This window comes from Somniosus microcephalus, chromosome 10, assembly GCF_052327205.1.
Source record: "Somniosus microcephalus isolate GS21.2 chromosome 10, FLI_Smic_1.0, whole genome shotgun sequence".
NCBI lineage: Eukaryota > Metazoa > Chordata > Chondrichthyes > Squaliformes > Somniosidae > Somniosus > Somniosus microcephalus.
The window spans coordinates 216,987,104-217,131,282 of record NC_140996.1 but is presented as its reverse complement, the minus strand read 5'-3'; the positions used below and the strand labels follow the sequence as shown (position 1 = coordinate 217,131,282).

Here is a 144,179-nt window from a genome sequence, read left to right as displayed (position 1 = left end):
TAACTTGCGTAGTTCTGTAAGATAGTCAGCATTGCTCTCATCTTTGTGCTGGTTTCTTTTATGGAACTTGAATCTTTCTGCTATCAGCAGTGGTGTAGGGTTTAGGTGTTCCTGTAAGATATTAACAATCTCCTCAAAACTTTTCTCCATTGGTTTAGCTGGGGTAATTAAATTCCGCAATAGGCCGTACGTTCTCGCGCCCATCAAATTTAATAATACCGACGCCTTCTTTCCATCGGCCACCTCATTTGCCTCGCAGTACACTTCAATTCTTTCCACATACGTGGTCCAGTCTTCTACCTCGTTGTCGAAAGCAGTGATACTGCCACTTTTCGGCATCTTGGGTGATTTAAAATGGCGCCTCCCACGCTTTTTCTTCTTCCCCAATGGAATAAAATGGCGCCTCCCGCGCTTTTCCTTCTTCCCCTTGCTGCCACGCTGCTCCTAGCGTTCTACAGGGTAACGGCGGCGACCCGCGGCTTCAGCGCGTCTCACTTTTCCTTCCCCGCCTTCTATCCTCTCCACGCTGCCCTGTTCTTGAGCACCGACCGCGCCCTGTGTGCTCCACCCTCTCTCTCTCTCTTCCTCCCGACGACGCTGCACGGCCCCTTTGCAGAACCGCTCGATCGAGCCTGAGCCCGCCGCAGTCCGGAAGGGTCAGCGCACTACCTGCTACCAGCACGACTTGCTGGAACACCTCGACTGGGGAGCCAGGCCCAGCTCTCCACATCCTCCCCTGCAACTCTCCGATGGATCCCTGGGCGGTTGCCCGCGGTCGACGCCCGCCGTTCTGACTTTGACCTCCAAGAAGCTTCTCTTCAGGGAAAAGATCCCTGTGAGGTGATGCAGTACTGCAGGTGAGTTGAAACCTGCCCGTCGCCAGTGTAGTGTCCGAGGATCAATAATACTCAGACTGCAGGAGAACAATAAAACAGGTATTTACTGAACAGGGAGTAATTCAAGACTGAAATACAGAAGCCTACTATGGCTTTATATACAGGGGTGGTCACTGCCGGTACTGCAGTATAGAATCAGTTCTTCTCTTAAAGGTACATACACAACAAGACTAGATGCAGGAAGGCTGTTCCCGATGGCGGGGGAGTCCAGAACCAGGGGTCACAGTCTAAGGATAAGGGGTAAGCCATTTAGGACTGAGCTGAGGAGGAATTTCTTCACCCAGAGAGTGGTGAACCTGTGGAATTCTCTCCCTCCACCACCGGCGCACCATGGCTGCAGTGTGTACCATCTACAAGATGGACTGCAGCAACTCGCCAAGGCTCCTTCAACAGCACCTCTCAAACCCGCGACCTCAAACCACCTAGAAAGACAATTGCAGCAGGTGCACTGGAACACCATCACCTCCAAGTTCCCCTCGAAGTCACAGACCATCCGGACTTCGAAATATATCGCCGTTCCTTCATCGTCGCTGGATCAAAATTATTGAACTCCCTCCCTAACAGCACTGTGGGATGTACCTTCACCACACAGACTGCAGCGGTTCAAGAAGGTGGCTCACCACCACCTTCTCAAGGGCAACTAGGGATGGGCAATAAATGCTGGCCTTGCCAGTGACACCCACATCCCAGGAACAAATAAAAAATTGTTTTTAACAGTATATAGATAGATTTAATATACCTAGTATAAATGGAGGCCACCACACAAAGATGCCTGCATTATGCATCTCTGATCAATTGCCGAAATCTGATAACAAATGTCATCTGGACTTGCAAATGAATGTTGTGCAAAAAAAAAATTGATTTTAGAATAATTAATCTGACAGCTTTATCATAAGGTCTGCCATAACAATGCTGAAAAATGATCTACACCTGACACATATTTTATCGATACTGCCCACACAAATCCTTTTCACATTTCAGTCTCATCAATTCGTCAGGGTACAGGAAATTGGAATTCTAATTCTCAGTGACCCAGCTCGCTCCATTTATGTACAACACCGCTTCACAAAAAGATGCATGAGACAGTTAGCAATCGATCTTCGTCTGACCTTTTGGTTTAAAAGTAAAGAATTTCACTTTATCACGATTCTGAAAATATGAGCGACAGCTTTAACGGGTGCCAAAGTCCAGAGCTTCTGCGTGACATTTAAATGTAGAGCAATTACCAAGTGATTAAGCACATGACTCAAATTACAGTGATTGAGCCAGGGTTGCGAGGCTGGGAAAGGCAGTCGCGATGAAAGCAGGTCACCGTTAGATGGATGGTTAAAGGATAGGGGAATATAGGGATAAAGGAACAGAGCATTTGGACTACTGCTCATAACAGGCAGTGGATAAAGTATTTTAACCCTTCCTACCTGGCAGGGTTGGCACTGTTCAAAGAGCTGTGCAAAGTTTAGAAGAATGAGAGGGGATCTCATTGAAACTTATAAAATTCTGACAGGACTGGACAGACTAGATGCAGGAAGGATGTTAATGATGGTCGGGGAGTCCAGAACCAGGGGTCACAGTCTAAGGATAAGGGGTAAGCCATTTAGGACAGAAATGAGGGGGAATTTCTTCACCCAGAGAGTGGTGAACCTGTGGAATTCTCTACCACAGAAGGCAGTAGAGGCCAATTCTTTAAATATATTCAAGAAGGAGTTGGATATATTTCTTAAGGCTAAAGGGATCAAGGGATATGGAGAGAAAGCAGGGACAGGGCACTGAATTTGGATGATCAGCCATGATCGAATTGAATGGCGGAGCAGGCTCGAGGGGCCGAATGGCCTACTCCTGCTCCTATCTTCTATGTTTCTATGTTTCTATGTTTCAAAGACTTATTCAATTAGAACATGGCTGACCTGTATCTTAACCCCATTTACCTATGAGCCAGCAAGTCAGGGCTTCAGTTGTGGCTCAGCGGGTAGCACACTCGCCCCTGAGTCAGGAAGGTTGTGGGTTCAAGTCCCCTACTCCAGAGCACAAAAATCTAGGCTGACACACCAGTATAGTGCTGAGGAAGGGCTGCATTGTCGGAGGTGCTGACCTTCGGATGAACTGTTAAACCGAGGCCCTGTCTGCTCGCAGGTGGACATAAACGATCCCATGGCACTATTTCGAAGCAGTAGATGGGGAGTTATCCCCAATGTTTATCCCTCAACCAACATAACAAAAACAGTTTATCTGGTCATTATCACATTGCTGTTTGTGGGAGCTTGCTGTGCGCAAATTGGCGTTTGCAACATTGGCTGTAAAGTGCTTTGAGACATCTGGTGGTTGTTGAAAGGTGCTATATAAATGCAAGAATTTCTGTCTTTGAAGCCCCACTCCAAAAGCTTCAGTGCATAATCTAGGTTGACGCTTCAGCACTGAGGGGGATATATTCACAGGTGAAGTCTTTCAGATGAGACAGAGATTCAAGAGGGATTTTAACTGGGAGCAGGTTACAGGTGGGGGACTGACAGGGTGAGTGTCAAATCCACCTGATATCATCAGATTGAAGCTGCACAAAAATAGGGCCCTGTTTCCATATTGCAATTTCTAAGTAAGTATATATATAAATAATATTAACCCTGAACTAATAAAAAAAAATGTAATTCATTCATGGGATGCTGGCAAAGCCAACATTTATTGCCCACCCCTAGTTGCCCTTGAGAAGGTGGTGGCGAGTCGCCTTCTTGAACTGCCGCAGTCCTGTGTGGTGAAGGTACTCCCACAGTGCTGTTAGGGAGGGAGTTCCAGGGTTTTGACCCAGCGACGATGAAGGAACAGCAATATTATTCCAAGTCAGGATGGAGTGTGGCTTGAAGGTGGTGGTGTTCCCATGCGCCTGCTGCCCTTGTCCTTCTAGGTGGAAGGGGTCGCGGGTTTGGGAGGTGCTGCCGAAGAAGCCTTGGCGAGTTGCTGCAGTGCATCTTGTAGATGGTACACACTGCAGCCACAGTACACCGGTGGTGGAGGGAGTGAATGGTTAAGGTGGTGGATGGAGTGCCAATCAAGTGGGCTGCTTTGTCTTGGAAGGTGTCAAGCTTCTTGAGCATTGTTGGAGCTGCACTCATCCAGGCAAGTGGAGAGTATTCCATCACACTCCTGACTTGTGCCTTGTAGATGGTGGAAAGGCTTTAGGGAGTCAGGAGGTGAGACACGCGCCACAGAATACCCAGCCTCTGACCTGCTCTTGTTGCCACAGTATTTATGTGGCTGGTCCAGTTAAGTTTCTGGTCAATGGTGACCCTCAGGATATTGATGGTGGGGAATTCGGCGATGGTAATGTTGTTGAATGTCAAGTGGCAGTGGTTAGATGCTTGCTTTTTGGAGATTGCCTTGCACTTGTGTGGCGCAAATGTTACCTGCCACTTATCAGCCTAAGTCTGAATGTCATCCAGGTCTTGCTGCATGCGGGCATGGACTGCTTCATTATCTGAGGAGTTGCGAATGGCACTGAACACTGTGCAGTCATCAGCGAACATCCCCACTTCTGACCTTATGATGGAGGAAAGGTCATTGATAAAGCAGCTGAAGATGATTGGGCCTAGGACACTGCCCTGAGGAACTCCTGCAGCGATGTCCTGGGGCTGTGATGATTGACCTTCAACCACCACAACCATCTTCATTTGGGTTAGATATAGCTCCAGCCAGTGGAAAGTTTTCCCCCCCAGTTCCCATTGACTTCAGTTTTACTAGGGCTCCTTGATGCCACACTCGGTCAAATGCTGCCTTGATGTCAAGGGCAGTCACTCTCACCTCACCTCTGGAATTCAGCTCTTTTGTCCATGTTTGGACCAAGGATGTAATGAGGTCTGGAGCCAAGTAGTCCTGGCGGAATCCAAACTGGGCATCAGTGAGCAGGTTGTTGGTGAGTAAGTGCTGCTTGATAGATACTCATACAAAAAAATCTACCCCCTGCTTACCTTTTCCTCTCTGTTTTCTTTCTTTTATCTCATTCCCCATTTAAAAAAATATTCGTTCATGGGATGTGGGCGTTGCTGTCAAGGCCAGCATTTATTGCCCATCCCTATTTGCCCTTGAGAAGGTGGTGGTGAGCCGCCTTCTTGAACCACTGCAGTCTGCGTGTCGAAGGTACTCCCACAGTGCTGTTAGGGAGGGAGTTCCAGGATTTTGACCCAGCGACGATGAAGGATCGGCGATATACTTCCAAGTCAGGATGGTGTGTGACTTGGAGGGGAACTTGGAGGTGGTGGTGTTCCCATGCGCCTGCTGCCCTTGTCCTTCTAGGCGGTAGAGGTCGCAGGTATGGGAGGTTCTTTTCCTGTCCTCTTTTTTAACTTTCCCATCTTGCATGTATTCAGGATCATTTTCTTTACCAGGAGGTTTAAATTGCTCTTAACATTACTGTTACTGCAGTGGAATGTGCGTGTTAACATGTGGCAGGTTGGCGCATGTTAATGGAATGGATGCTAACTTTTGCCCATGCTCCTGAAACTGCTTCTGGGAATAAATAGGTGTACGGCATGCTAACATTCTTACTCTGGATTAATGGTGGTTTTTGCTCATTGCTGGCTTGTTATGTCGCATTTGGTGGGTTTCTCTCTAACTTTCCAAGCTTTGACTTCTGAAGTACTGATGCCTGTTCAGAGCTGAGGTTAAAGCAGTGCAAGGAATGGGATGGTGCAGAAAGTCACCTGAATAAAACTAAGCCAACAGAGGGGAAACTGAGACAAATGCCGTGGAAAGTGCAGGAAACTCCAGACTGACCTGACAGCAGAATCTTCACTCTGCAATGATTAGGATTTTTTGATGGTTATCATAAATATAACAGGTTTACTGCAGGAAGGATCTCCTCCTTCTTCTGGAGGAAGGTAGCCCTCGTAAACACACATAAAGGCACGCTTGACGGAAAGGTTGCCCACCGTGAGATCATCACATACCTGATCTGGTGCGGTCTGGCCGGTATGCAGAGCGAACCCAACACAAGTTACCGTCGTGTGTTTTCTCTGCTCAGGTGCTGATGGGTCGGTTGTGCATTTCCGCCAGTTTCTGCCTTTGCTGTATATATTTTTGTTTGGCAGCTAATGAGCCGTTTTGGAAAGGGAAGCAAGGAGCGCTCACACAAACAATTATTTCCTCACAGTGTTCTGTTTTTAGAAGTAATATTCAGATTGGTCGGCAATACAGCCATGAGCCAATGTGAGGCCTCCTGAGTAAATCTCCCTTGCCAGTCATTCTTGCTCGCTTAAGGCAATTAACACCTGCTGGTGCTCACTTTTTTAATAGCTCTACGCTCTTTGTTAATTTTCCCTTCTCTCCTGTCCTCATTCTGTTTCCCCTAGAGTGAGAAGATCAAGACCATGCTTTGCTGAGAACACTTATAGAATTTAAAGCCAAAAGGGACTGTTGCAGACACCATTTACTGGGTCATGCTGTAAAGTTGTTTGTGGTGAACCGCAGTGCTAGGCCTGCCCTCCCAAAAGCCCGGTAAAGCTTGGAAATGGTTAATCTTTCGGATGAGACGTTAAACCCAGGCCCCGTCTGCGCTCTCAAGCAGACGTAAAAGATCCCGCGGCACTATTTCGAAGAAGAGCGGGGGAGTTCTCCCCGGTGGCCTGGTCAATAGTTATCCCTCAATCAACATCACTAAAACAGGTTATCCGGTCATTATCACTTTGCTGTTTGTGGGAGCTTGCTGTGCGCAGCTTGGCCGCCGCATTTCCCACGTTATAACAGTGACTCCACTTCAAAAAGTACTTCATTAGCTGTAAAGTGCTTTGAGACGTCCGGTGGTCGTGAAAGGCACTATAGAAATGCAAGTCTTTTTTTTCTTTCTACCAATCGAGTGGCTTGCTTGAGCCTGAGCCTTTTTCAGTCGTAACTGGACTCACGCAAACTGACAGGAATTTAAACTTCTTCATTAGCTTTGGAGCCTAGATTGATGGGCTGAGACATTGCCCATTGAAAGTAAAACAACTCCGATGGAACAACTGTGAAAGGACAGGAACAAGCACTTCACTGACCTTGAAGCAGAGCTGGCTCTGTTTAATCTATTAGATCTTTAGCAGGGAACGATTGCTTTTGAAGCTCTCTTTAGACTTCTAGAGGTAAGATAGTTCTATTTACTCGGCAGTGACACTTTTCCAAAGCTTGAGCAACTTTTTTCAAAGTGGAGTCCAGATGTGCTCACCAGCTTTATCACTGCTCCACTCCCACTCTGACCTCTGTCCTCGGCCTCTTACACTGTTCCAATGAAGCTCAACGTAAGCTCGAGGAACAGCACCTCAACTTTCTATTAGGCACTTTACAGCCTTCTGGACTCAACATCGAGTTCAACAATTTCAGACCATAACCTCTGCCCCCATTTTTTCAGAGAGCAGCTGTTGATGATTCTGCTATTCCCATTTACACCTCCTCTAGAGCCATCTTCTGTTTCTTAACTTGTCCCATTACCATCTCCTTTTGCCTTGCACCATCACCCCTTTTTGTCTTTTAATCTCTCCTGCCTTCCATCCTATCACAGACTTTCCCTTTTGTTCTTTCCTCCCCTCCCCTCTTTCCGTGCCTCAGCACCTTGCTTAAAAACCTGTTACATCTCCAACTTTTTCCAGTTCTGATGAAAGGTCATCGACCTGAAACGTTAACTCTGTTTCTCCCTCCACACATGCTGCCTGACCTGCCGAGTATTTCCAGCATTTTCTGTTTTTGTATCATGCTCACCTTCTTCATAAATATGGATCATAAATATAAGATAGTCACTAATAAGTCCAATAAGGAATTCGGAAGAAACTCCTTTACCCAGAGAGTGGTTAGAATGTGGAACTTGTTACCGCATGCAGTGGTTGAGGTGAATAGCATTGATGCATTTAAGGAGAAGCTAGAAGAGTACATGAGGGTGAAAGGAATAGAAGAATATGCTGATAGGCTTAGATGAAGTAGGGTAGGAGGAGGCTCATGTGGAGCGCCAGCATAGATCAGTTGGGCCGAATGGCCTGTTTCTGTGCTGTAAATTCTATGTAATTCTGTAACTGACCTGAGTTTAGATATCCAGTTGTTTGAATGCCGAAAAGCCGACATAAAATTTGGAATGGATTGGATTATCCTGACCTGAATCCTAGTGTCCTAGGCCCAACCATTTTCAGCTGCTTCATCAATGACCTTCCCTCCATCATAGGATCAGAAGTGGGGATGTTCGCTGATGATTGCAGTGTTCAGTTCCATTCGCAACTTCTCAGATAATGAAGAAGTCCATGCCCGCATGCAACAAGATCTGAACAACATTCAGACTTGGGCTGCTAACTGGCAAGTAACATTCGTGCCACAGAAGTGCCAGGCAATGACGATCTCCAACAAGCAAGAGTCTAACCACCGCCCCTTGCCATTCAACGGCATTACCATCGCCGAATCCCCCACCATCAACATCCTGGGGGTCACCATTGACCAGAAACTTAACTGGACCAGCCACATAAATACTGTGGCTACAAGAGCAGGCCAGAGGCTGGGAATTCTGCGACGAGTGTCTCACCTCCTGACTCCCCAAAGCCTTTCCACCATCTTCAAGGCACAAGTAAGGAGTGTGATGGAATACTCTCCACCTACCTGGATGAGTGCAGCTCCAACAACACTCAAGAAGCTCGACACCATCCAGGACAAAGCAGCCCGCTTGATTGGCACCCCATCCTCCACCTTAAACATTCACTCCCTCCACCACCGGCGTACCGTGGCTGCAGTGTGTACCATCTACAAGATGCACTGCAGCAACTCGCCAAGGCTTCTTCAACAGCACCTCCCAAACCCACGACCTCTACCACCTAGAAGGACAAGGGCAGCAGGTGCATGGAAACACCACCAACTCCAAGTTCCCCTCCAAATCACACACCATCCTGACTTGGACATATATCGCCGTTCCTTCATCGTCGCTGGGTCAAAATCCTGGAACTCCCTCCCTAACAGCGCTGTGGGAGTACCTTCACCACACGGACTGCAGCGGTTCACCACCGCCTTCTCAAGAGCAACTAAGGGTGGGCAATAAATGCTGGCCTTGCCAGCGATGCCCATATCCCATGAACAAATAAAAAAAAGATTTGAGCTGGTATTTCCTGAGAGTCGAAACAGACCTTTTTGGACTATGTTCGCTCTTCTAATTTGAGCATTCAAATCCTAAAGCATCTGATGGCCAAAGCAGTGTTTTTTTTAAAAACTTTGATCTAAGGATGTGTGTATCGCTGGCAAGGCATCATTTACAGACAATCTCTAGATGCCTTGAGAAGGCGATGGTGGGCATTCTCCTTGAACCACTGCAGTCCTTGTGATGATGGGACTCCCAGCTTTCTAAGAGCTTTTGACGTGGCTATTTTATTAGGAGAGCTGAATAATTCAAACTAAACTCGAGTTCAACTTTCAACCTCTGAAGCAGAATTCTGATGCTCAAGCTGTGGGAAATGAAGGTGTCGTGGGTTTGACACCAGCCTCTCAAACTTGAGCCTGGATTCCAATCCAGCCCAGGCTGCTGGGATGAAACAATTTGCTTAGTGTAAGGGTCCCTCATGCAATTAGTGTGAGCAAATTCAATCCAATTGCAAACAGGCTTGAGTCCACAGTACAGCCCCATAATACAGCCCTAACTGGCCGATTTTAACTCCCAGTGGGAAGACAGTGGGAGTAGGCGGCATTCCCAACAGGACTTTGAGGTCAGAGGCCCGGCAGATTAGAACAGCTAGGCCTCATTGAATGCTTTCGGTCAACTGCTCGCCACTGTTGGGCAGAGAGTGGCAGTGGGCTGGCAAATGGGCAATGCAGGTTGGTCGGCCCGGAGAGGAGCCCCTGTCACCAAGAGAAGGCTGCTGGCAGCAGGGTATGTCATAAGAGGAGGGGTGTTCCAGGGATATTGTGGCTTGGGAGGAGGTGGGGGGGAGGGGGGGGTGGGAGTGGGGGGTAGCCAGGGGCAGCAGAGGCCTGGACTTTCCTTGTGAGGCCAGGATGCCCCATTCAGGGGCGGGTTAAAATGCCATCAGGGTCCCAAATACAACATGAGATCCCGATTGGCATTTAATAATGAGGCAAAACCCACAGCTATAAAAGAGGGAATTGTTGGGAAGGGGGTGGAAAATGGAGCCAATCCGTTTTAACTGCGCCCCCCTCTCCTTTCCCATCAATTGGGGAAATGGTATTTTAATAATAAATGCCTGAGCTTTCCTCTTGCAACTTATGATGTCGCCTGAACCATTCATTGCTTTTATTGCCCGATCGGAGATTTCAATCTCAAACATCATTCATTATTTCAAGGTGCTCCGTTACCCTGGCAATGAGCTTCACCTGTTTTATTGCACCAGGTTGGTAAGCGGAAGAGTACAAGGATGCAACGCGTGACCCAACGAAGTCATCACGTGAGTGACAGTCTCTGCCACAAAAACATTATTGAAATGTTATTTGAAAATGCAACTGTAACTTCACCTGTTTCAATAGGAGGTTGTTTCCCCTGGCTGAAGAGTCTCGACCCAGGGGGCACAGTCTCAGGATAAGGGGTCGGTCATTTAGGACTGAGATGAGGAGGAATTTATTCACTCAGAGGATTGTGAATATTTGGAGTTCTCTACCCCAGAGGGCTGTGGAGGCTCAGTCGTTGAGTATATTCAAGACTGAGATCGATAGATTTTTGGGCTCTAAGGGAATCAAGGGATATGGGGATAATGTGGGAAGCTGGAGTTCATAGAATCATAGAATCATAGAAAGTTACAGCACGGAAGGAGGCCATTTTGGCCCATCGTGTCCGCGCCGACCAACAAAGAGCTATCCAGCCTAATCCCACTTCCCAGCTCTTGGTCCGTAGCCCTGCAGGTTAGAGCATCCCAAGTGCACATCCAAGTACTTTTTAAACGTAGTTAGGGTCCCTGCCTCTACCACCCTTTCAGGCAGTGAGTTCCAGACCCCCACCACCCTCTGGGTGAAGAAATTTCCCCTCAAATCCCCTCTAAACCTTCCCCCAATTATATTAAATCTGTGCCCCCTGGTTTTTGACCCCTTTGCTAAGGGAAATAGGTCCTTTCTATCCACTTTATCTAGGCCCCTCATCATTTTATACACCTCAATAAGGTCTCCCCTCAGCATCCTCTGTTCCAAGGAAAACAGACCCAGCCTATCCAGTCTTTCCTCATAGCTAAGATTCTCTACTCCCAGCAACATCCTTGTAAATCTCCTCTGTACCCTCTCTAGTGCAATCACATCTTTCCTGTAATGTGGTGACCAGAACTGCACGCAGTACTCTAGCTGAGGCCTAACTAGTGTTTTATACAGTTGAAGCATAACCCCCCTGCTCTTGTATTCTATGCCATGGCTAATAAAGGCAAGCATTCCGTATGCCTTCTTAACCACCTTATCTACCTGGCCTGGTACCTTCAGGGATCTGTGGACATGCACTCCAAGGTCCCTTTGTTCCTCTACACTACTCAGTGTCCTACCATTTAATGTGTATTCCCTTTCCTTGTTAGCCCTCCCCAAATGCATTACCTCACGCTTCTCCGGATTGAATTCCATTTGCCACTGTTCTGCCCAACTGACCAATTTATTGATATAAGAACATAAGAACATAAGAAATAGGAGCAGGAGTAGGCCAATCGGCCCCTCGAGCCTGCTCTGCCATTCAATAAGATCATGGCTGATCTGATCCTAATCGCCAATCTACTATCACAGAACCATCTCCTGAATCTAACAGAATTACACACACGAAATAGGAGCAGGATCAGGCTACACGGCCCCTGGGCCCGCTCCGCTACCCACAGGGCCATGACCGATCCGAACCTAGACTCATGTCCAAATTCCTGCCCGCTCCCCGTAACCCTTAATTCCCTTTACTTCTAGGAAACTGTCTATTTCTGTTTTAAATTTATGCAATGATGTAGCTTCTACAGCTTTTTGGGGCAGCATATTCCATGGACCTACCACCCTCTGAGTGAAGTAGTTCCTCCTCATCTCAGTTTTGAAAGAGCAGCCCCTTATTCTAAGACTATGCCCCCTAGTTCTAGTTTCACCCATCATCGGGAACATCCTCCCCGCATCCACCCGATCCAACCCCTTCACAATCTTATATGTTTGAATAAGATCACCTCTCATTCTTCTGAACTCCAATGAGTAGAGTCCCAATCTACTCAACCTCTCCTCATATGTCCATCCCCTCATCCCCGGGATTAACCGAGTGAACCTTCTTTGTACTGACTCGAGAGCAAGTATGTCTTTTCTTAAGTATGGACACCAAAACTGTATGCAGTATTCCAAGTGCGGTCTCACCAATACCTTGTACAACTGAAGCAATACCTCCCTATTTTTATATTCTATCCCCCTAGCAATGAAAGCCAACATTCCATTGGCCTTCTTAATCACTTGCTGCACCTGCATACTAACCTTATGAGTTTCGTGCACCAGGACCCCCAGATCCCTTTGTACTTCAGTACTTTCCAGTTTCTTGCCATTAAGATAATAACTTGCTCTACGATTTTTCCTGCCAAAGTGCATAACCTCACACTTTCCAGTATTGTATTCCATCTGCCAAATCTCTGCCCACTTACTTAGCCTGTCTATGTCCCCTTGCAGGTTTTTTATGTCCTCCTCACTCACTACTTTCCCTCCCATCTTAGTATCATCTGCAAACTTTGATATGTTACACTCGGTCCCCTCCTCCAAATCGTTAATATAGATTGTAAAGAGTTGGGGACCCAGCACTGACCCCTGCGGAACACCACTAGTTACTGATTGCCAGTCTGAGAATGAACCATTTATCCCAACTCCCTGCCTTCTGTTAGATAGTCAATCCTCTATCCATGCCAGAATATTACCCCCAATCCTGTGATTTTTTATCTTAAGCAATAATCTTTTGTGTGGCACCTTGTCAAATGCCTTTTGGAAGTCTAAATACACTACGTCCACTGGTTCCCCTTTATCCACCCTATATGTTACTTCCTCAAAGAACTCCAGCAAATTTGTCAAACATGACTTCCCCTTCATAAAACCATGCTGACGTTGTCCTATTAAATTATAATTATCCAAATGTCCTGTTACTGTCTCCTTAATAATGGACTCCAAAATTTTACCTACCACAGATGTTAAGCTAACCGGTCTATAGTTTCCAGCCTTCTGTCTACTGCCCTTTTTAAATAAGGGTGTTACATTAGCAGTTTTCCAGTCTGCCGGGACCTTTGCTGAGTCCAGGGAGTTTTGGAAAATTATTACTAATGCATCCACAATCCCTACCGCCACTTCCCTCAAGACCCTAGGATGTAAGCCATCAGGTCCAGGTGATTTATCCACCTTGAGTCCCATTATTTTACCGAGTACCACTTCCTTAGTGATTTTGATCGTGTTTAGCTCCTCCCCCCATAGCCCCCTGTTTGTCCAGTGTTGGGATATTCTTAGTGTCCTCTACTGTAAAGACTGATACAAAATATTCATTCAGTGTTTTTGCCATCTCCATATTTCCCACCATTAATTTCCCGGTCTCATCCTCTAAGGGACCAACATTTACTTTAGCCACCCTTTTTCTTTTTATATAACTATAAAAACTCTTACTATCTGTTTTTATATTTTTTGCTAATTTACTTTCATAATCTATCTTCCCTTTCTTAATCAATCTTTTTGTTATTTTTTGCTGTCTTTTAAAGTTTTCCCAATCCTCTATCCTCCCACTAGATTTGGCTACCTTATATACCCTTGTTTTTATTCGAATACTATCCTTAATTTCTTTTCTTAGCCACGGATGGCTGTCTTTTCTTTTACACCCTTTTCTTCTCAGTGGAATATATATTTTTTGGAAGTTGTAAAATAACTCCTTAAATGTACACCACTGATCATGTATCATCTTACCCTTTAATCTATTTTCCCAATCCACTCTACTCAATTCCGCTCTCATACCCTCATAGTCCCCTTTATTCAAGCTTAGCATGCTTCTTGAGATCCAACCTTCTCACCCTCTAATTGAATATGGAATTCAACCATGTTATGGTCACTCATTCCAAGGGGATCCTTTACTAGGACATTTTTAATTAATCCTGTCTCGTTACACAGGATCAGATCTAAGGTTGCTTGCCCCCTGGTCGGTTCAGTTACATACTGCTCAAGAAACCCATCCCTAATGCACTCAATGAACTCATCCTCAAGGCAGCCCTGCCTAATTTGATTTGTCCAATTAATATGATTGTTAAAATCCCCCATAATTATAGATGTTCCTTTATTACAAGCCTCAACTATTTCCTGATTGATACTCCGTCCAACAGAGTTGCAACTGTTCGGAGGCCTATAGACTACGCCCACTAGTGTTTTTTTCCCCTTATTATTCCTTATCTCCACCCAAACTGTTTCATTATCCTGATCTTTTGACCCAATATCATTTCTCTGTATTACAGTGATTCCTTCCTTTATTAACATAGCCACCCACCTCCCCTTCCTTCCTGCCTGTCCTTCCTGATCGTTAAATAACTTGGTATGTTTAATTCCCAGGCATTGCCACCCTGCAGCCATATTTCTGTAATGGCCACAAGATCATACCCATATGTAGTTATTTGTGCCATTAACTCGTCTATTTTGTTACGAATGCTACGTGCATTCAGATAGAGAACTTTCAAATATGTTTTGTGACACTTAGTTCCTGCTTTTGCCCTTTTTATTACTTTACCTTTTACTCCATACCTTCTGCCCCTTACTGACACGCTCTGGTTTTTAATTTCCCCACTGCTACCTAAGTCTATGACCTTCTCTGTTGTCATTTTTATTATTTGCTCTCTAGGAACCTCCCCCCACTAGTTAGTTTAAAGCCCTCTCTACAGCCCTAGTTATATGATCCGCCAGGACTCTAGTCCCAGCATTGGCCAAGTGAAGCCCGTCCCAACGGAACAGCTCCCTCCTGCCCCAGTACTGGTGCCAGTGTCCCAGGAAGCAAAACCCATTTCTCCCACACCAGTCTTTGAGCCACGCATTTAACTCTCTAATTTTATTTGTCCTAGCCAAATTCGCTCGTGGCTCAGGTAATAATCCAAAGATTATTACCCTTGAGGTTCTGTTTTTTAATTTGACCCCTAGCTGCTCATACTCCTTTAACAGAACCGGCTTCCTAGTCCTATCTATGTCATTTGTACCAACATGGACCACGACAACTGGATCCACCCCCTCCCACTGCAAGTTTCTTTCCAGCCCAGAGGAGATGTCCTTAACCCTGGCACCGGGTAGGCAACACAGCCTTTGGGACTCTCGCTCTCGGCTGCAGAGAACTCTATCTATCCCCCTAATAATACTATCCCCTACCACTACAACATTTCTATTTACTCCCCCCTCTTGAATGGCCCCCCGTTCCACGGTGCTGTGGCCAGGTTGCTCATCCTCCCTGCAGTCCCTGCTCCTGTCCCCACAGGGAGTAAGAACCTCGAACCTGTTGGTGAAGAGCAAGGGCTGCGGCTCCTCCAACACTACCTCTTGGATCCCCGTACCTGCCTCACTCGTAGTCACACCATCCTGTCCCTGACCATGGGCTCCATCTGAATTAATTAACTTCATAGGTGTGACCACCTCCTGAAACACAGAGTCCAGGTACTTCTCCCCCTCCCTGATGTGTCGCAGTGTCTGAAGCTCAGACTCCAGCTCATCAACACAGAGCTGGAATTCCTGTAGCAGCAGACACTTGTCACAGACGTAATCACCGTGAGCCTCAATGGGGTCCACCGGCTCCCACATCCCGCAACAGTAACACATCACCTGCTCCATTCTATGTAATTAATTAAATTTTTTATTGTTAGTTATGGACACCCTCTGCCCGATTTTAGATGCTAGTATCCCCTTTAATTAATTGGATTTAAATTAAATCAATCCCTCTAATTACACCAGTTAAATGGTTTAGCAACAGTCACTCTGCACCAGAAAGGCCTTATTAACTACAACCCACAGAGTCAAAGTTTCAAAAGAGCACCTAACACCCCACTTACCCTAACTCACACTTACCCAAACTCACAGCACTCTCTGCTGACTCGCACTCAGTTCTTGCTCGCACTAGCACTGGTCTTTTTATACTGTTTGTTTGTTTACAGCCAAATGAGTCACCCCTGCTGATTGGTTAGAAAACTGGTTTCCACTGCCTGCTGTGCCAATTTAATCCTACTGCAGTGTAACCTTGTTTTACTCTTCTTAAACCAACAGAATCCCAAATATTTAACTTTTCCCCTTTACTTAAACTGCTTAAGTAATCTTATCAAGAATGATTTAAAGAGAAATAACAATTAAAGAACTCTCACACTTACCCAAACTCACAGCACTCTCTGCTGACTCACAGTCTACTGCAGTTGAGGTAGAAGATCAGACATGATCTCATTGAATGGCGGAGCAGGCTCGAAGGGTCGAAGGGCCAAATGGCCTACTCCTGCTCCTGCTCCTATTTCTTAGGTTCTTATGTTCTTAACACAAGCTTGCCCCAGCAACCAAGATGGCGGATTTGAAGATGGCGGATTTCAGCACAAGTGGTGCTGGGAGCTGAGGCTGCGTTTGGCCAGCCGGATCACACATCCCCTAACCACAGTAATACCCCTATAGTAAAGCAATAAAACATCACTCAAAATATTGTTCAACTAAACAATTATATATTGGGCCCTCAGTGGGTCAGTACACTGAGCCATTCAGGTTAGGAAGGCCCCCAAGTTCAATCCCCTGTGTGCGCTGTGTTGGTTGATCTGGGTCAGGGTGATGGTTGGGGTGCAATAATTAGACGTAGCATCCAAATGTTAGGGAGAGGAAAAAAATCAGTCACAGTTCTCATTCCTATCCAGGGATTCCTGATAGAACAGTGTAAATGTGAATATTGAGTGAGGGCCTGATATCAGGTTTGGCTGCGTTGCACCTGTCTGGAAATGATTGCATCGGCTGCTGGTCATTGCTTAGACTCAGACAGGAAGAATGACCCCCTGAGCCAGGTTACAAAAGGGTGCTTGGGTGTGCAAGGAAAGCTACTTTAGCACGGGCCTTCAGGAGAGGAGGGGAGAAAAATTCAGAAGGTCGTGCGTTCAAGTCCCACTCCAGAGGCTTGAGCACAAAATCGAGGTTGACACTTTATTGCAGTGCTGACGGAATGCTGCACTGTCGGAGGTGCCATCTTTCAGATGAGACGTTAAAACTGAGACCCTGTCTGCTCTCTCAGGTGAAAGTAAAAGACCCCATGGTGCTAATTTGAAGTAAAGCAGGGGAGTTCATCTCTGTTGCCCTGACCAATGCTTATCCCTCAACCAACATCACTAAAAACAGATTACCTGGTCAAAATCACACTGCTCTTTGTGGGACCTTGCTGTATCTGTGCAATACATTAAATTGAAAAGACCCCTTTAAACTTGTTGGAATCCCCCCCCCACCCCCACTGTCTGAGATGGTTCTCTGCTGGCTGTCGTGGCCAAATCATCCTTGTTTTCAATTAATCCATGGCCTCAACCCATCCTATCTCTGTAACCTCCTCCAGCTCTGCAACTCTCCGAGGTCTCTGAGCTCCTCCAATTCTGGCCTCTTGAGCACCCCCGATTTTGATCGCTCCATCATTGGCGGCCGTGCCTTCAGCTGCTAAGACCCTAAGCTCTGGAATTCCCTCCCTTGAACCTCTCCACCGCTCTACCTCTCTTTCTTCCTTTAAGATGCTTCTTAAAACTTACTTCTTTGACCAAGCTTTTTGTCATCTGCCCGAATATCTGCTTACTGTTGTATCCGTGTGTTAATGGAGACACGGAATGCAGGAGTTGGTTTACAGGTGTTTACTGAACAAAGTCTGGAGGTGAACTAAAAGATACAAGACACTATACAGGCTTATATAGCCCAAGTGGCCACTACCGGCATTACAGTACACAGGGGCTCTTAAAGGCACATACACCACAATTCCTCCCCTTTTAGACAACCAGTACATAACATTTTAAGTAATCATTAATTAACATGTTTACAAGAACAATAATCTACACATTTGCTGCAGTTAATCAATTATAAGTCAGTCTCTCTGGAGGCTTCCTGACTCGGTCCGGATAACGCCTCGGTGGTGCAGTAGTTTTCGGTGGTGTAGTAGGTTCTTTTGGCAAGGTCGATTCGGCTTGAATGCCAGTGTCGGGTTCATCTGGTTCCAGTATCACCGGATCGGAGGTAGATACTATGGGTATCTCTGCTTCATCATTAGGCGTATAGAGTTGTGGTGTAGGTTGTCCCTTTTTGGATGACTCTATGATCTGGTCAGCATGGCGCCTTATTATGCTTTCTCCAATGTCCACGGTATACATCAGCGGTCCTAGTCGTGTGCAAGTAGTTCCAGGCTGCCATTTCTTGGTACGGTAGTCCCGGGCCAAAACTTGTTGACCTATCTGGAAGGTTCTAGTTGGCCTTTCATTCATGCCTTGAAATTGCCGGTTCTCGACATCCCTTCTGATGTTTGGCTTGATCAAATCCAGCCGGCATCTTAGTCTTCTATTGAAAAACATCATGGCGGGAGTTTGGTTTGTAACCACGTGTTGCATTCCTGTATGCAAACAAGAAGTTATCTACCTTATGTTGTAGATTTATGTCTTCATTACCCATGGCCTTTATGGCCTTCTTGAAGGTCTAGACAAACCTTTCAGCTAATCCATTGGTGGCGGGATGGTATGGGGCGGACGTGTAGTGCTTAACCCCATTGTTTTTTAAGAACTTCCTGAATTCTTCGGACACAAATTGCGGTCCATTATCAGAACAGATCTGTTCAGGCAGCCCATTCCTGGCAAATATGGTCCTTAATACTGTGATGGTTTTTTCCGTGGTGGTGGAGGACATCTTTATTACCTCCGGCCACTTGGAGTGTGCATCAACCGCGATTAAGAGCATCGAGTCCATAAATGGACCAGCAAAGTCGATGTGTACCCTTTGCCATGGAGATGAGGGCCACTCCCATGGATGTAGAGGGGCTTGTGGTGGGGCGTTTTGGACCTTCTGGCATCCTAGACAGCTCTTGGTCATTTCTTTGATGTCTCCATCGATACCTGGCCACCACACAAGCGCTCTGGCTAGGTTCTTCATTTTCACTCCACCCAGATGCCCCTCGTGAAGCTCCTTTAGCACTTTATCCTGGAGTTTGGGTGGAATCACCACTCTGGATCCACACATCAAGGTTCCTCGGCACACTGACAGCTGTTCTCTTCTTTGCGAGAATGCTGGCAACAGTGGTTCACCATGTGCTGGCCATCCCTTCACTGTTAAATCGTAGACTCGTGAGAGAGTCAGGTCATTTCTCGTTTCCTTTTCAATGTTAGAATTTGTTACTGGTAGACATTCCACTATGGTTGAGTGGAACATCTCCACTGGGTCCACTGTAGGTGCCTCTTCTACCGTTGGCAACAGTAGGCGCGATAAACCGTCAGCATTCCCATGCTGTTTTGATCCTTTGTATTCTATGTCATATTGGTGTGCCCCTAGGAAAAGGGACCACCTCTGTAGCTGTAGTGTCCGTGTGTAGATAAAGACACTGAAGACAGGAGTTGGTTCATAGGTATTTACTAAGCAAGTCTGGGGGGGGGGTTCTAAAGGATATACACAATACACAGGCTTATATAGCCCAAGTGGCAATTACCGGCATTACGCACAGCTGGGGCTCTTAAAGGCACATACACCACAATTGCTCTTAAAGGCACATACACCACAATTCCTCCCCTTCTAGCTAACTAGTACATCATATTTTAAGTAATTATTAATTACATGTTATATGCAAAATAATATACATTGCTGTATTAATTAATTATAAGTTAGTCTCTCAGGAGGCTTCCTGACTCGGTCCGGATAACGCCTCGGGGGTGTAGTAGTTTCTGGTGGTGTAGTAGGTTCTTCTGGCAAGGCTGATTCGGCTTGAAGGCCAGTGTTGGGTTCATCGGGTTCCAGTATCACCGGATCGGAGGTAGATATGGGTATCTCTACTTCATCGTTAGATGTATAGCGTGGTGGTGTAGGTTGTCCCTTTTCGGATGACTTGATGATTTGGTCAGCATGGCGCCTTATTATGCTTTCTCCGATGTCCACGGTATACATCAGTGGTCCTAGTCGTGTGCAGATAGTTCCAGGCTGCCATTTCTTGGTACGGTAGTCCCGGGCCAAAACCGGTTGGCCTATCTGGAAGGCCCTAGTTGGCCTTTCATTCATGCCCTGAAACTGCCGGTTCTCCACGTCCCTTCGGATGTTGGGCTTGACCAAATCCAGCCGGCATCTTAGGTTTCTATTGTAGAACATCATGGCGGGAGTTTGGTTTGTAACCATATGTGTTGCATTCCTATATGCAAATAAGAAGTTATCCACCTTGTGCTGAAGTTTTATGTCTTCATTACCCATGGCCTTGATGGCCTTCTTGAAGGTCTGGACAAACCTTTCAGCCAATCCATTGGTGGCGGGATGGTATGGGGCGGACGTGTAGTGCTTTACCCCATTGTTCTTTAAGAACTTTCTGAATTCTTCGGATACAAATTGCGGTCCATTATCAGAACATATCTGTTCCGGCAGCCCATTCCTGGCAAATATGGTCCTTAATACTGTGATGGTTTTTTCCGTGGTGGTGGAGGACATCTTTATTACCTCCGGCCACTTGGAGTGTGCATCAACTGCGATTAAGAACATTGAGTCCATAAATGGACCAGCAAAGTCGATGTGCACCCTTTGCCAGGGAGATGAGGGCCACTCCCATGGATGTAGAGGGGCCTGTGGTGGAGCATTTTGGACCTTCTGGCATCCTAGGCAGCTCTTGGTCATGTCTTCGATGTCTCCGTCGATACCTGGCCACCATACAAACGCCCTAGCTAGGTTCTTCATTATCACTCCACCCAGATACCCCTCGTGACGCTCCTTTAGCACTTTATCCTGGAGTTTGGGTGGAATCACCACTCTGGATCCACACATCAAGGTTCCTCGGCACACTGACAGCTGTTCTCTTCTTTGCGAGAATGCTGGCAACAGTGGTTCGCCATGTGCTGGCCATCCCTTCATTGTTAAATCGTAGACCCGTGAGAGAGTAGGGTCATTTCTGGTCTCCCTTTCAATGGCAGAATTTGTCACCGGTAGACATTCCACTATGGTAGAGTGGAATATCTCTACTGGGTCTATTGTAGGTGCCTCTTCTATCGTTGGCAACGGCAGGCGCAATAAACCGTCAGCATTCCCATACTGTTTTGACCCTTTGTATTCAATGTTGTATTGGTGTGCCCCTAGAAAAAGGGACCACCTCTGTAGTCTTTGTGCCGTCATAATGGGGACACCTTTCTTAGGGTTGAATATGGAGATGAGGGGTTGATGGTCAGTCAGCAAGGTAAATTTTTGTCCGTGTAGGTAATGGTTGAATTTTTTCACTCCCCATACCAGGCTGAGTGCTTCCCTGTCTATCTGGGAATAGTTACGCTCAGCTGAGTTCAATGAGCATGACGCAAAAGCTATCGGCCGTTCCGAGCCATCAAGGAATCTATGGGACAATACCGCACCTATGCCATAAGGGGATGCATCGCACGCCAGTCTGATTGGTAGTGATGGGTTGTAATGAGCCAAAACTTTCTCGGATGTGATTAAGTCTTTACATTTATGGAAGGCACGTTTACACTCTTCGTTCCATTTCCAAATCACTCCTGTGTGTAGAAGATCATTAAGAGGGTGTAGAATAGTTGATAAGTTCGGTAAAAATTTATGATAGTAATTTATTAATCCCAGGAACGACCTCAATTGTGAAACATTTTCAGGTGCTGGGGCTTTTATAACTGCTTCAATTTTCTCAGGTGACTTATGCAACCCTTCCTTATTAATTATGTGGCCACAATATGATATCTGATTTTGGAAAAATTCGCACTTGGGGCGATTTGTTCGTAGGCCCCGTTCTTTCAGCCTAGTGAGCACCTGCTCCAAATTGGCAAGGTGCTCGTTGTCGTTTTCTCCTGTTATAAGGATGTCGTCTAGGTAACACTGAGTCCCCGGAATCCCTTGCAGGACTTGCTCCATAGCTCTTTGCCAGATAGCTGGAGCTGATGCTACTCCAAAAACCAGTCGATTGTACTGGTACAGGCCTTTGTGTGTGTTTATTGTGAGATACTTTTTAGAGGTCTCCTCAACCTCCATCTGTAGATATGCCTGGGACAAGTCAATTTTTGTGAAACGTTTTCCTCCGGATAGTGAGGCGAAAATATCTTCTATCCTCGGAAGAGGATACTGTACCGTGTGAAGGACCGGGTTTACAGTCACCTTAAAGTCCCCACAGATGCGAATTTTTCTCTGTTCCTCAGAGTTATTTTTCAATGCTTTTTTCATGACTGGAACGATGGGTGTTGCCCATTCGCTCCAATCTATTTTGGATAATACGCCTGCCTTTTCCAAATTCTCCAGCTCTGCCTCGACTGCCGGACGTATTGCGTATGGCACCGGTCTTGCCTTAAAAAATTTTGGAATTGCTGCATCTTCCACTTTTATTGAGGCGGTGATGCCTTTCAAGGTTCCTAGTTTCTCTTGAAACACTTCTTTGGCATTGGCCAAGATGTCTTTTAATCGTTCAGGTATGATGTCATCATTGTTTTTTTCCTTACTGGTCACCGTCAGTGCCTGAATGGAGTGCCAGTCTAAACGTATCTTCCTTATCCATTCACGTCCCAACAACGGTGGACCACCATCTTGTAGAATGTATAAATACAACTTTTGTATTTCTTTGCCGTTGTATACCACAGGCACCTTTATTTTTCCTTTGGGGTATACTTTCTGCCCCGTATATGTTTTTAAGATAATGGATGTGTCTTTTAGAGGTATATGCGAAAATAGCCTCTCGTAATCGCGTCGATTTATTACGGTTAGAGCTGATCCTGTATCTAGCTCCATTTTAACTGGGGACCCTGCTATTATGAGGGTAACCCAAATGGTCTGGTAATCTTCATTGACAATTACATTATGTAATTTGAGAGAGCTTAGTCTCTTGTTCCCGGAGTCGCTATCGCTCTTCTGGTCTTTGGAGCTACTGTCCGTCATCATTTGTACCTTTCTGTGCTTTTCCTTATTGATTCTTTTCCCGTTAGTGGATTTTTTATTTTCAGATCGGCATACACGTGAAATGTGTCCCATCTTTCCGCATCGCCTGCATGCTTTTTCTTTGAACCAGCAATCCCTCTGGTCATGGTTGGATCTGCCGCAGCGATAACATCTCTTGAAACCCCGTGTCATTTCATGGGTGCCGAAGTCCTGTGGCCTTTGTTGTATCTTTGCCGCTCCTATTGCACTGAAAGCCTTGTCCAGTGTTAAATCTTTTCCAGAAGATACCTTTTTTTGTGTTTCTACACTTAGGGGATCGCAGATGAATTTGTCTTGCAGAGAATCTGCCAGTCCTGCCTCGAATTGGCAGTGTAGGGTATCAACAATCTCCTCAAAATTCTTGTCCATCGGTTCGGCTGGAGTGATTAAGTTGCGTAACAGCTTGTATGTTTCTGCGCCCATTAGATCCAGAAGCACTGAAGCTTTTTTTTCATCTTCTATTCCATTTGCGGTGCAAAACACCTCCACTCTTTCTACATATGTGGTCCAATCCTCTATCTTGTTATCAAAAACATCAATATTGCCAAAGTTAGGCTCTGTTTCATTATCAAAAGCATCAATATTGCCAGACTTAGGCATTTCAAAAAAAATATGGCGCTTCCCGCGCTTTTTTTTTCTCTCTGTAGCAACGATATGGCGCTTCCTGCGCTTTCCCGCCGCTGCTACCGATAACAACGCTGTTTTACTGTGGTTTCCATTTATTCATTGTTGGAGACTCGTTCCCGACGGAGGTCTAAACGCTGACCTGCTTGCCGCGCCGGCCGTCTCCCGAGTGCACCCTCCCAGTCCGTTATTGCTTGCCTCCGATTTCGCTGCCTGTCTCAGCTGTAGAGCCCGCCGCTGGAGCCCCAGCCTGACGCCCAGGAAGGATTAGCGCAGTACCTGCCACCAGCTTGGCCAGCTGGTGAAACCACAGTTTCTATTACTTCCTTGAGTCTTCTGGACGCTGGAGGAATCGATGTCCTTGAGGTGCTGCCGAATTGCAGGTAAGTCCGTTTCCACTTCGTCGCCACTGTAGTGTCCGTGTGTAGATAAAGACACTGAAGACAGGAGTTGGTTCATAGGTATTTACTAAGCAAGTCTGGGGGGGGTTCTAAAGGATATACACAATACACAGGCTTATATAGCCCAAGTGGCAATTACCGGCATTACGCACACCTGGGGCTCTTAAAGGCACATACACCACAATTGCTCTTAAAGGCACATACACCACAGTAGCCTTTGCGCTGTCATAATGGGAACGCCCTTTTTAGGGTTGAATATGGAGACGAGGGGTTGATGGTCAGTCAACAAGGTAAATTTTTGTCCGTGTAGGTAATGGTTGAATTTCTTCACTCCCCATACCAGGCTGAGTGCTTCCCTGTCGATCTGGCATAGTTACGCTCAGCTGAGTTCAATGAGCGTGACGCAAAAGCTATCGGCCGCGCCGAGACATCAGGGAATCTATGCGATAATACCGCTCCTGCGCCATAAGGGGATGCATCGCACGCCAGTCTGATTGGCAGTGATGGGTTGTAATGAGCCAACACTTCCTTGGACGTGATCAAGCCTTTGCATTTATGGAAGGCACGTTTACAGTCTTCGCTCCATTTCCAAATTACTCCCGTTTGTAGCAGTGCGTTAAGAGGGTGCAGAACAGTTGACAAGTTCGGTAAAAATTTATGATAGTAATTTATCAATCCCAGGAACGACCTTAATTGTGAGACATTTTCAGGTGCTGGGGCTTTTATGACCGCTTCAATTTTTTCAGGTGACTTATGCAACCCTTCTTCATTAATTATATGGCCACAATATGATATTTGTTTCTGGAAAAATTCGCACTTGGGGCGATTTGCTCGTAGGCCCCGTTCTCTCAGCCTAGTGAGCACCTGCTTCAAATTGGCAAGGTGCTCGTTGTCATTTTCTCCTGTTACAAGGATGTCGTCTTGGTAGCATTGAGTCCCCAGAATCCCTTGTAGGACTTGCTCCATAGCTCTTTGCCAGATAGCTGGAGCTGATGCTACTCCGAAAATTAGTCGATTGTACTGGTACAGGCCTTTGTGTGTGTTTATCGTGAGATACTTTTTAGAGGCCTCCTCAACCTCCATCTGTAGATATGCCTGTGCCAAGTCAATTTTGGTGAAACGTTTCCCTCCGGATAGTGAGGCGAAAATATCTTCTATCCTCGGAAGAGGATACTGTACCGTGTGAAGGACCGGGTTTACAGTCACCTTGAAGTCCCCACAGATGCGAATTTTTCTCTGTTCTTCAGATTTATCATTATTCAACGTTTTCTTCATGACCGGGACAATGGGTGTTGCCCACTCGCTCCAATCTATCTTGGATAACAGGCCTGCCTTTTCCAAATTCTCCAGCTCTGCCGCGACTGCTGGACGAATTGCGTATGGCACCGGCCTTGCCTTAAAAAACTTGGGAATTGCCGCATCTTCCACTTTTATTGAGGCGGTGACGCCTTTCAAGGTTCCTAGTTCCTGTTGAAACACTTCTTTGGCATTGGCCAAGATGTCTTTTAATCGTTCAGGTATGACGTCATCATCATTTTTTTTCTTACTGGTCACCGTCAGTGCCTGAATGGAGTGCCAGTCTAAACGTATCTTCCTGATCCATTCACGCCCCAACAGCGGTGGACCACCATCTTGCAGAACGTATAAATACAACTTCTGTATTTCCTTGCCGTTGTATACAACAGGCACCCTTATTTTCCCTCTGGGGCATACTTTCTGCCCAGTATATGTCTTCAAGATAATGGATGTGTCTTTCAAAGGTATATGCGGAAATAGCCGCTCGTAATCCCGTCGACTTATGACGGTCAGAGCTGATCCTGTATCTAGCTCCATTTTAACTGGGGACCCCGCTATCGTGAGGGTAACCCAAATGGTCTGGTAATCTTCTTTGGCAATTACATTATGTAATTTGAGACAGCTTAGTCTCTTGTTTCTGGAGCCGCTATCGCTCTTCTGGTCTTCGGAGCTACTGTCCGTCATCATTTGTACCTTTCTGTACTTTTCCTTATTGATTTTTTTTCTGTCAGTGGATTTTTTGTTTCCAGATCGGCATACACGTGCAATGTGTCCCATCTTTCCGCATTGCCTGCATGCTTTGTCCTTGAACCAGCAGTCCCTCTGGTCATGGGTGGATCTGCCGCAGCGATAACATCTCTCGAAACCCGTGTCATTTCATGGGTGCCGAAGTCCTGTGGCTTTTGCTGTATCTCTGCAGCTCCTCTTGCTGCTGCTTCGTATGATACAGGTGCACTGAAAACCTTGTCCAGTGTCAAATCTTTCTCAGAAAGTAGCCTTTTTTTTGTTCCTTCACTTAGGAGAACGCAGACGAATTTGTCTCATAGAGAATCTGCCAGTCCTGCCCCGAATTGGCAGTGCTTTGACAGCTTTCTTAATTCGGTGAGGTAATCAGCGTTACTTTCATTCTTGTGCTGATTCCTCCTGAAGAATTTGAATCGTTCCGCTATCAGCAGCGGTGTTGGGTTTAAGTGCTCCTGTAGGGTATCAACAATCTCCTTAAAATTCTTGTCCATCGGTTTGGCTGGAGTGATTAAGTTTCGTAACAGCCCGTATGTCCTTGCGCCCATCAGATTTAGAAGTACCGATGCCTTTTTATCATCCTCTACTTCATTCGCTGTGAAATATACCTCCACTCTTTCCACATATGTGGTCCAATCCTCTACATCACTATCGAAAGCAGTAATATTGCCAGTCTTAGGCATCCTGAAAATCAAAAATGGCGCCTCCCGCGCTTTCCTTTCTTCCCTGCCAAGAAAAAAATGGTGCCTCCCGCGCTTTCCCGCCGCTGCCACTGCTGACAACGCTGTTCTCCGCGGTTTTTATTTACACAGATATTTTTAATAGTTGGAGACTTGATCCCGCCGGACTCTCTGGGACTTTTCCCTCCCTCTGCTTGGTCCGAACGCCGACCTGCTTTGCAGCGCCGGCCGTCTCCCGAGTGCTCCACCCTCCGTCTCTGTTTGCCTCCGCCTTCCGACTCGCTGCTTGGCCCCGCTGCAGAGTCACCCGATCGAGCCCCAGCCCGCCGCCCAGGAAGGATTAGTGCAGTACCTGCCACCAGCCCGGCTAGCTGGTGAAACCACAGTTTTTTATTTCTTTTTTTTTTCTTCGACCTTCGTCTGAGGAATCGATCTCCTTGAGGTGCTGCCGAATTGCAGGTAAGTCCGTTTCAAATTCGTCGCCACTGTTGTATCCGTGTGTTAATGGAGACACGGAATGCAGGAGTTGGTTTCACAGGTGTTTACTGAACAAAGTCTGGAGGTGAACTAAAAGATACAAGACACTATACAGGCTTATATAGCCCGAGTGGCCACTACCGGCATTACAGTACACAGGGGTTCTTAAAGGTACATACACCACACTTACGTGGCTCAGTTTCAAATGTTGTTTGTTGACGCTCCTGTGAAGTGCCTCAGGGATGTTTTACAACATTAAACACAACTGTGTCTCAGTGGGTAGCACCCTCGCCTCTGAGTCAGAAGGTTGTGGGTTCAAGTCCCACTCCAGAGACTTGAGTACATAAAGCTAGGCTGAAACTCCAGTGCAGTGCTGAGGGAATGCTGCACTGTCGGAGGTGCCATCTTTCAGATGAGATGTTAAACCGAGGCCCCATCTGCCCTCTCAGGTGGATGTAAAAGATCTCATGGCACTATTACGAAGGAGAGTGGGGAGTTATCCCCAGCGTCCTGGCCAATATTTATCCCTCAATCAACATCACAAAAACAGATCATCTGGTCATTATCATATTGCTGTTTGTGGGAGCTTGCTGAGTGCAAATTGGCTGCCGCATTTCCCACATTACAACAGTGACTCTACTTCATTGACTGTAAAGCGCTTTGAGACGTCCGGTGGTCGTGAAAGGCGCTATATAAATGCAAGTTTTTCTCTTTTAAAGGCACTATATTAATACAAATTGTTGTTGTTAGTTCTCAAACAGCGATCTATTGGCAGGTGTACCGTCAACAGGAATGCAAAGGCTGTAATAAGTGGAGACGTCGATCACTTAAACTCAGTGAACTTTTAAAGATGACATTTCCACAGGGCAGGTCATTGATGAACAGACCCGTGCTGTTGATGCCTGCTGCACAACATTGAAGGGCTTCTTCTTTACTTCAGCATCACTGCCCACTGTGACAACCCAATGAATCCCTCCAAGGAAAAAAGCAACGGAATCTCCTTGATGCGATTGTTATATATATTTTTTTTATTCTCACTTCGGTTGTGTATGTGAATGATGACAGAAAAGGATTGAAGAGAAAACAAAATCTATGGGATCTGATTAATAATCTTAGCATCGCCTCCTCTGGGTCAGGGCAGCAGGGGGAAATGCATAAAACGAATATTGTGCATCTCCAGTTGCCCAAAGAAATAAATGTCACTTAATTCAATGATCTTCTTAGTGTTTTTTTTCCAATGACCTTGGTTATCATAGAGTGGTCACAGCATGGAAGAAGGCCATTTGGCCCGTCGAGCCCGTGCCGACTCTCAGCTAGTCCCACTCCCCCGCCCTTTCCCTGTAGCCCTGCAATTTTTTTTCCTTCAGATACTTATCCAGTTCCCTTTTGAAAGATAAGATTGAGTCTGCCTCCACCACCCTTTCAGGCAGTGCATTCCAGATCTTAACCACTCGCTGCATAAAAAACTTTTTTCTTACGTCGCCTTTGGTTCTTTTGCCAATCACCTTAAATCTGTGTCCTCTGATTCTCGACTCTTCCACCAATGGGAACAGTTTCCCTCTATCTACTCTGTCCAGACCCCTCATGATTTTGAATACCTCTATCAAATCTCCTCTCAATCTTCTCTGCTCCAAGGAGAACAACCCCAGCTTCTCCAGTCTATCAACGTAACTGAAGACCCTCATTCCTGGAATCATCCTCGTAAATCTTTTCTGCACCCTCTCTAAGGCCTTCACATTCTTCCTAAAGTGTGGTGCCCAGAATTGGACACAGTACTCCAATTGAGGCTGAACCAGTGTTTTATAAAGGTTCATCATAATTTCCACACTTTTGTACTCTATGCCTCTATTTATGAAGCCCAGGATCCCGTAAGTCTTTTTAACTGCTTTTTCAACCTGCCCTGCCACCTTCAACGATTTATGCACACATACCCCCAGGTCTCTCTGTTTGTGCACCCTCTTCAGGATTGTACCATTTAGTTTATGTGTCCTCTCCTCATTCTTTCTACCAAAATGCATCATTTCACACTTTTTTAGGTTAAATTTCATCTGCCACGTGTCCGCCCATTTCACCAGCCTGTCTATGACTTCCTGAAGTCTATCACTCTCCTCCTCACTGTTCACTATACTTCCAAGATTTGTGTTATCTGCAAATTTGGAAATTGTGCCCTGTACACCCAAGTCTAGGTCAATAATATATATCAAGAAAAGCAGTGGTCCTAGTACCGACCCCTGGGGAACACCACTGTATACCTTCCTCCAGTCCGAAAAACAACCGTTCACCACTACTCTGTTTCCTGTCACTTAGCCAATTTCGTATCCAGGCTGCCACTGTCCCTTTTATTCCATGTGCTTCAATTTTGCTGGCAAGCCTATTATGTGGCACTTTGTTGAACGTCTTTTGGAAATCCATGTACACTACGTCAACCGCATTGCCCTCATCAACAATCTGTGTTACCTCATCAAAACACTCGATCAAGCTGGTTAAACATGATTGGCTTTTAACAAATCCGTGCTGGCTTTCCTTAATTAATCCACCCCTATCCAAGTGACTGTTGATTTTGTCCCTGATTACTGTTTCTAAAAGCTTCCCCACTACCGAGGTTAAACTGACTGGCCTGTAGTTGCTGGGTTTATCTTTACAACCTTTTTGGAACAATAGTGTAACATCTGCAATTCTTCAGTCCCGTATCTATGGAAAATTGGAATATTATGGCCAGTACCTCCATGATTTCCACCCTCACTTCCCTTAGCATCCTAGGATGCATCCCGTCTGCTCCTGGTGATTTATCTACTTTAAGTACAGCCTGCCTTTCTAATACCTCTTCTTTATCAATTTTTATCTATCCAGTGTCTCTACTACCTCCTCCTTCACTGTGTCTATGGCAGCATCCTCTTCCTTGGTAAAGACAGATGCAAAGTACTCATTTAGTACCTCAGCCATACCCTCTGCCTCCATGCATTGGTCTTCTTTTTGGTCTGTAATTGGCCCCACCCCACCTCTCACTACCCTTTTGCTATTTATATGCCTATAGAAGACTTTTGGATTACCTTTTATGTTGGCTGCCATTCTATTCTCATATCCTCTCTTTGCCCCTCTTATTTTCTTTTTCACTTCTCCTCTGACCTTTCTATATATAGCCTGATTCTCAGATGTATTTGCAACCTGACATCTGTCATACACACTCTTTTTCTGCTTCATCATATTCTCTATCTCTTTCATCATCCAGGCAGCTCTGATTTTACTTGTTCTACCTTTCTCCCTCATGGGAATGTACCTCAACTGTACCCGAACTAGTTCCTCTTTAAAGGCAGCCCATTGTTCCATTACAGTTTTGATTCCAGTTTACCCGGGCCAGATCCATTCTTATCTCACTGAAATTGGCCTTCCCCCAATTAAATATTTTTACTCTAGATTACTCCCTGTCCTTTTCCATAGCTAATCTAAACCTTATGATATTATGATCACTGTTCCCTAAATGTTCACCTACTGACACTTGCTCCACTTGACCTGCCTCATTCCCCAGAACCAGATCCAGCAATGCCTCCTCCCTCGTTGGGCTGGAAACATACTGATCAAGAAAGTTCTCCTGAACATACTTCAGAAATTCTTCCCCTTCTTTGCCTGTAACACTATTACGATCCCAGTCTATATTAGGATAGTTGAAGTCCCCCATTATTACTACTCTATAGTTTTTGCAGCTCCCTGTAATTTCTCTGCAACTTTGCTCCTCCATATCTTTTCCACTATTTGGTGGTCTATAGAATACACCTAGTAGTGTAATGGCACCTCTATTATCTCTTAACTCTAGCCATATAGATCTTGACCCCTCCAGGACATCCTCCCTCTCCAGCACTGTAACATTCTCCTTAACCAATACTGTCACACCACCTCCTATCTCTCCTTCGCGATCTTTCCTGAACACCTTATAACCAGGAATATTTAATACCCAATCCTGCCCTTTTTTGAGCCAGGTCTCAGTTACTGCCAGAACATCATATTCCCATGTGGCTATTTGTGCCTGCAGCTCACTTACCTTGTTTACTACGCTTCGTGCGTTCACATACACACTGTAAACCCATCTTAGACCATCCTGTATTCTCCCTTAGATGGACCCCTCCTAATACTTTACTATTTCTTACTTTAGTGCTCTCTGCCTCTCCCAAACCTTTGAGCACTTTATTTCCCCTTTCTAATGTTACATCCTGGTGCCCATCCCCCTGCCAAATTAGTTTAAACCCTTCCCAACAACACTAGCAAACCTTTCTGCGAGGATATTGGTTCCAGCCCTGTTGACGTGTAACCCGTCCGGCCTATACAGGTCCCACCTCCCCCAAAACCTGTCCCAATGCCTCAGGAATCTGAAGCCCTCCCTCCTGCACCATCTCTCCAGCCATGCATTCATCTGCTCTATCCTCCATACTCACTCACGCATAGCACTGGGAGTAATCCGGAGATTAGTACCTTTGAGGTCCTGTTTTTTAATCTCTTTCCTAGCTCCCTAAAATTTGCCTGCAGGACCTCATCCCTCTCTTTACCTATGTCGTTGGTACCGATATGGGCCACGACCTCTGGCTGTTCACCCTCCCCCCTCAGAATGTTCTGCAGCTGCTCAGTGTCATCCTTAACCCTGTCACCAGGGAGGCTACATACCATCCTGGAGTCATGTCTGCGGCCGCAGAAACGCCTGTCTGCTCCCCTAACTATCGAATCCCCTACCACTATTGCTCTCCCACTCTTCTTCCTCTCCCGCTGTACAGCTTAGCCACCCGTAGTGCCGCGGTCTTGACTCTGTACTCCCCAGAGGAACCATTGTCCTCACCAGTACTTAGAACAGAATACTGCTTGGAGAGCGAGATACACTTAGGGGACTCCTGCACTACTTGCCTGGTCCACCTTTTCTGTCTGACGGTCACCCATTCCCTCTCTGTCTGCACACTCCATAGCTGTGGGGTGACCACCTCCTGAAATGTGCTATCCTAAGAACAGAAGAACAGAAGAAATAGGAGCAGGAGTAGGCCATTTGGCCCCTCGAGCCTGCTCCGCCATTTAATGAGATCATGGCTGATCTGATCTTGGGCTCAGCTCCATTTCCCTGCCCGCTCCCCATAACCCTTCACTCCTTTATTGTTCAAAACTCTGTCTATCTCCAATGTATATTCAATGACCCAGCCTCCACAGCTCTCTGGGGCAGAGAATTCCACAGATTTACGACCCTCTGAGAGAAGAAATTCCTCCTCATTTCAGTTTTAAATGGGCGACCCCTTATTCTGAAACTATGCCCCCTAGTTCTAGATTCCCCCATGAAGGGAAACATCTTCTCTGCATCTACCCTGTCGAGCCCTGAGCCTCAGCCTCACGGATGCACTGTAGTGATGTCAGGTATGCTCTGTTACAGAAAATGTATCATGGATCTGAATCAGCGAGGCTGCATTGCTGATCTATCTTGGCAGCTGCTATAAAGTTACAAAGATGCTCTGTGCATCTTATATTTTCTGCTGCTAATTTATCCCCTTCTTTACCCAAAAAACACTGACTCATTTGGGCACGGTTCCACAGGCGCCTGTAGTACCTCACCCAAGTGAGCCTAGACAGTGCGTGAGTATCAGCAGACTCTTCTCCCATGGGTGACATCACAGCCAGGCTCGACCTTGAGCACTTGAAAGATGACTAAGCGAAATCACCTTCGGAGGTTTAAGTCAGAACGAGCTTTGGAAGTTTAAGTGCTTCTCTCCAATGTTTTTTCAATTGCCTCATTTTCTTGCCTTTTCACCGTCTTATCTCTGTGCACGTTTTGTTCTTTTAATGTCTTCCCATTGCCTCACTCAGATTTTTTTTTTTTAAATGTTGTCTAAAAATTCCCTGCTTATCTATTCAGCCTTGGGGCATCCTGAAGTCATAGAATCATAGAATGGTTGCCTCGCAGAAGGAGGCCATTCAGCCCGTCGAGCCCGTGCCGGCTCTCTGCAAGAACACCTCAGCTAGTCCCACTCCCCCGCCCTTTCCCCGTAGCCCTGCAAATTTTTTCCTTCAGGTACGTATCCAATTCCCCATTGAAAGCCGCGATTGAGTCTGCCTCCAGCACCCTTTCAGGCAGAGCATTCCAGATCCTAGCCACTCGCTGAGTAAAAAAGTTTTTCCTCATGCCGCCATTGGTTCTTCTGCCAATCACCTTAAATCTGTGTCCTCTGGTTCTCGACCCCAAGATGCTATATTCATGCAAGTTCGTTCCTTCTTTAAATCAGTTCATCATAGATGTCAGTCTGCAACATAGTAACAACAACAACAACTTGCATTAATATAGCACCTTTAACATAGTAAAATGTCCCATGGCGCTTCAAACAAAATTTGACACCGAGCCGCATAAGGAGATATTAGGACAGATGACCATAAGCTTGGTCAAAGAGGTAGGGTTTAAGGAGCGTCTTAAAGCAGGAGAGAGAGGTAGAGAGGCAGGGAGGTTTAGGCAGGGAATTCCAGAGCTTAGGGCCCAGGCAACAGAAGGCACGGCCGCCAATGGTTGAGCGACTGTAATCAAGGATGTTCAAGAGGGCAGTATTAGAAGAGCGCAGAGATCTCGGAGGGTTGTAGGGCTGGAGGAGGTTACAGAGATAGGGAGGGGCGAGGCCACGGAGGGATTTGAAAAGAGGATGCCAATTTTAATGGCTATAATTCTGTTCTAATTGGCACTGGATTAGTTTCCTCACAGAGCTCACGGGATAGCTGTTGTGGGAAACAGAGCTGACGAAGAGTACTCACCCCAAAACACCAGAACCCATCTTTTCCCTTTGTTGATGCTGCTATGTATTTACAGCACTTTCTGTTCCTGGTACAGTAGAGGCCAGTCTTCTGAAGCTGGAGTTGAGGCAGATTGTTGTGACCTTGTTAAGGTAAGTGAAGCATGGCAGTAGTGTACCGATCGATGTATTCCAGTGCAATACATGCTGTGCAATGTGTGGAGTTTAGTGTTTTTGTCCTGGTGTTCATTCCACCTCTTGGAAATTTAGTCTCGATTTAGCAAGTGTGCGGCAAAGTATCGATTTTTTTGTAAAATCTTGTTAAGCTCGTTAAGTAACTGCGAAAAGCCTATTTCAGGAGTCTTTTGATTTGTCTCTTTTTAATGCTTATGCCAAATAAAAGTTACCTTTCGAGCAGCTGCTTGGCCCTTTACTATGTCAGCTGTGGCTCAGTTGGCAGCACCCTCGCCTCTGAAGGTTGTGGGTTCAAGTCCCACTCCAGAGACTTGAGCACAAAATCTAGGCTGACTCTCCAGTGCAGTACTGAGGGAGTGCTGCATAGTCGGGGGTGCTGTTTTTCGGATGAGACGTTAAACCGAGGCCCCGTCTGCCTTCCCAGGTGGATGTAAAAGATCCTATGGCACTATTTGAAGAATAGCAGGGGGAGTTATCCCCGGTGTCCTGGCCAATATTTATCCCTCAATCAACATCACTAAAACAATATCTGGTCATTATCACATTGCTGATTGTGGGACCTTGCTGAGCGAAAATTGGCTGCCGTGTTTCCCACATTACAACAGTGACCACACTTCAAAAGTATTTCATTGGCTGTAAACTACTTTGTGACATCCTGAGGTCATGAAAGATGCTATATAAATGCAAGTCTGTCTGTCTGGCTTTCTTTCTTACTTTCCTCTTTTCTTTCTTTCCTTTTTCTATCATTCTATCTTTCTTTCCTTCTTTCTTTCTTTCTTTCTTGTGGTCAGTGATGTTAGTTGAAGGATGAATGGTAAGTGATGTAGATTGAGGGAGGGATGGTTGTTGATGAAGATTGAGGGAGGAATGGTTGGTGATGAAGATTGAGGGAGGAATGGTTGTTGATGAAGATTGAGGGAGGAATGGTTGGTGATGAAGATTGAGGGAGGAATGGTTGTTGATGAAGATTGAGGGAGGAATGGTTGGTGATGTAGATTGAGGGAGGAATGGTTGGTGATGTAGATTGAGGGAGGAATGGTTGATGATGAAGATTGAGGGAGGAATGGTAGGTGATGAAGATTGAGGGAGGAATGGTTGGTGATGTAGATTGAGGGAGGAATGGTTGTTGATGTAGATTGAGGGAGGAATGGTTGATGAAGATTGAGGGAGGAATGGTTGTTGATGTAGATTGAGGGAGGAATGGTTGGTGATGAAGATTGAGGGAGGAATGGTTGGTGATGAAGATTGAGGGAGGACTGGTTGGTGATGAAGATTGAGGGAGGAATGGTTGGTGATGAAGATTGAGGGAGGAATGGTTGGTGATGTAGATTGAGGGAGGAATGGTTGGTGATGAAGATTGAGGGAGGAATGGTTGGTGATGAAGATTGAGGGAGGAATGGTTGGTGATGTAGATTGAGGGAGGAATGGTTGGTGATGAAGATTGAGGGAGGAATGGTTGGTGATGAAGATTGAGGGAGGAATGGTTGGTGATGTAGATTGAGGGAGGAATGGTTGGTGATGAAGATTGAGGGAGGAATGGTTGGTGATGAAGATTGAGGGAGGAATGGTTGGTGATGAAGATTGAGGGAGGAATGGTTGGTGATGAAGATTGAGGGAGGAATGGTTGGTGATGTAGATTGAGGGAGGAATGGTTGGTGATGTAGATTGAGGGAGGAATGGTTGGTGATGAAGATTGAGGGAGGAATGGTTGGTGATGAAGATTGAGGGAGGAATGGTTGGTGATGAAGATTGAGGGAGGAATGGTTGGTGATGAAGATTGAGGGAGGAATGGTTGGTGATGAAGATTGAGGGAGGAATGGTTGGTGATGTAGATTGAGGGAGGAATGGTTGGTGATGAAGATTGAGGGAGGAATGGTTGGTGATGTAGATTGAGGGAGGAGTGGTTGGTGATGTAGATTGAGGGAGGAATGGTTGTTGATGTAGATTGAGGGAGGAATGGTTGGTGATGTAGATTGAGGGAGGAATGGTTGGTGATGTAGATTGAGGGAGGAATGGTTGGTGATGTAGATTGAGGGAGGAATGGTTGGTGATGTAGATTGAGGGAGGAATGGTTGGTGATGAAGATTGAGGGAGGAATGGTTGGTGATGAAGATTGAGGGAGGAATGGTTGGTGATGAAGATTGAGGGAGGAATGGTTGGTGATGTAGATTGAGGGAGGAATGGTTGGTGATGAAGATTGAGGGAGGAATGGTTGGTGATGTAGATTGAGGGAGGAGTGGTTGGTGATGTAGATTGAGGGAGGAATGGTTGTTGATGTAGATTGAGGGAGGAATGGTTGGTGATGTAGATTGAGGGAGGAATGGTTGGTGATGAAGATTGAGGGAGGAATGGTTGGTGATGTAGATTGAGGGAGGAATGGTTGGTGATGAAGATTGAGGGAGGAATGGTTGGTGATGTAGATTGAGGGAGGAATGGTTGGTGATGTAGATTGAGGGAGGAATGGTTGTTGATGTAGATTGAGGGAGGAATGGTTGGTGATGAAGATTGAGGGAGGAATGGTTGTTGATGTAGATTGAGGGAGGAATGGTTGTTGATGTAGATTGAGGGAGGAATGGTTGGTGATGAAGATTGAGGGAGGAATGGTTGTTGATGAAGATTGAGGGAGGAATGGTTGGTGATGTAGATTGAGGGAGGAATGGTTGGTGATGAAGATTGAGGGAGGAATGGTTGGTGATGAAGATTGAGGGAGGAATGGTTGGTGATGTAGATTGAGGGAGGAATGGTTGGTGATGTAGATTGAGGGAGGAATGGTTGGTGATGAAGATTGAGGGAGGAATGGTTGGTGATGAAGATTGAGGGAGGAATGGTTGGTGATGAAGATTGAGGGAGGAATGGTTGGTGATGTAGATTGAGGGAGGAATGGTTGGTGATATTAATTGAGGGAAGAAGGTTTGCCACATCGCCAGGAGAATTCCCTGCTTATCTCCAGACAATGCTACCGTAACTTTGCCATCCACCTCAAAAGGCGAAGGCTTCAGTTTGAAACCTATACACGAAGAGCAGCGCCTCCGACAATGCAGCACTCCCTCAGTACTCCACTGGAGTGTCAGCCTAGATTATGTGCTCAAGTCGTGGTGTGAGGCTGAAACCCACAACCTTCTGACCAGGGGTTATGAGTAGTACCAACTGAGCCAAGTAGACACATCAGTTATATTTACAAAATAAAAGCAGCAGAATTATTGGTGGAGCACAGCCAATTCCAACTCAGTTGTAGGCAACGTTCCCACTAAGCTGCGCGGCCGCACAGCGGTCTGGAGGTCCCGCACAGGCCGCTCATCGGCTTTTACATGGAAGAAACCGCGCATGCGTGAAAATTAGAATGGAAGCCAGTTAAAGGGACCATGCACGAAAAGAAATTAGTGGGAACATTGGTTGTAGTTAGTGTAGAATCTGCCTTCATTAACAAACATCGCCATAAGATTCATCGGCTGTCTGTAGTACTGCCAAGCAGTTTAAAAGTTTTATTAAATTCACGTGTTAGATTTTCTTGTGCAATTATTTATAACCTTAAAAACTGAAGGGAAGGGGAAAAAAAATCAAACACTGCAGAGTTACAGCGATGTCAGTATAAACCCAGTGATAAAATCTGAGGGAAAGATGGTAAAATCTATTTCAGTCAACAAGAACTATCCATCAACAGACTCAACAAGGAAATCAAACAATTCTCCTGAGCGAGGAGAGATTATACAATTAATGCTCATTATTTAAAACAAAAATCTGCTTAGCATTATCCTCTTCTTAACCAGATTGTTTCGGGAGTCCTGGATGACCGAACTCCATCGTACCTGAGAGACAAGCTGGATAAGATTAACATGGTCATATTGAATGGCGGAGCAGGCTCGAAGGGCCGAATGGCCTACTCCTGCTCCTATTTTTCTATGTTTCTATGTTTCTAACGTGAATAAGAAGAACTAATTTACTGGTCACTCAAACGCTGGTATTAAATGTGATCTGACGCTACGTGGGAGAGAATGAGGTATAGAATTCATGCTTAAATCGCTTTGCCATGTTCGCTATTGTAAGTACCAGACTTAATTAGGCAGCGGGCAGGGACTATTGCAAACTTCATCCTCTTATTCTTTCATCTTTCAAAAAAAAATATGAGCTGGTGGAACCATTACAGAGGATTAGCTGCCTCTGTGCACCCAGGGCATATCTGCTGACGCAGTAAAAAGAGTCACTGATTGCAACCGGATGACTTGGTGGGTAAATGCACTAAGTAGTGAAGTATACAGGCTGGAAGGTCTACAGATTCAATCTGTGTTCAGCTAGCTCATCTCAGCCGTTGGAGCATTGCAATCTGTGTCAAAGCGCCTGGGCTAGCAAGTGGGAAATTCAGCCAGGGTTCCCAATCCTAATTGCTGATTGGCCCTTACTGGAAAATACATGTGGAAGAAAGACTTGCATTTATATAGCGCCTTTCACAACCTAAGGACATCCCAAAGCACTTTACAGCCAGTACTTTTTGAAGTGTAATCGTTGTTGTAATGTAGGAAACACAGCAGCCAATTTCCACACAGCAAGCTCCCACACACAGCAAGGTGATAATGACCAGCTAATCTGTTTTGTTATGCTGGTTGAGGGATCAATATTGGACAGGACACCAGGGATAACTCCCCTGCTCTTCTTCAAAATAGCACCTTTGGGATCTTTTACACCCACCTGAGCGAGCAGACGGTTTGACGTCTCATCTGAAAGAATGCACCTCCAACAGTGCAGCAGTCCCTCAGCACTGCGCTGGAGTGTCAGCCTAGATTTTTGTTGCTCAAGTCTCATGGTGCAGGACTTGAACCCACGACCTTCTGACTCAGTGAGGAGAGAGTACTGCCCACTGAGCCACAGTTGAACTTGTGGAGGGTACATGCCAGGTAAGGACAGGATCGGGCACCGGCTATGACACTCTCCACAGTTAAGGAACATCTTGACACTCACTGACGAGTGATGAGGTACCAGAGGGTCGGCCGGCAACTATGGAACTATAATGGCAGCAAGAGTCACCCCTTCAGGAGATGAAAGTAGAAAATGGCTGAAAACCCATCGAGCAAACAAGGTTTAGAGCAGAGTCCAAGCCCACCTGAAGTGCCGGTGTAGAATTCTGCTCACTACCGCAATACGGACATCTTTACTTTGGAAAGTGGACAGTGAAATGCAGCTAAACCAATAGCTTGGATTATGCACCTAAACTGCAGAAATTGGGAATGTTTATACTCGAGAAGGGAAAGGCCTCGGGGAGTTCTTATTGAAGTATTCAAGATCCAAAGGCTGGAGGTAAACTGAACCCAACCAATATGTTTTGACATTGTCACAAACTTTCTTCTTCTTCGGCAGTCCCTCGGAACCGAGGATGACTTGCTTCCACACTAAAAATGAGTTCTCAGGTGACTGATGAGTCCAATGCGGGACCTACAGTCTCTGTCACAGGTGGGGCAGACGGTGGTTGAAGGGGCGGGTGGGTGGGGTGCTTGGGTTGATGTGCGCTCCTTGCGCTGCCTGCGCTTGGCTTCCGCTTGCTCCCGGTGAAGAGACTCGAGGTGTTCGGCGCCTTCCCGGATGCTTCTCCTCCACTTTGTGCGGTCTTGGGCCAGGGATTCCCAGGTGTCGGTGGGGATGTTGCACTTTTTCAAGGAGGCTTTGAGGGTGTCCTTGAAGCATTTCCTCTCTCCACCTGGGGCTCTCTTGTCGTGTCGGAGCTCCAAGTAGAGCGCTTGTTTTGGGAGTCTCGTATCGAGCATGCGGACGATGTGGCCCGTCCATCGAAGCTGATCGAGCATGGCCAAAGCTTCGATGCTGGGGCTGTTGGCCTGAGTGAGAACACTGATGTTGGTGCGAAGCGTATGAGAGCATGGGCCTTACACTAAACATCTGTAAGACAAAGGACCTCTACCAACCTGCCCCCGCCACACAGTACTGTTGCCCGATAATCAAAATCCATGACGAGGCCTTGGACCACGTGGACCACTTTCCATACCTCAGGAGCCTACTGTCAACAAGGGCAGACGTCGATGACAAAGTCCAACACTGCCTTCAGTGTGCCAGCGCAGCCTTCGGTCACCTGCGGAAGAGAGTGTTTGAAGGCCAGGACCTCAAACCCAGCACCAAGCTCATGGTCTACAGAGCAGTAGTGATACCCGCCCTCCTGTATGCTTCAGAGACATGGGCCATGTAGAGCAGGCACCTCAAAGCACTGGAGAGGTACCACCAACGTTGTCTCCGCACAAACTTTACAGCAAGGGACAGGGATTTAAGCTCATTAAGGGAACTGGTTAGGGGCATTGATATTCTCTGTGATATCCCTGTGAAGGTGACACTGTTGGGGAGTACTATTAAATACAAGCATTTGATGTATGTGTTGATCACGGAACAATAGTCAGGAACCGTGCATTAATTAAAATGTTAATTATTTTCCGCCTCTATTACTTTTATCTGTCATGCCTCAAAGATTAAAATTTCCTAACATTACACTTATGTTTCAATCACTCTTGAAAAATCTGTGACGTACCTGTATTAAACTTGGCACTGAAAAACGTATTTATTGATATGTTAGTCATCCATATTTACTCATCCTAGTTTCAAATGCTGAGGAATTGAATTAATATGAATCATGCTGCAGTAGCATCTGTATTCATTGGAATGATTGCAAAAGTTATAGTATAAAGGACTATACAAAGTCATTAGGACTGCCATCAAACTGTAAGTTACCCAATTGCTTGATGGTTCAATTGCTAAATGCACTGCCCAGCGTGGAACTGATACCGAGATAAGAACATAAGACTAAGGAGCAGGAGTAGGCCATATGCCCCTCGAGCCTGCTCCGCCATTCAATAAGATCATGGCTGATCTTTAGCCTCAATTCCACCTGCTCGCCTGATCGCCATATCCCTTGATTCCCCGAGAGTCTAAAAATCTATCGATCTCAGCCTTGAATATATGCAATGATTCAGCATCCACTGCCCTTTGGGGCAGAGAATGCCAAAGATTCACAACCCTCTGAGTGAAGAAATTCCTCCTCATCTCAGTCTTAAATGGCTGACCCCTATCTTAAGACTATGCCCCCTAGTTCTAGACTCTCCAGCCAGGGGAAACATCCTCTCAGCATCTACCCTGTCAATCCCTCTCAGAATCTTATATGTTTCAATGAGATCATTGTATTCATTGGAATCACAGAATCACAGAATCACAGAATCCCCACAGTGCAGATAGAGGCCATTTCGGCCCATCAAGCCTGCACCGACACATATCCCACCCTATCCCCGTAACCCCATGTATTTAATCCCCTACCACTAAGGGTCAATTTATCATAGCCAAATCAACCTAACCTGCACATCTTTGGACTGTGGGAGGAAACCGGAGCACCCGGAGGAAACCCACGCAGACACAGGGAGAATGTGCAAACTCCACACAGACAGTCGCCCGAGGCCAGATTTGAACCCGGGTCCCTGGCGCTGTGAGGCAACAGTGCTAACCACTATGCCACTATGCCAATGATTGCAAAATTAGTATAAAGGACTATACAAAGTCATTGAAGCTGCCATCAAACTGTAAGCTATCCAGTTCCTTGATGGTTCAATTGCTAAATGCACTGCCCAGTGTGGAACTGACGCAGAGATAAGAACATGGCTCGAGGGGCCATGTAGCTTACTCCCGCTCCTGCTCATTCTTCTAAACCCCAATCTACTCAATCTCTCCTCAAAGGACAACCCTCTCATCCCAGGGATCATTCTAAGCAAATCTTCGTTGCACCGCCTCCAAGGCAAGTATATCCTTCCTCAGATAAGATCAAAACTGTGCACGGTACTCCAGGTGCGGTCTCACCAAAGCCCTGTACAATTGTAGCAAGACTTCCTTACTCTTATACTCCAACCCCCTTGCAATAAAGGCCAACATGCCATTTGCCTTCCTAATTGCTTGCTGATGCCCCAGATGCAAGTCGCAATCTGTGCTGAGATAGCGGATCTCAGATTACTGGTAAGAATTGGTTTCAACACCACTTGAAAGGGTAAGGGGAAATATCAGTTGAGTTCCCTGCTCCTGATCCCCATCCAGTGACTACAGTAAACTCTTTCGTATCCGGCACCTATGGGACCGGGATGGTGCCGGTTGATTAAAAATTCCAGATAACAGAGAGGTAGACAATTTTTAACACAAATAAAATTAAAACCACGGACTAACTTGGCCACCGCGGGAAACTCGGACTCGGAAGAACGAAAAATGGATGGATTCGGCAAGATTATCGGTTATCTATTTTGCCGGTTCTTAAAGAATTCCAGATGATGAAGTGTCGTTTAAACAAGAGTTTACTGTACTACATTGAGTTTTGGGCACCGAACCTCAGGAAAGATATATTGACCTTGGAGGGGGGGTACAGCGTGGACTCACCAGAATTATACTATGGATTAAAAGGTTAAATTATGAGGCCAGGTTGCATAAATTTGGTTTGTACTCCCTTGAGTTGAGAAGGTTGAGGGGAGAGCTAATGTTTCAAATGATAAAGGGATTCGGATAGGGTCAATACAGAGAAACTATTTCCTCTGATGGAGGAATCCAGAACAAGAGGGCATAATCTTAAATTTAGACTTAGACTGTTCAGGAGCAAAATCAGGAGGAACTTTTTTCACAAAGGGTAGTAGAAATCTAGAACTCTCCTCCCCAGAAGGTCGTAGATGCTGGGTCAATTGAAATGCTCCAAGACTGAGTTTGATCGATTTTGGTTGGGTAAGGGTATCAAGGGAAATGGATCAAAGGCGGTTAAATGGAGTTGAGGTACAGATCGGCCATGATCTAATTGAATGGCGGAGCAGGCTCGAGGGGCTCAGTTGCCTCCTCCTGTTGCTCCGTTCCTGATGATTAGCTCCTTAATGAGCTAAATGTAATACTAATTAAGCACAACATTGAAGGTTGTAAGGAGAAGTGTCGGCACCGCACAGAGGATCAAGTGCTGTGTGGAAAGTAGGTGATTCCTGTCACGTTGGGGTAGCGGGCATGTTGTCTGTCGATTATAACTGCAGACAATAAAGGTTTCTATCCAGCATAGTAAAATGATTCATTCCAGAGCTGCATTTAAATTGAATAAATTTGCAAAGTCCTTGTACCTTATCTTGTCAATTGGCCCATATCTGGATTGCACAAGTTGTACGAGTACTTTGAGATGATGTTGACTTCTAGCAGTACTTTACAAATTACTTCACGACATTCACAAGGCCATGGCCAATCTGTTATTGGGGCTATTCATCAAAGTGATGTTTTTTATTGCCAGTTCCTAGTAATGCAGGGCGAAAAATAAATACACACCAATAGATGGAATTGAGGATATGACAGAAACCAAGCTTTTGCTTTTAAAACAAGTTCTCGTAAATTCATTTTATATTTCAAATAGCTTTCATATATTTCAGAAAGGCGTAGATGTTCTCTGAGATCAACCCAGAGCCTGGTTACTGCCTATTTGTTGTGTAAAACCGATCTAACGATAATGGCTAGCAAGTGTTGATGTGTGTCCCCCTCCCCCGCCCCATTTATAGGGCTTAGCAGTAGGGAGTTACTGATGCTGGATGGACCAGGATAGTATTGGTCAGGGAAAGTACTAAATGGAGTCATTTGATTTTCAAATGTTTAATTGTAAATGGAGCGGATGCTAGCTAAAGGTTGCATGAAATCGAGACATTTAGAATGATTAAGGGATTGGATGGGGTAGATACGGGTAACCTAGTTCCTCTGCTGGGGGAATCCAGAACAAGGGGGCACAAACTTAAAATTAGAGCTAGGTCAAACCAAGAAACACTTTCTCGCACAAAGGGTAGTAGTGGAAATGTGGAACTCTCGCCCCCAAAAGGCTGTGGAAGCTGGATCAATTGAATTTTTAACGGCTGAGGTTGATAGATGTGTTTCGACCTGAAACGTTGACTCTATTTCTCTCTCCACGGATGTTGCCTGGCCTGCTGAGTTTTTCCAGCATTTTCTGTTGTTATTTCGGATTTCCAGCATCCGCAGTATTTTGCTATCGTCGGTGATAGATGTTGTTAGGTGAGGGTATCAAGGGAAATGGAACAAGGGCGGATAAATGCAGTTGATGGACAGATCCACACACTCAATGGACCAAATGGTCTATTCCTATTCCTTCTTCTTAGGCAGTCCCTCGGAACCGAGGATGGCTTGCTTCCACATTAAAACTGAGTTCTCAGGTGACTGATGAGTCCAATGTGCAGTCTTGGGCCAGGGATTCTCAGGTGTCAGTGGGGATGTTGCACTTTTTCAAGGAGGCTTTGAGAGTGTCCTTGAAGTGTTTCCTCTGTTCACCTGGGGCTCTCTTGCCATGGCGGAGCTCCGAGTAGAGCGCTTGTTTTGGGAGTCTCATATTGGGCATGCGGACAATGTGACCCGTCCATCGGTCAAAGCTTCGATGCTGGGGATGTTGGCCTGAGCAAGAACACTGACGTTGGTGCGCCTATCCTGCCAATGGATTTGCAGGATCTTGCGGAGGCAGCGTTGGTGGTACCTCTCCAGTGCTTTGAGGTGCCTGCTGTACATGGTCATGTCTCTGAGGCATAAAGCAGGGTATCACTGCTGCTCTGTAGAGCATGAGCTTAGTGCTGGGTTTGAGGTCCTATACTCCGCGTTGCTCTGTAACATCAATTTTTATTTTTTTAATAAACTTGCCTTTTTTTCCACAAACATATTGTAAAAAGCAAAATTCATGGCAACATAGAATCATAGAAATTTACGGCGCAGAAGGAGGTCATTCGGCCCATCGTGTCTGTGCCGGCTGAAAAAGAGCCATCCAGCCTGATCCCACTTTCCAGCCCTTGGTCTGTAGCCCTGTAGGTTACAGCACATCAAGTGCACATCCAAGTACTTTTTAAATGTAATGAGGGTTTCTGCCTCTACCCCCCTTTCAGGCAGCGAGTTCCAGACCCCTGCCACCCTCTGGGTGAAAAAAGTTCTCCTCAACTCCCCTCTAATCCTTCTACCAATTACTTTAAATCTATGCCCCCTGGTTATTGACCTCTCTGCTAGGGGAAATAGGTCCTTCCTGTCCACTCTATCTCGGCCCCTCACAGCATATTGTAAAAGGACTAGCCTGATAGGCTAATTATCATAGTCCCTGACACAGAAACAGTGATGCAACTTGTAAATGCTCTTGAGATAGCTGTTTTTTTTAAAATTTGTTTATTGCCCATCCCTGATTGCCTTTGAGAAGGTGGTGGTGAGCCATGTCAGTCCAGTACAAGCAAGTGGCTTGCTAAGCCATTTCAAAGGGCAGTTAAGAGTCAAACACATTGCTGTGGGTCTGAAAGTCACACATAGGCCGGACCAGCAGATATTCACACTAGTGAACCAGATGGGTTTTTACAACAATTTGGTAATTTCATGGTCACCATTACTAATACTAGTGTTTTCATTACAGATTTATTTAATTAATTGAATTTAATTCCCCCGCTTGCCATGGTGGGATTTGAATTTATGTCTTCAAATCATTAGTCCAGGCCTCTGGATTATGAGTCCAGTAACATAATCACTAGGCCACCATACCCACATGTGGCAGATGGAAAAGTCTCAGTGGTGCAGTCAGAGCAAGTGCTCCTTTGGGTTGAGTTTAAGACACTCTAGGGAGGGCAAGAGCAATCTTCTAGGTTTCAGTAAAATATGAGTACTTTTTTCTTGCAAGGAAAGACTTGGCCTGAAAATCTGCAATCTGCCCAAATTTCCACCAATGGTTGAAATTGCCCAAATTCTTAATAGAACAATAGGCAGACGACGTTTTTACATTGTTTAAATTGCAATTGTGGTGGGGTGAGCAGATTCAACTCAATGAAGAATCAACACGTTTGCTGCTGATAGACCTACTTAGACCGAGAAGTTGTCCTGCCTACGAGACAGAATGGAAAACATTGTTCCCAAAAAACAATGCAAATCTTCACCCAACTTCCAATTCCATGCCTGCCAAAAATGGGCTAGGATTTTACCCACACTTTGAAAATTAGTCTCATCCTCTTCAAGGTGTCCAAAGTTCTTCCCAACAGAGCACCAATGAGACATTTCCGCTTACCGTATCAGTCATTCCATTTCCAATATAATGAATCGTGCAATTTTCTTTTGTTTTTAATTATAATTGGTTCACTTTTTAAAAAATCGTTCCTGGGATGTGGGCGTCGCTGGCAAGACCAGCATTTTTTGACCCTCCCTAGTTGCCCTTGAGAAGGTGGTGGTGAGCCGCCTTCTTGAACCGCTGCAGTCCATGTGGTGACGGTACTCCCACAGTGCTGTTAGGGAGGGAGTTCCAGGATTTTGACCCAGCGACAATGAAGGATCGGCGATATACTTCCAAGTCAGGATGGTGTGTGACTTGGAGGGGAACTTGGAGGTGGTGGTGTTCCCATGCGCCTGCTGCCCTTGTCCTTCTAGGTGCTGCCGAAGAAGCCTTGGCGAATTGCTGCAGTGCATCTTGTAGAAGGTACACACTGCAGCCACGGTACGCCGGTAGTGGAGGGAGTGAATGTTTAAGGTGGTGGATGGGGTGCCAACCAACGGCTGCTTTGTCTCGTATGGTGTCGAGTTTCTTAAGTGCTGTTGGAGCTGCACTCATCCAGGCAAGTGCAGAGTATTCCATCACACTCCTGACTTGTGCCTTGTAGATGGTGGAAAGGCTTTGGGGAGTCAGGGGGTGAGACACTCGCCAAAGAATACCCAGCCCTGCTCTTGTAGCCACAGTATTTATGTGACTGGTCCAGTTAAGTTCTGGTCAATGATGACCCCCCAGGATGTTGATGATGAGGGATTCAGTGATGGTAATGCCGCTGAATGTCAAGGGGCGGTGGTTAGACTCTCTCTTGTTTGAGATAGTCATTGCCTGGCACCTGTGTGGCACGAATGTTACTTGCCACTTATGAGCCCAAGCCTGAATGTTGTTCAGGTCTTGCTGCATGCAGGCATGGACTGTTTCATTATCTGAGATGCAAATGAAACTGAACACTGTCCAATCATCAGCGAACATCCCCACTTCTGTCCTTCTGATGAAGGGAAGGTCATTGATGAAGCAGCTGAAGATGGTTGGGCCTAGGGCACTGCCCTGAGGAACTCCTGCAGCGATGTCCTGGGGCTGAGGTGATTGGTCTCCAACAACCACAACCATCTTCCTTTGTGCTAGGTATGACTCCAGCCAGTGAAGAGTTTTCCCTCTGATTCCCATTGACTTCAATTTTACTAGGGCTCCTTGATGCCACACTCGGTCAAATGCTGACTTGATGTCAAGGGCAGTCACTTTAACCTCACCTCTGGAATTCAGCTCTTTTGTCCATGTTTGGACCAAGGCTGTAATGAGGTCTGAAGCTAAGTGGCCCTGGCGGAACCCAAACTGAGCATCAGTGAGCAGGTTATTGGTGAGTAGATGATGCTTGATAGCACTGTCGACAACACCTTCCATCACTTTGCCGATGATTGAGAGTAGACTGATGGGGCGGTAATTGGCTGGATTGGATTTGTCCTGCTTTTTGTGGACAGAACATACCTGGGCAATTTTCCACATTGTTGGGTAGATCCCAGTGTTTTAGCTATACTGGAACAGCTTGGCTAGAGGCACGGCTGGTTCTGGAGCACAAGTCTTCAGCACGATAGCCGGGATGTTGTCGGGGCCCATAGCCTTTGCTGTATCCAGTGAGCTCAGCCATTTCTTGCGGAGTGAATAGAATTGGCTGAAGACTGGCTTCTGTGATGCTGGGGACCTCAGAAGGAGGCCGAGATGTCTCATCCACACGGCACTTCTGGCTGAAGACGGTTGCAAATGCTTGGACCATCCCTAAATCCCTTTGAGTTGGCACCTGAAGTTGCCAATAATTATACAAATGAGCTTACATCAGAGAATCGAGAACTATTCAGACTGCATATTCCAGAGAGTTTATTAGTAGTTCTCAACCATTCAGGCAATAATCAGCTCCAATAAGTTTTGCATTATACCTTGCTGAATTCCAAAATGTTATACCATAAACATATGACAAATAATAAATATGCATTTGTGAAATAATGTAATCCAAATCACATGCTACATTAATCTGTAGGTGAAGGCACCAGCCATAATGTAAAAGAGAGCAAGTAACTCTAGAAGCCATTTGAGAACCACTTCTTAGGTTCTACTGGGTGCTTTGACATTCATATGGAACTCTTAGATGAAATAGAAATGCCTGGTGCTGCTGGTGTACCTGGTGCTGCTGGTGTACCTGGTGCTGCTGGTGCTGCTGGTATTGGGGCTGATCATGGTGGGATTCTGAGGGCCAAGGTGAGAGAGTTTGAAGGGCACCCATGCTGATGGAATAGATGGCAGGTGGAGTAGAGATGACAGAAGCGATCTGTCAATGTTGGGAGAGATATTGAGGTCAGACTGGATGGAGACGTGTGTAAAAAGAAAAAAAGAGACTTGCATTTCTATAGCGCCTTTCATGATCTCAGGACGTCCCAAAGCGCTTTACAGCCAATGAAGTACTTTTGAAGTGTAGTCACTGTTGTAATGTAGGAAACGCAGCAGCCAATATGCGCACAGCAAGATCCCACAAATAGCAATGTGATAATGATCAGGTAATCTGTTTTAGTGATGTTGATTGAGGGATAAATATTGGCCAGGACACCGGGGATAACTCCCCCTGCTCATCTTCGAAATAACGTCATGGGATCTTTGACATCCACCTGGGAGGGCAGGCGGGGCCTCGGTTTAACGTCTCATCCAAAAGACGGCACCTCCGACAGTGCAGCACTCCCTCAGTACTGCACTGGAGTGTCAGCTTAGATCTTTGTGCTCAAGTCTCTGGAGTGGGACTTGAACCCATGACTATCAGGGCTTTAAAAAAAGAGACCCAGGACACAGAAGTTAACAAGAATTTTTTTTATTCAAAACAGTAAAATATAAATATGGCAAATGGGAAAGTGGTTGGATTATAATGTAATGAAAGGGGAATATTGCAATGTTGGAGTTTCTGATAAGTGAATTTCAAGTATGTACGATTGACATCCTTACATTACATTTTACACAGGCATTAATCCAGAAATGTAATACTAGAGCATTAAGGCCGGAATTTTGCCGGCACTCAGCGGGCAGGATGGGTGGCGGGTCAGCTGTTAAATTTAAAATGATTGACAGTGGGGGTCGGGAACTCACTGTCAAAACACGCACACTGGACTTTCCTGATGTTGGGTCTGCCAGCGCTGAGCAGACCTGACAGACAGCAGCGGGGGAGACAATTAAAATAATTAGTGGCTTGTTTACAGCCACTTAACAATGCTTTTGTTCCCAGCTTTTTGAATTTGACAGGTCGCCTACCGGTTTCCCACTGTGCCTAGACCTCGTCTGTGAAGCTGAGGCGGGAGGTCAGTGGCCATTGATTCAGCTGATGAGTTGACAGCTTCAAATGTCAAGTCAAAGCCCCCAGCTGATTCAGAAATGTTCTCTTAGCCAGTAGCTTCTCTAAACTGCATTTCCACTACAGATTTAGAACGCTGCTAGTCTTTACAGCTGTAGTGTCAGCTGTGGTTCAGTTGGTAGCACACTCGCCTCTGAGTCAGAATGTTGTGGGTTCAAGTCCCCCTCCAAGGACCTGAGCACATAAAGCTAGGCTGACACTCCAGTGCAGTGCTGAGGAAGTGCTGCACTGTCAGAGGTGCCGTCTTTCGGATGAGACGTTAAAAAGAGGCCCCGTCTGCTCTCTCGGGTGGACGTGAAAGATCCCACGGCACTATTTTGAAGAAGAGCAGAGGAGTTATCCCCGGTGTCCAGGCCAATATTTATCCCTCAACCAACATCACTAAAAAAGATTATCTGGTCATTATCACACTGGAGGTTGTTGTGCGCAAATTGGCTGCCGCGTTTCCCACATAACAACAATGACTCCACTTCAAAAGTGCTTCATTGGCTGTAATGTGCTTTAAGACCTCCGGTGGTTGTGAAAGGCACTATATAAATGCAACTCCTATTTTTTACACACGTCTCCATCCAGTCTGACCTCATTATCTCACCCAACATTGACAGATTGCTTTCACCTTGGCCCTCAGGATCCTACCACTATCAGCCCCAATACCAGCAGCACCAGGCACCACCAGCAGCACCAGACACACCAGCAGCACCAGGCACACCAGCACTACCATCCTTCTCCGCAATCACCTGATGCTGCACAGGACAGAGGGCATCAACACCCGACCACATTGCTGCCCGGGATGCCAGGGATGGCCTCACCATGACCAGATTTATTTCACTTGACACTGTACACCCTGGCTGCCACATGATGTGCCAGGTTGGCACCACCCCACACCAACAACATAAAGCATCACTACAATGCCCAAGCCATTCCTTTCACACTCATCAGCATTGTGGGGGGTACCGTTATGTCTCACCATTCACTACAACTCATTAAGCCACTTCCAAAGGTGCACCCAAATCTATCCAAGAACGCAAAGTGTTGAAAATAAAGATTTCAATGTTTGACAGCACATTAACAGAAACTTCACATGAACATTGGCTAAAACACACAAGTACCTACCCTTGTGTGTTGTTAGTTGGTATGATTGGACTAGGATGAGGGTGAGTGTGAGGGGTGGCTAGTGAGATGGGGAAGTGGTAATATAGATAGAGAGGGATGGGTGGAGATGCAAGGTAAGTTGGTGTGAGTAAGGATGTGCAGTAGGGTAGGGAAGGCTGAGGAATGGGGATGTAGTGGCACAGCAGGATGAGGTTGAATGTGGCTTGGCAGTAACATTTCGTGATCTACTGAGATCATTGAAAGGTTTGTGGCATTGCAGTCTGGTCCTCCTGACAACATCCCTGCTTGTGCCCTCCTGTGCAATGTGCAACCAGGCTGCGGTGATCTCCTGGAGAGGTGTCTTCCGCCAAGAGAACCTCCCTGAGAGCCTGGGTGCAGCCATGCACCTCTGTGCAGTGCCTGTCGGTGTTTGCAGCACCACAATGTCAAATGTCAAAAGAAAGTTGTGCATGGTTCATTTAAGGAAGGCGTCATCAAATGACATCATCAGAGCCACTTCCTTCAATTGGCCGGGAAACTCACTGGGCGGGCTTAACAAGCCCAATCAGAGGAATGTCATTTTGGAGGCTGGGATGGAACCAGCAGCGGGGCCGCTACCCACCACCGATATCGCCCGCCACGGGCCCTCTAAGGTCGGGTAAATCGCGGCCCAAGTGTTCATATGTAAACAGTATCTATCCAATGTTCTAACCTGTAATACTTACTTCATAGTTGGTAACCTTAAAACATATACATTTCAAAAGATATCTGAATACAGTATCATGTTAAACTGATGCGGTATAAATGTATAACTTCAGAATATATATGTAACTGTACCGAATTGAATTTGAGGTTTCTCTCTTTACGTGCCATCCTGGAGTTGGTGAATCAAAGTTCTTCATTCTTACTCTTCTCTGCACAGATGGATTGGATCAGCCCCAGTGAGAAACCTGCCCATTCCATCACATCATCCAGCCTCAACTGCCTCCTAATCTATTGTCTTCATCTTTGACAATCAACCCACGGTGCACTGATTATACAACGCTGATTGCAGACACAAGCCATAAGTTACAAGAAGACACTGGAGAAGATAAAGCAGATAAGTTTGGGACATGGATTGACATGGATGCTAAGGAGATTAGTCATAAATAAAAAAGACCTTTCGAAATTAACCTTAAGGGTGAACAATATGGATATTGAGGTATACGTTTAAGAAAAAGAAAGATTTGCATTTCTATAGCGCCTCTCACGACCACCGGACGTCCCAAAGCGCCTTTTGAAGTCTAGTCACTGTTGTAATGTAGGAAACACGGCAGCCAATTTGCACACAGCAAGCTCCCACAAACAGAAATCTGATAATGATCAGATAACCTGTTTTAGGTGTTGATTGAGAGATAAATATTGGCCAGGACACCTGCTCTTCTTTGAAATAGTGCCATAGGTTTACCTGAGGTTTAGCGTCTCATCCGAAAGACGGCACCTCCGACAGTGCAGCACTCCCTCAGCACTGCGCTGGAGTGTCAGTGTAGATTTTTGAGCTCAAGTCTCTGGAGTTGGACTTGGACCCAGTACTATCAGGGTTTAAAAAAAGAGACACAAGCCACAGAAGTGAACAAGAATTTTTTTAAATTCAAAACAGTCTCTCCTGCCTTCCACCCTATCACAGGGTTCTTTCATCCCCTCCCCCTTTTCGCAGCCTTGCTTAAAAATCTGTTCCATTTCCTGCTTTTTTCTAGTTCTGACGAAAGGTCATCGACCTGAAACGTTAACTCTGTTTCTCTCTTCACAGATGCTGCCTGACCTGCTGAGTTTCTCCAGCATTTTCTGTTTTTATATAAAACCGTAGTTCGGCCCCAGCTGGAGTATTGTGTCCAATTCTGGGCACCACACTTTAGGAAGGATTTGAAGTCTTTGGGAAGGATACAGAAGAGATTTACTAGAATGGTTCCAGGATGAGGGATTATGGTTACGTAGATAGACTGGAGAAGCTGGGGTTGTTCTCCTTGGAGCAGAGAAGGCTAAGAGGAGATTTGATAGAGGTGTTTAAAAGCATGACGGATTTAGATAAGAGTAAATAAAGAGAACCTGTTTCCAATGGCTGAAGGGTCGATAACCAGAGGGCACAGATTTAAGGTGATTGGCAAAAGAACCAGAGGCGACATGAGCGTGGTTAGGATTTGGAATGCACTGCCTGATAGGGTGGGGGATACAGATTCAACAGTAGCCTTCAAAAGGGAATTGGATAAATACTTGGAGGAGAAAAAATTCCAGGGAAAGAGCGGGGAAGTGGGACTAACTGGATTGCTCTTCGAAAGAGCCAGCATGGACTTGATGGGCCGAATGGCCTCCTTCTGTTCTGTATGATTCTACGAATCTGTGGCCGTTTAAAAATTAACCTGAAGGCTGAACAATATGGATACTGAGGGATTCTTTTATTCGGTTATGGGGTGTGGGCATCGCTGGCAAGGCCAGGGTTTCCGCCGACGTTACAACAGGAGACCAGAAGAACACCCCCCTCCGCCAAAAAGACTTCCAGCCATATACAAATGCAAGTATTCTTCTTCAGATATCGTTCCCTGTAGATTATTGGCCATCTTTATTTTTCTTGACTTATTTATGTGTGGGTCATTTTCCTGTAAATTAAAGGGATTCCTGTAAATATGAAAGAAAGACTGGCATTTCTACAGCACCTTCCATGACCTCAGGACATCCCAAAGCGCTTTACAGCCAATTAAGTACTTTTTGACTGTAGGAAAGGTGGCAGCCAATTAGCACACAGCAAGCGCCCACAAACAGCAATCTTATAATGATCAAATAATCTCTTTTAGTGATGTTGGTTGAGGGATCAATTTTGGCCAGGACACCGGGGAAGAGCTTCCCTGCTCGTCTTCAGAATATTGCCATGGGATTGATTGGTTATATCCACCTTCGATAGCAGACAGGGCCTCACTTTAATGCTTTTTTAATTTGTTTATGGGATCAGGGCGTTGCTGGCAATGCCAGCATTTATTGCCCATCCCTAATTGCCCTCGAGAAGGTGGTGGTGAGCTGCCTTCTTGAACCGCTGCAGTCTGTGTGGTGAAGGTGCTCCCACAGTGCTGTTAGGGAGGGAGTTCCAGGATTTTGACCCAGCGACGATGAAGGATCGGCGATATACTTCTAAGTCAGGATGGTGTGTGACTTGGAGGGCAACTTGCAAGCGGTGGTGTTCCCATGCGCCTGCTGCCCTTGTCCTTCTAGGTGGAAGAGGTCGGGGGTTTGGGAGGTGCTGCCGAAGAAGCCTTGGCGAGTTGCTGCAGTGCATCTTGTAGATGGTACACACTGCAGCCACGGTGCGCCGGTGATGGAGGGAGTGAATGTTTAAGGTGGTGGATGGGGTGCCAATCAAGCGGGCTGCTTTGTCCTGGATGGTGTCGAGCTTCTTGAGTTCAGGAGGATAGAGAGTTACCAACTCTCCAGGATTGTCTTGGAGTCTCCGATAACAACAACATCTTGCATTTAAATCGCGCCTTTAATGTAGTAAAGTGTCCCAAAGCGCTTCACAGGAGCGTTATCATACGGAGCCACATAAGGAGATATTAGGGCAGATGACCAAAAGCTTGGTCAAAGAGGTAGGTTTTAAGGAGCATCTTAAAGGAGGAAAGAGAGAGGTAGAGTAGCAGAGATATTTAGGGAGAGAATTCCAGAGCTTAGGGCCTCGGCAGCTAAAGGCACGGCCGCCAATGGTGGAGCAATTAAATTCGGGATTGCGCAAGAGAGCTGAATTGGAGGAGCGCAGTTATATTAGGGCCATTAGGATGGAGCAATAAATGCCAGCGACGCCCACATCCCATGAACGAATAAAATAAAATCCTCCTGAGAATTCACATGTGAAACAAACAGATGCTGTTAGCTAGCTGTGTTTGCCCTCTAGTGGTGTGTGGCTCTGTGCAGTTCTAACTCAAAGTAATTAAATGATTGGTTGAAATCGAAAGCCAGAGGTTGCTATTAGTTTTTAGTGGAGCAAGGATAAGTCAGAAGTAATACGGGTTTGCTGCAGCATTGCGGCAACGATGCGTTCATCCCAACTGTCCATTCAGACGCAAGCCTCAGAAATCAGGAGCAAATGGCCAACCAGGGACACTTACTACTGATGTCACAAACAACAACAACAACTTGTATTTATATAGCACCTTTAACGCAGTAAAACGTCCCAAGGTGCATTTTAAGACAAAAAAATTACCTCGCATCTGTCTTGATCCCCAGGTTGTACGACAGAGTCTTGGATTCCGAGGGTGTGGTAGTGTCGTGGTGATGGCACTGGACTAACAGCCCTGTGGTTACGTGTCCAATCGCATCATGGTATGCTCTGGCACCAGATTCAATAAATCTGGCAATTTGTGGGCTGGCAACATGACAAATACCCATGAAAGCTGCCAGCTTCTGTAATGCCCCAACTAGTAATTTCCTTCTGCAGGGAAAAGATCCTACCACTCCTACTTGCATGTCACTCCAGTCCTGCAGTACGTGGTAAACTCTTAATTGGCTCTAGGAGATAGGTAGATTTCTAGACCCCAAAGGTATCAAGAGGTATGGGGAGAGAGGGGGAATATGGTATTGAGATAGAGGATCAGCCATGGTCATATTGAATGGCAGAGCAGGCTCGAAGGGCCGAATGGCCGACTCCTGCTCCTATTTTTCTATGTTTCTAAAGTGGTCAAACAATTGCCAGATGAAAAAACCATCACCTCCTTCTCATGGCAACTAGGGATGGGCAATAAATCCAACATTTGCTCTGTGAACAAACCAAAAGGAGAGTGTATCTTTATTTTGGTCATTTTTATGAGTGCAAATCCCTGTGTTTTAGGGTTCCTAACTTTTGGTCCAACTCCACAGTCCCATCCAATGTCTTGCTCAGGAGCTGCAGGGAGACAGGATATAGATCAGCATCGCCAATGATTTTCAACACATTGGTTTGCATCCTCTTACCAGTTCCTGCCACTGCGGGTAGTTGCCAGACACTTCTTTACATGAAGAGGGGGAAAAAAATTGAGCCTGGAAATTATGCTGCAAAGTATTATCATTTGTGTTGCTATGATCTGGAATGCAAGTGGAGCATATATTCAAGATAGAGATTGATAGATTTTTGAATATTAAGGGAATCAAGGATATGGGGATAGCGCAGAAAAGTGGAGATGAGGTAGAAGATCAGCCATGATCTTATTGAATGGCGGGGCAGGCTCGAAGGGCCAAATGGCCGACTCCTGCTCCTATTTCTTATGTTCTAAATGCTGGCATGGACTGGTTAGGCCGAATGGCCTGTTTCTGTGCTGTGTATCCGATGTAATCCTATGCAAACAATAACTTGCATTTATATAGCGCCTTTTACGTCCCAAGGCGCTTCACAGGAGCGTTACCAAACAAAATTTGACACCGAGCCACATAAGGAGATATTAGGACAGGTTGGTCAAAGAGGTAGGTTTTAAGGAGCATCTTAAAGGAGGAGAGAGAGTTAGAGAGGCGGAGAGATTTAGGGAGGGAATTCCAGAGTTTAGGACCTAGGCAGCTGAAAGCACGGCCACCAATGGCGGAGCGATTAAAATCGAAGATGGGCAAGAGGCCAGAATTGGAGGAGTGCAGAGATCTCGGAAAGTTGTCAGGCTGGAGGAGTTTACAGAAATAGGGAGGGGCGAGGCCATGGAGTGATTTGAAAACAAGGACCGGGAGCCAATGTAGGTCAGTGAGCACAGCAGTGATAGAAGCAGATTCTATGGTAACTTTCAAAAGGGAGTTGGATATATACTTGAAAAGGAAAATTTGCAGGGCTATGGGGGAAAAAGCAGGGCCTGGGAATAATTGGATAGCTCTTTCAAAGAGCTGGCACAGGCCCGATGGGCTGTATGATTTTATGATTCAAGATTCCCGAGCCCCACAATGCATGATGCTGCAATGAAATGCCACAGCGACATTTCTTCACCACCCCCTCCCTTCAGGCGAGTGCCCCAGTTGCACTGGATGGCTGCTCAAAATATGTAAGCGGGGTTTCCGACGCACTTCCGGAGGAGGAACGGAGGAGTAATGCAGGAATGGAGGAGTAACGCAGGAATGGAGGACTAACGCAGGAACGGAGGAGTAACGGCAGAGGTACGGTAGCAGCACGGAGGAATCTCCTGGCCAGAGATGGCCCTGCCTGCCCCCACATTGGAAACGAAGCGAGAAATTACTGATGTCCAATGTGAAATACAGCCCAGAAAGGGCCAAGTTTCAAACTTTGGCACCAATAAGGAAGCACAAGGAGTTTGCACAGTCAGAAAATCTATGGAAAAATGTTGGAACCAACCTCAACCCTAAAGTGATCCAGTTTATCATCAAATATTGGCCAGGGCACTGGGGAGAACTCCCCTGCTCTTCTTCTGAATAGTGCCGTGGGATCTTTTACATCCACCCGAGAGAGCAGACGGGGCCTCGGTTTAACATCTCATCTGAAAGTTGGCACGTCTGACAGTGCAGCAGCTCCCTCAGCACTGCACTGGAGTGTTGCCCTAGATTTTGTGCTCAAGTCTCCAGAATGGGACTGGAACCAGGACCTTCTGACTCAAAGGCGAGAGGGAAACCACTGAGCCATGGTGTTGGAGGTGTCATAAGGTGTTGTCGAAATGTAAACCTTTCAAGTCTTTAATTAATTGCCGAGAGCTGATTCCAAGGCACCCAATCTTGGGAGATCACGCTATTGCTGCAGCTTCGACTGGAGCAGCTCAATCAGCGACTTCACGGCACGTGCTTAAAGGGGAAAAGTTTTGCGTTGATATCGCACCTCAAAGTGCTTCACGCAATGAATTACTCTTGGAATGCAATGACTGATGTTATGAATGTTTAATGCCAATGGGCACTGGTAATGGAGCTGTTTCAGGACACACAGGGCTATTCCCCATCGATGGTATAACCGCAGTGGCCTGGCAGAGACCTGAAGGGCCTCCAATGGAGTTAAACATCTGGCGGGGGGAAAGCCAACAAATATCTTTAACGCCTCGATTTCAAAATTCTCAGCCTTGTTTTCAAATCCCTCCATGGACTTGCCCCTCCCTATCTCTGTAATCTCCTTCAGCCCCACAAACCACCCCCCCCCCCCCCCCCCCCCCCCCCGAGATATCTGCGCTCCTCAAATTCTGGCCTCTTGATCCCTGATTATAATCACTCAACCATTGGCGGCTGTGCCTTCTGCTGCCAAGGCCCTAAGCTCTGGAATTCCCTCCCTAAACTGCTCCGTCTCGTTTCCTCTCTTTCCTCCTTTAAAACACTCCTTAAAACCTACCTCTTTGACCAAGCTTTTGGTCATCTGCCCTCATTTCTGCTTATGTGGCCTGGTGTCAAATTTTTGTCTTATAATACTCCTGTGCAGCACCTTGGGTTGTTTTACTACATTAAAGGTGCTATATAAATATAAGTTGTTGTTGTTGAACATTGGAACCTTAAAATTATGGTTATATTAGCTGCTAAATATTTTAAAAATTTTAAGGAATATTTTTTTCAGCGTAACAAAGGAGAATGTTTTGAAGGGAGTGCTCCACCAAGACTTACCTTCCCTTCAGATTAACTCTACACATTTTGTTTCAACAAACATATCCAGCAATACTGAAAAATAGACGTGACAGTTCACTTTCTCCCTAGGATGGCATCATAAATTTTCCCTGTCCGTCGGACTTGCACATCCTTAAATCCGGCTGATTCCAGGAGGCTGATGTACTCTGAGGGCAGTCGTTCTTTCCCCTCCGTCTGCACCAGCATATTCAGAGAGTACAACTGGGTAGCGACGGGTCCTCTTCGGTCCTCGTTCAACAACGCTTCAATCAGCAGCACTCCACTGCCTAATTAAAAGTGACAAAGATCACAGAAATTAACGGTTCTTGGGATATTTTTCAATTTTCCGCCAATGAACTAGGCAACTAGCCCTCTTGCACATTCTAAATCCCCAGCCAGGATTTTCCGATCGGGACACAGTAACGTTAGGAACAGAAGTAACCCGCCAAGGCTTCTTCGGCAGCACCTCCCAAACCCGCGACCTCTTCCACCTAGAAGGACAAGGGTAGCAGGCGCATGGGAACACCACCACCTCCAAGTTCCCCTCCAAGTCACACACCATCCTGACTTGGAAGTATATCGGCCGATCCTTCATCGTCGCTGGGTCAAAATCCTGGAACTTCCAACCTAACAGCACTGTGGGAGTACCTTCACCACACGGACTGTGGCAGTTCAATAAGTCGGCTCACCACCACCTTCTCAAGGGCAATTAGGAATGGGCAATAAATGCTGGCCTTGCCAGCAACGCCCACATCCCATAAACAATTTTTTTTTTTTTTTTTTTTTTTTTTTTTTTTTTATAAAAGGAGTAGGGACTCGGCGTATCTGGGTCCTGGCCTAGTTTTCAGCAGTCCCAGCGGTCTCCCTACTCCCAAAGGTTGTGGCAGGAGTACACCGAACGAGCCGTGGATTTTCAGCCTCAGTAGAAGCATCAAAGATGTGCAAGGTCACATTTTCTTCAGAATACGAATAGTACCAATTAATATGACCCATTATTCCGGGTATACCTACCTGGTTTACAAGCTTTGTTAACTCTTGTAAGCAGCTCCAGGCATCTGTCCACTGTCCAGTCATGAAGTATTCTAGCCAGAATGTAAAGATCAGCATCGGGTATAGGGTCTTTGAAGAAGTCTCCTGTATTTGAAGAGAGTGAGGTTTGAGGACAGCAATGCGCTGTTGGAGGTGCCATTTAAAAAAAAGAACTTCCGACAATAGTTTCCCCTGCATTCCTGAAGGCGCTGACTCTTACCTGCATCTGGGTCCATCGATACTGGGAACCCTTTAGGATCTTAAGATAACACTTGGTCCAAGTGATCTCCTGGACTGGTATCGATTGCCTGAGGGGGGGCAGGGGGGATTGAAGAGGAATTTTCCAGAGTATTTTTCCCTTTATTGGCCCTGGTTTTGTGCCTCTCCAAGGAGATTACATGGCTGCGGGGATGGGGAAAGGGGGTGGTGGTAGGAAGTGTCTAGTCACGACGCTCCGGCCATCATGAGTGTGGGGCAGGTTTGATGGACCAGCTGGTCTTTTCCTGCGTGTAATATTCATATGTGTCATATCTTCTTCAGTAGCCAGTCTTCGGGGGTAAATTTCTGCCTGCATTTCAGCGGCCAATCGGGAGAATCCCCCGGGGAAATTCCCAGCATTCATGTCTAAGCCTAGAATGTGGGCTCTAGTGGGAAAGGGGCATCACAGCTAACTTCAACTCCATACTCGCATACATTTACTTTCTAGCAAGGGTTCACAAGATAGCAATCAGGAGTGGGAACGATATCTGATTTTTCTCTTCCTTACGACCAGAACTGTACACAGTACTCTAAGTGTGGTCTAACCAAGGTTCGATATAGGTTTAGCATAACTTCCCTACTTTTCAATTAGGGAAGTTATGCTTGGTTTGCTTTTTTATGGCCTTGCTAACTGTGTCGCAACTTTTAGTGAGTTGTGTGTTTGTACTCCTGGATCCCTTTGTTCCTAAGGCTACGGACCAAGAGCCAGAAAGTGGGATTAGGCTGGGTGGCTCTTTTTCGGCTGGCGTGGACACAATGGGCCGAATGGCCTCCTTCTGTGCCGTAAATTTCTATGATTCCAAGGACTCCCAGTACTCACAGAACTGAATCATGCCTAGCTTGGTAGAACTTACTGCAGTTATCACATGGACCACTGTGGGACTGTCTAACCTCCAATGAACAAAATAGCATTCTGGGATACAGTTTATGGGTAATTTGGGACATGACATGTGGGGAAGTGTAGCATGGTCTGGTTGGGCCGAATGGCCTGTGTCATATATCCTATGTAGAATTGCTTGGGAGGAACAGGGATGGTTCCCAAAGCACTCCACCACTGGGGGTTTTCCTCGCCTCATGGGTCTGGGTATGTTGTAGATTTTTTTAATTTTTATCCGTTCCTGGGGCGTGGGCGTCACCAGCAAGGCCAGCATTTATTGCCCATTCCTAATTGCCCTTGAGAAGGTGGTGGTAAGCCACTGTTCTTTATAACTGAGTGGCTTGCTAGGGCAGTTAAGAGTCAACCACGTTGCTGTAGGTCTGGAGTCACATATAGGCCAGACTGCGTAAGGAAAGCAGATTTCCTTCCCTGTAGGACATTAGTGAACCAGATGGGTTTTTGAGACAATCCGTTAGCTTCATGGTCATCATTACTGATACTAGTTTTTTATTCCAGATTTATTTAATTAACTGAATCTAAATTCCCCAGATGCCGTGGTGGGATGTGAACTCACGTTTCCAAATCATTAGTCCAGGCCTCTGGATTACTAGTCCAGTAACAATCACTATGCTACCGTTCCCGATGAGATAGAGATTGATGGCTGTGATTAGGCAACAACTCCATTATTGTTGTATCGTGCGACTGCCAGGATGGTAGAAGGCGAAATAAATGGATCCTGGTCGTTTCTACATCTAGCAATTCCTACGGGGTCCTACGTACCTTCATGAAATGCAATCCGTTTTTCGTCTGGGGACACAAAGTGTTTTCCTGCCATTTCCAGGACTTTAGGGAGGTCGTAGATAGTTACCCTTGACTGCGGATATGCAGAGATGCATTCCTTTGCTATAGCACCAGTACACCCTTTAAAACAGACAGGAAGAATAAAACCTTCTTGTAAGCTTTCCTTTTTTTTAAAATTGAAATTGGTAATGTTTCATAGATTTGCTTTAATCATTTCATCAGGCCGCTGTTGGTAATAAAGTAATTGCGTGAGTAGAGATATTCAAAGATCAGGGAGGGATAGCTTTAATAATATTAACCAGAAATGGAAAAAAAATAAACACTAAAAAAAATTTCAAAAATAATTCAAGTGCTTTTTCCTTTTATTTTTTCTCTTCTTTTTCTGTTTTTTAAAATGTTGATTATTTTTCAAATGTACCCTTTGCTATTTATTCTAACCGTTCTTCCTATTGTATCTCCAATGTTGAAACGTATTGCTGAATCTGTTTCTTTCTGCCTCCCTATACTCATTGTCCATTTTGGAGGTGGTTGGTTATAAAATGGCTCCAGATGCAAAGATCTGAGTGATTCGGCTTCAATGGGTCGGCTAGGCCTGTATTCACTAGGGGTTAGAAGAATGAGAGGGGATCTCATTGGAACGTATAAAATTCTGACAGGGCTAGACAGACTGGATGCAGGGAGGATGTTTCCCCTGGCTGGGGGGTCTAGAACGAGAGGTCACAGTCTCAGGATACGAGGTAGGACATTTAGGACTGAGATGAGGAGAAATTTCTTCACTCAGAGGGTGGTGAACCTGTGGGGTTCTCTACCACAGAAGGCTGTGGAGGCCAAGTCACTGAATATATTTAAGAAGGAGATAGATAGATTTCTAGACACAATAGACATCAAGGGGTATGGGGAGAGAGTGGGAATATAGTATTGAGATAGAGGATCAGCCATGATCATATTGAATGGCGGAGCAGGCTCGAAGGGCCGAATGGCCTACTCCTGCTCCTATTTTTCTATGTTTCTATGTTTGGCAGACGTGACCCTGTCAACCTTTGACATGTCTTCCGGTATCGAAACCAGGAAGGGAATTGCTGAGGAAGCGACACGTCTGAGCCCTGAAGTCCGAAAGCAACAACAACAACAACAACAACTTGCATTGCTATAGCACCTTTAAGGCAGTAAGACGTCCCCGAGGCACTTCACAGGAGCGATTATCAGACAAAATTTGACACCGAGCCACATAAAGCGATATTAGGACAGGCTTGGGCAAAGAGGTAAGGTTTAAGGAGCGGCTTAAAGGAGGAGAGAGAGAGGTAGAGAGATGGAGCGGTTTAGGGAAGGAATTCCTTAGGGCCTAGGCAGCTGAAGGCATGGCCGCCAATGGTGGGAAATTGGCGATGCGCAAGAGGCCAGACTTGGTGGAGCGCAAAGATCTCGGAATGTCGGAGGACGTCAGGGAGGGGAAAGGCCATGCAGGGACTTGAACACAAGGATGAGAATTTTAAAATTGAGGCGTTGCTAGACCAGGAACCAATGTAGGTCAGCGAGCACTCGGATAAGTAAACTTTTCTGTGATGTTTGTAGTGGTAATTTAATATTTTACCAAATGTTAACACAAAATTATTCAGGGAGAAGATGACACAAGGGGACCATATCTCTCTTGATTGGTTTTCAATATTCATTCATGGGATGTGGGCATCACCAGCATTTATTGTCCATCCCAAATTGCCCGTGAGAAAGGTGGTGGTGCACCACATCCTATAAATACAACTGAGTGGCTTGCTAGGCCATTTCAGAGGGCAGTTAAGAGTGGGTCTGGAGTCACATAAAAAAGAAAAGAAAGACTTGCATTTATAGAGCGCCTTTCACGACCACCGGACATCTCAAAGCGGTTTACAACCAATGAAGTACTTTTTGAAGTGTTGTAATGTGGGAAACACGGCAGCCAATTTACGCACAGCAAGCTCCCACAAACAGCAACGTGATAACGACCAGATAATCTGTTTTGTTATGTTGATTGAGGGATAAATATTGGCCAGGATACCAGGGAATAACTTCCCTGCTCTTCTTCGAAATAGTGCCATGGGATCTTTTACGTCCACCTGAGAGAGCAGACGGGACCTCGGTTTAATGTCTCATCTGAAAGACGCCACCTCCAGACAGTGCAGCACTCCCTCAGTGCTGCCATATAGGCCAGACTGGCAGATTTCCTTCCCTAAATGACATTAGTGAACCAAATGGGTTTTTACGAGAATCCGGTAGATCCACGGTCACCATTACTGATACTAGCTTTTTTAATTCCATCATGGGATTCGAACTCATGCCCCCAGATCATTAACTCCAGACTCTGGATTACTAGCCCAGTAGCATAGCCACTATGCTACCACGCCCATTGTTGGCACTAGCAGAAAGAAACTAACTATATATAAAAATTACATTTAATTACTTTTTTTTTAAGTTCCTGACACGCAAACATTTTGGGAAAGGCATGTGTGGGCAGTTACAAGTCACTTACCTCCAAGATCAAAGATGTTTATAAAAGTTGAAAGGTCAAAGGCCGTTACCACATCCTTTCCACATATGTTCCAGATTGAATTCATCAGCTGCATGAACTTCAACATTTCCTCCTCGGACCTATGGTATCACAGCATTAAGGTGTTGAAACAACACTGTGGGAATATTAGTGTCCAAATGTGTAACTGGTTCATATGTTATTCTTTTTTTCCCTGTTATTTTAACAGAGATGGTTAGCACCTCAGTTAAAATGACAGGCAAGGAATTTGCCAATGACTGGGTAAGCTAATGTTCCCACAGGATAATATCAGGCCCGGAGTTCTCACCAAGACATACAGGTAAATGAGTGAAGGTCGACTTGTTTATGCACTAACAGTGACTACAAGGTAGCAATCTAATCAATGGGTTAAGGTAGTTTTCCAATGTGTTCCTGGAAGCGATTGCAAAATATTAACCAATTGAGATGCTAAGATGGTTCATGTCTTAACTTCATGTCCTATCCTCCAAGGGATTTGGGGATAGTACGGGAAGGTGGAGTTGAGGTAGAAGATCAGCCATGATCTTAGTGAAAGGCTTGAAGGGCTGAATGACCAACTCCTGCTCCTATTTCTTATGTTCCTATGTTGATTAATGTTGTTTTCTTTCTGTATTTTAGCAACTTTGACTTGTCCACTGCATGGCTAGCAAATTGGGGATTGTAAGGACATGCAATCTGAAGGAACTTGATGAATATAGAACACAGAAGAATATAGAAGGTAGCAGGCCGGGTAGATAAGGTGGTTAAGAAGGCATACGGAATGCTTGCCTTTATTAGCCGTGGCATAGAATACAAGAGCAGGGGGGGATTATGCTTCAACTGTATAAAACACTAGTTAGGCCTCAGCTAGAGTATTGCGTGCAGTTCTGGTCACCACATTACAGGAAAGATGTGATTGCACTAGAGAGGGTACAGAGGAGATTTACAAGGATGTTGCCGGGAGTAGAGAATCTTAGCTATGAGGAAAGACTGGATAGGCTGGGTCTGTTTTTCTTGGAACAGAGGAGGCTGAGGGGAGACCTTATTGAGGTGTATAAAATTATGAGGGGCCTAGATAAAGTGGATAGAAAGGACCTATTTCCTTTTGCAGAGGGGTCAAAAACCAGGGGGCACAGATTTAAAGTAATTGGGGGAAGGTGTAGAGGGGATTTGAGGGGAAATTTCTTCACCCAGAGGGTTGTGGGAGTCTGGAACTCACTGCCTGAAAGGGTGGTAGAGGCAGGAACCCTAACCACATTTAAAAAGTACTTGGATGTGCACTTGGGATGCTGTAACCTGCAGGGCTACGGACCAAGAGCTGGGAAGTGGGATTAGTCTGGATAGCTCTTTGTTGGCCGGCGCGGACACGATGGTCCGAAATGGCCTCCTTCCGTGCTGTAACTTTCTATGATTCTACAATCAGTAGTGTTAGCTGATATTTGGAGTAGATTGTTGATATGATGAAGAATTTGAGCGGGAGAGAAGACAGAACTCTCAGGTTGATGGAAAAAGAGTCAGAGGATGGGCTAGCAGCCAAAATAGAGAGAGCAATTTGAGAGGAAACTAGATAGCCAAGAATGTAGCTATGGTGGAAGGTCACACGATGGTAACCTGTTTAGATGTGTACAGTACCAGAGTCAGTCAAAGACTTTGAAGAGATCTTAGATAATGACAGATAATACAGGAGCAGATTGCCAGCGATGCCGAAATGTATACTGGCTATTATAGATTAGGACAGAATTTCCCCAATAGATAAGTTGAGAGTTAACAGCTGCTTCCGCAGCTTTAGAAGGAACTAATGTAAGGGCAATGGGGAGGGACTTAGAAGGGCATGAGAGGATAGGGGTCAACATGAAAAAATCAAGAAAGGTGGAACGTGAATAAAGGGAGATTGAAGAGATAATACAGAACAATCTTATTCAAGACCTTTGTATGAAGGATCCAAAAGAGTAGAAAAGGGTCAAACTTGATGCCCATCATAATGGTTAAATAGAATTCAGCAATGAAGGGAGGTTCTTTACCTAGATCCCCGAGACAAAAAGTAAAGCACAAGCATATGGTTATAAGAGTGAGACAGAAGTTGAATGAAGAGACAATACAAAAGGATATCTGGCAACGGAGTATATAGAAGATAAATGGGTGATTTAATTGAGGTGTTTAAGGTGATTAAAGGTAAGGTAGCTGGAGAGAAACTATTTCCTCTGGTGAGGGAATCCAGAACAAGGGGGCACAACCTTAAAATTAGAGCTGAGCCAGTTAGGGGTGATTTCATGGAGCAATTCTTCATACAAAGGGCAGTGGAAATCTGGAACTCTCGCCCCCAAAAAGCAGTTGAGGCTGAGGGTCAATTGAAATTTTCAAAACTGTGCTTGATAGGGGTTTTTCATTAGGTAAGGGTATTATTGGATATGGAACAAAGGCTGGTAAATGGAGCTAAAATACAGATCGGCTGTGATCCAACTGAATGGCGGAACAGGCTTGAGAGGTTGAATGGCCTCCTCCTGTTCCTAACCATCTGGGCCACTAGAACCTTTCAGGACTGTGTAGTCTCTGAGAGGTGATGGTAGTACTAGCCCAGGCAATTAAAGAAGATCTATTGAAAGATTCTCCACCTATTTTTTTTTTGGGGGGGGTGGGGGGAGATTGTACAGATGGTGTTGTGAAATTATCAGTCAGTTTCAATCCCAACACTCCAACTGTCCGTAAGCTCCAGCTCTTCGATGTGTTGGAACAGTCACAAAAGCACATGAAGGTGTCCTGAGACCAATACAACAGGCGATGTTACCCCTAAGGTGCGCGGCCTCAATCGGGAGGTCCCGCGCAGGCCGCTCGCCAGCCGCTGGAAAAGCAAATTTAAAGGGACCGCGCACCAAAATAAAAATTAGAGGGAACATTGACTGCAGGTCTATCATAAAATGATTGGTAGTTGATTGCTGGAAAATTCTAGGTTCAGTGCATATTCAAGCCGTGTACGCAGTGGGAGAAATGTGAGCAAAGCCACTCTCACATTGTGAGAAAGGCAAATTCTGTCCATTTTCTAAACACTATTTTGAATTTCAGTTGTCAAGGAGTTTAAAGAACAGCACAGACAACGATAAGAACCTACCTATAGAGAGCTTCAAAGACATCCTTAGAGGAAACGCCAAACGCCCGCTCATATTGGCTTTTCCCTTCCCTGAATCAGAACATTAAAAGGTAAGCTGTATCGCTGGAGTAAAAGTTATGAAATCAATCCTTAATAAGAATTTTCATGTACAAAACGCCATTAGGTTCATGGGGAGGAGTCCAACTTCTATTTCTTTTCCTATCTCACTTTCTTTTTTGTGGGCACACAATCAAACAGCACAGGAGGCCGCCATTCGGCCCATTGCGCCGGTGCCAGCTCTTTGTACGAGCTACCCGATTAGCCTCACTCTCCCGCTCTTTCCCCGTAGCCCTGCAAATTTTTCCTTTTCAGGTCTTTATCCAATTCCTTTTGAAAGTTGCTATTGAATCTGCTTCCACCGCCCTTTCAGGCGGCGCATCCCAGATCATAGCAACTCGCCGCGCAAAAATAAAGTCTCCTCATCTCATTAAGGAACGCAACCTCTTACTATTGCACTGCTCGTTACCAAATAATTCTGGGTGAATCCGCATTAGTGGAATGGGAATTGCCTCCCATGGGCAGAATTCAGCGTTATATTGATAGGCGTATAGCACACGGGCTGCAATGTGCTCTGATCCGAATGCAGAAATTGCTTTATTGTTTATACAAATTATGTAAAAGTTGCTGGATAAAACAGTTTGTTCTTGTCCAAGCTACTAAATATTTTAATTTTATCCCCCCGCCCTCTTCATAGAATCATCAAAAAATTACGACACAGGAGGAGGCCATTCGGCCCATCGTGTCCATGCCGACATCGTGTCTTGTGGGTGGGTCGCCCAAAGCCAGGCCTCTGCCATCCTTGATCCAGTCACAATGAGGTGTGTATAGATGGCATGAACTTCTCTCCCTCCCTGTTGGCAAACACTTTACCTTAGCTGGGCACGACCTCCCAGACAGCCCGGCTGTGATCGGCAAATCCTGTGTACACACTGACCAATGTGTACACACTGATTGATGCAAATCCTGTGTACACACTGTGTCATGAATCTTACCATTCATGTAGAAATGACTCAAGAGGTAACACTGGGCGGCCAGTTGGTGGCGCCGTCCAAAGAAAGTATAGATACTCGTGGGCCCAGCTTGCTCAGGACGTTTATATAACCAGGAACTAGTGATGTAACTAGAATCTCATGGTTGTGAAACAGTTGATTAAAGCCTTGTTTTATACTCAAACCAAGTGCTTAGTGAGTTTTCTTACATCACACTGATCAATGTGTACACACTGACTGATGCAAATCCTGTGTACACACCGATCAATGCAAATCCACCTTGTTTTAAAGCACCTTCATAACTGAACTGTAACAGAAAAGGTATTGTATACTGACAACAACAAAAAATCTAAGTCGTTCTTACCTGATGGCATCAGTCAGGTAGGAAAAGCAATGGTAGATGGTCTGTGAATAGTACGCTACTGAATAATAGAGTGTTCTGGGACTCGCCTTGGTCAGGTAGATCCTGGACAGATCTGTATTACTGTACAAGACTGTAAATTGGAGAATTAAAATAACATATTTATTCGCAATCATTTCTCTGTGTGATGTACGACAGAGCAGAAATTTTAATCTCTTTTCCTGCCAGGAGGTGCAATTTTTCACAATGAATCTCATTATAAAAACAACAAAATAGGTTCTAATTCCAGCCGAGGCCCATGGCCCCGATTTTAACTCCAGGTGGATTCCCCGTTCAGGCCGGAGTTAAAATTACAGTCAGGTCTCAATGACATCATCGGGCTGCAACATGCATATGTAAAGAAGGACCCCGTTGGCTCCGGGCGGGTGTCCTTGCTGCCTGCTCAGGGGAGCAGGTTAAAATTGCAGATGTTGCGATCATGGCGGCTCTCGGACAGGTAAGAGCCGGGGCAATTTTAACTGCCCACCCGCTAGGTTCTGCTGAGCAAGTAGGGTTACCAATCGGCCCTGATTCTGGCATCCTGTATAGGACAGCGATTTGGCACTGGCCCAGGTTGTCTGGGTGATGCCCCCATTCCTGCATCACTCAAGCACTCCTCTGGTGAGTAAAAGTAGGGGACGCTATTGATATCTTCTGTGATGTAGATAGGGTGGTCTCCACCATCAACCTGACAAGAGTTATGCGGATGCAAAGGGGACAGGAGAGCTTGATTGGAAAATTACTCACTAATTCAAAGGCCGCACAATGTTATGAAGCATTTCATGAGATCCTGTTCAAAGCATCGCCACATTCTTCTTCCACTCACTCAACTACTGGCTTTGTGAGGAAAGTGGAATCTCCAAGGATGCAAAGTCACTGCCAATTGGATTAAGTAACTTTGGGGGGGGGGGGGGGGGGGGGGGATGCGGAATTTAGCCTTTCAGGTTCAATTTTATCTGTGCGCGAAAGGACCACTCGGCACCAGACCTCATTACAGCCTTGGTCCAAACATGGACAAAAGAGCTGAATTTCAGAGGTGAGGTGAGAGTGACTGCCCTTGACATCAAGGCAGCATTTGACCAAGGAGCCCTAGTAAAACTGAAGTCAATGGGAATCGGGGGGAAAACTCTTCACTGGCTGGAGTCATATCTAGCACAAAAGAAGCTGGTTGTGGTGGTTGGAGGTCAATCATCACAGCCCCAGGACATTGCTGCAGGAGTTCCTCAGAGCAGTGTCCTAGGCCCAACCATCTTCAGCTGCTTCATCAATGACCTTCCCTCCACCATAAGGTCAGAAGTGGGGATGTTCGCTGATGACTGCAGTGTTCAGTGCCATTCACAACTCCTCAGATAATGAAGCAGTCCATGCCCTCATGCAGCAAGACCTGGACGACGTTCATTCAGGCTTGGGCTGATAAGTAGCAGGTAACATTCACACCACACAACTGCCAGGCAATGACTATCTCCAAAAAGCGGGAATCTAACCACTGCCCCTTGGCATTCAATTGCATTACCATCACCGAATCCCCCACCATCAATATCCTGGGGGTCACCATTGACCAGAAACTTAACTGGACCAGCCACATGAATACTGTGGCAACAAGAGTAGGTCAGAGGCTGGGTAGTCTGTGGCGAGGCCTCATCTCCTGACTCCCCAAAGCCTTTCCACCATCTACAAGGCACAAGTCAGGAGTGTGATGGAATACTCTCCACTTGCCTGGATGAGTGCAGCACCAACAACACTCAAGAAGCTCGACACCATCCAGGACAAAGCAGCCCGCTTGATTGGCACCCCATCCACCACCTGAAACATTCATTCACTCCACCACCGACGTACCGTGGCTGCAGTGTGTACCATCTACAAGATGCACTGCAGCAACTCGCCAAGGCTTCTTTGGTAGCACCTCTCAAACCCACGACCTCTACCACCTAGAAGGACAAGGGCACCAGGTGCATGGGAACACCACCACCTCCAAGTTCCCCTCCAAGTCACACACCATCCTGACTTGGAAGTATATCGCCGTTCCTTCATCGTCGCTGGGTCAAAATCCTGGAACTCCCTCCCTAACAGCACTGTGGGAGTACCTTCACCACACGGACTGCAGCGGTTCAAGAAGCCGGCTCACCACCACCTTCTCAAGGGCAATTATGGATAGGCAATAAATGCTGGCCTTGCCAGCGACGCCCACATCCCACAAATGAATAAAACATTTTTTTTAGCACAGGCATTAATGCATTTGTATGAACTCCTGTCTGTGCTATTTTTACCACTGACAATAATCTGTTTATTTGAAACAGGTTAATGCCCGTGTTAAAATAGCACAGACAGGAATTTATGAGAACGAGTTCACGCGAGCGCTAAAAATAATGCAGAAGGAATTGAACCTACAAATGATTTAAACGCACAGGCTACCATTAATCTGAATAAAAACGAATTATAAAATCCTGCAACCCCCCCCCCCCCCCACCACACACACAGACACCCAAAATACTTTGGTGGCTGAAAAAAAAACCTCTAATTTGATTACCTTCATTTTGGTGCTCTTTGACTTCCAGCAGCTGGAGGCCGACACATGCACTGAGTAGTCTATCCATGCCATCAGCACTGGTGCCAAGCCGCTCTGCAATGGCAGCAGAAGAGAGTGGACCTCCATCCTCCAGCAGGAGATCAAATACTCCCAGCTCGCAGGCAGCAAACATTGTCTACAACCAAAACGGTTTTAAAGTGCGTGTCAGCGGTGTGTCAGTTAGTTTCTTTACTACTCTATTGTGCTTTGTGTCTAACGATTTTCTTTCAGATGAGACGTTAAGCCGAGCCCCCATCTTCCTCTCAGGTGGATGCAAGTGATCTCTTGGGTTTCTCGGGGGAGTTCTCTCCTGCATTCTGGCCAATATTTATCCCTCAACCCAACACGTAAAAACAGATCATCTGGTCATTATCACGTTGCTCTTTGTGGGAGCTTGCTGTGCGCAAATTGGCTGCCTCGTTTCCTACATTACTGCAGTGACTACACTTCAAAAGTACTCCATTGGTTGTAAAGCACTTTGAGGCGTCCAGAGATCGTGATATGCGCGATAGAAAGGCAAGTCTTTCGTTGTTCTTTCTGTTGAGGGAAATCGGTTGGATCGCTGAGACTTTGTGGAGACTCTACAGTTAATTCGTTGACTTATTGAAATGGTCTTGCAATTTGTCAAGAATTATGCAGAATCTGCTGTGCAATTTAACCATTCTTACCGGCAAGTTTGAACTTTAAGCTTTTTATTTGTCAGTTTGGCAGCACTCTGGGTCAGGAGGCTGTGGATTCAAGCCTACACCAGCAGTGCGGCATTGTCAGAGGTGCCATCTTTTGGATGAGATGTTAAATCAACGAGTTCTGGTGGATGGTAAAAGCATCGTGGCACTGCAAGGAGCTCTCCAGGTGCCCTGGCCAAAAATCCCTCCTCAACTAATACAACCCAAAAAAAGGCTAAGTTCATCTGTCTCGCACCTGTCTGTGGAACACTTCTGCTGCAGAACGCCTGCTGCTCTGAACTACATTACACCTCAAAATGAATGTTATAGAGTCATAGAGTCATGCAGCACAGAAAGAGGCCCATCACGTCCGCGCTGGCCATCAGGCCCTGTCTAATCTAATCCCATTTTCCAGCACTTGGTCCGTAGCCTTGTATGCTATGGCGTTTCAAGTGCTCATCTAAAAGATTTACAAGGATGTTACCAGAATTGAGTGGATGTAACTGTCGAAAAATAATGAGCAAGCTGGGTGTCTTTCCTCTTGAAAAGAGACTAAGAGGAAACCCGATAGAGGTCGGGAGGAATTGCTGCAGTTTCGGTCATAAGTTTGGTTTGTTGCAGACTCTTTTTTAAATAGGCTCTGTAAATAGACTTTGTTTGCTTTGCTGTATCCAGCCATAATCTTTCAAGAACATAAGAAGTAAGAGCAGGAGTAGGCCATACGGCCCATCGAGCCTGTTCCGCCATTCAATAAGATCATGGCTGATCATCGCCCTCAACTCCACTTTCCCGCCCGATCTCCATATCCCTTGATACTCCTAGAGTCCAAAAATCTATCTCTCTCAGCCTTGAATATACTCAAAGACTCAGCATCCACAGCCCTCTGGGGCAGAGAATTCCACCACCACCTTCTCAAGGGCAATTAAGGATGGGCAATAAATGCTGGCCTCGCCAGCGACGCCCACATCCCACGAACAAATTTTTTTTTAAATTCCCGCCCCGTCTCCAAATCATTGGCTGACACAGTGCAACTCATGGTTGACATGTGGTGATGTCATAGAGTCATAGAGTAATACAGTAATACAGCACGGATAGAGGCCCTTCGGCCCATCGTGTCCGCGCCGGTCAATAGACAAGCTGGAATAGGGTCGCCAACCCTCCAGGATTGTCCTGGAGTCTCCAGGAATGAATGATTAGCCTCCTGGACACTGCCGTGAGCAAAACCCAGGAGAAAAATCGTAGAGGCATTACAAAAAAAATGTGTTGTTTCCATTTTCTTTAACCACTTTTGTTTATTAGTTATAAAAATATGGGAGATGGGGGAAAAAGGCTGTTTGACCGGGTGAGGCGGTTGGAGGTGGACGATCATGTGGTTAAACCTCCAGGAATACGTCCAAACACAGTTGGCAACCTTAAGCTTGAAAGGAGTAGTAGTTTAGATTTAGACAGTTCACACCGAGGGTGGTGAATATATGGAGTGGCAGTGGAGCCGATTAATGTCAGCTCATTAAAGATCACATCAATCATAAGATAATTACAGATGAGGGAGGTCATGCGATCAACCCATCCTAGTTCATCCAGTCAGATACCTTACAGTTTCCCCAGTGTCTCATCCTAGAGCCCAAACCTGGGTCCCCTTGTCCCATTCATACAATTTACTTCGAAGCAATTTTCCATTATTAACTATCTTACACACTTTTGCCAAAAAATCCTCCTAGATATTTCCATTCAAGGCTGAAACAATCATTTTCCTTCAAATTTTCCACATAGCACAGACCCCTGACTCTGTTGTGGCTCTTCTCTGCACTGGCTCCAAATCTTGAATGTCTCCCTTGAGTCTCAGTAACCAGAACTGCACACAGTACTTATGGTGTATTATATAGAATTACATATAATTTACAGCACAGCAACAAGCCATTCAGCCCAGCCAGTGTTTATAATCCACACGAGCCTCCTCCCACCCTACTGCATCTAACCCTTTACAGCCTTCTGGACTCAACATAGAGTTCAACAATTTCAGTTCATAACCTCTGTTATTCCATTTTTTTTTCTCTCCCACATGGCAGCTGCCTTTCATTCTGCCAGTGCCATTTACACCTCATCTAGAGCCATCTTTTGTTTCTTTACTTGTCCCATTACCATCTCCTTTTGCCTCGCACCATCATCCCTTTTGCCTCTTAATCTCTCCTGCCTTCCACCCTATCACAGACCTTCCCTTTTGTTCTTTCCTCCCCTCCCTCTTTTCCCTGCCCCTACACTTGCTTAAATATCTGTTACATCTCCAGCTTTTTCCAGTTCTGACGAAGGGTCACCGACCTGAAACATTAACTCTGTTTCTCTCTCCATAGATGCTGCCTGACCTGCTGAGTATTTCCAGCATTTTCTGTTTTTATTTCAGGTTTCCAGCATCCGCAGTATTTTGCCTTTTCATCTAACCCTTTCTACATATCCTTCTATTTCTTTCTCCCTCATGTACAACAAACAACACGTACTTATCTAGCTTCCCCTTAAATCCATCTATGCTGTTTGCTTCAACTACTCCATGTGCTAGCGAGTTCCACATTATAACCACTCTCTGAGTAAAGAAGTTTCTTCTGAATTCCCCAGTGGATTTATTAGTGACTATCTTATATTTATGAACCCTGGTTTTGGATTCCCTCACAAGTGGAAATATTTTCTCTATGACTACCCTATCAAACCGGTTCATAATTTTAAAGACCTCTATTAGGTCAACCGTCAGCCTTCTCTTTTCTAGAAAAAAACCTCAGCCTATAGTCCGACTTGAACATCATACAGTTTGATCATGAGTTCCTCCAACTTAAATTCTACTGTTTTGGCTACAAACTCGAACATTCTATTGGCTTTGCTGATTGCTGCTTTGCAATCTGTTCGCAACCTTGGTGTCATATTTGACCCTGAAATGAGCTTCCGACCACATATCCGCAGCATAACAAAGACCGCCTACTTCCACCTCTGTAACATCGCCCGTCTCCGCCCTTGTCAGCTCATCCGCTGCCGAGACCCTCATCCATGCCTTTGTTACCTCTAGGCTTGACTATTCCAACGCACTCCTGGCTGGCCTCCCACATTCTACCCTACGTAAACTTGAGGTCATCCAAAGCTCGGCAGCCCGTGTCCTAACTCGCGCCAAGTCCCGTCCGCCCATCACCCCTGTGCTCGCTGACCTACATTGGCTCCTGGTTAAGCAGCGCCTCGATTTCAAAATTCTCATCCTTGTTTTCAAATCCCTCCATGGCCTCGCCCCTTCCTATCTCTGTAACCTCCTCCAGCCCCACAACCACCCCCTCCCCCGATATATCTACACTCCTCTAATTCTGCCCTCTTGAGCATCCCTGATTATAATCGCTCAACTTTTGGTGACTGTGCCTTCTGTTGCCTTGGCCCTAAGCTCTGGAATTCCCTGCCTAAACCTGTGTGCCTCGCTACCTCTCTTTCCTCTTTAAGACGCTCCTTAAAACCTACCTCTTTGACCAAGCCTTGGTCACCTGCCCTAATTTATTATGTGGATTGGTGTCAAATTATTATTTTTTTGTCTTAAGATACTCCTGTGCAGCGCCTTGGGATGTTTTACTACGTTGAAGGTGCTGTTGTTGTTGTTGCATTATATAGGATATACGGCACAGAAACAGGCCATTCGGCCCAACCAGTCCATGCCGGCAGTTATGCTCCACTCGAGCCTCCTCCCATCTTTCCTCATCTAACTCTATCAGCATAACCCTCTATTCCCTCCTCCCTCATATGCTTGTCTAGCCTCCCCTTAAATGCATCTATACTATTCGCTTCAACCATTCCCTTGTGATAGTGAGTTCCACATTCTTACCACTCTCTGGGTAAAGAAGGTTCTTCTGAATTCCCTATTTTATTTTTTGGTGACTATCTTAAATGGATTGCCTCTAGTTTTGCTCTTCCCCCACAAATGGAAACACTCTCTCTTTGTCTACTCTATCAAAACCTTTCATAATTTTGAAGAACTCTACTAGGTCACCCCTCAGCCTTCTCTTTTCAAGAGAAAAGAGACCCAGCCTGTTCATCCTTTCCCGATAGGTGTAACATCGCATTTCTGCTATCATCCTGGTAATGTATTGGTTGGACATGTTGAGTGTTGAGTCTACTGACACTGCTAGATCTCTTTCAACTTCATCCTTAGCTATCTCAACACCATTCATAGAGTACATGTGTTAACCTATTTTTCCTTCCTATGTGCGGTACATTACACTTGCTATTTTTCTGCCCACTTACATACTTTGCCCCAACTCAATTGGCAACTTCCGAGCAGCCTTTTCCAATTTCATTGCCCCATCTAGTTTAGTATGATCTGAAAATCTCATCAGTTGGCATTGAGTTTCTGAATTCAGTTCATTGATGTAAATTAGAAAAAAGATCCCTGGGGCACCCAGCTTAGTACCTGATGTAACTCCTCTAACAAGTACCTGTTGTGTTCTACCCTTCAGTCTATTCCCAAGAGTTTCCCTGAATCCACACAGCTTTGAGCTTGGCGAATAGCCTTTTCGTGCAGAACTTTTGTCAAATACCTTCACAGGATTTTCTGCAGTCCACACGAGATGTAACTTTCTCAAAAGAAGCCAATGAGGTTGATTAAGCGGGATCTTCCCCTTCTGAACGTAGATTTTTATTTCTATTGAAGTTAATGGAAATCAAAATCTGGAGAGATGCAAAACTGGGCTGCCGATTCGCTATCACCCATTTGACACGATCACACAAATTCAAAATGACCCCCCCCCCCCAAACACAATGTTCCCTCTAAATTGTCTTTGCCGTGTGCGGCCTGCTTATTTCAATGCACGGTCCCTTTAAATTTTCTGCGCATGCGCAGTGTTTCAGATGGAAAAGCTTGCGAGTGGTCTGCGTTGTGCCTTACGGATTACTGCGCAGCTTAGAGGGAACATTGCCCCCATGGTGTGGGTTAAATCTGAATGACTGGTAAACATACCTTAGTAGAAACGTCATGAATGCCATGGGGTGCGGATTACTTTCCCAGCTCCATGAATTCTTGGCCTACCTTAGATATGAGAAATCCATCCATATAATTCAGCAGCTTCTGCGGGTATTCGAGTTCCTGTTTGGAGGGCTCCATTATAACACTTGCACCAACTTAACATGCAGCAGCTCAATGCTTCAGAGATTGATGCTGTCCAACAAATAGTCTGCACAGCAACGCAATTTTTCAGAAACTCCAATCTCTCAGCCAGAACAGAACGAATCTCCTCATTTGCTCCACTTCCACTCTGGCTGCCGAGGTGCTTATTCCTGGTGTGCTTCTAATCACTTAAGGAGATTATGCCTACACGTGATGTGCTCTGACACTATCACTTTGACTGCAATGCCCCTTAGATGAATGGAACTTAAAGGGATTAAAAAAAAAGAACTTTGTAGCACCTTTCATGCCCCTCATGACCCAAGCTGGATTAAGGATTCTTGCGGTCCAGGGCACCAAGAACATTCACGGCCTCACCACACCCCCTTCCCTGATCCACTAAAACAAAAATCATATCATAGTACACTACGCTTAAAATGAAATTGATCCAGTGATTGTACGCAGTTTATCTGCATTGTGGAGTTTTACCGGGGGCCTCATATTTGGGGATGGGCCCCATAAGAACCAGGAGCAGAAGTAGGCCAATCGGCCCCTCGAGCCTGCTCCACCATTCAATAAGATCATGGCTGATCCAATCTTGGCCTCAACACCACTTTCCCGCTCTCTCCCCATACCCCTTGACTCCCTTGTAGTTCAAATGTCTGTCAATCTCCGCCCTGAATATATTCAATGACTCCACCTCCACAGCTCTCTGGGGTAGAGAATTCTAAAGCTTCACGATCCTCTGAGAGAAGAAATTCCTGCTCATCTCCATCTTAAATGGGCGACCTGTTCTGAAACTATGCCCCCTAGTTCTAGATACCCCCACTAGGGGAAATAATCTACGCCTGCTCTGGACATCCCAAAGAGCTTTCCAATCAATGGCTTACTTTTACTGTGATGTAGAAAAATGCAGCAATTTGTTTTGGTGCTGTTGGTTGAGGAACTAACTTTGGCCAAGAACTCGCTGCTCTTCATTTAAAAAAGTGCCATGGGAACTTTTATATCCACCTGAACAGGCAGACGGGGCCTCGGTTTAACGGCGCATCTGAAAGACGGCACCTCCAACAATGCAACATTCTCTCAGTACTGCACTGAAGTGTCAGCCTAGATTTATGCGCTCAACTCCTGGAGTAGGGCTTGAACTCACAAACTTCTGACTCAGATACGAGAGTGTTATCATTGACCAAAGCTGACATGAAGTACCTCCCTTTAAAAAAAAAAATTAAGATTGCCTATGACTAAATAAATAAACAAACTCTATTAACTAAAATTATGAGCTGATTTTTGACTACCGTTAAGCTCACTTTACTGTATTTTCTCCACTCTGGGAGGACTGCTCCATATAAAACATCTAAAGTTACTTGTTGTGAAGATCGGTCGGCTGCACACTGGGATTCCAGTCTTACTGCAAGATCTGAGGTTAGGCAGTTTACATTAATGTTTAGCTCACAGTATTCAGTTAAGTGCACGGGGGGGGGGGGGGGCGGCGGGGGGGGCAGCCCCAAACTCGCAGTCTCTACCACCTAGCAGGACAAGGGCAGCAGGCGCATGGGAACACCACCACCTCCAAGTTCCCCTCCAAGTCACACACCACCTTGACTTGGAAATGTATCACCATTCCTTCATCGTCGCTGGGTCAAAATCCTGGAACTCCCTCCCTAACAGCACTGTGGGAGTACCTTCACCACACGGACTGCAGCGGTTCAAGAAGGCAGCTCACCACCACCATCTCAAGGGCAATTAGTTAGGGATGGGCAATAAATGCTGACATTGCCAGCGACGCCATGAATGAATAAAAAATGTTACTTGATTTCAAATGCTCTTACTGAAAGCGGATCTACTCCAGACTGGATAGTTATATTTATTATAAAAATAATTGAGGGACAACATGTCAGTACAGGTAGACTATCATTTATCCGCATTTCTGAAAACCGAAAGTTTTTTGTGGAGCGTAAGTCGTGCGCACGACATAACCCAAGTGGCGCCAAACATGACCCGACGCAGCCAATGCTTTTCTGACCTGATTTGCGGGCCAGCTTAGCGTAGGAGTCAGCCGATATCCGGCTTTCCCACAACTGGCGGCGGCAGTCGAGCCCCAGGCCCCTGCTAAGTCAAGGAATTCAGATACGGAGCAGGGGGAGCTGTAAACAGACTGTGAGTGGCAGCACAGAGAAGCAGGAAGGGGAATGAGACACGGAACAGTCGCAAGAGGTAGCCTGAACTTTTAAAATCTATATTAAATACAAATACTAATTACCAAATTAATTTAACGTTCAGAGTTTCCCAGTCTGAAATAATACCTTCTGAAATCCGAAAATTTCTGAAAACCGAAACACAGCTGGTCCCAAGGTTTTCGGATAAGGGATAGTCAACCTGTATCATTGTTAATGCTATAGCTCTAGGGTGATGTATTTATTCAGCTTGAGCTACATAGAATTTTTACAACACAGAAACAGGCCATTCGGCCCAACCGGTGTTTATGCTCCACATGAGACTCCTCCCACTCTATTTACTTCACCTCGCCTTAACGACATATCTTTCTATTAATTTCTCCCTCATGTGCTTATCTAGCTTCACCTTAAATGCATCGACCCTATTCGCCTCACCCACTCCCTGTGGTAGCGAGTTCCACATTAGCAGTTGCAGTTTCCCATTTTTTCTCCTCGCTCTCAATTTTTGCCCCAGCTGCCCTAACAGGAGTTTTGACAGCAAGTGATGGCAGGAGTTATCTCCCGGTGTCCTGGGGCCAATATTTATCCCTCAATCAACATCACTAAAACAGATTATCTGGTCATTGTCACATTGCTGTTTGTGGGATAAAAACAGAAAATGCTGGAGATACTCAGCAGGTCAGGCAGCATCTGTGGAGAGAGGAACAGAGTTAACGTTTCAGGTCGATGACCTTTCGTCAGAACTGGAAAAAAAAGCAGGAAATGGAACAGATTTTTAAGCAAGTGTAGGGGCTGGGAAAGGGGGGAGGGGATGAAAGAACAAAAGGGAAGGTCTGTGATATGATAGAAGGCAGGGGAGGTTAAGAGACATTAAGAGGTATTCAAGGCAAAAGGAGATGGTAATGGGACAGGTTAAGAAACAAAGGATGGCTCTAGATGGAGTGTAAATTGCACTGGCAGAATGAAAGACAGCTGCCATGTGGGAGAGAAGAACAGAACAAAAGTGTGGATAAAATATATATAATATATATGTTATGATCTGAAATTGTTGAATTCTACGTTGAGTCCAGAAGGCTGTAAAGTGCCTAATCGAAAGATGAGGTGCTGTTCCTCAAGCTTACGCTGAGCTTCCGTGGAACAATGCAAGAGGCCAAGGACGGTGAGGTCTGAGTGGGAGTGGAGCGGTGAATTAAAATGACAGGCGACCGGAAGCTTGGGGTCCCCCTTACGGACTGAACGGAGGTGTGCCACAAAGCAGTCACCCAATCTGCGTTTGGTCTCCCCAATGTAGAGGAGAGCACAACGTGAGCAGCAAATACAGTATACAAAGTTGCAAGAAGTACAAGTAAATCGCTGTTTCACCTGGAAGGGGTGTTTGGGGCCCTGGACAGTGGGAAGTGGGGAGGTATAAGGGCATGAGTTGCATCTCCTGCGCTTGCACGGGAAGGTGCCGGGCGAAGGGGAACGGGTGTTGGGGGCGATAGAGTAATGGACTAGGGTGTCGCGGAGGGAGCGGTCCCTACGGAATGCTGAAAGGGGAGGTGAGGGGAAGATGTGTTTGGTGGTGGGATCATGCTGGAGGTGGCGGAAATAGTGGAGAATGATCCATTGAATGTGGAGTGAAAGGTGAGGACAAGGGGAACTCTATCGTGGTTCCGGGAAGGAGGGGCAGGGGTGAGGGCAGAAGTGCGGGAGATAGAACGGACACGGTCGAGGGCCATGTCAACCACTGTAGAGGGGAATCCTCGGTTGAGGAAAAAGGAAGACATGTTGGAAGCACTGGTATGGAAGGTGGCGTCGTCGGAGCAGATGCGGCGGAGATGGAGAAACTGGGAGAATGGAATAGAGTCCTTACAGGAGGCGGGGTGGGAGGAAGTGTAGTCCAGGTAGCTGTGGGAGTCAGTGAATGTTGGTCAATAACCTATCCCCAGAGATGGAGACGGAGAAGTCGAGGAAGGGAATGGAAGAGTCAGAGATGGACCATGTGAAGGTGAGGGAAGGGTGGAAATTGGAAGCAAAGTGAATGAAATGATCTAGTTCAGGGCAAGAGCAGGAAATGGCACCGATACAGTCATCAATGTACTGGAAAAAGAGGTGCGGGAGGGGACCTGTGTAGGACTGGAACAAAGAGTGTTCCACATATCCCACGAAAAGGCAGGCATAGCTAGGACCCATGCGGGTTCCCATAGCCACACCTTTGATTTGGAGGAAGTGAGTGGAGTCGAAGGAGAAGTTGTTCAACGCGAGAACAAGTTCAGCCAGGCGGAGGAGGATGGGGACTGGTTGGGCCTCTGTTCAAGGAAGAAGCAGAGTGACCTCAGGCCATCCTGGTGGGGGATGGAGGTGTAGAGGGATTGTATATCCATAGTGGGAGCTTGCTGTGCGCAAATTGGCAGCCGCATTTCCTACATTATAACGGCGATTACAGTTCAAAAGTACTTCATTGGCTGTAACGTGCTTTGGGATGGCCCGAGGTCGTGAAAGGTGCTGTATAAATGCAAGTCTTTCTCTTTTTTCCAGGTTAATTCATCCATTGTGGGAAACATCAGAGCAGAGTCCTGATTATATCTTACCCCACCTATGCAGCTTTTAGAGCGGGAAAGTGGTCAAGGACAGGGAATCTAGCTGTTATATTTCTCTATTCTGGCCAGGGAGATAAAGGCCAATTGTAGGACCCCTACCATTCCCCCAATTGAAATGAACAAACTCGGTCCGTACTAGGGATTGAGCCTGGGACCTTTATATTTATATCTATTACAGCAGCATACGATGATTGTGCTTACACTAAGGCACCGTTACTTCATACTTAATGTGGATGGAAGTTCAGCAAGTCCTCAGTGGCCTGCAGTAGTGGGGTGAGATGGCTGAAGATTCTACCACTGGTGGTGGAAGGGAAGGGAACACGCAAAGACCGCCAGAGCAGAATGGAGGAGGTTGCAGAGTAGGGCGGGCTGAGGCTGTGAAGTGATTTGTAAATGAGGACTTTCAATTCAATGTGTTGGGGAAGGAACTATAGGGGAGAGGGACTGAGTATGAGAGAAGACCTGAGCTTGGGCGATTTGGATAAGGTGCAAGTTTATGCAAGGTGGGGCTTGAGATACGAGAGAGAGGAAAACGCTAGGAAAATCATAGAAAATTACAGCACAGAAACAGGCCATTTGGTCCATCAAGTCTGTGTTGGTGTTTTTCTTCACAAGCTACTTATCCTATTCTCCTGCTCGTTCTTCATATTAATCGCATTCTTTTAGGTCTCCACACTCTATAATATTCCGCTTTTCAAACAATTAATTCCCTTTAAAAAATAATCATCAACTCTGCTTTAACAATGGTTTCTGGCAGATAATTCCATACTCTAACTACCTTGTGTCAAGAATATTTTGCAGTGATTATCTTGCGCCCTCATTAGTTTTGTTGACTGATGGAAACAATCTGTCACCATTTACCCAACCACGATTCGTTAGCAAAACAAGGCCATCAAGAGGGGCCTTATTAAATTAGCAAGTAGTTGTTGTTGTGTATGTAACCGTTTACCTTTAAGGGAACTATAGAATGTAACCGTTCGCCTTTAAGAGCACTACTTTCGGTGTGGCACTATTTGTTGGCTCATGTATACTGTAATACCGATAGTGACCACACCAGTATATAAGGGTTGTGATACGTTAACTAGGGCAGAATCGCCCGAGCCTCTGAATAGTAAAGACGTGTTTTATTTTGTTAACAGTGGAGTCTGTGATTATTTATAATACAACCCACAGACTTAACATTGGCGACGAGTCAGGATTCGAACCCTGCGGCAGTTGTTCCACGGCGGCTTCGTCCGAAGACAGGACGTTGAAGAGAGGTTTCAATCCTCACCAGTCTGGAACCGACAGGCTGGAAGCGACAGGCATTAGGACCCTGAAGCCTCCATAACCTCGTGGGTAAGCCGCAGCGTTGGCTGCAAAGATAGGGCCACCGATCGGGAGATAAGGGCGATCGCAATCCCTGATAAGAGCCGCGGTGAAACGCGCGAGCGGGTAAGCCAGAGCCCGGGAGGGAGCGAGCAAGAGCCGCGCGAGCAGGTGAGCCAGAGGCCGGGGGCCGCTTTCAAGTGCGAGGCGCAGCCGGGCCATCGATCGCATCCGCTGATAAGGACCGCACTCGGGCTGAAAGACAGCGTCGGGGGACGGGTGAAGACCGTCAAGCGCGGGAAAACCGCCATTGAAGTGGGCGGGGAGAGCGAGAAGCGCGGGAAAGCTGCCATTTTTCGCGGGAAAACCGCTGGGGAAGAAGGCAGAAGCGGGAAACCGCCATCTTAGAAAATTAATTAGAATTTTCAGAAACAAGAAATAAGTAAAGCAATACTTGTGGTGTTCTCAAGAAGAGAAGAAAATTAATAATAAGTAAAGAAATACTTGTGCTGTTCTCGGAAAGAGAAGAAGATGCCTAAGCGAGGAAATATTAATGATTTTAATGCTGAAATAGAAGACAGGGCCACGTATGGGGAACGCATAGGAATATATTGCGTAGCCATATACGACAAGGCAATAACTTTGTTAAATTCGATGGGAGCAAAAACATACGGGCTCTTGAAACATCTAATAGCACCAGTTAAACCAGTGGACCAGACCTTCGAAGAGATCGTAGCAGTGCTGAAGGATCAAATTACTGCAAGCACTTCCAAATGCTACCGTTGTGGAAAGACAACGCACGACCAGAATCAGTGCTGGTTTAAGAACCAAGAATGTAGGAAATGTGGCAGGATCGGGCACATAGCAAAAGTATGCCGGTCAAGAATGACGGACAACAAGAGGGAGTCCGCAAAAAAAGGGTACAAGGAGAGTCCAAGGGAACAAAAGTCTGACTCACACTTCAAATACAAGGGACTGGACAGTCTAAAAATTCACAACGTGAACAACGAAGCTGACAGACAAACCATTTGGATGACGCTGCGGATTGAAAAGGCCAAAGTCAAAATGGAAGTAGACACGGGATCGGCATTGACGGTCATGAATAAGCATGACTATAAAAAGTTTTTCAAACATATTCCACTACGGAATACAGAATTAGTACTACAGACATACACGGGACACAAAGTATTCCCTATTGGGAAGGCAGGAGTTAATGTGCGATACAAAGACAAAAATTACCGCCGTCTGGATCTGTATGTACTGCCTGAGGGAGGTCCACCACTTCTAGGACGGGAGTGGATCCGAAAAATAAAGATGGATTGGCATGAGCTAAACGCCATGTCGGTGGAGCACGAGAAAGAGGACGTCAAATCTGAACGGTTGTCCCGAATATTAGATGAAGCGAAAGAAGTATTCCAACAAGGGCTGGGTAAGCTGCGAGGTATTAAAGCAAGGGTTAAGATTGCAGAACATACAAGCCCAAAGTTTTGTAAGGCCAGGTCGGTACCGTATGCAATACGACCAGCAGTGGAGGCAGAACTAGAAGAACTTGAACGATCAGGGGTTCTGTCAAAAGTAGACTACAGTGAGTGGGCCACGCCCATTGTACCCGTCATGAAATCCTCACCAAGTAGTAAGCCAGGGGGACCGGGGAAGGTCCGTATCTGCGGGGATTTCAAGATCACAGTGAACCCAGTGCTTCATTCGGTGCAATACCCGCTGCCAAGGATTGAAGATATTTTCGCTTCGTTGGCTGGAGGAAAACACTTCACGAAGATAGACCTAGCTCAGGCATATTTGCAGATGGAGATTGAGGAAGAGTCACGCCAATACCTAACTATCAATACCCACAGAGGTTTGTACCGTTATAACAGACTGGTCTTTGGAGTGGCTTCGGCACCAGCAATTTGGCAGAGGGCCATGGAACAGGTGTTACAAGGAATTCCAAGCACGCAGTGCTATTTGGATGATATCCTAATCACGGGAATGGATGAAGAGGAACACCTCACGAATTTGAAACTGGTACTCACCAGGTTAAAGGAGTATGGCCTTAGGGTTAACCGCAATAAGTGTGAGTTTTTCCAAAAACGAATCTCATACTGCGGTCATATCATTGACCGCGAGGGACTACATAAATCACCGGAGAAGATAGAAGCGGTCGTGAAGGCTCCCGCTCCAGGGAACGTGTCACAGTTAAGATCATTCTTGGGGTTGATCAATTACTACCACAAGTTCCTACCAAATTTGTCCACGGTGCTGCATCCACTGAATGAGCTGTTGCGAAAGGAGACACCATGGAAGTGGAGTGAGGAGTGCAAAAAGGCTTTTCGCAGAAGCAAGGAGTTGATTACCTCCGAGGAAGTGTTGGCTCATTTCAACCCAGCATTACCCCTTCGGCTGGCGTGTGATGCTTCACCGTACGGAATTGGAGCAGTACTTTCGCACAGGCTTCCAAATGGCTCGGAAAGGCCAGTGGCTTTCGCGTCCCGATCTTTGACAACCGCGGAGCGAAATTACGCCCAGATAGACAGGGAGGCCCTCAGTCTTGTGTGGGGCGTGAAGAAATTCAACCATTACTTGCAATGTAAGAGGTTCACATTGCTGACAGACCACCAGCCGTTGGTGTCCATATTTAACCCGAACAAGGCCGTGTCCAACATGACAGCACAAAGGCTACAAAGATGGTCAGTCTTACTTGGGGCACACCAGTATGACATTGAGTACAAAAGGTCAACAAAACACGGAAATGCCGATGGGTTATCACGCTTACCATTGCCGACAGTAGAAGAAGCGAGTACAGGGGACCCAGTGGAGTTGTTCCACTCGTCCATTGTGGAATGTCTGCCGATAACAAACTCAATGATTGAGAAGGAGACAAGGAATGACCCGACTCTTTCACGAGTCTATGACTTAACGGTGAAGGGATGGCCAGCACAGAGCGAACCAACACTGCAGGCATTCTCACAGAGGAAAGAACAACTGTCGGTGTGCCGAGGAACCATAATGTGTGGGTCGAGAGTGGTGATTCCGCCCAAACTCCAAAAGAAAGTACTCAAGGAGCTGCACGAAGGACATCTGGGTGGAGTAAAGATGAAGAATTTAGCGAGAGCATTTGTGTGGTGGCCAGGCATCGACGGGAACATAGAGGAGATCACCAAGAATTGCCTAGGATGTCAGAGGGTTCAGAACGCACCACCACCGGCTCCTCTGCACCCATGGGAGTGGCCCTCATCTCCTTGGCAAAGAGTACACATCGACTTTGCTGGTCCATTTATGGACTCGATGTTCCTGATAGCGGTAGATGCCCACTCCAAGTGGCCGGAAGTAATTAAAATGACCACCACCACGACGGAGAAAACCATCACGGTGTTAAGAACCATGTTTGCTCGGAATGGCCTGCCGGAACAGATCTGTTCCGATAACGGACCACAATTTGTGTCCGAGGAATTCAAGAAATTCCTAAAGAGCAATGGGGTTAAACATTACACATCAGCCCCATACCATCCCGCCTCCAATGGGTTGGCTGAAAGGTTCGTCCAGACCTTCAAGAAGGCCGTAAAGGCCATGAGTAATGAAGACATAAGTCTACAACATAAGGTAGACAGTTTTTTGTTGGCATACCGAAATGCAACACATGCGGTCACAAATCAAACTCCCGCAATGATGTTTTTTAACAGACGCTTAAGATGCCGGCTGGATCTACTTAAACCCAATGTCAGAAGGGACGTGGAGAACCGGCAATTCCAGAACATCAATGACAGGGCAACTAGGTCTTTCAAGATGGGGCAACAAGTTTTGGCCCGGGACTATCGTACAGAAAAATGGCAGCCTGGAACTATTAAAAAAAAGGCTAGGCCCGTTGATGTACACGGTGAACATTGGGGACAATGTAATAAGGCGCCATGTTGACCAGCTCATAGAGTCCGCCACAAATGAGCACTCGACTTCACCACCTGACCCGAGTAATGTTGAAACTGAAATACCTAGAACACCTACTGCTGATCTAGTAACATTGGATTCAGATGAACCTGACACTGTTGTTCCAGCTGAATCGATTTTGCCAGGCACCCCTACTGGGCCGCTAGGAATGACGACACCACTTCGGCGTTATCCAGAGAGGATCCGGAAACCTCCACAGAGACTAAACATGTAAACTGTTATATGACGTTGACTCCATCGAGAGTATATCTGTAAACTGTTATATGAAGTTGAAGATTGTATGTTTAAAGGGGATTCTGTAAGTAATAAGCTAAAAAGGGAGGAGTGTTGTGTATGTAACCGTTTACCTTTAAGGGAACTATAGAATGTAACCGTTCGCCTTTAAGAGCACTACTTTCGGTGTGGCACTATTTGTTGGCTCATGTATACTGTAATACCGATAGTGACCACACCAGTATATAAGGGTTGTGATACGTTAACTAGGGCAGAATCGCCCGAGCCTCTGAATAGTAAAGACGTGTTTTATTTTGTTAACAGTGGAGTCTGTGATTATTTATAATACAACCCACAGACTTAACAGTTGTCACTAGTGGTTCTTCAAATAGAAATACGCATGGCAGGGAACATGAAGTGGTTCATGTGGGTTCATATTAATCGCTTGCAATTCTATGAGCCTGAGGTACATCAGGTGTGATAAGAACCAGACTAGGTACTCAAGAGGATACTTTAATTGGGCTATTCCATTACAGATGCAACGAAGCAAGAAATGGATTCTAAAAGGAGCACATTGTTATTTTATGCTTGTTCAGCTCATATTAATTCATGTATTCAGAAAGAACCTACAGTTCTCCTCTCCTCCCCCCCACCCCATTTCAAGGTCCCACATTGCAGCATCTAACTGTTACGTGATTCCAAGGTTTTCACCTCCACTATTTCATTTGGCAGTTCATTCCGCGTGCTGATTATTCTTTCTGTGAAGAACTTAATTTCAGTGTTAAATTGACCTTTTTCTAGTCTAAACCTGTGCCCCCTCATCTTACGCCTGCAATTTACTTTAAAGTAGCAGTCTGGATTTAGCTTTTCCATTCCTTTAAATACCTTCTATACCACTTTAGCTCCAGTGGAATCTGAGAGAGATTACCCACTGAAAAGGGCTTCATCCTCACACGTATTAACTCACAAGTTATTAAATAATTTAATGATTTTCCATGTTATGTGATTTTACTAATGCTCTTCTGATTGCACGTCAGAAGTGATTTGATTGTGATATTGGAAGTATAGGCCTGTGTATTATTTACACCTTTATAAGCTAATCGTTGTTGCTTTGTAGTTACTTACATTATATTGAAAACACATTGCTTCCTGCCTTTCAGCCTCCTCCCCAACCACTCCATGAGCCCCTTTTAGGCTGTCAGTACTCCCATCCCCACCACTGCATCGCCCCCCTCCCTCAGCTGTTATCTGCCTTAAAGCACCAAAGTCTGCTTGCTGACTTACACAGATGTTAGTACATGTACATTTCCACAAATTGACAAAAATTACCACTTAAAATACTCGAATGTTTATCAATTATGCTGTTTCCAGGTTTTTATACAAGAGGTTTACTTTTAAGCCACAAAATGGATTCACTGTCTTTCTCCAAAAAAGGGAAAATGTTAACAGAATTTGGAGTTAAAATGGAGCGGAGGGACATAGGCAACAGCCAACCAGGAGCCTTGTTCTATTGAAATTCATCTTCCAGACAGATTTACATCACTTGGGAGAACAAATTGAAATCATTTTCAATTTGTCCAATTACAGGAAACTCTTTTTTATCCGGCACCGACGGGACCGGCGTGGTGCTGGTTGATCAAAATGTCTGGATTACAGAGAGGTATACTTACTAAGGTGCGAGAGCCCCATACACGGCCACAGATCCAGGCGTCCCTGTTGCATGGCAACAGGTGCAGGAACCCTGGTTACATGGCCACAGATCCAGGAACCCCGGTTACACGGCCACTGATATGAAGTAAAACTTACCTGAACCTACTCCTGAATTTTGCCAGTTGAGAGATTTCTGGTTATTTAGGTGCTGGTAAAAAGAGTTTCCTGTAGAAAAAAGAATCTGTTCTAGATAAACCATCTTTGTTTACTTTAACCACAGCTGTTGTTAATCATGGTGGTATTTGTTGGTGAGGAGAGATCAGAAAAAAGTTAATATTTTAAAAATGTGAAACTTGCCTGAAAACTTTGAAAATTCATTCTCCAGTTGTTTGGAAGTCTTTTGGAAAAGACAAAGAAGCTCACAGAATGAAGGGGGACGCTGGAAACCTCTGGCTACAACAACTTGCATTTATATAGTGCCTTTGTCACTGTAAAACGTCCCAAGGCGCTTCACAGGAGCGTTACCAAACAAAATTTGACATCGAGCCACATAAGGAGATATTAGGGCGGGTGACCAAAAGCTTGGTCAAAGAGGTGGGTTTTAAGGAGCGTCTTAAAAAGGAGCAGTGGAGAGGCGGGGAGGTTTTAGGGAGGGAATTCCAGAGCTTAGGGCCTCGGCAGCTGAAGGCACGGCTGCCAATGGTTGAAATTCTGCAACCCAAGATGCTCGGAATGCGCAGATGTGTTTGGCGCCTCCCTTCAACTTTAGGCTTTTAAGGCAGGCCGGACTTCATGAATCTATTTAAAAAGGCACAAAAATGTAAACGTGTTAATGAGAAGTATCATTTTCGATATTTTTATTTTCTTTAAACTTGATCTTGGACATGAGAAATTTCAGTTAGAGGAAAAGGTTATCAAAGTGTGATTTGAGTGTTTCGATTGGTTCATCTGCATCCTTCTATCAGCAAGTTCTCGATTGCTTTCAGGAGTCCTTACTCGTTTCTCATTGTGATTTTCTAGCTGCATTCTTTGCTATTGATTCATACCTTTCTTATCTCATCTCTTTGGCTCATACTAAAACAGCAAATCAAAACTAATCAACAAAGAGTGAAAGGGAAAATAGGACAGAAAGTGCAAGCTATACATAAGACATTTAATATATTATTGATAGATATACAGTTTTCAAAATGGGTATACGAATTTTAATCAATTAGAGCTCTGAACATTTTCAAGATGGTGGCCAATCACATTGGGATGGCATTGCGAGTTAAGTTACATATACTTGGCCTTTCATCTAGGCTTCTCAATTTAAAAAAGACAAATGAGAAAGGCATTTCAAAAAACCTTTGTTTACTGGAGGTTACAAACCATTGACAATCATGTGTGGAAAAACACAAAAATAAATACAGGACAATTTCAAACAATTTGGTGGAACCAAAGAAAAAGCAAACATTTGGGATTCAGCAAATGATAGCTAAGAATCAACTTGAAACAAACCAGCATTTATTCCCACAACTTCAATTGAAGAGTTTTACACAGGACAGAAAATGCACAGCACTGAAAACAAGAAGATGCACTACAAGATTAGACAAGGTTGCCATACAAAATAAAAACACGGACTGGGCATTAAAAAAAAGTGTTTGCACCTTATTCGCTTCAGTTTTCTACATAGTCTGAGCCATTTTGCCAGGTGGGAGGGTAATTTTTAGTTTATTTAAGCTCTTCGAAAATTCTAATACAGATCTTTCAAAATGATCCGATTGGGGTTTAATGTCACTGATACTTTGAGACTGTATTTGAGTAAAATTAAGGATTTCAATGGTTCGCAGTTGTTTAAGGGTGCATCTTTTACACGTTTTAGGAACCGGGTTCAACTTCTACACAATGCAACTCTCCTCATTCTTTGAATGAAGTTGGTCTCCACGTACCAGAGGAAAAAAAGTGTTACGGCAACTAAAGCACAGGAATTCATATCCTTAAAGAAACCTTCAATTTGGGTGGCGCAATTGCAGACCAGAGGAACGAGATGCATGTTGCCACCAGTGTCCTCCACCCTGCGGAGTAACGGCTCTCAAGCCGTACGGCCATGGGGAAGTGGCAGGCAGAGGGAAAGCTGGACAGTCATTTCAGGGCCATTCTCGTACAGCTCGTGTTGATTTAAGCAGAAGCATCGGTAGAGTCCTAGCAGCAGATCACTTGCCATCTTGGATATGGATGGTATAGGGAGATCAAGAAGATGCAAGGGGAAAAAAAAAAAACTTTAAAAAGCAAGTATCCGATTATCAGTTTAGGTTAGTACCATGGCTCCTTCTTCTTGCAGTTTAAAGAAGTCCCCCTGGACCATCTGCAGTTCTTTCTGACTAGATGTCTATACCAATGTCATTGTAGGTCCATTTTCTTGATGTTAACGCCAGTCTCACAGCACAACACCTGCCAGTAGTTACCCTTCAGTTTCATATACAAAATGTAGTCTATAGAAGTGAAAACTATTAGGGAGAGGGATGATCCACTTTCTTAGCAGCAGAGGTATTTAGAATTGTTCACTCTAAGCCACATAATTTGATGAGGCTGACATAGTAATAATAATGCTTTAAAAGAGTTGGGGCTACTCCATGGGATTGCCCTGTATACAACATTCAGGCCACCTATCTACAGCTAAATCATTAGATCATGTGGAGACATCAGATGTAGCAAATCAGAATCTACTGCACCAAATAGCGGGACATCCTTTACGATTGGCTCACACTCAGCTCTATTTGCATGGGACATACATTTTAAAAAAGGACGTCCTGGTGGTTTTGGTCCCATTACTGTAGAACTAGACAGCTTCACTGAAATGATATTCTCTCTCAGAATTACATAGGATGAATTAGAAACCGAGGTCCCGACAGAGGCACAGCTGGAATTTAGATACACTTTTCTGGAGAAACTTCAAGTGGCAGCACATACTGAAACAAGTCTGCAATTAGCACATGCAATACCACTCGCATCTCCCTCTCTTCTGCAAGAAAATGCAAAGAGCCCCATCTCCCAATAGAACACAGCAGGAACGAGAATGCCCATCCCCAATATGCTTTTCCCATTACCCTACCTATAGTACATAAATGGCAATTCATCCTGAACTACACCATCTGTGTCCTATCCCACACAAAGTCATACTTGTCTCCTTTACTCTGGGCAACATGCATTGGCTCCCAATCACTCAGTCAATTTTGAAATATTTGTAGAATCCTTTCATGGTCTCTTTCCTTTCTAGCTCTGCAACCTTCTTCAGCTCTACACTCCTGCCCACACCCTCTGTTCTACCAGCTCTGGTACACTGTGCTCCCCCCCCCCACCACCCCCCTGCACCTGTCCTACCATTGGTGCCAAGAGTCTTCGACCAACTTTCCACCACGTTCTGGAATTCCCCTCCCTAAATCTCTCTGCTTTGCTACTTACGTCCAAACCTTCTGAAACCTCCTTAAAATCTAACTCTGACAGCATCTATGGCCAACTCCCTCCTAGATGCCGAGAGGCTGATTCCCCTGGCTGGAGAGTCTAGAACTAGGGGGGGTCACAGTCTGAGGATAAGGGGTCGGCCATTTAGGACTGAGATGAGGAGAAATTTCTTCACTCAGAGGGTTGGGAATCTTTGGAATTCTCTACCCGAGGGCTGTCACTGAGTATATTCAAGACTGAGATCAATAGACGTTTGGACACTAAGGGAGTCAAGGGATATGGGGATAGGGTGGGAAACTGGAGTTGAGGTAGAAGATCAGTCACGATCTTATTGAATGGCAGAGCAGGCTCGAGGGGCCGTATGGCCTACTCCTGCTCCTATTTCTTATGTTCTTATTAGTCCTCATTGGGTCTGACTCCAATTGTGAAGTGCCTCGAGACTTTTTGTTAAAGGTTTTTATGAAGACCACTCCTGTTAATTGGCTCCAAAAAAATCAAATTATCCAATAATTTGAATTAAGCAAGTTAAATAACTCCAAAGCAGTTTTTGCACAATTTCAATTTGAATTAACATAACTCAAATTAAGCAACTTTGAATTAAGATGAGACTATAAATGTCACTTTAATTCTCCGCGCCACTCCCACTCTGACCCCTCTGTCCTCGGCCTCCTACACGGTTCCAATGAAGCTCAATGTAAGGATGAGGCACTTTACAGCCTTTCAGACTCAATATTGAGTTCAACAATTTCAGATCATAACCTCTGACCCCATTTTTTCGGACAGCAGGTGCCGATTCTGCCATTCCTATTTACACCTCCTCTAGACCCATCTTTTGTTTCTTTACTTGTGCCATTACCATCTCATTTTGCCTCACACCATCATCCATTTTGTCATTTAATCTCTCCGACCTTCCACCTCATCACAGACCTTAAATCTTTCCTCCCACCCACTTTTCCCTGCCTCTCTACTTGAAACCAGTTACGTCTGTAACATTTTACATTTTCCAGTTCTGATGAAAGGTCATTGACCTGAAAAGTTAATTCTGTTTCTCTCTCCACAGATGCTGCCTGACCAGCAATTTCTGTTTTTTTTAAAACATTACAGGAAACTTTTTTTTAATCCGGCACGGACGGGACCGACGTGGTGCCAGTTCATCAAAAATTCTGGATAACCGAACGCTATAGTAAAAGATACGGAGCTGAGAGCTCCGTATAAAGCAACAAACCCTGTTGCTTAGCAACAGCTTCAGAACAATGGTCACAAGTTGCAAGCGTCTCTGTAGCTTAGCAACAGCTGCAGCCACACCCTTGCACAGCAACAAATGGAGTAAAAAAAGTAACAAAAGCTACCTGAACCTACTCCTGAATTTTGCCGGTTAACCGACATTTCCGGTTATTTAGGTGCCGGTTAATCAAAAGTTTCCTGTATAAATGTAAGTTTTGGTTTCTCGAGAGTATAAGAAAAGTCATTAATGGGAAAAGGCCCATTGAACCTCACCTTTCCAGTTTCCTAAATCTCCCCTCTCAGCTCCAAATACCAGTTGGTTTACTCTCTTGTGCACTTTCTATAAGTTAGTTACAGATTGGCATTGGCAGAGGTCAAGGCATACATAGTAAAGTTGAGATGTGGGTGTGGGTGTTTGTTGAAGAGAGGGTATGAATCTAAAAAGAGTCATCTTTTTAAGACAAGTGCTCATAGTTCCTATTATCACGTGAGTGGCCTGTGAACTCTGCAGATAGTTTTCACATCCCAGTATTGAAGAAGTCACGAAAACAAATTTCAGTGTTGTCATCAGGCAGATTTAGCATACGGATATCAATATCCTGTAGGGAAAAAAATCAAAAGCACACTTAAAACTGATGTAATTCAAGTTTGTGTGATAAACTTGTGCAATATTCTTAATTCACCAAGGACTCTGGGGTTGGACAAGTGGGTTTCCTTTGGGGGAAAGTTGGCTTCAAGGTGGCACATATGGCGGAGACAATCCTCTGGCAGACTGGAACACCACGACTGACCAGCCAGCCTGGCTCACTGGTCGGCCCTCGAGGAGTAATCCACTTTCTCGGCATTGGAATTCTTCTCACTCGGTTTCAGATTAAGTGCAATCCAATGCTCTAATGGACAGTGAAGTCTAGCGCGATGTTATGTGCAAGATGCATAGTAGCTTCTCAATAGTTGAGCCAGAGGCTCTCACATTATGCACAGAGTTGTTTTGGTTGGCAGTACAGAAAATGTGTCCAATATGCTGGGTGTTTCAGGCTTATGATTCAGGCTTCTACTGTATTAAACAGACACAATCTGCTCCTATGACATCTACTTGGCAATGTCTCTTTCTATGGAGACAATCTGGAGCTTTCCCAATCCCAGTGAATCAGTTACAGAACTATGGATTCACCAAAGATGTTGATAAACAGCTGAAAAGACGACCCAGGGTCCCCACCAAGCCTGTCTATTCGGAAACGCCCCAGTTTCCCATCTCAATACCTGCCACCCCACCCCTCCCCCCTCCAAAAAAAAATCAGAGAGTTTACATCAGAAACCTTATAGAATTTCCCTGGTCCTTTGACTGTTGTGACGGGCAGCTCTTATGCCCATTAAATTAGTTTTAAAGTGCGCTTTGCCCTGAAAAGGATCCAGAGCAGTTAACCTCTACAACTTCCCATTGTAGCCTCTTCTCCTAATTCAACTTCAGGGAGGTTGTCTCTAGCGCCAATGGGTCTTGGTCAGGGAAGTGGAATCTCATGTTTTTTGTGGGAGTTGCAGACCCTCTAATCATAAAATTACTAACACCAACATTATCCAAGAGAAGCTGCCAAATGTTCCATGAAGAAAAAAAGTGTCTCTCGAAACGAGCGTTCCACCAATCTTCCCTGTTGCATACCTTAGACTTCCCATGGTATGTGGTGTATAGCCAAACAATGAGGAACTGCATTTTAAATTTTAGGTGGTATTAATAGAATGTGTCATGACCAGCAGTTCGAGCAAGATGATAAACCACTATGTACAGCACCGAGTAAAATTCACCAGGAGAGAATTGCCAAATCCAACTGCTCGCCATAACATAGCCGCTACATACATTCCCTTCATTCTACCTTGCAGTAATGATCAGCAGCCAAAAACAGAAGAAGTTGTCAAGTGTACATTCAAACGTGTATTTTTGGGAAGTTATGAGGGAAATTTAGTATTGAAAGGACCAAACATTTTAAATGTTAAACAATGCCCCGTGAAGTATAGTGCTATCCGGTTGTGCCCAACGCTAGAATCCAATTTTCAGTATCTTTGATTGTTTGCTTTCCTATGTTTCGCCCCTTCCCACCAGAAAAAAAGGAGACTTCTTCGCCATAAACTTTCTAATCAGAGTGATATTTGTCTCTCCTGTTTAAATTTGAATTATTACACTGGGCATTCGGTACTAGGTTACGTTAGTTAACTGATCTGCTCAAGAGATGCGTGAACCACTGAATTGACTTCTGTTGTTGACTCTGTTGCTCTCTGGTTTCACCGGTGACGACAGCCAGCCACGCAGCGGGTTCGACTACCTCCGATGGCGGCTGCGCCCTTTGCTGGAGTCCCTGTGATGGCTGCGCTCCCTGCTCGAGTCTCTCGGGTGGCGGCTGCGCTCCCTGCTCGAGCTTTTCCGACGGCGGTTCCGCTCCCCGCTCGAACCCCGCCGCTGGCGGCTCCGCTCCTCGCTCAGGTTCCGCTGGCGGCTCCGCTCCCTGCTGGATCCCAGCCGGCCCCGTGCCCGCTCCCGGCTCGCGTTCCGCCGGTACCGCTTCCGCTCGCGGCTGGCGTCCCGCCGGCTGCGGCTCTGCTCGTTGCTGGAGTCTCGCCAGCTGCGGTTCTGCTCCCGGCTCGAGTCCCGGCCACGCCGGGCGCCATCCTTCCTTGAACGGCCCTGGTGTCGGCTCCATTCCCTTTGATGGCAGCTGCCGTCACTACTCGAGTCCCTCCAGTTTCTACTACGCTCACTGCTTGTGCTGCTCTTACGGGAGTTGTGTCCCTTGTTCAAGTCCTTTTGGATTTGGTTGCTTTCAACATTGACGGGGTTGGTTTGTAGCTCTTTTCCGTCGTGGCTGGGGCCATTCTGATATTTACTCTTTTTACTGCAGCACTCTTGCGGAGAGCACCCTCGACTATTAACAACCTCAGTTACACGCTGCTCATTCTGGGCAGACTTGCATGCACTTTGAAGACCACCAGTATTTATATTTCTTTGTGCCTGCATTTGTTCCAAATCACTGGCGCAACTTTCAGGCTGCCCATTTATGTCCTGAACGAGTGACACTTTCTTGCCATGGACGAGAGTACCAGGACGTGCGGGCTGACTGGCAGCAGCCTGCGCAGAGGTAGCAGTGGCCGTTCCCAGCGCTGGACTTGCACTCGACGCCGCGGCTATCTGGTCCCCGGGGCACGGCTTGGGCTCCTCTCTGCTCTGCTGACTCTCGCCGCCTTCCTTCCGCTTGAGGTTCTCCAGCAGCTTCTCCCGCAGCTCCTTCTCCTTCTGCTGGAGTTCGACGACTCGCTCCTTCTCCTCCTCCACCCGCCGGAGCTCAGCTTCCTGCTGCCGGCGCTTTTCTTCCATTTGGTGAAGCCGGGTCGCTTCCGCTGTGCGTGCCTCCAGCTCCTGCTGTTTCTTAACCTGCAGACGGCAGCCAAAATGAAAGTTTAATAGAAACTGTCTCTTTGAAAAGGAATTAAAAACCGAGTTGCAAATTTTGTACAAAAACAGAAAAAGGAATCCTTTCAAATGTCACAAAAAGCTTATGAAAATAATTCAAGTTTAAAAGTAATGAAAATACAGGAAACTCTTTATTATCTGGCACCAATGGGACCGGCGTGGTGCCGGTTTATCAAAAAGTCCGGATTACTGAGAGGTATAGTTAAAAGGTACGAGAGCTCCGTACACAGCAACAAATCCAGGCTTCCCTGTTGCTTAGCAACAGGTGCAGGAACTCTGGCCACAGACCAAGCGTCCCTGTTGCTTAGCAACAAGTGCACAAACCCCAGTTACACAGCCACAGATCCAGGAACTGCCACTAATATGAAGTAAAACTTACCTGAACCTACTCCTGAATTTTGCCGATTAACAGAGATTTCCGGTTATTTAGGTGCCAGTAAATCGAGAGTTTCCTGTATTTTAATTTTTGCCCTCCCAGGAGGTGTCAGTGAACAAATCTTAGCAGCAAGCACTTGCAGGCTGCATACAGGAAAGGATGAACAGGCTGGGTCTCTTTTCTCTTGAAAAAAGGCTGAGGGGTGACCCAATAGAGGTCTTTAAAATCATAAAAGGTTTTGATAGAGTGGACACAGAGAGTTTCCACTTGTGGGGAAGAGCATAACTAGAGGCCATTGATATCAGGTAGTCACCAAGAAATCCAATAGGGAATTCAGAAGAAACTTCTTTATCCAAAGAGTGGCGAGAATGTGGAACTCGCTACCACAAGGAGTGGTTGAAGCGAATAGTATAGATGCATTTAAGGGGAGGCTAGACAAGCATGTGAGGGAGAAGGGAATAGAGGATTACGCTGATAGATTTAGATGAGGAAAGATGGGAGGAGGCTCGAGTGGAGCATAAACATCGGCATGGACTGGTTGGGCCGAATGGCCTGTTTCTGCGCCGTACATCCTATGCAGTTTTACTCTTATAAATTCAATGTAATTTCTTGCGCTAAGAAACTTTGTATTATTCAGTAATTCGAATCAAGCAATTGGAATGAAACACCACCGTTGGCTTTTCTAAAGCGCAACTATCCAGTAATTCGCATTAAAAGACTACGAATTAATGGGATTAAACTGTATAGCATGAATTAAATGTTAGAAACGTTGTTTGTCTACCCCATCCTAACATATCTCAGCCCTGAGGTAAATCACTAACTATGCTATAATTCCAAATAGCGATATGCTGGTGGACAGCTCTAACTCACCATAAAGCAAGTTTCTTTTTGAAGAATTACTTCTCAATCTCCCAGACCCCCTTCCTGTGAAATCAAATTTAAGCAGCGTCCCAGCCATTAAAGGAGCTCAAGTAAAAAGCAAGGTGGTTCAGGGGATTGGGCAATGGGTTCTGCACAGGTAGACTGAGCTACAAAAAGATAGACTTGCACTTATATAGCGCCTTTCACAACCTCAGGACGTCCCAAAGCGCTTTACAGCCAATGAAGTACTTTTTGACATGTAGTCACTGTTGAATGGCAGAACAGGCTCGAGGGCCTGGATGGTCTACTCCCGTTGCTATGTTCCGAACACCAGATGGGAAGTCTTTTTCAGGGGTGGCAGCACAATCGGACGGCCCTGGCGACTTGCACAAGACTACCGGGACTTATCAGCTGCAGCTCATGATGTTAAACGCGCAACATCTTTACCACACCGTCAGCAAATGGTATGTTGGCCTTCGTAGCGAGAGGGTTTGAGTACAGGAACGAGGATGTCTTGCTGCAGTTATACAGGGCCTTGGTGAGACCACACCTTGAGTATTGTGTGCAGTTTTGGTCGCCTTATCGGAGGAAGGATGTTCTTGCCATGGAAGGAGTTCAGCGAAGATTCACCAGGCTGATACCTGGGATGGCAGGAATGACGTATGAGGAGAGATTGGGTCGATTGGGCTTATACTCACTGGAGTTTAGAAGAATGAGAGGGGATCTCACTGAAACTTATAAAATTCTAACAGGACTAGACAGACTAGATGTTCCCGATGGCGGGGAGTCCAGAACCAGGGGTCACAGTCTAAGGATAAGTGGTAAGCCATTTAGGACAGAAATGAGGAGGAATTTCTTCACCCAGAGAGTGGTGAACCTGTGGAATTCTCTACCACAGAAGGCAGTAGGGGCCAGTTCATTAAATATATTCAAGAAGGAGTTGGATATATTTCTTAAGGCTAAAGGGATCAAGGGATATGGGGAGAAAGCAGGGACAGGGTACTGAATTTGGATGATCAGCCATGATCGCATTGAATGGCAGAGCAGGCTCGAGGGGCCGAATGGCCTACTCCTGTTCCTATCTTCTATGTTTCTATGTCAGCCATCTATGCGCATCATCTTAACCTGCCGAGCCGGCAGGTCGCGCACACTCTCACCTTGGCTCTGCTGAGCAGCTCTGCGATAAGTCGGATAGACTGCAGGTTCCTCTGCGCCAGGAGGAGCTTTCTTTCCTCCAGGGCGATTTTCTCCTGCAGCCTTTTCTGCTCCTCCCGTTGCAGCTTCCGCACGCTCCGTCGCTCCTCGCGCTCCTTCTGCTTCTGCTCCCTCTTTCTGACCTTTTCTTCTCGCTTCTTCTCTCGCTCCTGCTCTTCTAACTCTCTCTGTTTCCTGGAGGGGGTGGAAAAAAAAAACACGAGAAAAGAATGCAATTGGCAGTCAAATTCTGCTGGATCTGTAATTTCGCGAAGGGTTCAAAGTCATGCTGGCGGACGGGCTGGCAAATATTAGGGTCCGAGGAGAGAGAAGAGGGACGGCTACATTTTGATTGAAAACCAGCGACAGAAATATCTGCATCAATGGCAAATTCAAGTTATTTGCTTTTATTGTTAAAAGATTACAGCTATCGTTAGACTCGCTAAATGCACTGAGCACAACATGCTGGAGTAAAATGCTGCATATAGCTTTAGGTCCCTCAATAATAGTGCAGTACTCCTACTACTCAAAGTAAGATCAATGAAGGTAAAGCTCACCGATACGGCACAATGAGAGTAAAACAACTTATAAGCTTATTTAAAATGGGTTCAGGCCTGCACTAAGCAGCAAATAGATAAATGTCATTCTAACAGCTGTGAGGAGGGATGATATGTTGGAAGGATCATCAAATGAGGCCATATGGGCTGAACTAAAGAACAAAAAAGGGGCACTCACACTGCTGGGAGTGTACTATAGACCCCCATCAGTCCGAGGGAGATAGAGGAGCTAATTTGTAGGAACATTTCTGACAAGTGCAAAAACAATAGGACAGTAATAGTGGGGGATTTCAATTACCCCAATATTAACTGGGATACTACCAGTGTCAAAGGTATAGAGGGCACAGAATTCCTAAATTGCATTCTGGAGAAACTTTTTAGCCAATACGTAGCAAGCCCAACAAGAGGGGGGGCAGTTCTGGATTTAGTTTTAGGGAATGAAGCTGGACAGGTGGAAGGAGAATCAGTGGGAGAGCATTTTTGTGGTAGTGATCATAATTCAGTTAGTTTTAGCATAATTATGGATAAGGACAAAGAAAAAACAGGAGTAAGGGCTCTAAATTGGGGGAAGGCCAATATTACTAGGTTGAGAAAGTGGGCTGGAAACAGTTACTTGAAGGTAAATCAGTGTCAGAGCAGTGGGGGGCATTCAAGAGGGAGATACATGGAGTTCAGGGTAAACATGTTCCCACAAAGAAAAAGGGTAGAACTGCCAAATTTAGAGCCCCTGGATGACAAGGTGTAGACAGTGTAAGGTAATGCAAAAAAGAACATCAGAAATAGGAGCAGGAGTCGGCCATTTGGCCCTTCGAGCCTGCTCCACCATTCAATTAAGATCATGGCTGATCTTCTACCTCATCTCCACTTTCCTGAACTATCCCCATATCCCTTGATTCCCTTAATATTCAAAAATCTATGGATCTGTCTTGAATATACTCAACAACTGAGCCTCCACAGCCCTCTGGGGTAGAGAATGCCAAAGATTCACCACCCTCTGAGTGAAGACATTTCTCATCTCAGTCCTAAATGGCCGGCCCCTTATTCTGAGACTGTGGCCCCTGGTTCTAGACTCTCCAGCCAGGGGAAACATCTTCTCTGCATCTACCCTGTCAAGCCCTGTAAGAATTTTGTATGTTTCAATGAGATCACCTCTCATTCTTCTAAACTCTAGAGAATATAGGCCGAGTCTACTCAATCTCTCCTCATAGGACAATCCCCCCAACACAGGAATCAGTCTGGTGAACCTTTGTTGCACTCCCTCCATGGCAAGTATATCTTTCCTTAGGTAAGACCAAAACTGTACACAATACTCCAGGTGTGGTCTCACCAGGGCCCTATATAATTGCAGTAAGACATCTTTACTCTTATACTCAAATCCTCTTGTAATAAAGGCCAACATTTATTTACCATTTGCTTTCCGAATTGCTTGCTGTACCTGCATGTTAACTTTCAGTGATTCGCGTAGAAGGACACCCAGGTCCCTCTGAACACTAACATTTCCCAATCTCTCACCATTTAAAAAATATACTGCTTTCCTATTTTTCCTACCAAAGTGGATAACTTCACATTTCTCCACATCATATTCCATTTGCCATGTTCCTGCCCACTCACTTAGCCTGTCTATATCCCCTTGAAGCAGGGGGTTGGGAACCTGTGCAGGGAGACAGAGGAATGGGAAACAAGAATAGAAGCAAAAGACAGGAAGGAGAAAAGCAAAAGTGGCAGGCAGAGAAGTCAAGGTTTTAAATCAAACATGGCCACAATAAATAATAGTTCTAAAAGGTCTAAGAGTGTTAAAAAAACAAGCCTGAAGGCTTTGTGTCTTAATGCGAGGACCATTCATAATAAGGTGGATGAATTAGCTGCGCAAATAGATGTAAATGGATATGATATGATTGGGATTACGGAAACATGGCTCCAGGGTGACCAAGGCTGGGAACTCAACATCCTGGGGTATTCAATATTCAGGAAAGACAGGCAAAAAGGAAAAGGAGGTGGGGTAGCATTGCTGGTTAAAGAGAAGGTTAGCACAATAGTAAGGAAGGATATTAGCTCTGATGATGTGGAATCTGTATGGGTAGAGCTGAGAAATTCCAAGGGGCAGAAAACGTTAGTGGGAGTTGTATACAGACCCCCAAACAGCAATGCCGAGGTTGGGGAAGCATTAAACGGGAAATTAGAGACGCGTGCAATAAGGGCACAGCAGTTATCATAGGTGACTTTAATCTACATATAGATTGGATTAACCAAATTACTAACAATACTGTGGAGGAGGAATTCCTGGAGTGTATACGGGATGGTTTCCTGGACCAATATGTCGAGGAACCAACTAGAGATCCGGCCATCTTAGACTGGGTATTATGTAATGAGAAAGGATTAATTAGCAATCTTGTGCGAGGAGCGATCATAATATAATCGAATTCTTCATTAAGACTAGGGTCCTGAATTTAAATAAAGGAAACTATGATGGTATGAGGCGCGAGTTGGCTAGGATGGATTGGGGAATGTTACTTAAAGGGTTGATGGTGGATAGGCAATGGCAAACATTTAAAGATCGCATGAATGAACTACAGAATTTGTTCATCCCCGTTTGGCATAAAAATAAAACAAAAAAGGTGACTCAACCGTGGCTAACAAGGGAAATTAAGGATAGCATAAGATCCAAGGAGAGGATATATAAATTGGCCAGAAAAAGCAGCAAACCTAAGGATTGGGAGCAGTTCAGGATTCAGTAAAGGAGGACAAAGGGATTAATTAAGAGGAGGAAAATAGAGTATGAGAGCAAGCTTGCAGAGAACATAAAAACTGACTGTAAAAGCTTCTATAGATATGTGAAGAGAAAAAGATTGGTGAAGTCAAGCGTAGGTCCCTTGCAGTCAGAATCAGGGGAATTTATAATGGGGAACAAAGAAATGGCAGACCAATTAAATACATACTTTGGTTCTGTCTTCACAAAGGAGGACACAAATAACTTCCCAGAGATGTCGGGGAACATAGGGTCTAATGAGAGGAAGGAACTGAATGAAATCAGTATTTTTAGGGAAATGGTGTTCAGGAAATTGACGGGATTGAAGGCCGATAAATCCCCAGAGCCTGATAATCTACATCCTAGGGTACTTAAGGAAGTGGCCTTAGAAATAGTAGATGCATTGCTGGTCATCTTCCAAAATTCTATAGATTCTGGAACAGTTCCCATGGATTGGAGGGTAGCTAAAGTTACCCCACTATTCAAAAAAGGTGGTAGAGAGAAAACGGGGAATTATAGACCGGTAAGCCTGACATTGGGAGTGGGGAAAATGCTAGAGTCCATTATAAAAGATGTAATAGCAGAGCACTTGGAAAACAGTGACAGGATCGGACAAAGTCAACATGGATTTACAAAAGGTAAATTGTGCTTGACTAACCTACTGGAATTTTTTGAGGATGTAACTGGTAGAATAGATAAGGGAGAACCAGTGGATGTGGTGTATTTGGACTTTCAGAAGGCTTTCGATAAGGTCCCGCATAAGAGATTAGCGTGTAAAGGTAAAGCACATGGGATTGTGGGCAAGGTACTGACTTGGATAGAGAACTGGCTGGCAGACAGGAAGCAAAGAGTTGGAATAAACGGCTCTTTTTCCGAGTGGCAGGCAGTGACTACTGGGGTACCGCAGGGTTCGGTGTTAGGGCCCCAGCTATTCACAATATATATTAATGACCTAGACGTTGGAACTAGATGTAATATCTCCAAGTTTGCAGACGACACAAAGCTGGGTGGGCGTGTGTGCTGTGAGGAGGATGCCAAGAAACTCCAGTATGATTTGGACAGGTTGGGTGATTGGGCAGATGTATGGCAGACGCAGTATAATGTGGATAAATGCGAGGTTATCCACTTTGGTGGCAAAAACAAGGCGGCAGATTATTATCTGAACGGCAATAGATTGGGAGAAGGCGAAGTGCAACGAGACCTGGGTGTCCTTGTGCACCAGTCGCTGAAGGTAAGCATGCAGGTGCAGCAATGGTATGTTGGCCTTCGTAGCGAGAGGATTCAAGTACAGGAACAAGGATGTCTTGCTGCAGTTGTACAGGGCCTTGGTGAGACCACACCTTGAGTATTGTGTGCAGTTTTGGTCGCATTATCTAAGGAAGGATGTTCTTGCCATGGAGGGAGTGCAGCGAAGATTCACCAGACTGATACCTGGGATGGCAGGAATGACGTATGCGGAGAGATTGGGTCAATTGGGCTTATACTCGCTGGAGTTTAGAAGAATGAGAGGGGATCTTATTGAAACTTATAAAACTCTGACCGGACTAGACAGACTAGATGCAGGAAGGATGTTCCCGATGGCCGGGGAGTCCAGAACCAGGGGTCACAGTCTAAAGATAAGGGGTAAGCCATTTAGGACAGAGATGAGGAGGAATTTCGTCACCCAGAGCGTGGTGAACCTGTGGAATTCACTACCACAGAAGGCAGTTGAGGCCAATTCATTAAATATATTGCCTCACAGCGCCTGTTGCCTCACAGCGCCAGGGACCCGGGTTCGAATCCGGCCTCGGGTGACTGTCTGTGTGGAGTTTGCACATTCTCCCCGTGTTTGCGTGGGTTTCCTCCGGGTGCTCCGGTTTCCTCCCACAGTCCAAAGATGTGCGGGTTAGGTTGATTGGCTATGATAAATTGACCCTTAGTGTTAGGGGGATTAAATACGTGGGGTTACGGGGATAGTGTGGAATATGTGTTGGTGTAGTGGTTACGGGGATTGGGTGGGATATGTGTTGGTGCAGGCTCGATGGGCCGAAATGGCCTCTATCTGCACTGTGGGATTTCTGTGATTCTGTGATATTCAAGAAGGAGTTCGATATATTTCTTAAGGCTAAAGGGATCAAGGGATATGGGGAGAAGGCAGGGACAGGGTACTGAGTTTGGATGATCAGCCATGATCTCATTGAATGGCGGAGCAGGCTCGAGAGGCTGAATGGCCTACTCCTGCTCCTATCTTCTATGTTTCTATGTTTCCTTGCATGCTCCTCACAACTTACATTCCCACCCAGTTTTGTATTATCAGCAAACTTGGATATATTACATTTGGTCCCCTCATCCAAATCATTAATATAGATTGTGAATAGCTGAGGCCCAAGCACTGATCCTTACGGTACCCCGCTAGTTACAGCTTGCCAACCTGAAAATGACCTGTTTATTCCTACTCTCTGTTTTCTGTCCATTAACCAATCCTCAATCCATGCTAGTATATTAACCCCAATCCCATGAGCCCTAATTTTGTTTAACAACCTCTTGTCTGGCACCTTATTGAATGCCTTCTGAAAATCCAAATACACCCTGCGCTGATTATTCTTGTTTTATAAGAAGCATTGTAATTGGTTGCCTGTTTTCCTGCCTTGAGATATATGCTGTAAACTTATTGGTTAGTTGATTCCATGTGACCTGTGGTGGCCATCTTAAATTCAGTTCTCTACAGTTTGGTTGAGACTGGGTACTTAACATGTACTGCTGGTTTTTTAAGGTTAATAAAGCCTAGCTTTTGAAAGGCAAGCTACTCTTTATTTCACACCCCATCCACTGTTTCCCCCTTATCAATTCTGCTAGTTACAACCTCAAAAAATTCTAACAGATTTGTCAAACACAATTTCCCTTTCATAAATCCGTGTTGACTCAGCCAATCCTATTATTATTTTCTAAGTGCCCTGTTATCACGTCCTTAATAACAGATTCTAGCATTTTCCCTACTACTGATGTCAGGCTAACTGGTCTGTAGTTCCCCGTTTTCTCTCTCCCTCCTTTCTTAAATAGTGGGGTTACATTTGCTACCTTCCAATCCGCAGGAACCATTCCAGAATCTATGGAATTTTGGAAAATGACAACCAATGCATCCACTATCTCAACAGCCAACTCTTTCAAAACCCTAGTATTGTAGGCCATCAGGTCCAGGGGTTTTATCAGCTTTCAGTACCATTAATTTCTCCAGTACTACTTTTTTTTACTAATATCTTTCAGTTCCTCATTCTCACTAGACCCTTGGTTGCCCACTATTTCCAGGAGGTTTTTTGCATCTTTTTCTGTGAAGACAGATACAATGGGCTCGATTTTGTCAATGGGGAACTTTTGGAGGCGGGACTCCCACTTTTTGGGTTGTAGTCCCACCTCCATCGACTTGTGGCCAACCCACGCTATTTTCCCTTGATTGACCTTGTTAAGCCCGCCCAGCGGGCTCAGCAGGCCAATTAAGGGACACCTGGTTACTGGTGACATCAGCGATTGGCATTTCATCTGTCAAGGGCTTTTGACAGATGAAAAGTCAGCGTTTGACAGCTCTGTGAAGCGGTCAAACACTGACCATCTGTCTTCTAACTTGAGTCCTTCTACTCAGACTCAGTTAGAGATCTCTCCAGACCAGAAAGCAGAGGCTGCAGCTTTTGACAGTTCAGCGGCCATTCTGCTTTCTGTGCCGGTGAGCTGAGGGACTCCCGAGAACTGAAGGAAGGAAGCCTGCAGGAGAAAGTAAAGGTAAGTAACACTTTATACTTACCTCACACACTTACCTCTGCACACATGCACCTATTACTCACCTGCACAACGGACATCTCGACCCCTCCAACCCCTGCAGACCGACGGTCCGCCTCACTAACTAGGCGTGGTTCGGAGCCGTCGGACACTTCAGGGCTAAAAATAGGGATTAGGCAAAAAACTGCCTGTTAACAGGCAGTTAATTGGCACTAATCCCCATCCCGCCTCAGGGAGGCGGTTCCCAGCACAGGTCGGGTACCTGCCTCCTGGGACATTGGCACGGAGACGGGTTGGGGCGGGGTGGGTTCCTGCCCCTCGATTCTGCAATTTTCCAACCACTCCCGCCTCCAAACCCGCCTCCTCGGGGCTTGGAAAATCGAGCCCAAAGTATTTATTTAATTTCTCTGCCAATTCCTTATTCCCCATTATAATTTTTCCTGTCTCAGCCTGTAAAGGACCCACTTTTCCTTTTTACATACCTATAGAAGCTTTTACAGTCTGTTTTTATGTCTCTCGCTAGTTTACTCTCATTCTATTTTCCCTTTCTTTATCAATTTCTTGGTCCTCCTTTGCCGAATTCTAAAATCCTCCCAATCCTCAGGCTTACTACTCTTTTTGACAGCATTATAAGCCTCTTCCTTTGATCTAATACTATCTTTAACTTCTCTTAGCCACGGTTGGACCATGTTTCCTGTGGGCTTTTGTGCCTTAAAGGAATGTATATTTGTTGTAAATAATGTATTAATTCTTTAAATGCTATCCATTACTCGTCCACTGTCATACCTTTTTAATGTAGTTATACCTACGTAGTTTGCTTTGTTTAGATTTAAGACCCTAGTTTCCAGCAAAGGATGACTAAAAAAAGAGAGAAAATGAACTGAGAGAGTAAACTGGCAAGAAATATTAAAACAGAAAGTAAGAGCTTCTAGCGGTATATAAAAAGGAAGAGAGTAGCTAAAGTAAACGTTGGTCCTTTAGAGGATGAGAATGGGGAATGGGGAAATGGCAGAGACTCTGAACAAATATTTTGTATCTGTCTTCACTGTAGAAGACACTAATAATATCCCAATAATGGACAATCAAGGGGCCACAGGGAGGGGGGAACTAATGACAAACACTATCACTAAGGAAATAGTACTTGGTAAAATAATGGGACTAAAAGACAACAAGTCCCCTGGACCAGATGGCCTGCATCCCCAGAGGGTCTTAAAAGAAGTGGCTGCAGAGATAGTGGATGCATTGGTTGCAATATACCAAAATTTCCTGGACTGTGGAGAGGTCCCAGCGGATTGGAAAACCACAAATGTAACACCCCTATTTAAGAGAGGGAGACAGAAAGCAGGAAATTACAGACCAGTTAGCCTAACATCTGTCATTGGGAAAATGCTGGAGTCCTTCATTAAGGAAGCAGTAGCAGGGCATTTGGAAAATCATAATGCAGTCAAGCAGAGTCAGCATGGTTTTATGAAAAGGAAATCATGTTTAACAAATTTGCTGGAGTTCTTTGAGGTGGTAACGAGCAGGGTGGATAAGGGCGAGCCAGTGGATGTGGTGTATTTGGATTTCCAGAAGGCATTCGATAAGGTGCCACATAAAAGGTTACTGCATAAGACAAGAGCTCACGGAGTTGGGGGTAATATATTAGCATGGATAGAGAATTGGCTAACTAACAGAAAACAGAGAGTCAGGATAAATGGGTCATTTTCCAATTGGCAAACGGTAACTTAGTGGGGTGCCACAGGGATCGGTGCTGGGGCCTCAACTATTTACAATCTACATTAATGACTTGGATGAAGGGACCAAGTATAATGTAGCCAAGTTTGCAGATGATACAAAGATGGGTGGGAAAGCAAGTTGTGCAGAGGACTCAAAGAATCTGCAAAGAGATATAGACAGGCTAGGTGAGTGGGCAAACATTTGGCAGATGGAGTATAATGAGGGAAAGTGTGAGGTTATCCACTTTGGCAGGAAAAATAAAAAAGCAAACTATTATTTCAATGGAGAGAGATTACAAAATGCTACAGTTCAGAGGGACCTGGGGATCCTTGTACATGAAACACAAAAAGTTAGCATGCAGGTACAGCAATTAATCAAAAAGGCAAATGGAATGTTGACCTTTATTTCCAGGGGGTTGGAGTACAAAAGCAGGGAAGTCCAGCTACAACTGTATAGGGTATTGGTGAGACCACACCTTGAGTGCTGCGTACAGCTTTGGTCTCCTTATTTAAGGAAGGATATACTTGCATTGGAGGCAGTTCAGAGACGATTCACACGGTTGATTCCTGAGATGAGGGGGTTGACTTATGAAGAAAGGTTGAGCAGGTTGGGCCTATACTCATTGGAATTTAGAAGAATGAGAGGTGACCTTATCGAAACATATAAGATACTGAGGGGGCTCGACAAGGTAGATGCAGAGAGGATGTTTCCCCCCCGTGGGGAAATCTGGAACTCGGGGGCATAATTTCAGAATAAAGGGTCGCCCTTTTAGAACCGAGATGAGGAGGAATTTCTTCTCTGAGGGTCGTAAATCTGTGGAATTCTCTGCCCCAGAGAGCCATGGAGGCTGGGTCATTAAATATATTTAAGGTGGAGATAGACAGATTTTTACAAGATAAGGGAGTGAAGGGTTATGGGGAGCGGACAGGGAAGTGGCTTTGAGCCCAAGATCAGCCATGATCTTATTGAATGGCGGAGCAGGCTCGAGGGGCCAAGTGGCCTATTCCTGCTCCTATTTCTTATGTTTCGGATTGAATTAAATCACTTTCAAACTCAAATTAAAATTCTATCATATTATGGTCATTCTTCCCTAAAGGCCCCTTTACTACAAGGTTATTAATTAGCCCTTTCTCGTTGCACAATACCAGATCTAAAATAGCCTGTTCCCGAGTTGGTTCCTCAACATACTGATCTACAAAACTATCTTGCATACATTCCATGAATTCATCCTCCACACTATTACTGCAAATTTGGTTTGCCCAGTTTAGATGTAGATTAAAGCCCCCCATGATTACTGTATTACCCTTGTTACATGCACCTCTAATTTCCTGGTTTATACTCTGCCCTACACTGCAACTACTGTTTGGGGGCCTATAAACAATTCCCACCCAATGTTTTCTGACCCCTTGCTGTTTCTTAGCTCCACCCAAACTGATTCTGCTTCTTGATTTTCGGAGCTAAGATCCTTTCTCTCTCCTGTCTTTATCCCATCCTTCATTATCAGGGCTACCCCTCCTCCTTTTCCATTTTGCCTATCCCTTCTAAAAGTTATGTATCCTGGAATATTTAGTTCCCAACCTTGGCCATTTTGCAACCACGTCTCCGTTATGGCTATTAGATCAAACCTGTTAATTTCTATCTGTGCTATTAATTCATCTATTTTGTTGCGAATGCTTCGCGCATTCAGATATAGTGCCTTTAGCTTTGACTTATTTCTCTGTTTCCCTGATGTCACCTTAGTCACTGATGCCTTATTCCCTTTGTTACTCTTTCTGTCCCTTCCTGACCCACTCTGTTTATTTTTACCCAAAACTCTACTCTGTTCTAGAGCCTCGACATTTCTCGCGCTGCTTTTAAATTTACTCTTTCCTGAATCCTCCCGTCCCACCTTCATTAGTTAAAAGCCCTGTCTACTGCCCTAATTATTTGGTTCGCCAGGATAGGTCCCAGCCCGGTTTAAGTAGAGCCCGTCCCAACGGAACAGTTCCCTCTTTCCCCAGTACTGGTGCCAGTGCCCTATGAACCAAAATCCCTTCCTCCCACACCACTCTTTGAGCCACGCATTTAAACCTCTGAAAATGGGAAGCCTGTATCAGACATCGTGAGCTCAATACTGCAGAAAGCCTAGAACAACAACAACTTGTATTGATATAGCACCTTTAATGTAGTAAAACGTCCCAAGGCGCTTCACAGGAGTGTTAGGAAACAAAAATTTGACACCAAGCCACATAAGAAGAAATTAGGGCAGATGACCAAACGCTTGGTCAAAGAGGTAGGTTTTAAGGAGCGTCTTAAAGGAGGAAAGAGAGGCGGAGAGGTTTACGGAGGGAGTTCCATAGCTTAGGGCCCAGGCAACTAATGGCACGGCCACCGATGGTGGAGCGATTATAATCAGAGATGCTCAAGAGGGCAGAATTTGAGGAGTGCAGATATCTCGGGGGGGGGGGGGGGGGGGTGGTTGTGGGGCTGAAGGAGATTACAGAGATAGGGAGGGGCGAGGCAACGGAGGGATTTGAAAACAAGGACGATAATTTTGAAATCGAGGCGCTGCTTAACCGGGAGCCAATGTAGGTCAGCGAGCACAGGGGGTGACAGGTGAACAGGACTTGATGCGAGTTAGGACACAGGCAGCTGAGTTTTGGATGACCTCAAGTTTACGTAGGGTAGAATGCGGGAGGCCAGCCGGGAGTGCGTTGGAATAGTCAAGTCTAGAGGTAACAAAGGCATGGATGAGGGTTTCAGCAGCGGATGAGCTGAGGCAGGGGCGGGGACAGGCAATGTTATGGAGGTGGAAATAGGCGGTCTTAGTTATGCCGCGAATGTGTGGTCGGAAGCTCATTTCAGGGTCAAATATGACACCAAGGTTGCGAACAGCCTGGTTCAGCCTCAGACAGATACTAGGGAGAGGGATGGAGTCAGTGGCTAGGGAACGGAGTTTGTGGCGGGGACCAAAAACAATGGTTTCGGTCTTCCCAATATTTAATTCGAGAAAATTTCTGCTCATCCAGAACTGGATGTTGGACAAGCAGTCTGACAATTTAGAGACTGTGGAGGGAATCGAAAGAAGTGGTGGTGAGGTGGAGCTGGGTGTCATCAGCATACATGTGGAAACTGACGCCGTGTTTTCAGATGATGTCCCCAAGGGGCAGCATGTAATGACAAATAGGAGGGGGCCAAGGATAGATCTTTGGGGGACCCCAGAGGTAACGGTGCGGGAGCGGGAAGAGAAGCCATTGCAGGTGATTTACTGGCTACGATTAGATAGATAAGAATGGAACCAGGCGAGTGCAGTCCCACCCAACTGAACGATAGTGGAGAGGCGTTGGAGGAGGGTGGAGTGGTCAACCCATAGCAAAGGCTGCAGACAGGTCGAGAAAGGTGAGGGGGGGATAGAATATCCAATACCAAATCAAATAATATAGCTCCTTTACTGTTGCCGTTTAAAAAAAACAATCTCCCTCATGCTGGTGCGAGAGTCAGGCCTCATGTCCACTTGACACACCATCGGTGATATTTTTGTTCGTGCCTGGTGGAAAACGTTACTATTTCATCCAGTCAAACCAACGTACCGTTCTTCTTCCCTTCTTCGCTCTTCTGCCTCTTTCTCCCGACGTTTCTGCTCTTCCCGCTGTAGCTCCAGCTCCTGCAGCTTCTGTCTCTCCAGCTGTCTCCTCCTGATCGATGCATCACTCAGGTGTTTTGTTGTGTCAAACGTCACCTGAAATTCAAGAATTACATTTGAAAACTTTTTTTTCACCCCCGACTTTCTTCCCTCCCCTCAAGACACGGACTCCCCTCGGGGTACAGTCCCACTTTCTCTGGCAGCCTTCCGTTACCTCAGCCAAGTAGTCATTCTTCATCTGTGGACCAATACAATGAGGCGAGCAATGCAACGTCCAACACCTTTTGCTTGGACATGCATTGGGCAGACATTATCAACTGCAAAGGCCTGATGCCCACACCACAGCTGATGTGCCTGCATATCCCAATGCAGCCGGCTATTATGCAAGGCTCATTAAGGCCCCAAAAAGTTATGGCAACTGGGGGGTCTCCCTATGATGCAACGGGAGCCACTATTCCAAACAGATGCTGAAGGGGAAAGCGAACAGAGAAAAACCATCTTGGCTCGAGGATGGCCCTCTGCTTGCAACCTGGTCAACCTTTCTCTGCACTATTGCTTGCACATGGTGCCTCCAGTGGCCAAAGAATGGGGTCATCGTGTCCCAGAGCAACTGTTGACCGATAAGAAAATAGCCAGCCCAACCCATGTGGCGCTCCTGGCATATTAGCTGTGTGCCAACAACACCCTCAACTTACGCACATGAGCGGCCCTCAAATTATGGGGTGAGGTCAGCTCATTTGGTGTGGAGCACTAGTCCCAACAGCCCCAATTGGAATAGTTTCATAATTCTTTTAGATGCTCCCTTAACTTTTTCTCCTTCAGTTAAAACAATTTTTTTTTTTTTTTTTTTTTTAAAAACCTCCCTCGTCAGGGCCAGTAATTCCTGTCCCAACGCGCGAGTACGGACGGGGTACTCACGCGTGGGCCCGGAGGAATTGCCGGTTTTCAGCATGCACAGCGCATGCGCTGAAAACCGGCATTTCCTGTCCTCTGACCCAAGGGGTTAAGAGGCAGAACGCGTGCGACTGCACAGGCAGCGCGTGCGCAGTGAAATTCCTTTTTTCCCCCCCAGAGTTGCCAGAGTGTAAAGGCCTCCGGTTTTTACGCGTGGAAAAACCAGACATAAGTACTTCGTTTTACAGGTAAGTGGGCTTTTAGTACAATTTAGAAAAAAAATTTCCACAGGTTTTTTATTTTTAAAGAATTTACAGTAAGGTAAGTTTAGTTTTAGACCCTATTTTTTAAAAATGTATTCTTTTCAAAAATTTGATTAATTGTTTAAAACATTTTTTTAAACTTATTTATAATTAATATAATCAGTGGGATGTTTTTTAAAATTTTATTTAAAGTTTAAGTAGTGTTTTGGCAGCCCATACTTTTCATGAGTTTGACAGTTCTTACTCTCAAACTCATGAATGAGTTTCCCCTCCCTTGATTGGCTGCACAGTGCTCACCTGATCCCAGCCGGCACATCGCACTAACTACGCCGCTGGATCGGGTAAGCACATCGCGCCGACATCTGAACCGGGCCAGTGACAGGAAATGCAAGCAGGCCCGGGCTTCAGATGTCGGCGCACCGGGTGAGTGCACATCGGGGGCTTGCATGCGCGGCAAGCTCCCGATCCTAATTTCAGGGCCTATATCCCATGTATCATCCTTATGAATCATCCTTGCACATCTTCCATCCTTTCTATAGTGGGGTTCCCAAAACGGCACAGAATGCATGAAGCGCTCACCTTTATGCTGCAGGCCACTGCCTTGGCATCGTCGCCTTTGTACAGCAGCTTCATTCCCCTCAGGGCATCCATTGCCTTCACAAACCCTATGTATTCCTGGTACTGTATGTAGGCTTCAAAGTTCAAGTGGCCACCGAAGCTGAAGGTGTGGAAGTTCTTGCCCGTCATCTCCTCCCTGTAAGGGTCCAGCATTGGGATGTCCACGTTGCGGATCTCCCCGAAGGTTTCAAACACCTTGCGCAGGATGAAGTCACTTGGCTTCTCCGAACTGGAGTTCTTCAGGGCAAACCACTTGCACGGCAGTCCTTCCAAATGTATGGTATCCGGCCTCTCGCCCGGTAAAGTCTCGTTGACGTCCTTGGCGTCCCGGAAGAAAGAATCCCAGTCGTGACGGGTCGGGAAGTCTATTTTCACCTCGGCCGCTCGCACTTTTAAAGTGTCCGTGAAGCCACTGAGTTTAATGGTCTTGGCGTCCAGTTTGGACAGGAAGGCTTTCACCATGTTCTTGTTTTCGACTTCCCCTTCGAAGCGAACAAAATCCATCGTGCTCTTGGACACGCGGAGGGTGGCGAACTGCTCGGGGTGAACCATGCACTTGAGTCTCTCCATCACCTCCCAGTTTGATATGGACTTTCCTGGCTGTTTCAGCTGAGGGAGCGACACGCTAATGGTCAGCTTGGCGATCGGCTTCAGGAACAAACCTTGTGGGGCAAACAGCTCTACGGCCTCCGAGGTATCATGCACTATTGTAGCAGCCATTGTAACAGCGGCCAGGAATCTATCTGGAAAAGGAAAGAACGTGTGTTAATTGGCGTAAAATAGCACTTTGTTGCAGTTGAGAGATTATGTGACCCTTGCCCATATCTATACCAGTCTGGGAGTGTTCCTTTGGATTGGAAGGATGCTTGTGGAGTTCCGATTTTCTAAAAGGTGATAAGCCAGATCCAGGTGCAAGAATAAAAATGTGTATTTTGCCAAAATTATGATGCGTGATGAACTCGAGACTATTAATATAAGATGTATGTAATGAATTTAATGTGTATGGATCTCCTCTGGGTGGGTTAGGGTTAGGCAATGACGCGAAATTTAACAAAAGAAACCTGCACAACAAGGTAACCCCCACAGAGACAGCATGACTTTCAGGGTAAACAAACCCATCGAAACTCAGAGCCATCAAACGGTGTTAACAAAACGATTAACTTAATCTAGAAATGGCACCAGCCTATGCAGACAGACACATGAGTAAGGAAAGCCAATTAAGAACAGTCATGAAACTAAGATCCAATCCTGGGGTTTTAGCAATTCATACTAGAGACAAGAGACTTTAAAAGACATAAAAGAAGGAACCCAAAAGCTTGACGAGCTGGCTCGCTTGCTCTCTCTCTCGATGACCACGCGGCAAAGCAAGAAGCCCCCTCTCTACAGACCAGACCAAGAAGCAAGGAAAAAGGGATATGGGGAGAAAGCAGGGACAGGGTACTGAATTTGGATAACAACAGAAAATGCTGGAAAAACTCAGCAGGCCAGGCAACATCCGTGGAGAGAAAATAGAGTCAACGTTTCGAGTCAAACTCTTTTGTCAAGACTGGAAAGGCACAGGAAATGAAATAGATTGAGAGGCCAGGCTGGGAGAGAACAAAAGAGAAGTGAAGAGACATTAAGAGGTATTCAAAACGAGACGAGATGGTGATAAGACTAGTGGAGACAAAAGACAGCTCTAGATTAGGTGTGAAATGCGCTGGCAGAATGGGAGACAGCTGCCATGTGGGAGAGAGAAAAAAAAGGGGGGGGGGCTGTAAAGTGCCTAATCGGACTCAATATCGAGTTCAACAATTTCAGATCATAACCTCGGCCCCCATTACATTTTTACTTATTTTTTTATCCCCACCTTTTTTGTTTTGGCCCTTCCCCCCACCCCCCCTTTCTTTTTTTTCTCTCTCCCACATGGCAGCTGTCTCCCATTCTGCCAGCACATTTCACACCTAATCTAGAGCTGTCTTTTGTCTCCACTAGTTCTATCACCATCTCGTCTCATTTTGAATACCTCGTAATGTCTCTTCACTTCTCTTTTGTTCTCTCCCAGCCTGGCCTTTTAATCTATTTCATTTCCTGTGCCTTTCCAGTCTTGACAAAGGGTTTGACTCAAAACGTTGACTCTATTTCTCTCTCCACGGATGTTGCCTGGCCTGCCGAGTTTTTCCAGCATTTTCTGTTGTTATTTTGGATTTCCAGCATCCGCAGTATTTTGCTATCGTACTAAATTTGGATGATCAGCCATGATCTCATTAAATGGCGGACAGGCTTGAGGGGCCGAATGGCCTACTCCTGCTCCTATCTTCTATGTTTCTAAGACCGCGTGCACTGCCTGACACAGAGGGAAGTATAAGTCTGTTTAAATCTGTAACCCATTACCTTACCTGCTGTAATCAAGTAGTCTATAGGATACCAGTAGACTGTTGTTTTGTCCAATAGGCTATGTGCATGTGTGTGTGTTTAATAAACTTATTTCAAATTGTTTCAAAAGAATTGGGCTTGCTGTCAATTTGATGCCAGTCGAAATAAAAATCTTACACGGGACTGTAGGCCCATTACATTTGTCAGTTATGGACAAGATGCTTGAAGAGATCTTAAAGATGCTCTTTAGTTCTCAAGAAGGAGTCATCAGACACTCAATATAGCTTCTGGAATTTGCTAGAAGTTCGCAGGTTAGTGGTTCAGTGTATTGACGTAGACACTGTCTACTTGGATTTTCAACAAGCTTTTGATAAGGTACCTCACAATACATTATTCAACAAGATTCTGTCTGGCAGAGTAAGTGGGAAGCTGACACAATGGATTAAGAATTGGCTGCATTGCCACAGGCAGAAAGTTGTTAACGACGTGGATTTGCTTAGAGGCCAGTGGTTTCTCACAGGGATCAGTGGTAGGGCCATCGCTTTTTACTATCTTTATAAATGACCTCGATATAGGTGTTGGGGGAATGATCTGCAAGTTTACGGATGATACAAACATATGTGTCGGTGCAGGCTCGATGGGCCGAAATGGCCTCTATCTGCACTGTAGATTCTGTGATTCTGTGTGAGTGCTAAGAGGACGTGGGGATAACAAACTTCTGCAAGCAGATTTAGAGAAGCTGGGAGAAAGGGCTGAACACTGGAAAATGGTATTTACCCTAGAGAAGTGCATTTGCGCAGGACCAACACCAAGTATACTTGCACTTTACATGGAACCGAACTGAAATCAATTGAACGAGAAAAAGATCTTGGCGTTAATAGTTCCTATTTCGCTAAAAGTTCATGACCAATGCCGAGAAGCAATAATCAAAGCGAATAGGGTATTAGGTTGTATTAACAGAACTATTCAATATAAAACAAAGCACACCATTTTGTCCTTGTACAACACCTTGGTTAGACCACATTGAGAATACTACATCCAGTTTTGGTCCGCTCATATGGCGGGCAATGTTCCCGTTTAGCTGCGCGGTCACGCAGCTGTCTGAAGCACCCGCGCCGGCCGCTTGCCGGCTTCTCAATGGAAGAACCGCCCACGCGCAGAAGTTTAAAGGGGTCGCGCACCCCAAAAAATTACAGGGAGCATTGATGGTGGGTAAAATAAAGGCTTTGGAAAAAGGTTCAGGAGGGCCACAATCGTACATGACTTTTAACACCTCTATCAAATCTCCTCTTAACCGTCTCTGCCCCAAGGAGAACCACCCCAGCTTCTCCAGTCTTGCCATGTAACCGAAGTCCCTTATCCCTGGTACCACTCTAGTAAATCTCTTCTGCACCCTCTCCAAGGCCTTGACATCTTTCCAAAAGTGTGGTTCCCAGAATTGAACACAATAATCCAGCTGAGGCCTAACCAGTGTTTTATAAAGGTTTAGCACAACTTCCTTGCTTTTGTACTCCATGCCTCTTTTAATAAAGCCAAGGATCCCATATGCTTTGTAAACGGCCTTCTCAACTTGTCCTACCACCATCAAAGATTTGTGTTCATACACCCCCAGGTCTCTCTCTTCCTGCACCCCCTTAAAAATTGTACCATTCAGTTCACATTGCCTCTCCTCATTCTTCCTACTAAAATGCATCACTTCACACTTCTCTGCATTAAATTTCATCTGCCATGTGTCTGCCCATTTCACCAGTCTATGTCCACCTGAAGTCTGTTACTATCCTCCTCATCGTTTACTACATTTCCGAGTTTTGTGTCATCTGCAAACTTTGAAATTATGTCCTGTATACCCAAGTCCGTTTATCATTTAGTGACAGTGGGGTATTGAGAGCCAAAGAGACCAAAAAGAACCCAAAGTTCATCTCCCGTCTCTTATGATAGTTGATCTCAGCTGGACTAATACAATGGACCTCAAGTGCCTCTAGGCTAGGGAGAGGGAGGAGAATTAAAAAAGAGTCAGGATCACCATGCAATCAATATCCAATAGTTCCTGCCGGGAAGTGCACACATGTGGATGAGGGGCAAGAACAGAATCGGGCCACGTGGTGAAAGCCGCAACAGTGAAATCGGCTGCTTACCCACATTGTTCATTTACACATAGAGAATGGGCACTAGGGCAAGATATCAGAGGTGCAAGTGCCCGGCGTCAGCTGTGGCTCAGTTGGTAGCACCCTTGCCTCGGAGTCAGAAGGTTGTGGTTTCAAGTCCCACTCCAGGTACTTAAGCACAAAAATCTAGGCTGACACCCCAGCGCAGTACTGAGGGAGTGCTGCACTGTTGGAGGTGCCGTCTTTCAGATGAGACGTTAAATCGAGGCCCCGTTTGCCCCCTCAGGTGGATGTAAAAGATCCCATGGCGATGTGGAAACGTGAATAAAATGGACAATGAATTGGCTCACAAAATGGCTTCACACAAGACAAGTCTAGATTAAATTAAAAAGCAGCCCCAGCTTTGCAAAGTGCAAAAGCTAGCAGAACAGAGAATCTGCCTCAGCCTGAGGCCAAGTGTTAACGAAGTGCTAACGACCAGATCAGGGCCACTGAAAAAGCCTAACTGCTGACTAGAGAATGATTGACTAGCCATTGTCAAACCGAAAGGGCTTGAGTGATCCCTTATTGGAGAACGTTTGTTGCCAGGGAAGTGATGTAAGGAAACACTTGTTGCCAGGGAAGTGATGTAGTGACCCTTGTCCCAAGGTATAATAGGGGCTTCCCCACCGGTACTCTCTCTCTCTTAGCCAGAAGGCGTGTGGAACATCAAGAGGGTCAGACATCTCCCGGGGACGTAAATGCTGGCACCACATGTCTAACCCGGTGTGACCCTCGGGACACGAATGTACTGTCGATATGCTGTATGCCCACTCCGAACAGTAATGAATAAAATGATGTTGTTTTAACTCTCCGAACCCTCGAGCCTGGAATTCTTCGTACTACGGAACTCAAGAAGAGGACCAGAAAAACCCTCCATTCTCTTAGATCCAACCCTGACATTGTCATTAAACCCGCTGACAAGGGTGGTGCTGTTGTTGTTTGGCGTACTGACCTCTACCTAGCGGAAGCTGAACGCCAACTCTCCGACACCTGCTCCTACCTCCACCTGGACCATGACCCCACTACCGAACATCAAACCACCGTTTCCAAGACTGTCACTGACCTCATCTCCTCTGGAGATCTTCCCCCCGCTGCCACCAACCTCATAGTTCCCCAACCCCGCACAGCCCGCTTCTACCTCCTTCCCAAGATCCACAAACAGGACTGCCCTGGTAGACCCATCGTTTCAGCCTGTTCTTGCCCCACGGAACTTATCTCTTCCTATCTTGACTCTATCTTTTCTCCCCTTGTCCAGTCTCTTCCCACCTACATCCGCGACTCTTCGGACGCCCTCCGCCACTTTAACAGTTTCCAGTTTCCTGGCCCCAACCGCTTCCTTTTCACCATGGACGTACAATCCCTCTACACCTCCATCCCCCACCCGGATGGCCTGAGGGCACTCCGCTTCTTCCTTGAACAGAGGCTCGTCCAGTCCCCATCCACCACCACCCTCCTCCGCTTGGCTGAACTTGTTCTCACATTGAACAACTTCTCCTTTAACTCCACTCATTTCCTCCAAATCAAAGGTGTTGCCATGGGTACCCGCATGGGTCCTAGCTATGCCTGCCTTTTCGTGGGCTATGTGGAACAATCTTTGTTCCAGTCCTACTCGGGTCCCCTCCCTCACCTCTTTTTCCGATACATTGATGACTGTATCGGTGCCGTTTCCTGCTCTCGCCCCGAACTTGACAATTTCATTCACTTTGCCTCCAATTTCCACCCTTCCCTCACCTTCACATGGTCCATCTCTGACTCTTCCCTTCCCTTCCTCGACTTCTCCGTCTCCATCTCTGGGGATAGGTTATCGACCAATATTTACTACAAGCCCACTGACTCCCACAGCTACCTGGACTACACTTCCTCCCACCCCGCTTCCTGTAAGGACTCTATTCCATTCTCCCAGTTTCTCCGCCTCCGCCGTATCTGCTCCGACGATGCCACCTTCCACACCAGTGCTTCAGACATGTCTTCCTTTTTCCGCAACCGAGGATTCCCCTCTACCGTGGTTGACACCGCCCTCGACCGTGTCAGTTCTATCTCCCGCACCTCTGCCCTCACCCCTGCCCCTCCCTCCCGGAACCACGATAGGGTTCCCCTTGTCCTCACCTTTCACCCCACCAGCCTCCACATTCAACGGATCATCCTCCGGCATTTCCGCTACCTCCAAAGTGATCCCACCACCAAACGTATCTTCCCCTCCCCTCCCCTTTCAGCATTCCGCAGGGACCGCTCTCTCCGAGACACCCTAGTCCACTCCTCTATCACCCCAAACAGCCCTTCCCCTTCGCCTGGCACCTTCCCGTGCAAGCGGAGGAGATGTAACACCTGCCCCTATACCTCCCCCCTCCCCACTGTCCAGGGCCCCAAACACCCCTTCCAGGTGAAACAGCGATTTACTTGTACTTCTCGCAATCTAGTATACTGTATTCGCTGCTCACGATGCGGTCTCCTCTACATTGGGGAGACCAAACGCAGATTGGGTGACCGCTTTGCGGAACACCTCCGTTCAGTCCGTAAGGGTGACCCCGAGCTTCCGGTCGCCTGTCATTTCAATTCACCGCTCCATTCCCACTCGGACCTCACCGTCCTTGGCCTCTTGTACTGTTCCACGGAAGCTCAACGTAAACTCGAGGAACAGCACCTCATCTTCCGATTAGGCACTCTGCAGCCTTCCGGTCTCAATATTGAGTTCAACAATTTCAGATCATAACCTCGGCCCCTATTTCATTTTCACTTATATTTTTCCACTCCTTTCCTTCCCCCCCCCCTTTCCTTTTGTTTCTCTCTCACACCTGGCAGCTATCTTTTACCCTGCCAGTACACTTTACACCTAATCACAGCCTATTACCATCTCGTCTAGCTCCTAATCTCTTTTACTTCTTTTGGTTCTTTTATTCTTTTGTCCGATCGCAGCCCTGCCTTCGATCTAGTTCCTTTTCTCTCCAGTTTTGAAGAAGGGTCAAACCCGAAACGTCAACTCAAATTTCTCTCCACGGATGTTGCCTGACTTGCTGAGTTTTTCCAGCATTTTCTGTTGTTATTCCAGAAAAACCCGGTTCTTACAGCACTATTTCAAAGTAGAGCAGGGGAGTTATCCCCGGTGTCCTGGCCAATATTTATCAACATCACTAAAAACAGACTATCTGCCCATTGTCACATTGCGGTTTGTGGGAGCTTGCTGTGCGCAAATTGACTGCCACGTTTCCTACATTACAACAGTGACTAAACTTCAAAAAGTACTTCATTGGCTGTAAAGTGCTTTGGGTAGTCCGGTGGTCGTGAAAGGCGCTATAGAAATGAAAGTCTTTCTTTCTTTACTCTAGTACGGAGTCAACTTTTTCAGGAGTGCAGGAATAAATTATATTTTAAAAAATTTATCCTTCCCACATACCCAAGCCAGAAGCACAAAAGAACCATTTTACACACAAATAGGTTGCAAGAAGGCAAGGAAACTATGCTCCGACGCTGCCATGTCTTAAATCAAAAATGGCAGCACAGCAAACTACTGCAAAATGGAGCAGTGTAACTCACAGTTGATACTTATTGTACAGCGGCACAGGAAACCTGCAAAACACCAAGCTTCAGGAACAAACTGTACTAACAAATTACTCATTTGTTTGTACAATGTTATGGGATATTTGTTACATTATCCCTGCACCCGCACCATAGCCCTGAACTCGTCCTCTCTACTGTTTCTTTCCAATTTCCCCATATGTCCTTGCCAAGCTCAACTCCTCCACAAGACATCTCCCGCTCCCATTCTGACTACACCGCTGACCACCCAACTTCCCTCCTTGGCTCCTGTGCTAGCTGACAGTTTAAATGGCCCCCTCCCTTTCAAAATGCCAGCATCATCTTCCTCCTCAAAAAAACCCCCATTGTCAACTCTGGTCAGCTTTTCTCTGAGCTACAATGGCACCATCTTACAAACACTTCCCCCTTCCTGTAGCCTTGCTGTGCTGGAATCCAGACTCATCGTGCTACCTACTACTATATATAACTCATTCCCTTTTTCTTGACCTCAAACTCATCAAACCCTTTTTCACCCTCAGTCTCCTCTTTCCTCCGCAATCCAGTGGGGGGCCCACCGGGGTCTGTTTTGGGACCTCTTTTGTTTAATACCTTCATAAATGATCTGGAGCTAGGAATCACAAGCACAATGGCTAATTCTACAGATGATGCAAAAGGTAATGAACAACAACAACTTGCATTTATATAGTTCCTGTAATGTAGTAATCAGATAAAATTTGACACCGAACCACATAAGGAAATATTAGGGCAGGTGACCAAAAGCTTGGTCAAAGAGGTAGGTTTTAAGGAGCGTCGTAAAGGAGGAAAGAGAGGTAGAGAGGCGGAGAGATTTAGGGAGGGAATTCCAGAGCTTAGGGCCTTGGCAGCTGAAGGCACTGCCGCCAGTGGTGGAGCGATGAAAATCCACGTTGTTGTGCATTATCTGAAGGTGAAAGATGCCAGAATCCTATTATAAATACAGGAAACTCTTTTTTATCTGGCACCGACGGGACCGGCGTGGTGGGTTCATAAAAAATTCTGGATTACAGAGGTATAGTAAAAGGTACGAGAACCCCGTACACGGCCACAGATCCAGGCGTCCCTGTTGCATGGCAACAGGTGCAGGAACCCCAGTCACAGATCCAGGCATCCCTGTTGCATAGCAACAGGTGCAGGAACCCCGGTTACATGGCCACAGATCCAGGAACGGCCACTAATATGAAGTAAAACTTACCTGAACCTACTCCTGAATTTTGTCGGTTAACAGAGATTTCCGGTTATTTAGGTGCCGGTAAATCGAGTTTCCTGTACACGTGCGATTTTATAATATATTTACAGTTAAAGTGCGACCACCCCAGGAAATAAAACGAACAGTCTTAGAAACCTTTCAATAAGACCAAGAAGTAAGGTTTTTACACCTATTCCAGCTCAATAAGAGATAGACTCCCTTTACACTTCCAAATACTCCTGTCTTTTTACTGTTCAGGAAGCATGCAACCCTTTAAATCTTATCCCCTCCATGAAAAATATCAACAGCTAGTGAGAGTGGAATGGTGATGGTTTAATCCAGGGCAGAAATAAACAGCATCCCACGATGTGATGATCCAAAGGATGGGAGCAGATTTGCACCCGATTGAGTTTATCTCCCTCACCAACTCCCTCCACCTCCCCCCCCAAATTATTATGGACTGAACTGATCTCAATGGTAGAAATTACAACCTCCAGCCAGAGACTCACCCGCTCTGCAATCAGGTCAGAAGGTGATTAAACGGCAATGCACTTGGATTATCGTCTGCACGCTCTAGAAGCTTGCAAGTGAACACCAGTGGGATATATTAGCCAAAACCTTAAAAGCTACAATGAATTATTCTTTTGACGCCCGTTACTTTAATTGGCATTCTTGATAGAAAGCAAAAACAAATAATCACTGGACCCAGCGCATATAACTAAGCAGTTTTATCGTCAGTCTTTAACGCCAATTTAAAAACCCCGATTTTACAGGTGCGATTCAGTTTTTATTTTTAGCACAAAAATAAAATCAAGAGATAAAAGCTCAAAAAGCTAGGATAAATTCAGCCAAAAATCAGTTTTTATTTCGAGCACCATTGAACTTCCAAGAAAATAAGCAGGAGACTAACGAAGCACGGTTAAACTAAAGGACATTTACAGCGCTCACAGACAATACTTCTATGCGCCTCAATGGCTATTCCAAAAATTCTGCTTTGAAGGTACTTGCTCCTCTTTAGATCGCCTGCCCCATACACCTCAGGCACTGGACACCACTTCTGTTGGTCACACTTTGGCCACACTTGGCTTCTGCTCTCAGCCACTTGAGAGAAGCTCGTTAAACAGGCTTTAAGCGACAGGACCAGTAATATCAACGAGTGAAGTTACCCAAGCTGAATTCACCTCCCGAAACACCCCAGCACTTGCAATCATTGGATACAGCACCAGCCCAACAGCTACAGAGTTATATTAAAAATAAAATCACAAACATGCTAAAACCGGCAATACTTGCTCCAATCTACATTTGCCAGGGGCCGATCGTTCTTCATGCAGGTGCAGCCCCAAAAAAGTGGGCTACATGGAACGCGGGGAGGGGTGAAAGAAATAATAACAGAAAAAAAAAATCATACATGGATAGGGGAGACAAAATGGTGAAAGAAACTGAAGGACAAGGAAAGCCCACTTTTGAAACAGGCAAAACACCCCCAAGGATATTTAGCATATCAAACCGAGGGACCCACACTGCGGTGAAACAGCCTTATTGTGGGTTAACTTGTACCCTGTCTGTGATTCACTGGTATTTTCTTTACCGTTTATTCCACTGTGCACGTTGTATGGATGGGACTATTATTTCTGGGCTGCCCCTGCACGCAGTATGATTGGCTCCAGGGAAATTTAAATTGTAAGTTTTAGCATGTTCAGTGTTTAGTTAGAGACTCAATTCTGCTGGATTTGTACATTTGATATTATTATGATTTTAAAAAGCACTGAAAAACAACTTGCATTTATCTAGCGCCTTTAATGCAGTAAAACATCATTTTACAGGAATGTTCTCAGACAAAATTTGACACCGAGCCACGTAAGGAAGTATTAGGACAGGTGCGGTTTTAAAGAGTGTTTTGAAGGAGGAGGCGCAGAGAGATTTGGGGAGGGAACTCCAGAGCTTAGGGCCTAGACAGTCGAAGGCACGGCCGCCAATGGTGGAGCGATTAAAAGTACGGATGCTCAAGAGGTCAGAACTGGAGGAGCGCAAAAAATCGTGAAGAGTTGTAGGGCTGGAGGAGATTAGAGAGAGAAGGGCGAGGCCATGGAAAGATTTGGGCTGGTGTTTTCAAGTGCGTTCCTGAATAAAATGAAGAGTGAACAATGTGTTCAAACAGCCAAGGAGCGCAGATCAGCCAAGCTTCCACGGACCCAAGGAGCAGTGCAATAACCAGATTACCAGTTCACTTTTATGCACTCTGACTCCAGCTTGCTGTGCCAGGTGCGGGTCACAGACATGTCCCTATGATCTTTCACAGAGTTCCTGATTGTAGCTGCCTAGCTGCGGACCTCTGCTGAGCACACACCAGGTGCTTGCCTTCAGACCAGAGGAAAAAAGACTTGCATTTATATAGCGCCTTTCATGATCACCAGATGTCTCAAAGCGCTTTACAGCCAATGAAGTACTTTTGAAGTGGAGTCCCTGTAGTAATGTAGGAAACGCGGCAGCCAATTTGTGCACAGCAAGCTCCCACAAACAGCAATGTGATAATGACCAGATAATCTGTTTTAGTGATGTTGATTGAGGGAGAAATATTGGCCAGGACACCGGGGGTAACGCTCCTGCTCTTCTTCAAAGTAATGCCATGGGATCTTTTACGTCCACCTGAGAGCGCAGACGGGGCCTCGGTTTAACGTCTCATCCGGAAGACGGCACCTCTGACAGTGCAGCACTCCCTCAGCACTGCACTGGAGTGTCAGCCTCGATTTTTGTGCTCAAGTCCCTGGAGTGGGACTTGAACCCACAACCTTCTGACTCAGAGGCGAGGGTGCTGCCCACTGAGCCACAGCTGACACTAAATAAGGGAACAGCTACCTGTACAAAGAAACTCAAACAGACTAGTCACGCCTGTACAGCCGATGAATACTTCAAATTTGTCATCTTTTCTTTCTCATTTGAACCTTTTCTGGATGCCACCAAAGCAACTATAAATATAAGTACGATCAGGTCTCATCATGCAGAACTGGGAAAACATAGCTGCAGTTAGAAATTTGTTCTTGCATAAAGAGACGGTTGTTACGTAGGAAAACATGTCATTCTGTTCCAACATCATTCCGCAGGCAGTAATGAGATGAGTGATCAGATTTTTGCGGTAATGGCGGAGGGAGCAATATTGAAGGCGGCACTGGAAGCACTGTCTGCTCTTCACCAAATAATGAGATCATCAAGAGAAGTCGAAGATTCGAATCATCGAAATTTACGGCACAGAAGGAGGCCATTCAGCCCATCGTGTCTGTGTCGGCTGACAAAGAGCTCTCCAGCCTAATCCCACTGTCCAGCTCTTGGTCCGTAGCCTTGTAGGTTGTGGCACTTCAAGTGTATATCCAAGTATTTTTTAAAGGTGATGAGGGTTTCTGCCTCTTCCCCCCTTTCAGGCAGTGAGTTCCAGACCCCCACCACCCTCTGGGTGAAAAAAGTTCCCCTCAACTCCCCTCTAATCCTTCTACCAATTACTTAAAATCTATGCCCCCCCTGGTTATTGACCTCTCTACTAAGGGAAATAGGTCCTTCCTGTCCACTCTATCCAGGCCCCTCAATTTTATACACCTCAATTAAATCTCCCCTCAGCCTCCTTTGTTCCAAAGAAACAATCCCAGCCTATCCAATCTTTCCTCATAGCTAAAATTCCCCAGTCCAGGCAACATCCTCGAAAATCTCCTCTGTACCCTCTCTAGTGCAATCACATCCTTCCTGTAGCGTGGTGACTAGAACTGCACGCAGTACTCTAGCTGTGGCCTAACTAGAGTTTGAACAGTTCAAGCATAACCTCTCTGCTCTTATATTCTATGCCTCGGCTAATAAAAGAAAGTATCCAGTAGACTTTCTTAGCTGACTGCTCTTAAACTACAGGCAGCTACTTACTCTTTGTAATCTACAGAATAAGAACATAAGAAATAGGAGCAGGAGTAGTCCATAGGGCCTCTCGAGCCTGCTCCGCCATTCAATCAGATCATGGCTGATCTTGTACATCAACTCCACTTTCCCGCCCTCTCCCTTGATTCCCTTAGAGCCCAAAAATCTATCGATCTCAGTCGTGAATATACTCATCGACTGAGCATCCACAGCCCTCTGGGGTAGATAATTCGTTATCTTATCAAAGAATGAAGCTTCTCCCCTTCTTCCGTAACATTTAGTGAAGCTATCGCTAAGTGGTCAGTGCACGGAGTTCAGCCAATGGCCTAAATGAAAGTGAAATACTTGGAGAAAAAATTGCAGGGATATGGGGAAAGAGCGGGGGAGTGGGACTGACTGGATTGCTCTTCGAAAGAGCCGGCGCAGACTCGATGGGCCGAATGGCCTCTTTCCGTGCTGTACTATTCTATGATTCTGGTTGTAGGATCGGAGGTTACAAGTTGCCCCCACAGACCTTGCTGTGCCTCACCACCTCCCCAGAGGACATGACTTGCTTCCCATCCTCCAACCATTCCACTGCTCAACGGCAGACAACAACGCCTTGGTGTTCATTTTTCCTTCAATCAATGATCTTTTTTTGAGGATGTAACTGGTAAAATAGATAAGGGAGAACCAGTGGATGTGGTGTATTTGGACTTTCAGAAGGTTTTCGATAAGGTCCCGCATAAGAGATTAGCGTGTAAAGTTAAGGCACATGGGATTGGGGGCAAGGTATTGACTTGGATAGAGAACTGGTTGGCAGACAGGAAGCAAAGAGTTGGAATAAACGGGTCTTTTTCCGAGTGGCAGGCAGTGACTAGTGGGGTACCGCAGGGATTGGTCCTTGGACCCCAGCTATTCACAATATATATTAATGATCTAGACAAGGGAACTAGATGTAATATCTCCAAATTTGCAGACGACACAAAGCTGGGCGGGCGTGTGTGCTGTGAGGAGGATGCCGAGAAACTCCAGGATGATTTGGACAAGTTGGGTGATTGGGCAGAAGCATGGCAGATGCAATATAACGTGGATAAATGTGTGAGGTTATCCACTTTGGTGGCAAAAACAGGAAGGCAGATTATCTGAATGCACTTCCCCTTCTCCCAATCTATTGCCAATGAGACCTGGGTGTCCTTGTGCACCAGTCGCTGAAGGTAAGCATGCAGGTGCAGCAGGCAGTTAAGAAGGCAAATGGCACTTTTTAATTCATTGATGGGATGTGGGCGTCGCTGGCTAGCTAGGCCTGCATTTAGTGCCCATCCCCAATTGCCCTTGAGAAGATGGTGGTGAGCCGCCTTCTTGAACCGCTGCAGTCCATATGGTGTAGGTACACCCACAATGCTGTTAGGAAGGGAGTTCCAGGATTTTGGCCCAGCGACAGTGAAGGAACGGCGATACAGTTCCAAGTCAGGATGGTGTGTGGCTTGGAGGGGAACTTGTAGGTGGTGATGTTCCCATGCGTCTGCTGCCCTTGTCCTTCTAAGTGGTAGAGGTCGCGGGTTTGGAAGGTGCTGTTGAAGGAGCTTTGGCGAGTTGCTGCAGTGCATCTTGTAGATGGTACGCAGTGCATCTTGTAGATGGTACACACTGCAGCCACAGTGCGCCGGTGGTGGAGGGAGTGAATGTTGAAGGTGGATGGAGCGCCAATCAAGCGGGCTGCTTTATCCTGAATGGTGTCGAGCTTCTTGAGTGTTGTTGTAGCTGCACTCATCCAGGCAAGTGGAGAGTATTCCATCACACTCCTGACTTGTGCCTTGTAGATGGTGGAAAGGCTTTGGGGAGTCAGGAGGTGAGACACTCGCTGCAGAATTCCCAGCCTCTGGCCTGCTCTTGTAGCCACAGTATTTATATGGCTGGTCCAGTTCAGTTTCTGATCAATGGTAACCCCCAGGATGTTGATAGTGGGGGATTTAGTGATGGTAATGCCATTGAATGTCAAGGGGAGATGGTAAAAGTCTCGCTTGTTGGAGATGGTCATTGCCTGGCACTTGTGTGGTGCGAATGTTACTTGTCAGCCCAAGTCTGAATGTTGTCCAGGTCTTGCTGCATATGGACACGGACTGCGTCAGTATCTGACGAGTCTCGAATGGTGCTGAACAGTGTGCAATCATCAGCGAACATCCCCGCTTCTGACCTTATGATGGAGGGAAGGTCATTGATGAAACAGCTGAAGATGGTTGGGCCTAGGGCACTACCCTGAGGAACTCCTGCAGTGATGTCATGTGATTGAGATGAATGACCTCCAACCACCACAGCCAACTTCCTTTGTGCTAGGTATGATTCCAACCAATGGAGAGTTTTCCCCTTGATTCCCATTGACTTCAGTTTTGCTAGGGCTCCTTGATGTCACACTCGATCAAATGCTGCCTTGATGTCAAGGGCAGTCACTCTCACCTCACCTCTCGAGTTCAGCTCTTTTGTCCATGTTTGGACCAAGGCTGTAATGAGGTCAGGAGCTGAGTGGCCCTGGCGGAACCCAAACTGGGCGTCAGTTAGCAGGTTATTGCTGAGTAAGTGCCGCTTGATAGCACCGTCGACGACACCTTCCATCACTTTGCTGATGATTGAGAGTAGACTGATGGGACGGTAATTGGCCGGGTCGGATTTGTCCTGCTTTTTGTAGACAGGACATACTTGGGCAATTTTCCACATTGCCGGGTAGATGCCAGTGTTGTAGCTGTACTGGAACAGCTTGGCTAGGGGCGCAGCTAGTTCTGGAGCACAAGTCTTCAGTACTATTGCCGGAATGTTGTCAGGGCCCATAGCCTTTGCAGTAGCCAGTGTCTTCAGCCGTTTCCTGACATCACGTGGAGTGAATTGAATGGGCTGAAGACTGGCATCTGTGATGCTGGGGACCTCAGGAGGAGGCCGAGATGGATCATCCACTCGGCACTTCTGGCTGAAGATAGTTGCTAATGCTTCAGCCTTGTCTTTTGCACTCACGTGCTGGGCTCCACCATCATTGAGGATGGGGATATTTTTGGAGCCTCTTCCTCCTGTTAACTGTTTAATTGGCCACCACCACTCACGACTGGATGTGGCAGGACTGCAGAGCTTGGATTTGATCCGATGGTTGTGAGATCACTTAGCTCTGTCTATCGCATGTTGCTTCCGTATGCCGGGTGCTGTTCCCGGCATGCTCTCCTGCACTCTTCGTTAAACCAGGGTTGATCTCCCGGCTTGATGGTAATGGTAGAGTGAGGGATATGCCGGGCCATGAGGTTACAGATTGTGGTTGAATACAATTCTGCTGCTGCTGATGGCCCACAGCGCCTCATGGATGCCCAGTTTTGAGTTGCCAGATCTGTTCGAAATCTGTCCCATTTAGCACAGTGGTAGTGCCACACAACACAGTGGAGGGTATCCTCAACATGAAGACGGGACTTCGTCTCCACAAGGACTGTGCGGTGGTCACTTCCACCAATGCTGTCATGGACAGATGCATCTGCAACAGGTAGATTGGTGAGGACGAGATCAAGTAGGTTTTTCCCTCTTGTTGGTTTCCTCACCACCTGTCGCAGACCCAGTCTGGCAGCTATGTCCTGTAGGACTCGGCCAGCTCGGTCAGTTGTGGTGCTACCGAGCCACTCTTGGTGATGGACATTGAAGTCCCCCACCCAGAGGACATTTTGTGCCCTTGCTACTCTCAGTGCTTCTTCCAATTGGTGTTCAACATGGAGGAGTACTGATTCCTCAGCTGAGGGAGGGCGGTAGGTGGTAATTAGCAGGAGGTTTCCTTGCCCATGTTTGACTTGATGCCATGAGACCTCATGGGGTCCTGAGTCAATGTTGAGGACTCCCAGGGCTACTCCCTCCCGACTGTATACCACGGTGCCACCACCTCTGGTGGGTCTGTCCTGCCGGTGGGACAGGACATACCCAGGGATGGTGATGTCTGGGACATTGGTTGTAAGGTATGATTCGGTAATTATGACTATGTCAGGCTGTTGCTTGACTAGTCTGTGGGACAGCTCTCCCAATTTTGGCCTTCGTAGCGAGAGGGTTTGAGTACAGGAACAAGGATGTCTTGCTGCAGTTATCCAGGGCCTTGGTGAGACCACATCTTGAGTATTATGTGCAGTTTTGGTCGCTTTATCTGAGGAAGGATGTTCTTGCCATGGAAGGAGTTCAGCGAAGGTTCACCAGGCTGATACCTGGGATGGCAGGAATGACGTATGAGGAGAGATTGGGTCGATTGGGCTTGTACTCGCTGGAGTTTAGAAGAATGAGAGGGGATCTCATTGAAAGTTATAAAATTCTGACAGGACTGGACAGACTAGATGCAGGAAGGATGTTCCCGATGGTCGGGGAGTCCAGAACCAGGGGTCACAGTCTAAGGATAAGGGGTAAGCCATTTAGGACAGAGATGAGGAGGAATTTCTTCATCCAGAGAGTGGTGAACCTGTGGAATTCTCTACCACAGAAGGCAGTAGAGGCCAATTAATTAAATATATTCAAGAAGGAGTTAGATATATTTCTTAAGGCTAAAGGGATCAAGGGATATGGGGAGAAAGCAGGGACCAGGTACTGAATTTGGATGATCAGCCATGATCGCATTGAATGGTGGAGCAGGCCCGAGGGGCCGAATGGCCTACTCCTGCTCCTATCTTCTATGTTTGTCGCAGATCTAGAATATGGCACCACAGAGAATCAAACTAGCTTCCCCGTCTCCCGTGCTGCCACAGGTCACTGCTCCAATATGCTGTCAGGAATATGTGTTCTGTCATCTGAATCACACACAAACTAAGTCACTGTGGAATGTCAATATGCTTCTTAGGTGATGCTTTTCATTTATTACCTCTAAATTCTTCCAACCACCACCAGTGACACAGCTGTAACTACCAGTACTTCACCCTATTGCTACGGAGCTCAAAATACTCTCTTTAATAAAAAGAAAAATCCCTAATTGTACTACTGGGCTTCTTCTTCACAATTCAAATGGCCAAAACAAGTCACACACTCGCTATTGTGCCTCAATGAAATGGTTTCTGAAAAAAAAGTACAGGTACAAGAAAAGACTTGCATTTATATAGCGCCTTTTCATGACCTCAGGACATCCTAAAGCGCTTTACAGCCAATAAAGTACTTTTTTTGAAGTGTAGTCACTGTTGTAATATGGGAAACGCAGCAGCTAATTTGCGCACAGCAAGCTCCCACAAACAACAATGTGATAATGACCAGATAATCTGTTTTAGTGATGTTTTGAGGGATAAATATTGGCCAGGACACTGGGGATAACTCCCCTGCTCTTCTTCAAAATAGCGCCATGGGATCTTTTACATCCACCCGAAAGCGCAGACAGGGCCTCCATTTAACGTCTCATCCAAAAGACGGCACCTCCGACAGTGCAGCACTCCCTCAGTACTTTCTGACTCAGAACTGAGACTCAAGTATCCATTATTCCATTTTACTAAATTCCTGGTGACAATACTTGATTTTTCTTAAAATACTTTCCTCAGCAGCACAGCTGTGAGTGGTAAGAGTGCAGAAGATTATTTCCTGACTGCTGGAATTCCCCTCGACATTCAACAGCATTACCATCGCCAAATCCCCTACCATCAACATCCTGGGGGTCACCACTGACTGGAAACTTAACTGGACCAGCCACAAAAATACTGTGGCAACAAGAGCAGGTCAGAGGTTAGGTATTCTGCAGCGAGTGTCTCACCTCCTGACTCCCCAAAGCCTTTCCACCATGTACAAGGCACAGGTCAGGGGTGTGATGGAATACTCCACATGTTTAGGGAGTTGGTCACACCGCAGGTAAAGGCTGCACAGGCAGGAAGGGAATGGGTGACCACCAGGCAGAGTAATAGGTGCAGGCAGGTAGTGCAGGGGTCCCCCCTGTGGCCATCCCCCCTCTCAAACAGATATACCAATTTGGATATTGTTGAGGGAGATGGCTTATTGGGGGAAGGCAGCAGCAGCCAACTTCCTGGCACCGTGGGTGGTTCTGCTGCACAGGACGGGAGGAAAAAGAGCGGGAGAGCTATAGTGATGGGGGATTCTATTGCAAGGGGAATAGATAGGCGTTTCTGCGGCTGCAAACGAGACTCCAGGATGGTGTGTTGCCTCCCCGGTGCAAGGGTCAAGGATGTCGCAGAGCGGCTGCAGGGCATTCTGGAGGGGGAGGGTGAACAGCCAGTTGTCATGCTGCATATAGGTATCAACGATATAGGTAAAAACCGGGATGAGGTCCTAAAAGCTGAATATAGGGAGTTAGGAGGTAAATTAAAAAATAGGACCTCAAAGGTAGTAATCTCAGGATTGCTACCAGTGCCACGTGCTAGTCAGAGTAGAAATAGAAGGACATTTCAGATGAATACGTGGCTAGAGGAATGGTGCAAGGGGGAGGGATTCAAATTCCTGGGACATTGGAACTGATTCTGGGGGAGGTGGGACCAGTACAAACTGGACGGTTTGCACCTGGGCAGGACCGGGACCGATGTCCCAGGGGGAGTGTTTGCTAGTGCTGTGGGGGAGTGTTTAAACTAAAATGGCAGGGGGTTGGGAACCTGTGCAGGGAGACAGAGGAAAGGGAAGCAAGGATAGAAGCAAAAGACAGGAAGGAGAAAAGCAAAAGTGGCAGTCAAAGAAATTAAGGGTTTAAATCAAACATGGCCACAGTAAATAATAATTCTAAAAGGTCTAAGAGTGTTAAAAAAACAAGCCTGAAGGCTTTGTGTCTTAATGCGAGGAGCATTCGTAATAAGGTGGATGAATTAGCTGCGCAAATAAATACAAACGGATATGATATAATTGGGATTATGCAGACATGGCTCCAGGGTGACCAAGGCTGGGAATTCAACATCCAGGGGTATTCAATATTCAGGAAAGACAGGCAAAAAGGAAAAGGAGGTGGGGTAGCATTGCTAGTTAAAGAGGAGAATGACACAATAGTAAGGAAGGATATTGGCCCAGAAATTCGGGTCCCAACGCGTGAGTACGGACGGAGTACTCACGCGTGGACCCAATGGAAGTGCCGGAATCTTGCATGCACTACGCATGCGCGGGAAACCGGGATTTCCGATCCTCTGAACCAAGGGGTTCAGAGGTCGAACGCGTGCGTGCAGGAGTCTGCGCGTGCACGTTGAACTTCCTTTTTTTTTTCCAGGTTTACCCGTGCGCGAAGGCCTCCACTTTTTACACTTTCAAAAAGCAGACGTAAGGACTTAATTTTAAAAGGTAAGTGGTCTAATAATTAGAATTAGAATTTTTTTTCCCACAGGTTTATTATTTTTAAAGACTTTACAGCAAGGTAAGTGTATTTTTAGCCCTGATTTTTTACAAAATTATTTTTTTCAAAAATTTAATTTATTGTTTAAAACAGTTATTTAAAGTTATTTATAGTTCATTTAAATAGTGTGATTTAAAAAAAAATTTATTTCAAGTTTAAGTACTGTTTTGGGCACCCGGAGTTTTCATGAGTTTGACAGTTCTTACTGTCAAACTCATGAATGAACTTTTGCATTGGTTGCCCAGTGCTCACGTGATCCCAGCCGACGCATCGTACTAAGTACGCCGCTGGGTCACGCAAGCACAGCGCGCCGGGAGCTGAACCGGGCCACAGACAGGAAATCCACGCAGGCCCAGGCTTCAACTGTCAGCGCGCTAGGTAAGTGTAGGTCGGGGGCTTGCACCCGCGGGAAGCCCCCGACACGAATTTCTGGGCCATTAGCTCTGATGATGTGGAATCTGTATGAGTAGAGCTGAGAAATACCAATGGGCAGAAAACATTAGTGGGAGTTGTATACAGACTCCCAAACAGTAATGCTGAGGTTGGGGATGGCATTACATAACATAAGAAATAGGAGCAGGAGTAGGCCAATCGGCCCCTCGAGCCTGCTCCACCATTCAATAAGATCATGGCTGATCTGATCCTAACCTCAAATCTTCTATCACTCTGCATCCACCCGAACCCATGTGATCTCCCGGGAGAGGCGAAAAACCAGATAAAGACCCAATGGCCAATTTGGGAGAAAAAAATCTGGGAAATTCCTCTCCGACCCATCTAGGCGATCGAAATTCTTCCAGGAGATCACTCTGTCCCTATATTTTCTACAGTACTTACCTTCTGTAAAGGCGATCTCCACCCCAGCCAGGAACAGGAATAAAACCATCTCCTGAAATCTAACAGAATTAGAACACAGTAGGAGCAGAACAAGGCTACACGGCCCCTGGGCCCGCTCCACTACCCACAGGGCCATGACCATTCCGAACCCAGACTCATGTCCAATTTCCTGCCCGCTCCCCGTAACCCTTTATTCCCTTTACTTCTAGGAAACTATCTATTTCTGTTTTAAATTTATTTAATGATGTAGCTTCCACAGCTTTCTGGGGCAGCAAATTCCACAAACCTACCACCCTCTGAGTGAAGAAGTTTCTCCTCATCTCAGTTTTGAATGAGCAGCCCCTTATTTTAAGATTATGCCCCCTAGTTCTAGTTTCACCCATCATTGGGAACATCCTCACCGCATCCACCCGATCAAGCCCCTTCACAATCTTATATGTTTCAATAAGATCGCCTCTCATTCTTCTGAACTCCAATGAGTAGAGTCCCAATCTACTCAACCTCTCCTCATATGACCACCCCCTCATCCCCGGGATTAACCGAGTGAACCTTCTTTGTACTGACTCGAGAGCAAGTATGTCTTTTCTTAAGTATGGACACCAAAACTGTATGCAGTATTCCAGGTGCGGCCTCACCAATACCTTGTACAACTGCAGCAATACCTCCCTGTTTTTATATTCCAACCCCCTAGCAATAAAAGCCAACATTCCATTGGCCTTCTTAATCACTTGTTGCACCTGCATACTAACTTTTTGAGTTTCGTGCACCAGGACCCCCAGATCCCTTTGTACTACAGTACTTTCCAGTTTCTTGCCATTAAGATAATAACTTGCTCTATGATTTTTCCTGCCAAAGTGCATAACCTCACACTTTCCAGTATTGTATTCCATCTGCCAAATCTCTGCCCACTTACTTAGCCTGTCTATGTCCCTTTGCAGGTTTTTTATGTCCTCCTCACTCACTACTTTCCCTCCCATCTTTGTATCATCTGCAAACTTTGATATGTTACACTCGGTCCCCTCCTCCAAATCGTTAATATAGATTGTAAAGAGTTGGGGACCCAGCACTGACCCCTGCGGAACACCACTAGTTACTGGTTGCCAATCTGAGAACGAACCATTTATCCCAACTCTCTGCTTTCTGTTAGAGAGCCAATCCTCCACCCACGCCAGAATATTACCCCCAATCCCGTGATTTTTTATCTTGAGCAATAATCTTTTGTGTGGCACCTTGTCAAATGCCTTTTGGAAGTCTAAATACACTACGTCCACTGGTTCCCCTTTATCCACCCTGTATGTTACTTCCTCAAAAAACTCAAGCAAATTTGTTAAACATGACTTCCCCTTCATGAAACCATGCTGAGTTTGCCCTATTAAATTATGTTTATCCAAATGTCCCGTTACTGTCTCCTTAATAATGGACTCTAACATTTTACCAACCACAGATGTTAGGCTAACAGGTCTATAGTTTCCAGCCTTCTGCCTACTACCCTTTTTAAATAAGGGTGTTACATTAGCAGTTTTCCAATCTGCCGGGACCTTTGCTGAGTCCAGTGAGTTTTGGAAAATTATTACCAATGCATCCACAATCCCTACCGCTACTTCCCTCAAGACCCTGGGATGCAAGCCATCAGGTCCAGGGGATTTATCCGCCTTGAGTCCCATTATTTTACCAAGTACCACTTCCTTAGTGATTTTAATCGTATTTAGTTCCTCCCCCCCTAGAGCCCCCTGTTTGTCCAGTGTTGGGATATTCTTAGTGTCCTCTACTGTAAAGACTGATACAAAATAATTGTTCAGTGTTTTTGCCATCTCCATGTTTCCCACCATTAATTTCCCGGTCTCATCCTCTAAGGGACCAACATTTACTTTAGCCACCCTTTTTCTTTTTATATAACTATAGAAACTTTTACTGTCTGTTTTTATATTTTTTGCTAATTTACTTTCATAATCTATCTTCCCTTTCTTAATCAATCTTTTTGTTATTTTTTGCTGTCTTTTAAAGACTTCCCAATCTTCCATCCTCCCACTAGATTTGGCTACCTTATATGCCCTTGTTTTTAGTCGGATACTATCCTTAATTACTTTACTTAGCCACGGATGGCTATCTTTTCTTTTACACCCTTTTTTCCTCAGTGGAATATATTTTTTTTGGAAGTTGTAAAATAACTCCTTAAATGTACACCACTGGTCATGTACCGTCTTACCCTTTAATCTATTTTCCCAGTCCACTCTAATTAATTCCGCTCTCATACCTTCATAGTCTCCTTTATTCAAGCTCAGCACGCTTGTTTGAGATCCAACCTTCTCACCCTCTAATTGAATATGGAACTCAACCATGTTATGGTCACTCATTCCAAGGGGATCCTTTACTAGGACATTTTTAATTAATCCTGTCTCATTACACAGGACCAAATCTAAGGTTGCTTGCCCCCTGGTCGGTTCAGTTACATACTGCTCAAGAAACCCATCCCTAATACACTCAATGAACTCTTCCTCAAGGCTGCTCTGCCCAATTTGATTTGTCCAGTTAATATGATAATTAAAATCCCCCATAATTATAGCTGTTCCCTTATTACAAGCCTCAACTATTTCCTGATTAATACTCCGTCCAACAGAGTTGCAACTGTTCGGAGGCCTATAGACTACACCCACTAGTGTTTTTTTCCCCTTATTATTCCTTACCTCCACCCAAACTGTTTCACTATCCTGCTCCTTTGACCCAATATCATTTCTCTGTATTATAGTGATTCCTTCCTTTATTAACATAGCCACCCCACCTCCTCTCCCTTCCTGCCTGTCCTTCCTGATTGTTAAATAACCTGGTATGTTTAATTCCCAGTCATGGTCACCCTGCAGCCATGTTTCTGTAATGGCCACAAGATCATACCCATATGTCATTATTTGTGCCGTTAACTCATTCATTTTGTTACGAATGCTACGTGCATTCAGATAAAGAACTTTCAAATATGTTTTGTAACACTTAGTTCCTGTTTTTTCCCTTTTTAGTACTTTACATTTTACTCCATACCTTCTGTCCCTTCCTGACACATTGTTTTTTAATTCCCCCACTGCTACCTAAGTCTATGACCTTCTCTGTTGTCATTTCTATTATTTGCTCTCTAGAAACCTCCCCCCCACTAATTAGTTTAAAGCCCTCTCTACAGCCCTAGTTATATGATTCGCCAGGACTCTAGTCCCAGCACTGGCCAAGTGGAGTCCGTCCCAACAGAACAGCTCCCTCCTGTCCCAGTACTGGTGCCAGTGTCCCAAGAAGCAAAACCCATTTCTCCCACACCAGTCTTTGAGCCACGCATTTAACTCTTTAATTTTATTTATCCTAGCCAAATTCGCTCGTGGCTCAGGTAATAACCCAGATGGGAAATTAGAGACGCGTGCAATAAGGACACTGCAGTTATCATGGGTGACTTTAATCTACATATAGATTGGGCTAACCAAATTAGTAACAATACTGTGGAGAAGGAATTCCTGGAGTGTATACGGGATGGTTTCCTGGACCAATATGTCGAGGAACCAACTAGAGATCAGGCCATCTTAGACTGGGTATTATGTAATGAGAAAGGATCAATTAGCAATTTTGTTGTCCGAGACCCCTTGGGGCCAAGCGATCATAATATGATCAAATTCTTCATTAAGATGGAGAGTGAAGTATTTGACTCTGAGACTAGGTTCCTGAATTTAAATAAAGGAAACTATGATGGTATGAGGCACGAGTTGGCAAGGATGGATTGGGGAATGTTACCTAAAGGGTTGACGGTGGATAGGCAATGGCAAACATTTAAAGATCGCATGGATGAGCTACAGAATTTTTCATCCCTGTTAGGCATAAAAATAAAACAACTGTGGCTAACAAGGGAAATTAGGGATAGCATAAGATCCAAGGAGAGGACACATAAATTGGCCAGAAAAAGCAGCAAACTTGAGGATTGGGAGCAGTTTAGGATTCAGCAAAGGAGGACAAAGGGATTAATTAAGAGGGGGAAAATAGATTGGAGCGTAAGCTTGCAGGGAACATAAAAACTGACTTTAAAAGCTTCTATAAATATGTGAAGAGAAAAAGATTGGTGAAGTCAAGCGTAGGTCCCTTGCAGTCAGAAATAGTAGACGCATTGCTGATCATCTTCCAAAATTCGATAAACTCTTAAGGCTAATGGGATCAAGGGATATGGGGAGAAAGCAGGGACAGGGTACTGAATTTGGATGATCAGCCATGATCTCATTAAATGGCGGAGCAGGCTCGAGGGGCCGAATGGCCTACTCCTGCTCCTATCTTTCTATGTTTCTATGCCTGGATGAGTGCAGCTCCAACAACACTCAAGAAACTCGACACCATCCAGGACAAAGCAGCCCACTTGACTGGTACCCCATCTACCACCTTCACTCCCTCCACCACCGGCGCACCGAGGCTGCAGTGTGTACCATCTACAAGATGCACTGCAGCAACTCGCCAAGGCTCCTTCAGCAGCACCTCCCAAACCCGCGACCTCTTCCACCTAGAAGGACAAGGGCAGCAGGTGCGTGGGAACACCACCACCTCCAAGTTCCCCTCCAAGTCACACACCATCCTGACTTGGAAATATATCGCCAATCCTTCATCGTCGCTGGGTCAAAATCCTGGAACTCCTCCCTAACAGCACTGTGGGAGTAACTTCACCACACGGACTGCAGCGGTTCATGAAGGCGGCTCACCGCCACCTTCTCAAGGGCAACTAGGGATGGGCAATAAATGCTGGCCTTGGCAGCAACGCCCACATCCCATAAACGAATTAAAAAACAATTCACTCAGAAAACTATAGAATGTTACAAGGCAGAAACAGACCATTCAACAACAACAGCTTGTATTTATAGTGTCTTTAACGTAGCAAAACTTCCCAAGCTGCTTCACAGGAGCGTTATCAGGCAAAATTTGAACATTCCAGCCATCAAATGTGTGCCAGTGGGTTTTTTTCTCCCCGCACCTGAGCCACCTAGTCTATTATCACCCCCCAGCTTGAACCCCATATTCCTCTTTTGAAGCCAATACCCTTTTAAAAGAATTTATGGTTCTGCTTTAACAACAGTTTGTGGCAGAGAATTCCAAATTCTAACCACCCTCACTGCAAACAAATGTTTCGACCCACCCCTTTTAATTCTGTCGTAACCAATCCCTTGATTGGCACTTTCCGCTTGGGAGCTATGCATTCAAGTGCCACTCCAGATTATTTTGCATTGTTCACTGATCTATGACACTCGTTACGTCTAACGATCTGGCCAAGAACAGGAAAAGTTCATTTCCAACAGTGGTGCAAGATGCCAGTTGAATCTCTGGATTTTGCTGCAGACTTCAAGTCTTGGGCAGACCATTTCTGCTCCCGTCCATTCCATTGTTTCTTCTGCTCTCCTCACACAAGTGCCTATTCTTCACGCACGAGCCTAGACAGCACCCAATCAACCATGGGGGGGGGGCACCATTAACATCTGACATCCATACTTGTGCAGTTTTCAGGCGCCATTGGATAGAGCCACGATCAACTTTTCCCTCTCCCTAGAGTTTCCATGGACAACCACAGCACCATTCTGCTGCGACTCCATTGGAAGTCAGCACAAACAGGGCCCATCTCATCTATGTAGCTCACTATCACACTAGGCAGGATATTTACCCACTGATCCATTGGTTTAACAGTTGCGGCAATTCGTTGCAAATATTATGTTATTACTGAGTAATACTGAGTAACCCTTGGCCAACACTGAACATCTTACAAAGCACAAGTGACATTTAAAGGAAGGTACAAGCTGATCAGTTCTATCCAAAATCCTATTTTCAATCTATTTCTGGGTGGGCCAATATTATTTGCCTCTCAGTCTCTTCCCCCAGGGAGAAATAGAACAGCTATTAAATGCTGCACCTAAGATTATATAGATACTGGGGTTAGTAAGCTATAAGAAAAAAAAATCTCATTAAGACCACGCTATCACATTCCTATCTGGAAAAATACCCTGACACACAGCAAATAAACTGAATGATATTAAACTGTGTTCACTTAAAGCAGTAAGACATTCCGGCCTTAAAGGAGCAGGCTAACTTAAACATTTGTCCTTCCTCCTTTACTGACAGTTGTACATTATATGGTACAATACTCTTAGGGGGCGAAATTCGGTGACGTCTCATTTGGGGCGGTAACCGAATTAGTGCCAGACATTTAGCACCCGGTGCAGGAGTACCACCCTGGCCGCTAAATTGGGCTTACCACCAGTGAGGAAGCAGAGCGCTATCTCGGGCACTCCACCTCCTCTCGGGGCGGTGTCTGGGGCGAAAAGCGCGGTAGCACCAGAGCGCTACGTGCCCGCACCGCATAGCGCTGACGCGTTTCAGCGCCCCTCCCCTTCCGTTAAAGGGAAGGGCCGCTGCGCACTCTGCAGGCCATTTGGTGGCCTCCACTAGCCCACCAGGGTGGCGTGGTGCCATGGCTGCAGCCCGGCACAGACGTGGTGCCGGACGGCGCGATGGCAGCCACGGACCACGCCAAGGGCTGCCGAGAGGGGCCAGCCTGGAGGTTGTCCAAAATAACAAAATGGCGGTGCGTGGTGCAACCGGACTGCCCTTTAAATACCGCCCCGCCAGCGGTGTGCGGCATGGTTCATGACCCGCGAGGCTGTCGCTGACATTGCCCGCAGCAGCCTCGCGGGGGCGCAGCCGAATTTCTGCCGGGTGGCACGAAGGGGCCGCAGCAGGGCGCCAAGGGGTCGCATCGCTCGGCCATGACGTCATCACCGCTGGCGCAGCGGCCTGGGGCGCTACCGGCTAGCGCCTCAGTAGCGCCCCACTGAATTTCTCGGCAGGCGCTATTAGCGCCCCTGCCCGGGCAATATGCCTTTTGCGCTCCATTAGCGCCCCCTGGAGGCACTAGTGGCAGGCGCAAAGGAGGCGAATTTCGCCCCTTAGTCTTCTAAAAGTGTGGCATCCAATTTAACAAGAGCAACACAGATCATATATTATATCTATATAAATATTAGGCAATGTCATATAGTAACGCACTAGGGGATGGCCGGTGGCTTAGCCTGTGGAATGAGGACTCAGCGAATGCATCAGGTATGCTGTAGGTATAGGTGTGGGACGCTGAAGCTCTATCGAATGGGACAAGTGTGCAGCTGCAGGCGTGACTCTCTCAGAATGGTGATGCCCAAATAAGGAATGTGCAACATCTAGACAATTTAACATATGCAGATGAATAGATATATATACACACACACACACAAAGCATTTATATATTAAATTTGTATAAAATAATCATACAGCACAGGAGGAGGCCATTCATTTATATACATATACCCGTATACAATTATCATTGAATAAAATCTATAGAAAATGTTGCAGCTGAGAGACTTGGCGCTCCCCCTGCCCCCGCAGCCCAAGTTGTTTTTATTTAAAGCTAACTTCTCTCACTTACTGTGTCATTGTACCATTTAGTTCATATTGCCTCTCCTCATTCTTCCTCAGACACAAAATATATTCATCTACATATGTTAAATTATATATAAGAAAATAATAGGAGCAGGAGTAGGCCATTTGGCCCTTCGAGCCTGCTCCGCCATTCAATAAGATCATAGCTGATCTTCTACCTCAACGCCACTTTCCTGCACTATCCCCATATCCCTCGATTCCCTTAATATTCAAAAATCTATCGATCTCTGTCGTGAATAACGACTGAGCCTCCACAGCCCTCTGGGGTAGAGAATTTCAAAGATTCACCACCCTCTGAGTGAAGAATTTCTCCTCATCTCAGTCCTAAATGGCCAACCCCTTATGCTGAGACTGACCCCTGGTTCTAGACTCTCCAGCCAGGGGAAACATCCTCCCTGCATCTACTCTGTCAAGCCCTGTAGTAATTTTGTATGTTTCAATGAGATCACCTCTCATTCTTCTAAACTTTAGAGAATATAGGTCTAGTCCATTCAATCTGTCCTCATAGGATAATCCCCCCCATCCCAGGAACCAGTCTGGTGAACCTTCGTTGCACTCCCCCTGTGGGAAGTAGATTCTTCCTTAGGTAAGGAGACCAAAACTGTACACAATACTCCAGGTGTGGTCTCACCAGGGCCCTATATAATTGCAGTAAGACATCTTTACTCTTATACTCAAATCTTCTTGTAATAAAGGCCAATGTAGTTATATACACACAAATCATTTATAACTGTATGCATACACAAAGCATTTATATCATAGAATGCAACAGCACAGAAGAGGCCATACACACACATATATATAAATATACACCTAGATACAATTTAAAAAAGGCTCAATTTCCACCTGAAAAATGAATGTATACAGACACAAACCATTTTATAATTTAACACATTAGATGAAAATAGTTATGTACAAATCATGTATATGCATGTGTAAATATACACAAAGCACTTATATATTATATCTGCATCACAGAATCATACAGCACCAGGAGGCCACCCAGATACAATTAAAAAAGGCTCAATTTCCACCTGAAACCATGAATGGACATAAAATCCTTTATATAAATAATTTATAACATATGCAGATGAATATAGTTATATACAAATCATTTATAATAATATATATACAAAAAGCTTTTATATATTATATTTGTATCATAGAATCATACAGCACTAGAGGCCATTCATATACATACTCCCAGATACAATTAAAAAAAGGCTCGACTTCCATTGAATAAAATCTATAGCAAGTGCTGCAGCTCAGAGACTTGCCCACCACCCACCGCAGTCCAAGCTATTTAAAGCTTATTGCTCTGCTTCCCCCTCCCCTCCTCTCAATCCAAGCTGCTTCTTATTTCTAATGTCCCTGCCCCTGCCTCCCTGCCCCTCTCTCTCTCTCAGTCCAAGTAGCTGGAGTCTGATTTCTCTCACTCACTGTGACCTGAAGCGGTGGTGCTGGCCCTGACACTCGGTGCGAGGCCGCGGCCTCCTGACAGGCAGCGGCGGCTCACCGCGCCACTCCGCTCAAGAAAGACCCACACAGGCCAAAGCGCCGGCCACCCATCACCACCCTCAGCAATTCATTGGCATAATCTTACTTCAATCAGTTGAAATCTATATAGTTTTATCTATCAACTGTGTGTGTGGGGTTTTTTCTTTCTGCTCACTTGTCCTCTTTAATGAGATGGCAATATCGCAAGACAGCTGAAAATAAAAATCCCCAGGGCTTTTCCTTTCTTATTGCCACCCCCTCTCACCTCGCCAACTGAAGAGGCGCGCATGCGTACTCACGTCTGGTGGCACGCAGTGGCCATCTTTGTGAGGGGCAAAGAGGGAGCCGAGCCGAGCCCGGGTTACCGGAAATAGCCGAACGTATCCGAAGCTACCCGACAATTGCCGAGCGCTTGCCGAGCGCTGCCACTCCTGCCATTGGCTTCGGGTTAGACTTGCGTTCAATAGCAACTGGGTGATGAAAATGTTTTCCATTCCCCCCAGCTCTGGTATCCCTCAACACCAGAGAAAAAATATATTTCAAACAAAATAGGAACGCCCGGTCGATGCTGATCAATATGATTTTATTAATTTAAAATAACAACAGAAAATGCTGGGAAAACTCAGCAGGCCAGGCAACATCCGTGGAGAGAAAATAGAGTCAACGTTTCGGGTCAAACCCTTTGTCAAGACTGAAAAAGCACAGGAAATGAAATAGATCAAAAGGCCAGGCTGGGAGAGAACAAAAGAGAAGTGAAGAGACATTAAGAGGTATTCAAATTCAAGATTATTATTTGAATGGCAATAGATTGGGAGAAGGGGAAGTGCAAAGAGACCTGGGTGTTCTTGTGCACCAGTCGCTGAAGGTAAGCATGCAGGTGCAGC

At 45.8% G+C, this 144,179-nt stretch overlaps 2 protein-coding genes and 1 long non-coding RNA gene across 3 annotated transcripts; 1 reads left to right on the top strand and 2 right to left on the bottom strand.

Annotated features, from left to right (window-relative positions):
• Nucleotides 1-58,059: 58,059 nt before the first annotated feature.
• Nucleotides 58,060-76,691, bottom strand: LOC147112098 (acetylserotonin O-methyltransferase-like). The gene is made up of 8 exons (XM_085999612.1): nucleotides 76,428-76,691; nucleotides 70,683-70,857; nucleotides 68,120-68,249; nucleotides 66,728-66,796; nucleotides 63,607-63,725; nucleotides 61,083-61,223; nucleotides 59,150-59,272; nucleotides 58,060-58,425 (listed from the first exon to the last, which is right to left on the bottom strand). Exons 1-8 carry the CDS (start codon nucleotides 76,500-76,502, stop codon nucleotides 58,214-58,216), a joined length of 1,044 nt encoding a protein of 347 aa, XP_085855738.1. The 5' UTR covers nucleotides 76,503-76,691; the 3' UTR covers nucleotides 58,060-58,213.
• LOC147112099 (uncharacterized) lies at nucleotides 63,724-68,019 on the top strand. The gene is made up of 3 exons (XR_015079817.1): nucleotides 63,724-64,360; nucleotides 66,682-66,816; nucleotides 67,461-68,019. It is a non-coding gene; the product is annotated as an uncharacterized LOC147112099 (long non-coding RNA).
• A 12,813-nt stretch (nucleotides 76,692-89,504) lies between the features above and the next one.
• LOC147112097 (uncharacterized) lies at nucleotides 89,505-143,321 on the bottom strand. Its single transcript, XM_085999611.1, has 5 exons — nucleotides 143,239-143,321; nucleotides 113,052-113,833; nucleotides 111,263-111,411; nucleotides 98,885-99,116; nucleotides 89,505-96,451 (listed from the first exon to the last, which is right to left on the bottom strand). The coding sequence occupies exons 2-5, from the start codon at nucleotides 113,808-113,810 to the stop codon at nucleotides 95,345-95,347; spliced, it is 2,247 nt and encodes a 748-aa protein (XP_085855737.1). The 5' UTR covers nucleotides 113,811-113,833; nucleotides 143,239-143,321; the 3' UTR covers nucleotides 89,505-95,344.
• Between the last annotated feature and the right edge of the window lie 858 nt (nucleotides 143,322-144,179).

What these genes read in the sequence shown, in the direction of transcription:
- LOC147112098 (XM_085999612.1), bottom strand. Translation starts at nt 76,502, where the DNA reads ATGGAGCCCTCCAAACAGGAACTCGAATACCCGCAGAAGCTGCTGAAT. An exon ending in ATGGATTTCTCATATCTAAG is followed by an intron (nt 70,858 to 76,427) that starts GTAGGCCAAGAA and finishes TTTTGGTTGTAG; the next exon opens with ACAATGTTTGCTGCCTGCGA. An exon ending in CAAAGAGCACCAAAATGAAG is followed by an intron (nt 68,250 to 70,682) that starts GTAATCAAATTA and finishes TCCAATTTACAG; the next exon opens with TCTTGTACAGTAATACAGAT.
- LOC147112097 (XM_085999611.1), bottom strand. Translation starts at nt 113,810, where the DNA reads ATGGCTGCTACAATAGTGCATGATACCTCGGAGGCCGTAGAGCTGTTT. An exon ending in CGAAGAAGGGAAGAAGAACG is followed by an intron (nt 99,117 to 111,262) that starts GTACGTTGGTTT and finishes CACCCCCTCCAG; the next exon opens with GAAACAGAGAGAGTTAGAAG. An exon ending in AGCTGCTCAGCAGAGCCAAG is followed by an intron (nt 96,452 to 98,884) that starts GTGAGAGTGTGC and finishes TGCCGTCTGCAG; the next exon opens with GTTAAGAAACAGCAGGAGCT.